Genomic DNA, 144,179 nt, shown 5'->3' with positions numbered 1-144,179 from the left:
TGGACTGATCATGTCAACATCATACTTTCAAAATCTTAGCTAGCAAGCTAGACAAGCAGTCATCATCATTAATCATGTTGACAATCCACTGGCAAATACTTTTCAGTCCTTGTCATATGAAGAGAAATAATGAAGAAAAATTATAGATGAAACGTATCGGTGCTCATCGGACATTGGACATAAACATTACACAACAAGTTGGAAATTGCAAATTCAGTGGTTTGGAAGGAATCAGTGTCTAACTGCAAGCATTGCAAAGCAATCAATATTTTGCTTCCCCTGCCTGCTATTCGGTGGAGAGGGTGTGTGCTTGCAAGGGTCCCTTTTCCAAGCCTTAAACAATAAACATTCACACGCAGCATCATGGACCAGAAAAGGTTGAATACATTGGCCGTGCTGTCAATCCAGCATGACTTTTGCCATGTTCAAAACAACTGGAACTCGGTACTGGGAAATCTCAGAGTTCAGTGAATTCAAAACAACTGCGAACTTGGAAAATAAATGTTTTCATCGTCATCCAACTCGGAATTCCAAGTCGGGAACTCAAGCCTCTTTCTAGAGCTCCAACCTGAAGATCACTAACGCCATGATTCAACCTTGTTTTTTGCAGAGTTCCCAGTTGTCTTGAAAGCACCACAAATCCAGAGAATGCTCGACTTTGATGACAAAGTTTGATGACAAAGTTTGCCCACAAGAAGGTCCGCCGCTCCATCTTCCTTTTCAAGTGAGCACAGCACAACGGTAAGTCCTAAAATGTCTTGTATGCTGCTGCATAAATTATGTTGTATGCCAGCGAGGTATGTAAACTGTAGCAAAAGAAAGTAATACAAAGTGTATGTTGTGTAGTAAGCTGTTAGTAGCCCATGTGCCTCACCCTAATAATTTGGTGCCTTTTCCCCCCTCATAATTTAGCCTACTGTTCTTACTTGGTGGTGCACATGTATCCTATGGACTGTTTTAGAGAAACCTCATTATCAAATATTGTAAGAGCTTTCATTATCTGCTCATATAGCCCCTTTATTTATCCTACGGTTCTGACTTGGTTTACAGGGAGAATACTGTAAGAACGGCCCATGTTCTGAATTCTTACGCTGTACATTTAGAAATTGCTGAACAAATAGTTATATTGACTACGTCCGTCTTAGCGCGCTCATTAATGTCTTAATTAAAATTACGGATTGCCTCTTATCCGCTTGTCGTCCCCTTATGCCATAGTTTGTTCATCTCAATTGTCAGTAGAAATCACATTTGTTTAAGAAAGTCAACCATATCAGCTATGTTTTTTTAAGGCTGAATGAACTGTTTTGCTGCCAGACAAGGCTCCGCTGATAGCCAGGTGTAGCATTGGTAAGGATTCACTCCATGGTGCTGAAAAGAAAGCTCTGCTGTTGGGACAGCTTTATGTAGGCCCTAACAGTTTGGAGGCACAGTTTGTCACCGTTATAGTGCAATTCATGTATTATTTAGTGTTGTGTTGTGTAGTGGCTTTGCTGGAATGCATAAAAAAAAAATTGGGGGAGATTGCCCCACCAAGATTTACATGCTAAAATCACCACTGTATGTAATATTAGATTGTTCCAGTAGTTTGAATGAGAAAGTGACTTTTAAACACTCAGTCAGGCCAGTGTCTCCTCATTGTGGTTCTTCGGCCATGTCTACTGTTTTACTCCCCTGCCCATGTATGATATTGGCAGAGAAAATGAAAGAGGAATAGAACCTGATGTGCAATTTGACATCTGCATAATCATGTTTGCTTCAACAAGGGCTAAATTGAAAAGATGAAAAATAAACACACAATTGTACTGAGTCATTACACTTGACTGCAGATGGAAATTAAACACCAGACTGATTGCATTATACTGACCGTGGACCGTCCTTAGTCTCACATTCATGCTCTTATTTACAACTCAAAGGACTCTGCCGTATTTCTATTTTAAGATGTCTGAAGAGCAGTATCTGTGCTTTTGCCTTTACGATAGACTGTCCCAAACTACATACAACCTCATGTGTTAGAGTAATACATGTTTTTATATTGTGACCCAGTCTTATTTCCAGAGGAAATAAAAAAAACTCCCAGTACAGAATCCTCACTCTCTGGCCTGGTTTCCTTGTTGATCCATTTGCTCTGCACATTTCAACACACACAGAGACACAGACACACACTCTGGTGAAGAGCTCAGATATATTTGTGTGACTAATACATACTGTATATCATATCAAGATAGCTAGAAGGGTACTACAAATGATATTACTCTCCACACATTTAGATATTTCCAAGAATGCAAAGAAGGATTCTCAGTAATGGAGGACAAGGCATTATTATTCTTTAATTATTTTATAATCAATTAGAGTTATCATTGTTGTGTTGTGTTCACCTGTGGCAACTGGCTACCATCCGGACAGATATTGGTTGAGTCAACATGCCTTGTTTTTTTTCAATTGACTTTGTCAAAGTAATTCCATTGCTTCACAATTGCTAGTAGGTTTGGTGTATTTCAATTTGAATTTCACTTTGGTTGACAACCCAAATGTTCACCAAAACTGGATGTTGCCCTCACTACTTGGCCCAGTGGGTGGACTATTGGACCCACATCTCCCACTGAGAGATGGAGAAAGTGCACTCAGTAATGATATTAATCTTGTGTACCTGAAAGGGCAATCTCTTACTAACTTGTCAAAGAGAATATCCTTCATGTCTACTGTGATCATGTGCTTTAAACACATTCACAACTCACAAACCTTGCTGTCGTCGCTTTGCATGTCCCCATCATGGCTGGTTCAGCTCACTGGCAACATGACCTTATCAACCTAGCAGATGACATAGAGAAGAGTAGAATGAGAATACGAATACTGTTAAAGAGGGAATTAGGTATTGTTTCATTATTTAAGCCCAACTTCAGAGTCGTTTTATGCTAATACATACTAAGCTACAAACTCCACGGCACTAGTAAGCTGATGTTTATTTCCTCTTTAGTCACCTTTAGTCACCTAAAATTTAAAAGCTTACTTTCCAATTATCAACCCATTGTCTAGATATTATACAACGTTTTATTTTTTATTTCAAGCATAATCTTAAATGTACCAATGCCAAATTAGCTGTATTCATCATCAGATAGAGTTAACAATTCCTAACTAATGTTAAGATTCATCTGCTATTTTAAAGAGACACTTTAAAGTTCATTATTTTCCAAGTTATTTTATAGATGATATGCTATTACTGGACTGTCTTCTCCATTCTCAAGAGGTAAACACTTTTCAAACACTGCTCAAAGTTTCTCTGTTTAAGGTGGCTGTGAATAATGAATAATGGGAATTCTACACTGTGCGAGTGCAGACACTGTTCAGCAGAAAGAGACAAATCAGAGAGGTACTTTTTATACGTAGACCTTTGAATCAGAACCTGACCCACCTCTAATAAGTGACATCCCAGACTGGCTATGTAATTTATGAGCTGCCTCAACAAATTGCTTCACAAGGGACCAGAGGAGCACCTCGCAGGCAGATGAAACCCATGGAGACTGAGCCTCACACACAGGGACACAATGCTCTGCCTCGCTTTCACACAGAGCTGCCCTATCTCTGCCACTACCTCATGCCAATTTGACAAACTGTGTAATGAGATAATCATATTTATACCCAATCCCTAAACAGCTATGGTAACCTCAAAAGCTGCTTAACGAGGTCTAATTATTCGTATTCATATGGATTTGCTTCAGTTTCTCTTCTTGTAATGGCTGTTGTTGATTTCACATGATTGAGAAAGAAAGCCTGTAAATGTGGTTTGCTAGGGCTTCTATTGTTGCCTGAAGCCATAGTGGTGTGTTATTACGTTTCTGAAACGTTATTTGCTCTCGGAAACTACTCTCATTTTTCCATCTAATTGTCTCTTTAGGGAGCGGAGCATCATCCGAGAGGTATTAAAGTCTGGTCCTTGACCCAGTTTTCCTCCTGACCTCAAGACCTTCTGACCTAGCATCACCCTTTCAGCCAGACTAGCCAGCTCTGGCATCATTTACCCACAAATAAAAACCATTGGGTTGAAGATGACAAATGGGTTGTTTTTGTTTGTCGGAAAACTGGCGTCTTAAAACAAAATAGGTCTATAGTTCATGTTGCTATGATTTTTCTATTTGGTTCTCTCTGCATGATGTCCCAGTTAAAGGATGGCATGTCAATAGGAAAAGGTGTCTGTTCATTACATTACACTCAAATCCAAATGAAAAAGCATTTTGGAACTCCAGCACCAAGACCTCATTTCCAAACACTCAGTGCACCTGGAATAATGGGGTGTAACCATGACTCAGAGCTCTCTAAATATATGGCAATGAAATTACTAAAAGTATTTCAGAATTCAAAGAGCAACTGTTTCCCAAGCACATAGTTGGGAAGATGAATTGCTGTTTATACCCTGAGAAGTGCATCCAAGCTGTTGCTCTCAAAGAACATATCTCTGAGGCTTACTTAGCCACAGCTTCTCATCAACACAATGAGAAACTGGAGAATAACAGTGAGAAACTCATGCCTCTGCTGCGTACATGCTGGAAACTATTCATGCTGAAAACCAAAAGGCCAAATGCAATCAAACCTGCCTTAACAATTATTATGTAGTATATTTCTTCACACAGCTATGTCGGAAATTGTTAGCAATGATGGATTAACTGCATTGTGAATTTATGAAATTGTGCTTCATGTGTCTAATTGAAGTCCTTTCAGAATGACAATAACAAATCAACAGTGATGTAGGTCATTCTCAACTAAATCATAACCAAGTTATCTCTAAAGAGTTGTTTCGTTTTTTATATGAAATGTTTTACATATATGGCTTTAAATGAACATGCCTATTTCAGCATCATTCTGAAGACTGAGCTGAGCGAGCCAATGTCAACAGGAACACAATCTCAGGTCCTCACCTTTCTGAGAATGTGCAGCGTGTGCTCTAGTTTTAAAAGTGGTGAATGATGCATAATTTGTCATGAAACGCTATCCTTGTAAGAGTGTCTAGTGTTGTGCTTTCGGCACCCCCTGAGTCTCCAGGAGGCGTCGGTCCCTGGCCAAAGACAGATCACTGGAGTAGGTTGATTTCCTCAGAGTTTGCTTCCTGCCTGCCTCCACTCTATTTTAGGGAGCCACTTGAAGGTTGCACTGAGAAGATAACAAAGTCCACTTTGAGCTCCATTAAAGTGTTCATTCCCGTGCTGGTAATGATGGTTGGATAACAGGTTCTGGCTGTAAGTAATTAATGGTGGTAGTTTCCTTCAAAGTGAGTTGTTAGTGGATAAAAGCAGTTTTGGTTTGACCATAGTGGTACAGTACATTGAGTGTTTCGTGTGTAGTAGGAATATAGACAGTCATCCTCTTAGACATAGAAAACAACAACACAAATGAACACATTCAAACAGAAACATGTATCGTAACTGTAACATAGTCAACCTACTATCCCACTGGGTTCCTTCAAAATGCTGATGAGTTGTACTGCAATGTTGATTGGATCAAGTAGCGAGTAGCTACCAGCATTTGCATAAGAATTACTCATGTTGGGTGTTGATTTAACATGGTTTCTGCTCTACACATAAAATGGTCCATAGTTCCTTATTTTAATTTGAAAACAGGCTGTAATAAACTACTTGCTTTAAATTAACCGTAATCTTTCCCCATGTTGCTTAACACTTTGCTGGAGGCACAATTGGGTTACCGTGTCAACAGTTCTGTGGCATGCCTTTGAGAGGCCGAGGCTGCTCGCTTCAGGGGGAGGCTAGCTTCCCACTTCCCTTGTCTGATCCTGTGATGAAACGTGGGTGAATAAAGAGAAGCGAGGTAGACACACAACCAGAAATCCCAGCATGACAGAAGGGGAAGACCGAAGCTCATTAATAGCTGCAGCCTGGAATGATCCCACACTGAGTCAAGGGAATAAGGGATGGCAGTTAGCCTAGTGGTTAGAGTGTTGGACTATTAACCGAAAGGTTGCAAGATCAAATCCCTGAGCCGACAAGGTAAAAATCTGTTGTTCTGAACATGGTAGTTAACCCACTGTTCCTAGGCCGTCGTTGTAAATATGAATTTGTTCTTAACTGACTTGCCTAGTAAAACAATAGCCAACTTGCTCCATTACTGAATAGAGGCAGACTTCAAAAGGGCATGAACATCTGGAATGATCCCTAGTTTGAGTGCCTGAGAAGAACTTTCAGTTTTACTAGTGCATGCTCATGTAGCACATCTGGTTTGGCCGATGTTCGATATCTGATTGATCACATTGGTGCCATGACCTGGATCACACAGTTCATGTTTATCAGTTACTGGGGTTGTAGCAGAGAGAAGGTCAAAGTGGGGTCAAGTGTGGTTTGGCGAGCTACACACGCACAAAGAGTTGCCTTGCCAGAAGATTCTTCCAGAGCTAATCAATAGAGTAACCATAGTCTTGAGGCGGGGAACGACCCAGGTTCGATACCAAGTTGGTCACATTGGTGCCGTGACCTAGATCACAAAGAAGTATCACCGCTCACTGAACATAACTAAATAATACATTTTTAGAAAAATGTACTTTCTGTTGGTAAAACATTTTATTTTTGTGTAGTAAAAGTGCATAACATCATTACCAAGGCACACAATTATTGATCCCTAATCAGAAGCATGCATGTGTCACTGTGCAGTAAGTTAGAGAAGACTATAAAGTGTTGGTCTAATGGTACAGTTTCCAGGAACCCTCAGGTGAAAGATATGGAGAAAGCTAGGTGAGAACTCTGATGGTCAAGGAGATTTGTATCCAGTCTTGAGATGACATTTGTTCCCCAAGGACAAATGGCTTCATATGAAAAATTGATACGGAGCAAAAAATAGACTTCCAGTCAGATATAGAGGGAGTCTGACTGAGAGACCAGCAGGATTCCAAGTTACAGCGGCCCAATTTACCTGAATCAATTATTCACTGGGCAGCAGCCTGATATCAGCACCTAAAAGCACAACTACAAAGACCAGAGGTTGTTTAAGGATATAGCCAGAAGAATAATGAAGAGTGACATATTGATTGATGGCAGCATCTTAAAACCATTTGTTTGCCTTCCGGAGGGCTCCACATTGGCTGGACTACTACTTTCCTTTGGCAAAAGAGTGGGTATCTTGTTGTAGCCTGCATCCTACCTTTTAAGCCCGTCACTAGCACGTCATATAAAAAAAATGGAGATAGCCTCTTTAGATGTGCTAAAATTATTTGTATTCAGCAGGGCTGTCAGAGTAAATCAGTTAACTCGAGTTCACACATTTTTATTATTGTGTTCAATGGTGTTCAAAATACAATGAAAATGTCCAAAATAGCAATTACTGCGCTTAACTTGATTAACTTGATTTTTCAATAATTTGACAGCCCTAGTTTTCAGACAATACTTCATAAGTAGTAGCTAGGTTTCCATTGGCGATAGATTTTCATGCGAGTATTTTAAAATCTGCATAAAGAAAATATGCGCATTTTCCCACCAGTGGTGTGTTTCCACCAAATGGACTTGTTGTGGTGAAATATCAGTGTGTGATGATGCACTGTAGTGCACACAAAAGTACTTTATCGCTTATCGCTTTCATGTACGGAATAAAAATCTAAAGTTCAATGTGTTTCCATCACATTTTCAACTCTACCGATAGTTTTGACTCAAAAACTGTTGCGTTAAATAGCAAACATGCCTACTCTGGTCTTGGCATGTGCACTCTAGCCAACAACAGCTCACAGATATAGTGCAGGTAGGCTGTATGGGTAGAATAGTCTACATGATGAGATTAAAATGGATAAGAGCGAGAAATTTTTTATTTGTCAAACAGCAGTCAAGCATCGCTCATCATGTCACCAGAGTAAGACTCTTGATATTTATTGGAAAGGAGCATCAAGCTCATGACCGTGCACTTTCACCACCCTGTGAAGATCATCATAACTTATTTCATCTGACTGTTGCCTAATAAACTCCACGGTTTCCCGAGTCATAGCGGGTGGACCACACACCATATCATCATGTGACTCCAAGTTTACTTCGATATGATGGCTATTATATCAATATTTGTGCATAAAGGCATTTCCACCGCCATTTCTCGCATGATACATTTTACCAACACAAAAACATCCCACCATTATCTGTAGGCATTTATAAAATTATACCGAAACTTACTGTTTCCATTACAGCTGTTGTGATTTTTTATTATACAGTATGACCACAGATGAGCCAAATACGGTATTTCACTGGATGTATAAACGTGAAGTATCCGGTTGGCGTTTCCACTCACTACCAAATATGGTGATGAGAGGAAGCCCGGTGGCCGGCAGTGGGGGACAATGGAGTGAGATGGATTTTGGTCGACATTCTGCTTATTTTCTTATAGATTATATTTTTGATCTCCAAACAGTTTTCTGCTTCCCAAACTAGAATCTGTAACAAATAGAGTGGACTGCATTTTGTAGACTTTACCCTTTGCCAAAGTTTTAAAAAATGGCATTGTTTATGAGCGCAAGAATGAACTTCAGAGTAGGCATTCCCTAACAGAAATATGCGAGTAAATGCTAAAACGGGCCAATAGGATCTCACTAGCTCGTGCTTGGCTCTGCCCACCTCCTTGATTGTTCTGCCCACAATGATTAATTTACTCCAATTGGAAACGACAGACTCTGGTCTATCTTAGGTTAGTTATAAAACTCTTTGATATGACTTTACTCACATAAAAAACTGTGGATGGAAACGTGGTTAGTGAACCTTACATATAGCCTTTTCTTTGCAGTGGTAGCTACGTGTATGGATCCCTACAAGAAACAGTCACTGCTAATGATAAATAATCCATGGTGTAAGTCCATCTTGTGTGACATTTGCAGAGAGAAAGACAGCCAGAACAAAGCCCATTTTCTCCTGAGACATCTACCAGACAGTGCTGCCTAGATGGAATCAATTCTAGAGTCAGACAAATAATCACTGCATCAAAATTACATAATATTTTGTGTGTACTTTATCCTGCACATAATAATAATCGTGTTCCCTGACTCTAGGGAACTGGACTAAATGTTTCATAAGTGACAGTCAATTTAATAAGTCAGCCACCAGATTGCAGATAATAGTGATCTAGGCTCAAGGCAACTAGGCCTACATCACAGGAGGTTGGTGGCATCTTAATTAGGGAGGACAGGATCGTGGTAATGGCTAGAGCGGAATGAGTGGAATGGTATCAATACATGCAGTGGCGACCCGCCATTCAGGGCAGAGCCTCACCTGTTTTGAGCCCCACGTTTTCAGCAACAACAAAAAAATATATGTAAATATATATTTTTGGGGGCTTGCCTGTTTTGGATGTTATTTTGGTGTTAATAGGTGTTGAATATCAGTTTGCAAACAATGAGTTAATAAAGCCGGATACAGCTGCATGCAAACATGTCCTCTTTTTTTTTTTTTTTTGAGTAAGGCAGCTCCAAAATGCAGGTGTTTCAGCCTAGCTCAGTGCTTTCTGTGGTGGTGGGGTAAGCCAGCAGAAAATATGGAGCTTTGCGCCGTGGTTGGCTCAGTGTTCTGTCACTCATGGGGTCACTACATCACCGCCAAGTCTAAGGGTAGACCCCGAAAATTCAAGCTCCTTGGGTGTTGCCATAGAGTTACATTAGAAGTGCCCATCCAAGAAGGCTCAAGGTCATTGGCCACAGATAAAATTAGGTCAAATCACGTTATATCTACAGTAGGTTTGATTGAACTGTCAAGATCATACTTTCAAAATCTTAGCTAGCAATCATCATCATGAATGAAGTCGACAATCTACTGGCAAATCCTTTTTAATCCTTGTCATATGAAGAGAAATAATTAAGAGAAATTATAGATAAAACGTATCAGTGCTCATCGGCCATTGGACATAAACATTAAACAACAAAGTTGGAAATCGCAAATTCAACAATGAGTGGTTTGGAAGGAATCAGTGGCTAACTTCAAGCAATGCAAAGTAATCATTAGCATGCTATTCAGTGGAGTGGCTGTGTGGTCCCAAGTCTAAGATTAAGGGTCTCTTTTCCTAGTTTAAAATTATAAACATTCAACATTGGCCATGCTGTCAATGAATCATGATTTGTGCTGCACCCAAAACAACTGTTAACTCGGAACTGCAAAATATGACTTTATTGAGTTCAAGACAGCTGGGAACTCGGGAACAACGAGCTATGACTGGGAAAATACGTTTTGAACTTTCATCTAACTCGGAATTGTAAATTGGGAACTCGGGCCTCTTTCTAGAGCTACGACCTGAAGATTACTGAGTGTAATACTAAGTCCATGTTGTGTAGTAAGATGTTAGTAGCCCATGTGCCTCAGCCTAATAATTTGGTCTGTTTTCACCTTTTAATTTTGTCTACTGTTCTTACTTGGTGGTGCACATGTAGCCTATAGCCTGTTTTTGAGAAATGTAATCATTGAATATTGTAAGAGCTTTCATTGTCTGCTTATATGCCCCCTTTATTTATCCTATGGTTCTGACTTGGTGTACAGGGAGAACACTGTAAGAACTGCCTATATTCTGAATTGTTGCTGTGCATTTCATAAGTGCTGAACAAATAGTTATATTGACTACGCCCGTCTTAGCTCGCTCATTAATGTCTTAATCAAAATGACGGATTGCCTCTTATCCGCTTGTCGTCCCCTTATGCCATAGTTTGTACATCTCAATTGCCAGTAGAAATCACATTTGTTTAAGCAAGACAGCCATATCAGCTATTTTTTTTTAAAGGCAGTAAATGAGGCTGAATTAACTGTTTCGCTGCCAGACAAGGCTCCACTGATAGCCAGGTGTTGCAGTGTTGGGACAGCTTTATGTAGGCCCTAACAGTTTGTGGGCATCGTTTGTCACCATTATAGTGCAATTAATGTATTGTTTAGTGTTGTGTTGTGTAGTGGCTTTGCTGGCATGCATCCCACTTTATTTATATTTTGCCCCACCAAGATTTGCATTCTAAAATCGCCACTGGTTTGACACCATTCCATTTTCCTCTGTTCCAGCCCTCAGCAGCCTCCTGTGGCCTACATACTGTAGATAATCAAAGCATGACAGCAGATTTTACATTTTAAATAACCCACAGTGCATTACCAGCAGTTATTTACAGTGTAAGCACTGTTCACTAATTTTTTAATAAGCCCTAAGGTCCCGGTCACAGACAAAGCTGACAAGCAAAGCAGGAGAATGCAGTTCTTGTTTTACCCTTCACAATATAAAACATAGTAATGGCTCTGAGTATTGGTAAAGTAGGACACCTAGCAAAGTGGGATACTTAAGCATTGCAATGGATTTTTAAAAATGTGTACAATAACATAACCACCAATCGATGCCTGTGTGTTAGGAAGTATGTGATGATAAACAATGGCTTCAGTTAGTATGATGTCATCATTGTGGGCGTGACACATGTAATGACACACGACGCCAGAGGTATAATGGTAAGTAAAATGTAAAATGTATGGAATATTGGCCATATACCACACCCCCTCGGGCCTTATTGCTTAAATATGTAGGCCTACATCTGGCCACCTCTGTATTTCTTAATTGCTATCAAATTACTCACTCATCTTACTTAAATGATAGTACATGAGTTTAATATCTCAGATTTTGCAATTACAATGTACTGTCGAAATACATTTTGAAACAATGTCACCAAAATAAATAAAAAAAGCCAACATTTTATGACTTATGAAATTAACAAAAATATAGTTCATTTTTGGCCATTTAATTCCTGAAGTAAGATTGATTGCCACCCATTCCTAGACTTTCCTTGTGCTTCCCATGACAAGCCCGTGGAGATATTAAAACAGCTGCGACAAATGTCGTTCCCTGCCACAAACATGATGCGTCAGGGAGCACCACAGACCTGAGCACCACAAATGAGATCACACACCTGCCATGTCTCCACCATCCACGCTGGCACTGTATTGAGTGTTAGCTGAGGCACACAGGTGTGTCTCTGCTCTCCGCAGTGGAGGTGGGGCTGTGACAGCATGTACCTGGTGGTCTTCCTTTCTGGCTCCTCTGCTACAGCTTTGTAATCTCATTACCGATGCATGTCTCATTAATTTCCGTCATGGCCGAATGGCCCACCATTCTTCCTGTCACTGCCTGGGACCAGTCTCCTGCCACACTGCTAGGAATCCAAGGACCTGGATCCAAAGCAGATGAAGGGGAAAACGATGGCCTGTTAAAATGATCATCTATGCTGAATCATCAATGATGATCTGTCCAAGTGGAATTTTAAATGTTAGCAAGGGTTCATGAGGATGACAAATCCAGCTGCCAAATTTGTCAAAAACATTTTTGCTTGGGGGTAACTTTTGAGAGACAAAGTACAATTTCTATGATTTAAACAAACAACCAAGTCAAGGGAGAGAGGCAGCGCAGTAGGAATACATTAATTTGGCAGATGGATGTTGCATTGATGCTGTGCAATTCATATTTGTTCTGTAAAAATAAATACATAGATAATAATACAAAATAAAATATGTGAAAGACACGTTCAACTGATTTCATGCAGCACTTCATAGCAAATGTGCTGTATGTACATGACTATGTACTATATGTACATTCTCATCGACGGGGCTGTAGTGTAGCAGGTTAAGAGCTTCAAGTTCTTTGGCGTCTACATCACCAACAAACTAACATGGTACAAGCACACCAAGACAGTTGTGAAGAGGGCACAACAAAACCTATTCCCCCTCAGATATGGCATGGGTCCTCAGATCCTCAAAATGTTCTACAGCTGCACCATCGAAAGCATCCTGACAGGTTGCATCACTGCCTGGTATGGCAACTGATCGGCCTCCGACCGCAAGGCACTGCAGAGGGTAATGCGTACAGCCCAGTACATCACTGGGGCCAAGCTTCCTGCCATCCAGGACCTCTATACCAGGCAGTGTCAGAGGCCCTAAAAAGGCCCTAAAAATTGTCAAAGACTCCAGCCACCCTGGTTATAGACTGTTCTGTCTGCTACCGCACAGTAAGCAGAACCAGAATGCCAAGTCTAGGTCCAAGAGGCTTCTAAACAGCTTCTACTCCCAAGCCATAAGACTCCTGATCATCTAATCAAATGGCTACCCAGACTATTTGCATTGCCCCCCTCCCCTTTTACGCTGCTGCTACTCTCTATTATACCTACATGTACATACAGTATTACCTCAATTATCTCGACTAACTGGCGCCCCCGCACATTGACTCTGTACCTGTACCTCCTGTATATAGCTTCGCTATTGTTATTTTACTGCTGCTCTTTAATTATTTGTTACTTTTACTTATTTTTTTGGCGGGCATTTTTCTTTATACTGCATTGTTGGTTAAGGGCTTGTAAGTAAGCATTTCACTGTAAGGTCTATAACTGTTGTATTTGGCGTATCTGACAAAAAAAACATTTGATTTGATTTGATTTGATGTAAAGCTGATGTGGGCATAAAAAAAGTTTTCCATTGTAAAACCCAAGGGGCTATGGCTTGCAATATTTTGATGTAAGTTTTGTAGGCCCACAATAATGAGGATGCTAATGATGCTTTAAATGTGTTTGTTGAGATTTTAACTGCTTTGTGTTTCTGTTCAGTTGTTTTCTTGCATGGAATGAATGATGACCGAATCCAATATCACTTTAAGTGGTCATATTTGTTATCCTGCTGGTCATAGGAATCAATTATGAGGCTGTGTTTGTGAGGTAAAGTACATTTGTTCTGTATACAAGGGAGGCTTTATTTCAATCTAAACATACTGTTTCTCAGAAAACTTGCAGAGTGGTAATTTAATTTGAATGTTCAGTGATAACTACAAAAAAAAAGAATGTGAATCCCACACACAATTCAACCATTCTAGCATATTTAATTGTTAACTTCAATACCAAGTATAAATGTTAATCCTGGTAGAAAAGTCTATTAATGTAAAAGTGGCTATTTGGTCATACTTTTTTGTTGTTGAGCAGATTGTAAACACAATCTGGCCTCCCTTATTGTACTCCACTGTTCTGTTATAAGACAAGTTCCTGATGCTTGCACAAGGTTGTCATTAAATGAAACATGCACAGATTGTCCTTGCCTGAGGTCTTTTCACATTATTTGAAATGCAATGTTCAAATTCCCCTTTGTCAGTTGGAGGTCTTGTTTGTTCTTCAAAAGGTTGTTGTTTGATGTTTTCCCTATGCCACTTGCTCATTTATTGTCCGAATTGCAAAGATTGCTTAAATTCTCAAAATCGCAAACATTGACGTGCTTTTAGGCATGCTAGCAAGTGCTTAGGGTTTGGGTAAGTGTTTGGGAAAGGTTAAAACCTCTTAAAACCTGTTGCGGCTGGGGGTTCCGCTAGCGGAACGTTTCGACAACATCCGGTGAAATCGCAGAGCGCGAAATTCAAAAATAATTATTAGAAATATTTCACTTTCATACAATCACACATGCAATACACCAAATTAAAGCTTAACTTCTTGTTAATCCAGCCACCGTGTCAGATTTCAAAAAGGCTTTACGGCAAAAGCAAACCATGCGATTATCTGAGGACAGCACCCCATCAAACAAACACATGACAATCATATTTCAACCCACCAGGCGCGACAAAAAACTCGTAATAACGATATAATTCATGCCTTACCTTTGAAGAGCTTCTTCTGTTGGCACTCCAATATGTCCCATAAACATCACAAATGGTCCTTTTGTTCAATTAATTCCGTCGGTATATCTCCAAAATGTCCATTTATTTGGTGCGTTTGATTCAGAAAAACACCGGTTCCAACTTGCCCAACATGACTACAAAATATCTAATAAGTTACCTGTAAACTTTGTCCAAACATTTCAAACAACTTTCCTAATCCAACTTCAGGTATTTTAAAACATAAATAATCAAAGGAAAAACATCAACCAATTTCTAAAGACTGTTGACATCTAGTAGAAGCCATATGAACTGCAACCAGATGCCTCAGAAATCTAGATTCACATAGAAAACCAATTGAAAACACAGTCACCTCAACAACAAAAAAATTCCTGGATGGTTTGTCCTCTGGGTTTCACCTACCAAATAAGTTCTGTTATACTCACAGACATAATTTCAATAGTTTTAGAAACTTTAGAGTGTTTTCTATCCTAGCTTCTGGGCCTGAGTAGCCGGTCAGTTTACTTTGGGCACCCTTTTTATCCATACGTGAAAATACCGCCCCCTAGCCCGAAGAGGTTTTAAGGATCGGACCCTTTTTTCAATTTTCACCTAAAATGACATACCCAAATCTAACTGCTTGTAGCTCAGGACATGAAGCAAGGATATGCATATTCTTGATTACCATTTGAAAGGAAACACTTTGAAGTTTGTGGAAATGTGAAATTAATTAGATCTGGTAAAAGAAAAAACATGCTTTTTTTGTACCATCATCTTTGAAATGCAAGAGACAGGCCATAGTGTGTTATTCTAGGCCAGGCAGAATTTAGATTTTGTCCACTAAATGGCAGCAGTGTATGTGCAAAGTTTTACACTGATCCAATGAACCATTGCATATATGTTCAAAATGTTGTATCAAGACTGCCCAAATGTGTCTAATTGGTTTATTAATACATTTTCAAGTTCATAATTGTGGACTCTCCTCAAACAACAGCATGGTATTATTTCACTGTAATAGCTACTGTAAATTGGACAGTGCAGTTAGATTAACAAGAATTTCAGCTTTCTGCCCATATCAGATATATCTGTGTCCTGGGATTTTTTTTATTACTTACAACCTCATGCTAATCACATTAGCCTACGTTAGCTCAACTGTTCCTCGGGTGGGACACCGATCCCGTAGAGGTGATGCTCCAGAGCTTTTGGATAATTTCAGACAGTAGTTTTGAAAGTAGTGCTCACAAGCAAAAATGGGCCTCCAAAAATTGTGCACAAATGTGTGCTATGTAAGGTTCCTCAGTCGAGCAGTAAATCTCAAACACAGATTCAACCACAAATACCAGGGAGGTTGTCCAATGCCTTGTAAAGAAGGGCACCTATTGGTAGATCGGTAAAAATAAAAATAAAGCCGACATTGAATACCCATTTGAGCATGATGAAGTTATTAATTACACTTTGGATGCTGTATTTTATCAATACACCCAGTCACTACAATGATACAGGCGTCCTTCCTAACTCAATTGCCGGAGAGGAAGGAAACCATTCAGGGATCTCACCATGAGAACAATGGTGACTTTAAAACATGTACAGGCTGTGATAGGAGAACACTGTGGATGTATCAACAACATTGTAGTTACTCCACAATACTAACCTAATTGACAGAGTGAAAAGAAGGAAACCTGTACCAAATACAAAAATTCCAAAACATGCATCCTGTTTGCAACAAGCCACTAAAGTAATACTGAAAAATAATTGGCAAAGAAATTACATTTTTGTCCAGAATGCAAAGTGTTATGTTTGGGACAAATCCAATACAACATATTACATAGTACCACTCTCCATATTTTCAAGCATAGTGGTGGCTGCATCACGTTATGGGGTATGCTTGTAATCATTAAGGACTGTGGAGTTTTTCAGGATAAAAAATAGAGCAAAGCAGAGGCAAAATCCTAGAGGAAAACCTGCTTCAGTCTGTATTCCACCAGACACTGGGAGATGAATTCATTTTTTTGCAGTACAGTCGTGGGCAAAAGTTTTGAGAATGACAAATATTACATTTCACAAAGTATGCTGCCTCAGTTTGTATGATGGCAATTTGCATATACTCCAGAATGTTATGAAGAGTGATCAGATGAATTGCAATTAATTGCAAAGTTCCTCTCTGCCATGCAAATGAACTGAATCCCCCAAAACATTTCCACTGCATTTCAGCCCTGCCACAAAAGGACCAGCTGACATCATGTCAGTGATTCTCTTGTTAACACAGGTGTGAGTGTTGATGAGGACAAGGCTGGAGATCACTCTGTCATGCTGATTGAGTTTGAATAACAGACTGGAAGCTTCAAAAGGAGGGTGGTGCTTGGAATCATTGTTCTTCCTCTGTCAACCATGGTTACCTGCAAGGAAACACGTGCCGTCATCATTGCTTGGCACAAAAAGGGCTTCACGGGCAAGGATATTGCTGCCAGTAAGATTGCACCTAAATCAACCATTTATCAGATCATCAAGAACTTCAAGGAGAGCGGTTCAATTGTTGGGAAGAAGGCTTCAGGACGCCCAAGAAAGTCCAGCAAGCGCCAGGACCATCTCCTAAAGTTGATTCAGCTAGGACACCAGTACAGAGCTTGCTCAGGAATAGCAGCAGGCAGGTGCGAGTGCATCTGTGTGGCGAAGACTTTTGGAGGATGGCCTGGTGTCAATAAGGGCAGCAAATGCCAACATTAAAGCATCCTGAGACCATTCATGTGTGCGGTTGCTTCTCAGCCAAGGGAGTGGGCTCACTCACAATTTTGCCTAAGAACACAGCCATGAATAAAGAATGGTACCAACACATCCTCCGAGAGCAACTTCTCCCAACCATCCAGGAACAGTTTGGTGACGAACAATGCCTTTTCCAGCATGATGGAGCACCTTGCCATAAGGCAAAAGTGATAACTAAGTGGCTCGGGGAACAAAACATTGATATTTTGGGTCCATGGCCAGGAAACTCCCCAGACCTTAATCCCATTGAGAACTTGTGGTCAATCCTTAAGAGGTGGGGGGACAAACAAAACCCCACAAATTCTGACAAACTCCAAACATTGATTATGCAAGAATGGGCTGCCATCAGTCGGGATGTGGCCCAGAAGTTAATTGACAGCATGCCAGGGTGGATTGCAGAGGTCTTGAAAAAGAAGGGTCAACACTGCAAATATTGACTCTTTGCCTCAACTTCATGTAATTGTCAATAAAAGGCTTTGACACTTTTGAAATGCTTGTAATTATACTTCAGTATTCCATAGCAACATCTGACAAAAATATCTAAAGACACTGAAGCAGCAAACTTTGTGAAAATTTATATTTGTGTCATTCTCAAAACTTTTGGGCACGACTGTACAATAACCTAAAACACAAGACCAAATATACACTGGAGTTGCTTACCAAGAAGAAAATGTATGTTCCTGAGTGGCAGAATTACAGTTTTGACTTAAATGTACTGAACAATCTATGGCAAGACCTGAAAATGGTTATCTAGCAGTGATCAACACCCTATTTGACAGAGCTTGAAGAATTTTGAAAAGAATAATGTAGGAATATCGTACAATCCAGGTGTGCGAAGCTCTTAGAGACTTACCCAGAAAGACTCACAGCTGTAAGTCTCTAGCACTTTTATTTTCATTGAAATGCATTTGAAACTCATTTAAATATTGTTTTAGAACAAAAAGTATAAAATCGTTCAAAAATATTTTCTCAAGCAATCTACTTTGGGCCAGTCTGAACATTTGAAAGTTGGTTTTGTTTTAATACCTTAAATTGTTTAAGCTCTAGAGCTGGCTAAATAAAACAAGTAATAATAATATGAGTATGCAAGAAATCTAGAGTTGTGCTTTGCCTTCAATAATTTGGGTACCCAGTGTTTGATTTGTTACGAATTCCAATTCGTACAATATGTTACAAATTTGTAACTGCATAAGTTGTAGCTGCTTTCCTGCAGTCAAATGACCTAGTTTCCTCATGGGTAGAATGTTCTTAATATCTTTCATAAATTTCATAAAGCATAAACATATATTTTTTTTAAATGCTGAAAATCTGGTGTTTCTATGTCAGTATATAAAGTGTAATATTGAGATGCAAACTCAAAATGTGATACATTTCAACTCTATATCTGACATGGTACAGGTGTATTATTTTTTTAAGACTACCAAGAATCACTCTTTGTGACCCTGATTTAGCCCACTGCAGTAAAAGGTTATTAAGATTAGGCATGCTAGCTTAAGTTTAGACCAGGGAAAGGGTTAGGGTACATTTTGAAAACAAAAATGGCCTGGATTCAAACCTCTGCCACTTTTGGTGTCCTTCACTTTACACTCAGAATTCAGAATTGTGTTACAACTTGGTGACTGACAGTGGTCAAAACATTACTCTCTGTAAATTGAAAAATAATGTTGTTAATGCACATCATCTTACAAATCAAATGATGCATTGCATTGTCGAGGTTGTTCTTGAAACAGTCAAATCAAAACCTGTCACATGCAGATAAAGTGCATCGCTGTGGGAAATCATTACCTGTCACGGAGTTCCTTACTTCCCACCTCTGGAACAAAAAATACCCATATTCACCCATTAGCCTTCACATTTACGAAAGTCTCGGCTAAGAAGTTCTCAAAACTCAAATACATTTCAAGATAATGTAGTAAGCTGGATATAGTATATGCCTAGGCCTAGCAGTAGACCCTTTACTAGTAGTTCAATAGATAGCTAAGAGCGAAGCTGTTGTTGCTACTCTTTGACTAGCAGGTGAGTAAAATTACACAACTCTATTCCTCACTGCTCCTGGGGTCACATTGTACCAAAAATCGAACAGAATGACAAAAGCTTTGTGCCACCTCGTGTAAGTACATTTTCCTGACAGAAACCAGCCCTTCAGAGAGGGACATTTTAAAGAGCCTCAGAACAGCTTGAGGCTTTAAAGATCACACTTTTTTTAATGGGGGGGGGGGGAGTTCTTTGTTGTTGATGTTAGTTCATGATAAAAAAAAACATTAGGCTATTTTTCACTTTGCTAATGACAATAACAGTGCTCCAAGCCATGACATGCACTTAATGTGAAATTGCACTAAATGTGCATCTTATGAAAGCTGAGGGAATCGGGAGCGGGGCAACATTTATGTGATTGTTAGCACATGAAGATAACTGCATAGATATGAGTTTCCTTTCTCTCCTTTTTAAGTTGCATGAAAGCATCAACTAACACAGCCTTGTTCTTCCCTTTTCTTCGTAACCCCCCCCATCCAAAGGTCCCCAGAGAGATTCAATTTTCAGACGACTTTGGTAAAGCAATTCTTGTGCACCACAAAGAACTGACACCTACTATTGAAAGAGAGTTGCATTTATATCCATAGAGATGTTGGGGGGAAACTGCTATAGCTCATCTAAAGTGAAACCTTACAATAGAAAGCATTTTAAATTAGAGGATAGCCTCAGACACAACTTGAAGTTGTGGTTACTGGATTGTTCAATAAGCAAGGACTTCACCTCAGGAGACTGAGTGAATCCCAAATCCATCCTTGAGAGCGGTGCTGTTCTCCAGTGAGCGTCTTCAAAGTGCATAGATATGAAAAATGAAACATGCCACCTTTGAAAACATGGACACTATTTTGAAAATTAAGCACTGTGGTTTTTCAAGGCATTGTTTGTTTAGTTTTCTTTTCATGGGACTTCATTCAATAGTTGTGTCAGTAATGGTAATGACGCTATCGTTGAACATTGTGCAATTGATTCAAGTCTCTTTTTTAAACTCTCACTGTAAACTGCCAATTAAGTTCATTGTAAAGAATCCGTTAGTCTGTAATCATGACTAAACTAAGTGAGAAATAATGAGCTCTTCATACAGTAATAGCTCCTTGGTAAACATGAAATTGCACAAACAAAACTTTAAAACAATTACGTTATTATAGTATAATATTTTCTGTAATTTGCCCACTCCATATTGATAAGCATACACTGAAGAGCCAGACATTTTTTTTGTGTTGTACTGTATATCAAACAGCATACTTGTTGAGAGGTTTCTTATTTAAATAATATCTTGTGACTGAGACTGCTCAGACTACTCACATGTATGTTGTTTTTGTCATGAATCTAGTTCTGAAGGCAGCTCTGCAGATTGGTCCCTAGCTGGTACAGCCACAAAGTCATAAAATCATTAACCCTAACCTTAACCACACTGCTAACCCTAATGCCTAACCCTAACCGTATATTAAGACACAAAAGCACATTTTTGTTTTCATAATTTTTACAATATAGCCAATTTATTTGTTACAATGTCGCCGGAGGAGACGGCTGCCGTTTTACGGGCTCCTAACCAATTGTGCTATTGTGTGTGTTTTTTCGCCTTATTTGTAACTTATTTTGTACATACTGTTTTGGCCACCGTCTCTTATGACCGAAAAGAGCTTCTGCTTATCTGAACAGCGATTACTCACCTCGTACTGGACAAAGATTTGTTTCTTTAACGAGTCTGAGTTGTTCTTTAACGAGTAGACACCAGATAAGGCCCAAATCCCCGTGATTCGCATGAAGAAGAGACAGAGATATAGAGGTCCTAAGTCTTGGTACCTTGTAAGAATCCGACGGCGAGTGGGTAACCCTCCTCTATCATCAGTCCTATTGGCCAACGTGCAATCATTGGATAAAAACTGGATGACCTCCGATCAAGACTATCCTACCAACGGGACATTGAAAACTGTAATATCTTATGTTTCACTGATTTGTGGATTTACGATGACTTGGATAACATACAGCTGGTAAGACAAGGGGTGGCAGTCTGTGTCTATTTGTCAATAACAGCTGGTGCATGAAATCTAATATTAATAAAATCTCAAGGTTTTGCTCACCTTAGGTAGTGTATCTCATGATAAGCTGAATACCACACTATTTATCAAGAGAGTTTTCATATATATTTTTCGTAGTTGTCTATTTACCACCACAAACCAATGCTGGCACTAAGAACGCACTCAACAAGCTGTATAAGGCCATAAGCAAACAAGAAAATGCTCATCCAGAGGCGGCGCTCCTAGTGCCCGGGACTTTAATGCAGGGAACCTTAAATCCGTTTTACCTCATTTCTAGAATTAAGAAAATATAAATATATGGATGAGCAATGTCAGTGTGGCATAGACTAAGATACAGTAGAATACAGTATATACAGTGCCTTGCAAAAGTATTCATCCCCCTTGGCATTTTTCATATTTTGTTGCATTACAACCTGTAATTTAAATTGATTTTTATTTGGATTTCATGTAATGGACATACACAAAATAGTCCAAATTGGTGAAGTGAAATGAAAAAACGAACTTGTTTAAAAAAACTCCAAAAAATTAAAACCGGAAAAGTGTTGCGTGTATATGTATTCACCCCCTTTGCTATGAAGCTGAATCTGGTGCAACCAATTACCTTCAGAATTCACATAATTACTTAAATAAAGTCCATCTGTGTGCAATCTAAGTGTCCCATGATCTGTCACATGATCTCAGTATATATACACCTGTTCTGAAAGGCCCCAGAATCTGCAACACCACTAAGCAAGGGGCACCACTAATCAAGCGGCACCATGAAGACCAAAGAGTTCTCCAAACAGGTCAGGGACAAAGTTGTGGAGAAGTACAGATCAGGGTTTGGTTATTAAAAAATATCAGAAACCTTAACATCCCACAGAGAACCATTAAATACATTATAAAAAAATGGAAAGAATATGGCACCACAGCAAACCTGCCAAGAGAGGGCCACCCACCAAAATTCACAGACCAGGCAAGGAGGGCATTAATCAGCGAGGCAACAAAGAGACCAAAGATAACCCTGAAGGAGCTGCAAAGCTCTATAGCGGAGATTGGAGTATCTGTCCATAGGACCACTTTAAGCCGTAAACTCCACAGAGCTGGGCTTTATGGAAGAGTGGCAAGAAAAAATCCATCGCTTCAAGAAAAAAATAAGCAAACACATTTGGTGTTCACCAAAAGGCATGTTGAAGATTCCCCAAACATATGGAAGAAGGTATTCTGGTCAGATGAGACTAAAATTGAGCTTTTTGGCCGTCAAGGAAAACGCTATGTTTGGCGCAAACCCAACACCTCTCATCACCCCGAGAATCTATCCCCACAGTGAAGCATGGTGGTCGCAGCATCATGCTGTGGGGATTTTTTTCCTCGGCAGGGACTGGGAAACTGGTCAGAATTGAAGGAATGATGGATGGCACTAAATACAGGGAAATTCTTGAGGGAAACCTGTTTCAGTCTTCCAGAGATTTGAGACTGGGACGGAGGTTCACCTTCCAGCAGGACAATGACCCTAAGCATACTGCTAAAGCAGCACTCAAGTGGTTTAAGGGAAAACATTTCAATGTCTTGTAATGGCCTAGTCAAAGCCCAGACCTCAATCCAATTGAGAATCTGTGCTATGACTTAAAGATTGCTGCACACCAGCGGAACCCATCCAACTTAAAAGAACTTGAGCAGTTTTGCCTTGAAGAATGGGCAAAAATCCCAGTGGCTAGATGTGCCAAGCTTATAGAGACGTACCCCAAAAGCTGCAGCTGTAATTGCTGCAAAAGGTGGCTCAACAAAGTATTGACTTTGGGGGATCAATAGTTGTGCATGCTCACGTATTCAGTTTTCCTGTCTTATTTGTTTGTTTCACAAAAAAAATATTTTGCATCTTCAAGTGGTAGACATGTTGTGTAAATGAAATGATACAAACCCCCCCAAAAAATCTATTTTAATTCCAGTTTGTAAGGCAACAAAATAGGAAAAATGCCAAGGGGGTGAATACTTTCGCAAGCCACTGTACATATGAGACGAGTAATGCAAGTATGTAAACATTATTAAAGTTACATTATTAAAGTGGACAATGATTTCAAGTCTAAGCCATATATCAATGACTATTTTGGCCTATATCCCAGATCACTATATATTTTTTGTAAAATTATTTTGTGTAAATTTTGTTTTTAAAGCAATTTTGAGATTGTACTTGTAATGAAAGTTCTATATAAAATGCATCTATTATTATTATTATATTGCATTTGCAAAGTCATCAACAGCTATTGTTTAAATTCAATCCAGGGTTCAAATAAAAATGAACAATATATATAGGCCTAGGCTTTCAAGCTTTGGTTGATTTCCAATGTAATCTTCAAACCCCTACAACTCATCCAGAACGCCGCAGCCCGTCTGGTGTTCAACCTTCCCAAGTTCTCTCACGTCACCCCGCTCCTCCGCTCTCTCCACTGGCTTCCAGTTGAAGCTCGCATCCGCTACAAGACCATGGTGCTTGCCTACGGAGCTGTGAGGGGAACGGCACCTCCATACCTTCAGGCTCTGATCAGGCCCTACACCCAAACAAGGGCACTGCGTTCATCCACCTCTGGCCTGCTCGCCTCCCTACCTCTGAGGAAGCACAGTTCCCGCTCAGCCCAGTCAAAACTGTTCGCTGCTCTGGCACCCCAATGGTGGAACAAGCTCCCTCACGATGCCAGGACAGCGGAGTCAATCACCACCTTCCGGAGACACCTGAAACCCCACCTCTTTAAGGAATACCTGGGATAGGATAAAGTAATCCTTCTAACCCCCCCCCTTTAAAAGATTTAGATGCACTATTGTAAAGTGGTTGTTCTACTGGATATTATAGGTGAATGCACCAATTTGTAAGTCGCTCTGGATAAGAGCGTCTGCTAAATGACTTAAATGTAAATGTAAATGTAAGTTAATAATTAATATGTAGGATTCACGTCTCCATCTGAACAAAAAATGTAAGTGAAAGAATAGGACCAAATTGTCGTGGGTGTAGGTGGCAGGGAAGTCAGGCGCAGGAGAAACCAACTTGATGTATTTGGAGTAGTTTAATAAGATAAAAACAAACTCCAAAAACCAACGTACATAAAAATAACATGGGGAACATAACCCGTCGCACACCTATACAAAATACACGAAACACAATAACACCAAACAATCTCCGACAAGAACATGAGGGGAAACAGAGGGTTAAATACACAGCATGTAATGAAAGGGATTGGAAACAGGCGTGTTGGAAGACCAGACAAAACCAATGGAAAATAAAAAATAGATCAATGATGGCTAGAAGACCGGTGACGTCGACCGTCGAGCACCACCCGAACAAGGAGGGGCATCGACTTCGGCAGAAGTCGTGACATGGAGACCTAAATCCAACATATAAATTATTCAAGTAACTGTCCAGTGCAAATCTAAAGTTAATATTCTGTTAACTCACATCAAAATAATGTTGTTGACTCGTCCTATACTTGTATTTGTGGCCAAAGCATAATTTGGAAGAAAAAAAAACACTTCAAAAACCCCAATTCAAAATTGCATCTCAAACAGACCATTTAAAAATGTCATGCCCTGATCTGTTTCACCTGTCCTTGTGATTGTCTCCACCCCCTCCAGGTGTTGCTTATTTTCCCCAGTGTATTTATCCCTGTGTTTCCTGTCTCTCTGTGCCAGTGGGAATGAAATGAAAAACGCCAAGGGGTCTGGCTTGTGCCCTCATAGAAAATGCTTGCTATTTCATCATAGAACATAATGTCATGTTGGCAGCAGTCTACAACATTCTACTGGCATTAATATTTTTAATGACCGGTATATATGCCAATGCCATTCTGTTGTTGCGGTATGACCACACCACTCCAAAACAGAAAAGCATTTTTTTTACATACTTTATTACAACTTTTGGGGGAAGGAAAGCTATTTCACTCATATAATTAATTATGGGTAGTATTTCATATACATCTGGAAACACTGGACAGTTACTTTCATTTGTAGACAAACTGGAATTAAGGCCAGAATAATTCAGACAAATTAAAGCCAGGCTAGTCATCTCCTTTAAATGTTGATATTTGATTGGATTGTAAACCAAACCAAACACAATTCAATATTATTTTTATAATACAATAAATAGCATAACGTTAAGGATATCTTACAAACTAATATAACAGTATTTATTCAACCTTAAAATGGCTACATTTGGAGGTTCCAGTATCTATAAATGTATTATGTAATCACAGAAAGCATGCATGTTCAAGATAGCGTGCAAAGGTCACAGGTTTGAAGATCTTCACAAATGCTGTAATAATCTGATACAAATCTCGAACAGCATTGATTACGTGTACTATGCACTTTTAATGTAATCTCAACTGCAATCCAGGTTATTTGGTTGTGCTATTAGATGGAGCACAGCAATAACACATTATGTTGTTGTATAAATACAAAATATATAGCATTGTATTCCCATTTGAACTCTGTTGTGCTTTTGAATGGTTGAAAGCACAGTGATAGCACATTTAGACTAAAAATCAGACTTTGTTTTTCCATTGACATTTGGTTGCGCTTCTAGATGGTTGAAAGCATAACAATAACACATTGGGATTTCCAAAAACTTCTGGCTGTCTTTTTGAGTGGGTGAATAACGGTTGAAATCAGGTGCTAACGGATTGTTTTTGGTGCAAATTCTAAGTATTTTTTGTTGTTGTCAGAATTACCTGCCTATTTTTTCCCATTCCTTAAGAATCAACACAGATGCTATCGATTTATGAAATGACACTCCCACGTTATGAAAATGTTGGACAAAGATTGTTTGAAGGACAATTGACCATGAAAGTTAACATGTGAACCAAACCTAGGTCACCTTTTACCAAATATTGTTTATACAACTGTTACAAGAAAAAGTCTGGAAATGTGTGCTAGCAGTGATCTTTTTGTATGGAGTATAACACATGGATATGTTCTTTCCATTGCAGATGTAGTTTATCATTATATTTCAGTCTAAAGTAGGATTCTAATTAACCTCATTGCACACAACCTGCAGGCAATGATTATCTTGTGAAAACACTCTTCGTTAACATGGCTTTATAAAAACAATGTTTTGTTTTAGTCCTTATCTTGAGGCAATGATGCAATTATCTTCACAATTACGCGTTCTCCTTAGTGATAGTTTGTCTATTATTGTAGTTTGGCTCATTATTGTATTCAGTGTGCGTGAACACTCCACATAGCCTCCTTTGCTATAGCTCACCCCATCCAGGATGATAATTTCTGCTACACTATGGATAATTATACTAAACTATAATTTAAAGTTCATTAAGTATTATATTGTCCTTGCTTGGCATTGTGTTGCAGTGGTTGCAATGTCAGACTGGTGCAGACTGAATACTTAAAAAAAATATATATTGTTCTCTTTGTGACACATGAGGACCAAGCAGGCTGCAATGAGCTCCAGTAGGCCTACCTAACAGTACACCACCATGTCTTCCTTGCTGTATCCTTCTGACAGTTTCATCAGCTCATGAATAAGATGAATGATGTGGAAGTGAGTAGTACGTACATAGGAAGCCTTTCTGTTTGAGGCAGTGGCAGGCAGCGCGGGCGCTGTTGACTGTGATTTGCAAGCACTAGGCCCATAGCCATTTGTCACCGTTTCGATGCACCAACATCTACAAGCCAACCTGTCCTCTCATTCATCAAACCTAAAGCCGCTAACTTACTTTTTGCTAAAATTAGAAGAGAACAAGAATAGACATGTTGAGATGTCCCAATAACATAAATAGTGTTTCTTTGTCATTAAAATCCTACATTAACAATGACCCACATTCCCACCATCTCTCCAAAGACAAAATGCATAATTTGCTTTCAGATGTATCGTTTATTAATATTGCCTCACTCAGCCTCAATTCTCAAATTTACCAAGCATATATTTGCAAAATCCCAAACAATTATACAAAAGAAATGCATGACACCAGTGATGACACATATTTTCTGTCTGATTGGTGTGAGCTTCTGAACAATCAGCACAGCAATAGAGTATTCAATTGGCAGGTTGGAATAAGATGCCTGGCCTTGTTTGTAATTTGAGTAAATGTGACTGAATTCAGGAAGGTGAGCTTATGTACAATTTTCAAGATTGCCTTTTTTTTCAGACTCAGAGCTTGGTATATGGCATATCATACATTGCAGTTGTTCAATGTGAAAGGGATGCTTCTTTGAAATTTGATAAACTTGTTATCGCACGTTGGAGACAAGTATGAGCAAAATGCACTTGAAAGATTTTCACACTTTCTAGACTAGAAAGTTCTTCTTTGTTTATGGCCATTCAGCATCGTTCACACCCTCTGAAGCCTTAGCCCCACCCATCGCTTTAAGAACTGACATGTAAAGGCATGAGTCAACATGGCATTGTTCTCCAGAAAGTAGTCTCTACCTTCCAACTCCTCCATTAAATCAAATCAAATTTTATTGGTCACATACACATGGTTAGCAGATGTTAATGAAAGTGTAGTGATCATGAATCCTGCCGTGTTTCTGCCTTGTTTCTCCTTGGCTAAACTAGGCTCATAATTTAAATGTTTTATTCATATTTACGGATCCTATACAAGTTTGTAATTAAGGCATATGAAAGTTCACATGTTCCACAATACATTTCTGCACAAAATAGAAATAGAAAACTGCCATACTATGAATTACAAATTAGCGTTAAACAGTCATGATCCTGAATCGTTTCACAAATGCTGATAGTGTTGTGTTCCTGTCTCTTATTATGCAATGGGGTTCTTTGCAATCTGGCATCTTACATGAATGATTACTAATAGTGGGGCACTTTTTAAAGAGAAGCTTTCCATAAGTAAACACTTGAAGCCAATAAAAATAAATCGAGACAGGGCAGACAAAGGAGCAAATCCTACGATTGGTTGCCAGGTCAACATGATATCAGATATATTTTGTTGATGAAATAATGACCAGAAAGACCTATTGTGTAAACCCTGTTTTATTGTTGTTTTTGGTTTCCATCCATGCAGTAAAAAGCAGGTATGTGGGGTGTCTGGCTCCTAAAACCATACTCAGCAACGCCAGACATGACTCAAAGCAAAAGCAACCCACCACACCTATGGATTGTATCACTTTCTGTGGGCAGCAGAGACATTCACAATCATCACATAATCTGAAAATAATTGTGCCAATCATCAACTAATTAATTAACTAATGCAAGTAATTTCATCATTCAAATTGTAATTTCTCACACCTGTAACTATCTTACAGAAAGTAAGAAGGCAGGAACCACCTGGAATGTGGTCAAGAAAACCACCCAGAACAGAGTTCGCTGTAGATGCACAGCTGAGGCCCTTTCCTCCACTAGGAGCTGAAAGGTATAAGTCAAGAAGACAGTCAAGTAGACCTAACTGTTTTAGGTAGAAAGTACTGTCTTAATCGTATTGAGCTTTATCAACTTAAGGGATGTTTTTAGGATGCCAAAAACACCCAATGCCTAAATATCCGTTTTATGTTTTGCATTTTTTGCCAGGGTAGATACCTGTCACTTCTGTTTAAACTTCACACTAATCACAGATTCAGGAAGTTAAAAACAGCACTAATCCAACATTAATCAATCACAACTCAACAAACCATCAAAATGAAAACAAATATGCTGTCTTACATTAACCATTATCCTCATAAGTAGCTGCAGCAAATTGTTTCAATTTGTCATCCTCTAATAAAATGAGATTATATTTTTTCCATGATGATCTGTGCCTTCAGAAGGTATTCACACTCTTTGATCTTTCCCACATTTTATTGTGTTACAGCCTTGTTTGTAGATTTTTTTTGTCACTGGCATACACACAATACCGCACCATGTCAAAGTGTATGTTTTATTATAATATATCTATTTTTAACTAATTAATAAAACATAAAAAGCTGAAATGTCTTGAGTCAATAAGTATTCAACCCCTTTGTTATGGAAAACCTAAATAAGTTCAGGAGTAAAAATGTGCTTAACAACTCACATAATAACTTACATGGACTCACTCTGTGTGCAACAATAGTGATTAACATGATTTTTGAATGACTACCTCCTCTCTGTACCCCAAACATACATTTACAGTGGCGTGCGAAAGTATTCACACCCCTAGCCAACTTCTACCGACTAGCAGCACTGTAGAAACTATTACTTTACAACGGAACGACTTGATTAGTGTAGTGTTAGCTAGCTACATAGTTGTCTTTGCTGTCTTTGTATCTAAGATCATTTTGTAGTTTAGAGTAATTATCGAGGTTAGCTAGCCAGCCGCGACGCGACGCCGTTGTCCAGACTCCAGACTTAGTCAACACACCTAGTCATCATCAAACCCACTGCTAGCTAGCCAACCGTTACCGACTAGCAGCGCTGTAGAAACTAATACATTACAACGGAACGATTTGACTAGTGCAGTGTTAGCTAGCTACATAGTTGGCTTTGTCATAGCTTGATAATTGTGTAGTTTAGAGTTATTATCGAGGTTAGCTAGCCAGCTATTTTCATCCCCCGCGACGCCATTTTTCCAAACCTAACCAACTATTACCGACGAGCAGCATTGTAGAAACGAAATACATTACAAAGGAACGTCTTGATTAGTGCTATGTTAGCTAGCTACATAGTTGCTTTTGTATCATGATAAGGTGTAGTACTGAAACTATCGAGGTTACCTAGCCAGCTACACGTTCAAACAAAGTCAACAACGCAGCCACTGCTAGCTAGCCTACTTCACCAGCCAGCAGTACTGTATCATTTTCGTCATTTTAGTCAATAAGATTTTTGCAACGTAAGCTTAACTTTCTGAACATTCGAGACGTGTAGTCCACTTGTCATTCCAATCTCCTTTGCATTAGCATAGCCTCTTCTGTAGCTTGTCAACTATGTGTCTGTCCATCCCTGTTCTGTCCCCTCTGCACAGGCCACACAAAGTTCATCTCAGCCTATGCTACCCTCCAGTCCCTCGACTTCCTGGCGCTGACGGAAACATGGATTACCACAGATAACACTGCTACTCCTACTGCTCTCTCCTCGTCTGCCCACGTGTTCTCGCATACCCCGAGAGCATCTGGCCAGCGGGGTGGTGGCACTGGAATCTTCATCTCTCCCAAGTGGACATTCTCTCTTTCTCCCCTGACCCATCTGTCTATCTCCTCATTTGAATTCCATGCTGTCACAGTTACCAACCCTTTCAAGCTTAACATCCTTATCATTTATCGCCCTCCAGGTTCCCTTGGAGAGTTCATCAATGAGCTTGACGCCTAGATAAGTTCCTTTCCTGAGGATGGCTCACCTCTCACAGTTCTGGGTGACTTTAACCTCCCCACGTCTACCTTTGACTCATTCCTCTCTGCCTCCTTCTTTCCACTCCTCTCCTCTTTTGACTTCACCCTCTCACCTTCCCCCCTACTCACAAGGCAGGCAATACGCTTGACCTCATCTTTACTAGATGCTGTTCTTCCACTAATCTCATTGCAACTCCCCTCCAAGTCTCCGACCACTACCTTGTATCCTTTTCCCTCTCGCTCTCATCCAACACTTCTCACTCTGCCCCTACTCGGATGGTATTGCGCCGTCCCAACCTTCGCTCTCTCTCTCCCGCTACTCTCTCCTCTTCCATCCTATCATCTCTTCCCTCTGCTCAAACCTTCTCCAACCTATCTCCTGATTCTGCCTCCTCAACCCTCTTCTCCTCCCTTTCTGCATCCTTTGATTTTCTCTGTCCCCTATCCTCCAGGCCGGCTCGGTCCTCCCCTCCTGCTCCGTGGCTCGACGACTCACTGCGAGCTCACAGAACAGGGCTCCGGGCAGCCGAGCGGAAATGGAGGAAAACTCGCCTCCCTGCGGACCTGGCATCCTTTCACTCCCTCCTCTCTACATTTTCCTCTTCTGTCTCTGCTGCTAAAGCCACTTTCTACCACTCTAAATTCCAAGCATCTGCCTCCAACCCTAGGAAGCTCTTTGCCACCTTCTCCTCCCTCCTGAATCCTCCTCCCCTCCCCCCCCTCCTCCCTCTCTGCGGATGACTTCGTCAACCATTTTGAAAAGAAGGTTGACGACATCCGATCCTCGTTTGCTAAGTCAAACGACACCGCTGGTCCTGCTCACACTGCCCTACCCTGTGCTTTGACCTCTTTCTCCCCTCTCTCTCCAGATGAAATCTTGCGTCTTGTGACGGCCGGCCGCCCAACAACCTGCCCGCTTGACCCTATCCCCTCCTCTCTTCTCCAGACCATTTCTGGAGACCTTCTCCCTTACCTCGCTCATCAACTCATCCTTGACCGCTGGCTACGTCCCTTCCGTCTTCAAGAGAGCGAGAGTTGCACCCCTTCTGAAAAAACCTACACTCGATCCCTCCGATGTCAACAACTACAGACCAGTATCCCTTCTTTCTTTTCTCTCCAAAACTCTTGAACGTGCCGTCCTTGGCCAGCTCTCCTGCTATCTCTCTCAGAATGACCTTCTTGATCCAAATCAGTCAGGTTTCAAGACTGGTCATTCAACTGAGATTGCTCTTCTCTGTGTCACGGAGGCTCTCCGCACTGCTAAAGCTAACTCTCTCTCCTCTGCTCTCATCCTTCTAGACCTATCTGCTGCCTTTGATACTGTGAACCATCAGATCCTCCTCTCCACCCTCTCCGAGTTGGGCATCTCCGGCGCGGCCCACGCTTGGATTGCGTCCTACCTGACAGGTCGCTCCTACCAGGTGGCGTGGCAAGAATCTGTCTCCGCACCACGTGCTCTCACCACTGGTGTCCCCCAGGGCTCTGTTCTAGGCCCTCTCCTATTCTCGCTATACACCAAGTCACTTGGCTCTGTCATATCCTCACATGGTCTCTCCTATCATTGCTATGCAGACGACACACAATTAATCTTCTCCTTTCCCCCTTCTGATAACCAGGTGGCGAATCGCATCTCTGCATGTCTGGCAGACATATCAGTGTGGATGACGGATCACCACCTCAAGCTGAACCTCGGCAAGACGGAGCTGCTCTTCCTCCCGGGGAAGGACTGCCCGTTCCATGATCTCGCCATCACGGTTGACAACTCCATTGTGTCCTCCTCCCAGAGTGCTAAGAACCTTGGCGTGACCATGGACAACACCCTGTCGTTCTCCACTAACATCAAGGCGGTGACCCGATCCTGTAGGTTCATGCTCTACAACATTCGCAGAGTACGACCCTGCCTCACACAGGAAGCGGCGCAGGTCCTAATCCAGGCACTTGTCATCTCCCGTCTGGATTACTGCAACTCGCTGTTTGCTGGGCTCCCTGCCTGTGCCATTATACCCCTACAACTCATCCAGAACGCCGCAGCCCGTCTGGTGTTCAACCTTCCCAAGTTCTCTCACGTCACCCCGCTCCTCCGCTCTCTCCACTGGCTTCCAGTTGAAGCTCGCATCCGCTACAAGTCCATGGTGCTTGCCTACGGAGCTGTGAGGGGAACGGCACCGCCGTACCTTCAGGCTCTGATCAGGCCCTACACCCAAACAAGGGCACTGCGTTCATCCACCTCTGGCCTGCTCGCCTCCCTACCTCTGAGGAAGCACAGTTCCCGCTCAGCCCAGTCAAAACTGTTCGCTGCTCTGGCACCCCAATGGTGGAACAAGCTCCCTCACGACGCCAGGACAGCGGAGTCAATCACCACCTTCCGGAGACACCTGAAACCCCACCTCTTTAAGGAATACCTGGGATAGGATAAAGTAATCCTTCTAACCCCCCCCTTAAAAGATTTAGATGCACTATTGTAAAGTGGTTGTTCCACTGGATATCATAAGGTGAATGCACCAATTTGTAAGTCGCTCTGGATAAGAGCGTCTGCTAAATGACTTAAATGTAATGTAAATGTAATGTAAATGTATGTCTCTATAAGCTTGGCACATCTAGCCACTGGGATTTTTGCCCATTCTTTAAGGAAAAACTGCTCCAGCTCCTTCAAGTTGGATGGGTTCCGCTTGTGTGCAGCAATCTTTAAGTCATAGCACAGATTCTCAATTGGATTGAGGTCTGGGCTTTGACTAGGCCGTTACAAGACATTTAAATGGTTCCCCTTAAACCACTCAAGTGTTGCTTTAGCAGTATGCTTAGGGGCATTGTCCTACTGGAAGGTGAACTTCCGTCCCAGTCTCAAATCTCTGGAAGACTGAAACAGGTTTCCCTCAAGAATTTCCCGGTATTTAGCGCCATCCATCATTCCTTCAATTCTGACCAGTTTCCCAGTCCCTGCCGAGGAAAAACATCCCCACAGCATGATGCTGCCACCACCATGCTTCACTCTGGGGATGGTATTCTCGGGGTGATGAGAGGTGTTAGGTTTGCACCAGACATAGTGTTTTCCTTGATGGCCAAAAAGCTAAATTTTAGTCTCATTTGACCAGAATACCTTCTTCCATATGTGTGAGGAGTCTCCCACATGCCTTTTGGCGAACACCAAATGTGTTCACTTATTTTTTCTGGCCACTCTCCCGTAAAGCCCAGCTCTGTGGAGTATATGGCTTAAAGTGGTTAATGCCTTCCTTGCCTGGTCCGTGAGTTTTGGTGGGTGGCCCTCTCTTCACATGTTTGTTGTGGTGCCATAATCTTTCAATTTTTTAATAATGGATTTAATGGTGCATGGTGGGATATTCAATGTTTTGCATATTTTTTATAACCCAAACCCTGATCTGTACTTCTCCACAACTTTGTCCCTGACCTGTTTGGAGAACTCCTTGGTCTTCATGGTGCCGCTTGCTTGATTGGTGGTGCCCCTTGCTTAGTGGTGTTGCAGATTCTGGGGCCTTTCAGAACAGGTGTATATATACTGAGATCATGTGACAGATCATGTGACACTTAGATTGCACAGAGATGGACTTTATTTAGGTAATTATGTAACTTCTGAAGGTAATTGGTTGCACCAGATCTTATTTAGGGGCTTCATAGCAAAGGGGGTGAATACATATGCACGCAACTCTTTTCCCATTTGAATTTTTTTACATTTTTTGAAATAAGTAATTTATTTCATTTTACTTCACCGTTTTGGACTATTTTGTGTATGTCCATTACATGATGTCCAAATAAAAATCTATTTATATTACAGGTTGAAATGCAACGAAATATGAAAAACGCCAAGGGGGATGAATACTTTTGGAAGGCACTGTAATTATCTGTAAATTTGCCGGAGAGGAAAGATTCCGCTCAGGGATTTCACTATGAGACTTTAAAACAGTTACAGAGTTTAATGGCTGTGATAGGAGAACACTGAGGATGGCTCAATAACATTGTACTTTAGTTACTCCACAATACTAACCTAAATGACAGAGTGAAAAGAAGGAAGCTTGTACAGAATAAAAATATTCCAAAACATGCATCCTGTTTGCAACAAGGCACTAAAGTAATACGGCAAAACAATTGGCAAAGAAATTCCCTCTTTGTAATGAATACAAAGTGTTGTGTTTGGGGAAAATCCAATACAACACATTACTGAGTACCACTCTCCATACCACTTTCCATAGTCAAATCAAATCAAATTCTATTCGTCACATGTGCCGAATACAACAGTGAAATGCTTACTTACAAGCCCTTAACCAACAATACAGTTTTAAGAAAAATAAGTGTTAAAGTATTTACTGAATTAAACTGAAGTAAAAAATAAATAAAAAAGTTCAAATAAAAAAGTAGAAAATGCAAATAGTCATTTGATTAGCTGTTCAGAAGTCTTATGGCTTGGGGGTAGAAGTTGTTAAGAAACCTTATGGACCTAGACTTGGCGCTCCGTTACCACTTACCGTGCGGTAGCAGAGAGAACATTCTATGACTAGGGTGGCTGGAGTTGGTCATAGTGGTGGCTGCATCATGTTATGGGGTATGCTTGTAATCATTAAGGACTGGAAATGGAATGGACCCAAGCAGAGGCAAAATCCTACAGGAAAGCCTGGTTCAGTTTGCATTCCACCGGACACTGGGAAATTAATTCACCTTTCAGCAGGACAATAACCTAAAACACAAGGCCAAATCTACACTGGAGTTGCTTACCAAGAAGACAGTGAATGTTCCTGAGTGACGAGTTACAGTTTTGACTTAAATCGGCTTAAAAATCTATGGCAAGACTTTAAAATGGTTGTCTTGCAATGATCAACAACCAATTTGACAGAGCTTGAAGAATTTTGAAAAGAATAATGGAGGAATATTGTACATTCCAGGTGTGCGAAGCTTACCCAGAAACTCACAGCTGTAATTGCAGTCCAAGGTTTTTCTACAAAGAATTGACTCAGGATGGATACTTATGTAAATGAGATATTTTTGTATTTAATTTTCAATAAATTTACAAACATTTCTAAAAACATGTTTTCACTTTGTCATTATGGGGTATTGTGTGTAGGTGGTGGAGAAAAAAATCTATTTAATCCAGCTCTGTAAAGCCGTGGCGATCGGTGCCATTTAAGATGAGGGAGGATCATCATTTTTTTTTCATGAGCATGGCTTTATTTCTATTACTGAATTTTGGATGTCATTAGATGTCATTCATATTCCATTCACCCAGTTCAATGTAACATTGATAGGTTTAGGCTACTACGTGATACTCAAATATTCCCTATACCCATTATGAGGTTGCTACAACCTAGCCTATGAATGAAAGTTTACAACGTAGGTGCACACAGGTCGAGGAAAAAATTTGAGTTGACAGACAGTGACACATGGACAGACAGTGACACATTCAGTATTGCCTTGCACACGCTTGCCTGCATCTAGCTGATCTAGGGTGTGCTCATTAGTTCAACGGTTGCAAACGAGAGCTTCTATTTGACAAATTCTGATATTTTTATACCTGTTTCATTCCATTTGCTTCCGTTTAAGAAATGTTTTTCAACAGTTATTGGTGCAATGAATACACCCCTGATCACAGGTAAAAACAGTTCACTTTCATAGCAGCCACGTTATATTCCTTCTCGCATCTACATGCTCTCCTCCTCTCACCTTTTCCCTTGGCTTTTGGACTTCAATGCACAGCACATCAGCTGTATGTGACCAGGTGAAAAAAACTTTATAAGCCAAACCACATCATAACCTCTACACACAGCCTACATCGTTGTCACCATATTAGCTAAAGTAACGTCATAGTCAACATGGCTAATAGAACCAACATGTTAGTAAACCCGCTACAATCACGCAGTACAGTCAGTAAGCAGTTTAGCAGTTAAACCGGCGGGCACCGGTGGCAAGAAATTAGTCAAACCAAAAGCTTACCTAGACTTGGAAAAGTTCCAGTGTTGTGTTGGATAGTCATAGCCAGCTAGCTAACATAGCATCCCTCTCTTTGAGCTTGGTGTTCGAATAGGCTAAACTAGCTAGCTGTATTTACCAGCTAAGTAAAGGGAAGTGAAAGTGAAAAAAAATGATGAAATATTTTTTGCTTGTACTTAATTATTTTATAAATTAATTTGTTCAAAACTGTTCACCTATTGTCTTTCTCTCTTTGAGTCAGCCACTCACCACACGTTATGCACTGCAGTGCTAGCTAGCTGTAGCTTACGCTTTCAGTATTAGATTCATTCTCTGATTTTTTTGGGTGGACAACATGTCAGTTCATGCTGCAAGAGCTCTGATAGGTTGGAGGACGTCCTCCGGAAGTTGTAATAATTACTGTGGAAGTCTGTGGAAGGGGGTGAGAACCATGAGCTTCCTAGGTTTTGTATTGAAGGTAATGTACACAGAGGAAGCTAGCTGTCCCCTGGCTACACCATGGTGCTACCCTACAGAGTGCTGTTGAGGCTACTGTAGACCATCATTGCAAAATTGTGTGTTTTAATAAATTATTTGGTGACGTGAATATCTTTTGTATAGTTTTATCTAAAAAGGAAGACATTTTAAATGTTTCACTATTTTTATGAAATTCACTGAGGAGAATGGTTCCTCCCTTCCTCTTCTGAGGAGCCACCACTGCCTCCATTGCTGTAAATTCACCATTTAGTCATAATGATTATTCAACTTGCCTATTATATGAATTACCTGCTAAAACAAAAAAACATCTGTGAGAAGGATCAAAGATGTGAAGTTGGAGCTACTGTAAAATATGAGAAGACAGAGAATCTCAAGAGAAAAGGATAATATTTGTTGGGGAAAGCAAATTGTCCAAAGGATATCAGTCAAAGAGATTGCCTCCAAGGTAACCAGACAGACATCAGGCCTCTCAGTCAGAAGAGCACTCTTCCATGGTCATGTGTCTGGCTATACCTTAAATACTCAGGCACAACACAACCTGTCCTTTTCTATCTAAGGAAGAGAAAGGGTCTGTTTTAAAAAGAAAGACATTTCAAAGAATTGTATGACGGTTTGAATGTAAGAATGTAACAGACAGGACTACTCCAAATAGGCCTTGAAGCTAGCTCTACAATCTCAATGACTCAAGGGGTGTTACAATCCCACTCACTTGCTGAAGGTCTTTTTATGGCACCAATAGAATATAATGCTCAGTAGCCTTGGTTTCAGGTCTCAAGCCTTCTGTCACAATATTGGAACTGAAGTCCTCCATCGTCCAAAATGGTTTGAAAACCTCTCCAGTCATCAAATGCCTTTTTGGTACTAGATGTTGAAGGATCTCAACCTCATTCTCTGGTGACTGACTTTACTGCTGACTTTCGTATTGTGTTTCAAGACTTGGTGAAGTTCTAGCTCATTTTTATATTAAAATCATATGGAACTAAACGTGTTGTCATAAACTAAGCAATTTCAAATCCATAAACATTTCAATCTCTTTTGCTTCAACACATTTATTGTCTAGCTAATTCTGTGTGAATTACTGGCTATTAGACATCAACTATAAAAAGGCAAAGGAACTTGGATTGGAGAAATGTTATATTAACTATTAATAATTTGTCTCAGATTTGTGACTTCTTAGTCACCTTTAACAAGAACGGCTGCAGTGAAGGAAGACAGAGAGAAACATCGTACGGTATGTTTAGAAGTGCGACATGTTTTTGATAACCACCTCGGAATTGTTTTCTCAATCTGCCTTATTGTCTGCACAAATACTACTCCTGTGCCTAATCTCCTGGAGCACTCAGTTGCTCAGTGGGTGTGAAGGGTGTGAGAATGGCAAGTTGCCACAACATGCTGCTTCTGGTTGTTTATAGACTTATTGGACCATTTCAGATGTTATAAGTCATGCAAATGTAAATGAATGTCAGGAAATTGTTGTGAGTTTCATTGCCGTTTTGAATCAAAAACATTTGTTAAAATAATACATGCCAAATATCATCAACAAAGAGAAATATACTGCAGTCTACACATGCAAGCAAAACGTATACATATGCTAAGCTATTCGCAAGCTGCCAATCAGTTTTCCTATTCTTGTCAATGTTTATATGTATGATTCATTGGAAACAATTACAATTTCAGAGTTATCATCTACAATCATCAAAATATGACTCAAATGAGCTGTGTAAAACAACAAAAAACCAATACATTTTCATCATGGACATCAGATGTTAGATGTTTGAGAGGCATCACAATGAATAACACATGAGATGGCTTCTCACCTGTAGGCTGGATATCTGTATTCAGAAGACTGAGAGGCCATCTTGGGATTGAGTTCATGAGTTCCTACTCCAGTTTATACAGTATATCCCTGATATTCCATGTTGGGCATGTAGCAAGCAAATCAAAACAGAGAAAGGAAGGCAATACTTTTCTGCTTACCATGGGCCAGGCTGGTCATTTAGTTTCAAGTTTCAAGTTTTATTGTCATGTGCACGAGTACAGTGAAATGCCTTTTTTGCAAGCTCATTTCCCTACTATGCAGTGAATATGAATATCAATATGCGTAACACTTCATTTTAAGCGGTCCTTATCACAATGTCATTACCAAGGTGTAAAAATGAAGGCTTGTTACTATGCTTGTGACAAATGGGCAGGTTTCTACTAAATGAACCAACTCACTGCTTCTCAGCTGCATACAGTAACAACGGTCACACGGGTTGGGATCCCTTGTGGATGCGCTGGGTGTCTGAGAAATTATAGCCTACAGTATGCTCAATAGGCTCTAATTACTTACCCTTGAACGTGCACTGTTCAAACTATATCTCCATTCAGTGTTGTTGATACAGTAGCACTTCCCCCCAAAATAAGTGTACAGATCAGTATGTCAACTTCACTGACTGGGATCTAATATGGGTGGCATCCCAGATGAGGAAAAATACACTATTTCAGTACATGCAATGTTTGCCTAATTACAATGTAGTTACTAGTTGTTACACAGGGTTTTGCTCATTAAAATGAAGTGTATGTTGAGGGGTACTTATACAGTACATTACCCATATTGACAACCTGGCTCTGATTTTACAAGAAGGTACAGAAATGAAGTGAAACTTCCAGAAGCTTTAAAATGAGGGTGAGGTTGTCAGGATGGGTAATGTACTCTATAAGTACACATTAATTACAAGTAAGTACCCCTCAAGACACATTTCACTTTAACTAGCTGAATCCTGTCTAACAGATAGTAATTACATTGTACTTATTCAGAAATTACGTGTACTCTGTAGTGTACTAGCGTGTATATCTTCCCACTTGGATCCCACTTCCAGCAGCTTTAAAATGAGGGCCAGGTTGTCAGGATGGGTAGTGTACTGTATAAGTACACATTAATTACAAGTAAGTACCCCTCAAAACACACATAATTTAAATCCTGTGTAACACCTAGCAATTACATTTTGCTTAGGCAAACATAACATGTACGATGCTTTGAAATAATGTTTTTCCTCAGCTGGGATGACCAAATTAACCCAGATGGTACACTTTATTGCTGGCAATAACGTTGAGTTATTTTCAACAGCGCATATTCGTGGGTAAGTAATTAGAGCCTATTGGTATAATCTCTCGGACACCCAGCACTTCCACGAGGGGTCACAACCTTTGTGACAGTTGTTACTCAATTGGATGCAGCTGAGAAGAAACAAAACACTAAGTTTGTGAATTTAGTGGAAACTTACCCATTTGTAACAAGCATGGTAACACGCATGGTAACACCGCAATGTTGCTATTACAGTGTAACTATTGGTTGTTACAGTTAACTACAATACTCGTTACAGTGTAATTGCACATGTAATTACACTGTAATAAGAACCCCTTAAAATGCAGTGTCACCCAATATACTGTATAGTAGAAAGAAATTCAGTAAAGCAGAACAAAAACGCATGAGAAATAGAAATAAGAATAACATGAGAAAGTAAGTAAGCGGTATAAAGTGTCAGTTCTCGGGTCAGTTCCAATACCATATTTACAATGTGCAGGGATACGGGAGTGATAAGGGTAGATATGTATAAGGGTAAGGTGACTATGCATCAGGAGTAGCAGCAGGTATTTGATGATGATTGTTGGTGAATGTGTGTACGTGTGTTTAGAGTCAGTATGAATGTATGTGCGTCTATGTGTGTGTGTGCAAATTAAGTGTGTGAGTGTGTGTTGGAGTGTCAGTATGAGTTTGTGTGAGTGAGTGTGTAGAGTCCTGTGAGTGTGCATAGAGTCCTGTGAGTGTGCATAGAGTCCTGTGAGTGTGCATAGAGTCCTGTGAGTGTGCATAGAGTCCTGTGAGTGTGCATAGAGTCCTGTGAGTGTGCATAGAGTCCTGTGAGTGTGCATAGAGTCCTGTGAGTGTGCATAGAGTCCTGTGAGTGTGCATAGAGTCCTGTGAGTGTGTAGAGTCCTGTGAGTGTGCATAGAGTCAGTGCAAAAAAAAATAAAAATCAAATAAAAGGGTCAATGCCTTATGACCGAGTAATGAAGAATTATGTTGTTGAGTATTGGCCAGACCAATAAAAAAGGGATTTTTGCTTTGAAAAATAGATTCAAATGGAGGACATTTGTACTGCAGGGTAGAAAAGCATTTCGCTATGGCAATCAAATGAGCCCTGCTGGCTCAGCAGACATGTGATGATAAAAAGATGCCTGATGCACATTTGATTGTGAAGTCCCGGCTATAAAGAGAGGATAAAGCGATTCTAAATCAACCATAAAATTGCAGATGGTGGTCCAGTATACGCCAGTAAATATGTTAAATGACTGTCATCATTACCTCCATTCCTTGCCTGACCTGTGGTATACATCATTACCTTATCAATGAGTTGTAACACCAACACTCTTGGATGAAAATATTTTATTTTCACAACAAAGGAGACCTTTAAAATCTTGTTTGATTTGCATTATTTTTCATTATGAACTATGGTTTAAGCACCAGATGGCTCTCTTTTCTTCACTAAGTTAAGCGATTTAGCGCACTTTGTTCAAGTGACCGCAGTGTGTGGAGAAAAAAACTACAATAACAAAACAAACAAATTCAGCTTTCATTTGATTTCTTTTTCGAAACACTGACTATCCTGAGTGGATCTGTTTTTACTATTATATTTCTATGTCTGTGTCATACTGTATGAGTCATGGGTGATTTAGGCTATTGAATAGTGGTACACAATTATGCATAATGGTCGTCTACTTAAATCAGTTTTCAATGCCGTGTCAGAGAACAGAGAATGTTACACTCTGCCCAACCAAGCAAAAGAGTAGTAACTGCACATTTGGTCAAAAATGGACAAATATCCTGCCTCCACTGTGTTGTGTTCTGGAGAAAATTGGGGGGGTTCATATTTGCAGTAACTGGAAATAGTTATGGTGAAAGCAAGGTAAAAAGCAGTAACTGCCATCATTCACGTCAGTTACTGACTTTTTCCTTGGTTTCACCAATCTTTGGGCTGCAGTGTCTACAGTTTACCTTAGCATTATTGATTGTTGCAGACTCGACAGCCTTGGTTTCTCAAATGATTGCCTCGCCTGGTTTACCAACTACTTCTCTGATAGAGTTCAGTGTGTCAAATCGGAGGGCCTGTTGTCCGGACCTCTGGCAGTCTCTATGGGTGTGCCACAGGGTTAAATTCTCGGGCCAACTCTCTTCTCTGTATACATCAATGATGTTGCTCTTGCTGCTGGTGAATCTCTGATCCACCTCTACACAGACAACACCATTCTGTATACTTCTGGCCCCTCTTTGGACACTGTGTTAACTAACCTCCAGACGAGCTTCAATCCCATACAACTCTCCTTCCGTGGCCTCCAACTGCTCTTAAACGCAGGTAAAACTAAATGCATGCTATTCAATCGATCACTGCCCGCACCTGCTCGCCCGTCCAGCATCACCACTCTGGACGGTTCTGACTTACGTGGACAACTACAAATACCTGGGTGTCTGGTTAGACTGTAAACTCTCCTTCCAGACTCACATTAAGCATCTCCGATCCAAAATTAAATCTAGAATCGGCTTCCTATATCGCAACAAAGCATCCTTCACTCATGCTGCCAAACACACCCTCGTAAAACTGACCATCCTACCGATCCTCGACTTCGGTGATGTCATCTATAAAAAAGCCTCCAACACTCTACTCAACAAACTGGATGCAGTCTATCACAGTGCCATCCGTTTTGTCACCAAAGCCCCATACACTACCCACCATTGCGACCTGTACGCTCTCGTTGGTTGGCCCTCGCTTCATACTCGTCGCCAAACCCACTGGCTACAGGTTATCTACAAGTCTCTGCTAGGTAAAGCCCCGCCTTATCTCAGCTCACTGGTCACCATAGCAGCACCCACTCATAGCACATGCTCCAGCAGGTATATCTCACTGGTCACCCCCCAAAGCCAATTCCTTCTTTGGTCGTCTTTCCTTCCAGTTCTCTGCTGCCAATGACTGGAATGAACTGCAAAAATCTCTGAAGCTGGAGACTCATATCTCCCTCAATGGCTTTAAGCACCAGCTGTCAGAGCAACTCACAGATCACTGCACCTGTACATAGCCCATCTGTAAACAGCCCATCTATCTACCTACCTCATCCCCATACTGTACTTATTTATTTATCTTGCTCCTTTGCACCCCAGTATCTCTACATGCACATTCATCTTCTGCACATCTACCATTGCAGTGTTTAATTGCTATATTGTAATTACTTCGCCACCATGGCCTATTTATTTCCTTAACTTACCTAATTTGCACCCACTGTATTTCGACTTTTTGTTTTATTTTGTTCTACTGTATTTTTGACTGTATGTTTTGTTTATTCCATGTGTATCTCTGTGTTGTTGTATGTGTCGATTGCTATGCTTTATCTTGGCCAGGTCGCAGTTGCAAATGAGAACTTGTTCTCAACTAGCCTACCTGGTTAAATAAAGGTGAAAAAAATGTCTTTGCTGATACAAGTATCAAGCTACAGTTGAAGTCGGAAGTTTACATACACTTAGCTTGGAGACATTAAAACTCATTTTTCAACCACTTGGCAAGTCGGTTTGGACATCTACTTTGTGCATGACACAAGTAATTTTTCCAATAATTGTTTACATTATTTCACTGTATCACAATTCCTTTTACCAAAGAGGGCTATATTCTGTATGCCACCCCTACCTTGTCACAACACAGCTGATTGACTCAAATGCATTAAGAAGGAAAGAAATTCCACAAAATATCTTTTAACAAGGCACACCTGTTAATTAAAATGCATTCCAGGTGACTACCTCATAAAGCTGGTTGAGAGAATGCCAAGAATGTGCAAAGCTGTCATCAAGGCAAAGGGTGGCTACTTTGAAGAATCTAAAATATATTTAGATTTGTTTAACACTTTTTTGGTTACTACATGATTCCATATGTGTTATTTCATAGTTTTGATGTTTTCACTATTATTCTACAATGTAGAAAATAGTATAAAGAAAAACCCTTGAATGAGTAGGTGTGTCCAAACTTTTGACTGGTAGTGTACATGACTAAATATCATGTGGACTATTCCAAAATGCCTGAAGTCACTCCATGTAGTTGTAGGTAGTGAAAAGTGTTCGTATAACTATAACTAATACCCCACAGTGCAAAGTGTTGGTATAACTAATACCCCACAGTGCAAAGTGTTGGTATAACTAATACCCCACAGTGCAAAGTGTTGGTATAACTAATACCCCACAGTGCAAAGTGTTGGTATAACTAATACCCCACAGTGCAAAGTGTTGGTATAACTAATAGCCCACAGTCTAAAGTGTTGGTATAACTAATAGCCCACAGTCTAAAGTGTTGGTATAACTAATACCCCACAGTGCAAAGTGTTGGTATAACTAATACCCCACAGTGCAAAGTGTTGGTATAACTAATACCCCACAGTGCAAAGTGTTGGTATAACTAATACCCCACAGTCTAAAGTGTTGGTCTAACTAATACCCCACAGTGCAAAATGTTGGTCTAACTAATACCCCACAGTGCAAAGTGTTGGTATAACTAATACCCCACAGTCTAAAGTGTTGGTATAACTAATACCCCACAGTCTAAAGTGTTGGTATAACTAATACCCCACAGTCTAAAGTGTTGGTATAACTAATACCCCGCAGTCTAAAGTGTTGGTATAACTAATACCCCACAGTCTAAAGTGTTGGTATAACTAATAGCCCACAGTCTAAAGTGTTGGTATAACTAATACCCCACAGTCTAAAGTGTTGGTATAACTAATACCCCACATTCTAAAGTGTTGGTATAACTAACAGCCCACAGTCTAAAGTGTTGGTATAACTAATACCCCACAGTCTAAAGTGTTGGTATAACTAACAGCCTACAGTCTAAAGTGTTGGTATAACTAATACCCCACAGTCTAAAGTGTTGGTATAACTAACAGCCTACAGTCTAAAGTGTTGGTATAACTAATAGCCCACAAGCCACTCAAAGTTATTCAAGTCTGACACACAAAAAAAAGCAGGGGCGGATGTCAAGCAGAAAGATCCAAGACTCCAAGTCTGGGGTAGAATAACATAAACAGTAGGATCCAGGTCAATTATACAGACAAAACAACTGATAATCTGCTCTTAAAATCAGATAAGCCTCAGCAGCCAGCTCCCATGAAGAGAAGATCAATGTCATTGAGGGGGTGATTGTGGTAAATAACTTTTAACCAGGTAGGTGTATTTCAGTCTGGTTCTTCTGGTAGTTGAATGTACCAGGCCAGTGCAGAGCTGATCCCTACATCATGCTATAAAATCATGTTATATAGGCCTATCCGTTTTTCAGAGATTTGTGAAAGAATGGATCTGCGATAATCTTCACAGAAAAGCTGGTAATTTAAATTATTTAACGATACATTGTGCTAGATTCATGAAATGTTCATTTAATTGTCATGCACATGACCATGGTTATTGTCATAATTGTAATGAATACAACACTGCTTTGTTGACAAAAACAAATGGTTTTGACCGTCTCAAAAACAAATGGTTTTGACCGTCTCAAAAACAAATGACTTTGACCGTCTCAAAAACAAATGGTTTTGACCGTCTCAAAAACAAATGGTTTTCACCATCTCAAAAACAAATGACTTTGACCATCTCAAAAACAAATGGTTTTGACCGTCTCAAAAACAAATGACTTTGACCGTCTCAAAAACAAATGGTTTTGACCGTCTCAAAAACAAATGACTTTGACCGTCTCAAAAACAAATGGTTTTGACTGTCTCAAAAACAAATGACTTTGACCGTTTCAAAAATAAGTGGCTTTGACCGTCTCAAAAACAAATGGTTTTGACCGTTTAGAACTTCAGGAAATGAATCTTTTCTTCTTGACTGTGCCATACTGCTCGTAAAATGATTGCTGCCCTTGTTGAGAAATTACAAACCATACCCTCTTCTTGTAAAAATGAAAAACTGCTATCGGGTAAACTATCTTTACTTGAAAATTACATTAAAATCCCCCCTCCACCCTAAAATGTACGTACATTATTATGATTATGATCATTCTTTTTAATTCACGGTTAATGTCCATAATTGTTGATTACGCAATAATATGATTACTGTGCCAGCCCTCATTTTCATAGCAATTTACAGACTTTTTTTTTTTTACCCCTGAAGGTCGAAGTGATTGAGCCGGAATGCCTTGATTGTAGTGCTCTGAAGCTGATCCTCTCTAGTGTGAGGGCTTTTTAAAGTAGCATAGTAGGACTTTGGCTCAGTTTATCATGGAGTAACTGGTATAAAAAAATGTGGTCAGAATGTGTAAGAGCCTCCAGCGTGGTTGACAACCCCTGGTGGGGAGCCCTGTGCAGGTGGCTGGCTGAACAGCCCAGCACACAGCAGATAATAGCCCCCTCACCTGATTGGATCACAGAGAACCACTCCTCTTGCGGTCTCCTCGCCAGCTGTGAGCCAGAAGCTAGAAGCCAGACGCTAGGACAAGCTGGAGGCGCTGTCCACTCAAGTCATTAAGTTGTTAGACATACTTTATATACTGTAGGTCTTCTGAAATGCCAGGGGCAGTGCTGCATCTCTCCTCACACAAGATATAGCAATACAAAACATCTTAGATTAGGCCCCTTCCAGAGAAAGAACTAGATAATACAATTGAGACATACAGTATATGACTTTTTCCACAAATCTAAAATTAGGTTATTTGTTTCTCAAGACATTATATTGGCAAGTGTTAACATCATTATACTTTGAAGTATTTGTACGACCAGTCAATGCTTTTCAATTAGATCAACATAATTTAAATCTCTTCAAAAAATCTCATAAGCATTTGGGGTATTTCCTTTTAGGGATATGTTGCACTTGGTGCTCTGAGAGCAGACCAAATTGATTTATTGCTCAATAAACCAGGGACCTGTTTTGCCCAATTACTGTAGCTCTATTTATCTGAATAATAGTATTTTCACTTTATTTGGCCAGCCCACTTTGTTGTATCTTGGAGCTGTACTACATGTTTCATTGAAGCTTGACTTCTTATTCCAATCCATTCCTGTTTTAAATCAAACAGATGAAAACAAATCCTGAACAACTGAATTATTAGACCATACATTATCACTATTACTTCTGACTGCAATGTAATGAAACAATTTTGGATTCATTTTTGATAACAAATTTGTCAAACACATTCATTGGTGCTGCATTACACTGTGCAGTTGAAATGCACTGGCACTACTCAGCACAGCAACCACTTAACATTGTTATTGCTCATAAAACTAGGTGGACATGATATACTTGAAAGTACAGAAAATATTTCTGCATTTAAAAAAGTTGTGGGAATTTCCCCATCTGTAAGGCACTCTGGCAAAATTAATAATCCTAATCCTGAAGACCAAGGGCAGGGATTTGCACAACACCATTAAGGCAATAACAAGAAGCTGTTTAATGCCCACAGCATATCAATAAATAATACATTGCATTTATTTTATTAGATTTAAGCTTTGGGCATTTCTTATATTACCCCGTTCCTGCATATCATTTCCACAAATAGTATGTTAATGTACAGGAGATGTATCTGTCATTCATCTTCCTGATTGGGTGTATATCTGAACTTTTGACTTCTGCAAATCCATCATTATTCCAGGTGATAGTCTATATAAGCCTTGCACAGAGACATAAAGGCAGGAGTGTAAATGGGTTTGGAAAAACGTTTTTGATTGCATTGCGTATTAATGACAAAGGGAGTAAAATATGCAAACACACTTCGAAGCATGCGTCCACTTGTGCATTTGTGATAAGGGCAGGTCTCTGTAGAATGGTAATGCTCCAGTTTATTTATTTATTCCACACTTTTTATCATTCATGAAACCCATGGATTATACAAGCTAGGCTAGGGGGACCTGTTCTCTAGTAGAGAAGGCCATACTGTAGCACTGCCTAGAGGACAGACACTGTGCTGCTCATGAGACCACACAGACAGATAGGCTGATCCACATACAGTGGAGGGTGATGTGTGGAGACTTGGCCGGAGATGAATGGAGATTCCAGGTCAAACAAGGAGTCTCCCCAGTCTGAACTGCAGGAACCTCTGCTACAGTATTGGGCCGTTTCCAGAGCAGGCCCAGAGCCATCTTAGTTGTGTGAAATACCCCCATCTGTCCACCTCACAAGGGGTCCTGTTTACCTTTGCCCTGCCATGTGTTCATCCATAGCCAACATTCCTAAGTAAGTGCTAGCAGAGTCACAGTACAGTCTGTCTGTGCCAGATATGTCAATCTGGGGTTGGTCATTTCATGGCTTCTCCAGAAATGCTGTGAAGATGTCCTAGTCCTATCATTCAAAGCTTTGGGGAAATACTCTAACGTTACAAATGCAAATAACTGTTTTACTGAAAAAACCACTCCGTTCTGCAAAAGTTTGGATTGTACACCATAGTCTCGTGTAGCTCAGTTGGTAGAGCATGGTGTTTGCAACACTAGGGTTGTAGGTTTGATTCCCATGGGGGACCAGTATGGAGAAAAAAATGTATGAAATGTATGCATTCACTACTGTAAGTCGCTCTGGATAAGAGTGTCTGCTAAATGACTGAAATCTAAAATGTAAAAAATATCAAGAGCCAGTACCAGACATTTGAGATGTCTCTGTAATCATCATTAACCTCAGAATTACTGTTAGACTGTAGGGCCACTAGAAAGTCAAGGCTGAAGCGTCATGCCAAGTCTGTAGGTGAGAGTGCATGCATCCAGTCTGTGGATAATTGGACAGAAATGCAGACACTTTGCTCCTCAGCGACCTGAGTCATTACATCACGTGTCAAACTCATTCCATGGAGGGCCGAGCGACTGCGGGATTTCGCTCCTCCCTTGTACTTGATTGATGAATTAAGTTCACTGATTAGTAAGGAACTCCCCACACCTAGTTGTCTAGGACTTAGTTGAAAGGCAAAACCAAAAACCAGCAAACACTAGGCCCTCCACGGAATGAGTTTGACATCCCATGAGTTACATAGATAGTTTATTTCTTCTCATAATAAAGATTAAATCCAGTCTTAGGCCAAAAAGGTTGATTCATGGTTTTGAGGTACATAAGTATGATTACAGCATAAATAAATAATTTAGCAGATGAGTTTATCCAAAGCCATTTATAGTAGTGTGTGTATACATTTTGGTATGGCTGGAATCAACCCCACAACCCTGACGTTGCAAGCACCACACTCTACCAATTGAGCCATGCAGGACCATATATAAGAATTATGCTTTATATATACCCTCAGAAGAGCAGAATAACAGAAATTACATTTCCAGAGGCCAGGCCAAATGCTTTTCAGATCATCTGGGACACTCAGCAAGCTCTAACTGCCTCCTGACCATCATTTATTATCCTGAAATGTCCAGTAGTGCTGGCAGCAGGATTTATGCAGATAAGTTTTGCTCTATTTTTCTCCCCCAAAAGTTGCTGCTCACATGGAAAAATGTGTTGATGAATGAAGGCCTCATACAACGTGAGTTGCTGACAGCTCCAAGAGTCCTGGGGATCAATTCATTTGCAGCATAAGTACGATGTGTTGAGATCAACCCCTTAGATGTCCCAGCTGCATCAGAGCTTTGAGAGAGTCACAGGCCTGCACAGGCATTACCATTTTTGCCACTCTCTAAATGAATCACCCTTCGCATAGAGTTCAGTTCACTTGTAATGCAGGACCTCCTTACTTTAATATGAATGTGGGCTGTAACTAACTCTTGCTAAGACAATAAGAAGGGCAGAAAGAGTTTATTTTCGTGCAAAAAAATGCAGAAAGTATCCAAGCAAGGGACAAATTGGAAACTTACTTTGGAAATCAACCTGTTAGGCAAAGATGTTTCGGTCTTTAATTAAAAACAACACGTTATATTTAAGTCAACAAAATATGTGTAATTTCATTTAACAATGGATTTATTTCCTTTCAAGTCCCAAAGACAAATTAAACCATGACTGTGCAAACTTGACGAAAAAGATTACACCTTCCCAGACATTGACAGTGTCTACTGTTCCAAATTGTTCCAGTGTGCTTGAAGAGATATAATTCAAATGAAACACAGTATGAAAAGTTACATCATGTTCTTGATTATTTCACTAATGCCAGTACATCAGCAAAAACATGAATCAGGTCCAACATTAAGGACACCCGCATACCGATACCACACACACACACACACACACACACACACACACACACACACACACACACACACACACACACACACACACACACACACACACACACACACACACACACACACACACATACATACACACACACACATTCTCACTCATCATATGCTGCTGATACTCTTTACTCTTATTATTATCTATCTTCATGCCTAATCACTTTGCCCTGCCTTTACGTACATATCTACTTCAAATATCTCATACCCTGCATATTGATCTGGTACTCCCTGTATATAGCTCCACATTGATCTGTTACTGGTACTCCCTGTATATAGCTCCACATTGATCTGCTACTGGTACTCCCTGTATATAACTCCACATTGATCTGCTACTGGTACTCCCTGTATATAGCTCCACATTGATCTGCTACTGGTACTCCCTGTATATAGCTCCACATTGATCTGTTACTGGTACTCCCTGTATATAGCTCCACATTGATCTGCTACTGGTACTCCCTGTATATAGCTCCACATTGATCTGGTACTGGTACTCCCTGTATATAGCTCCACATTGATCTGGTACTGGTACTCCCTGTATATAGCTCCATAGTGATCTGGTACTGGTACTCCATGTATATAGCTCCACATTGATCTGGTACTGGTACTCCCTGTATATAGCTCCACATTGATCTGCTACTGGTACTCCCTGTATATAGCTCCACATTGATCTGTTACTGGTACTCCCTGTATATAGCTCCACATTGATCTGCTACTGGTACTCCCTGTATATAGCTCCACATTGATCTGGTACTGGTACTCCCTGTATATAGCTCCACATTGATCTGGTACTGGTACTCCCTGTATATAGCTCCACATTGATCTGGTACTGGTACTCCCTGTATATAGCTCCACATTGATCTGCTACTGGTACTCCCTGTATATAACTCCACATTGATCTGGTGCTGGTACTCCCTGTATATAACTCCACATTGATCTGGTGCTGGTACTCCCTGTATATAGCTCCACATTGATCTGCTACTGGTACTCCATGTAAATAGCTCCACATTGATCTGGTACTGGTACTCCCTGTATATAGCTTCACATTGATCTGGTACTGGTACTCCCTGTATATAGCTCCATAGTGATCTGGTACTGGTACTCCATGTATATAGCTCCACATTGATCTGTTACTGGTACTCCCTGTACATAGCTCCACATTGATCTGGTACTGGTACTCCCTGTATATAGCTCCACATTGATCTGGTACTGGTACTCCATGTATATAGCTCCACATTGATCTGATATTTGTACTCCCTGTATATAGCTCCACATTGATCTGGTACTGGTACTCCCTGTATATAGCTCCACATTGATCTGGTACTGGTACTCCCTGTATATAGCTCCACATTGATCTGGTACTGGTACTCCCTGTATATAGCTCCACAGTGATCTGGTACTGGTACTCCCTGTATATAGCTCCACATTGATCTGGTACTGGTACTCCCTGTATATAGCTCCACATTGATCTGGTACTGGTACTCCCTATATATAGCTCCACATTGATCTTGTACTGGTACTCCCTGTATATAGCTCCACATTGATCTGGTACTGGTACTCCCTATATATAGCTCCACAATGATCTGGTACTGGTACTCCATGTATATAGCTCCTCATTGATCTGGTACTGGTACTCCCTGTATATAGCTCCACATTGATCTGGTACTGGTACTCCCTGTATATAGCTCCATAGTGATCTGGTACTGGTACTCCCTGTATATAGCTCCACATTGATCTGGTACTGGTACTCCCTGTATATAGCTCCACAATGATCTGGTACTGGTACTCCATGTATATAGCTCCTCATTGATCTGGTACTGGTACTCCCTGTATATAGCTCCACATTGATCTGCTACTGGTACTCCATGTATATAGCTCCACATTGATCTGGTACTGGTACTCCCTGTATATAGCTCCACATTGATCTGGTACTGGTACTCCCTGTATATAGCTCCACATTGATCTGGTACTGGTACTCCATGTATATAGCTCCTCATTGATCTGGTACTGGTACTCCATGTATATAGCTCCACAGTAATATGGTATTCGTACTCCCTGTATATAGCTTCATTCTTGTGCATTTTATTCTTCTTGTGTTACTATTTTTATTTTTTGTGTTATTATTTTTAACTCAGGAAGGGCTAATTAGTATGAAGTGTTTGGTATGGTTACATAAGACAGATGGATACTTAAGGCAAAAACGAAAGTAGGGAGGTTGGAGGGACGTATAATGCAAACATCCAGCAACCCAAAGGTTACAAGTTTAAATCTCATCACGGACAATTTAAGCTACTTAGCAACTTTTACAACTTTTTAGCTACTTTTCAACTACTTAGCATGTTAGCAAACCCTTCCCCTAACCCTAACCATTTTAGCTAACCATTCCCTTAACCTTAACCCTTTTAGCTAAGTCTAACCCTAACCTTAACCTTAACCACTAGCCTAGCTAACGTTAGCCAGCTAGCTAACATTAGCCACCTAGCTAGAATTCATAACATATCATACATTTTACAAATTCATAACTTATTGTACATTTGGCAAATGTGTAACATACAGTTGAAGTCGGAAGTTTACATACACTTAGGTTGGAGTCATTAAAACTCATTTTTCAACCACTCCATGCATTTATTGTTAACAAACAATAGTTTTGGCAAGTCGGTTAGGACATCTACTTTGTGCATGAGACAAGTCATTTTTCCAACAATTGTTTACAGACAGATTATTTCACTTATAATTCACAGTATCACAATTCCAGTGGGTCAGAAGTTTACATACACTAAGTTGGCTGTGCCTTTAAACAGCTTGGAAAATTCCAGAAAAATGTAATGGCTTTAGAAGCTTCTGACAGGCGAATTGACATAATTTGAGTCAATTGGAGGTGTATCTGTGGATGTATTTCAAGTCCTACCTTCAAACTCTGTGCCTCTTTGCTTGACATCATGGGAAAATCTAAATAAATCAGCCAAGATCTCAGAAAGAAAATTGTAGACCTCCACAAGTCTGGTTCATCGTTGGGAGCAATTTCCAAACACCTGAAGGTACCACGTTCATCTGTACAAACAATTGTATGCAAGTATAAACAGCATGGGAGCACGCAGCCGTCATACCGCTCAGGAAGGAGACACGTTCTGTCTCCTAGAGATGAACGTACTTTGGTGCGAAAAGTGCAAATCAATCCCAGAACAACAGCAAAGGACCTTGTGAAGATGCTGGAGGAAACCGGTAAAAAAAGTATCTATATCCACAGTAAAACGAGTCCTATATTGACATAACCTGAAAAGCCGCTCAGCAAGGAAGAAGCCACTGCTCCAAAACCGCCATAAAAAAGCCAGACTACGGTTTGCAACTGCACATGGGGACAAAGATCGTACTTTTTGGAGAAATGTCCTCAGGTCTGATGAAACAACAATAGAACTGTTTGGCCATAATGACCATTGTTTTGTTAGGAAGAAAAAGGGGGAGGCTTGCTAGCCGGAGAACACCATCCCAACCGTGAAGCACGGGGGTGGCAGCATCATGTTGTGGGGGTGCTTTACTGCAGGAGGGACTGGTGCACTTCACAAAATAGATGGCATCATGAGGTAGGAAAATTATGTGGACATATTGAAGCAACGTCTCAAGACATCAGTCAGATATTTAATGCTTGGTTGCAAATGGGTCTTCCAAATGGATAATAACCCCAAGCACACTTCCACAGTTGTGGCAAAATGGCTTAACAAAGTCAAGGTATTGGAGTGGCATCACAAAGCCCTGACCTCAATCCCATAGACATTTGTGGGCAGAACTGAAAAAGTGTGTGCGAGCATGGAGTCCTACAAACCTGACTCAATTACACCAGCTCTGTCAGGAGGAATGGGCCAAAATTCACCCAACTTATTGTGGGAACCTTGTGGAAGGCTACCCGAAACATTTGACCCAAGTTAAACAATTTAAAGGCAATGCTACCAAATACTAATTGAGTGTATGTAAACTTCTGACCCACTGGGAATGTGATGAAAGAAATGAAAGCTGAAATAAATAAATCTCTCTACTACTTTTCTAACATTTCAGATTCTTAAAATAAAGTGATGATCCTAACTGACCTAAGGCAGGGAATTTTTACTCGGATTAAATGTCAGGAATTGTGAATAACTGAGTTTAAATGTATTTGGCTAAGGTGTATGTAAACTTCCGACTTCAACTGTGTCATACAAATTTTAATTCGTAACATATCATCTGAAATGGGTGATGGATATCCACAAATGGATACATCCCATACAAAACATAACATATTATACTAAATGGAGTGTAATTGATTTACGTACAGGATAATACGAAATGCTCTGAGACCAGGTTGGATATTTGGCTCCTCCAGTGGCTGCGACCTGGATATCTGAAACAAACTAGAACTGGTGACACAGGAAATAATATATAGTGTGGGAGAGCCCATTTTTCCTCTACTTAATCCAGCCATTTGTTCCTGCTCTGGGCCATCTATGCAAATGCTGACGTTGACCCGAGTTGTACATTATTTATAACTTTCCTAGTGATTTAGATGAAACGCTGTGGAAGTGCTTTGTCTGAAAATTCTTTCTGGCGTCACTGGGGCTCTTATAGGTTCATATTCTGCTCTGAGTCATTGACCTCTCCTCTCCTGCATTCATTCCTCAGCAGCCTCAGTAACACGAGCACAGGGGCTCAGTCCTTGTCCCTACAGTCAATTACACTACACTAGAGGTAAGGGAGAACAATGTAGTGGGTTATTCACAGCTAAAAACATTTTAACGTACACAGAACATCCAAGCGGCCATATAATGGATCAATATAGCTGTTCCTCATGTAAAAACGTATTCTAAAATGGATAAAAATATTTTTTTCCTCATCAATCTACACATAATACACTATAATGACAAAGTGAAAAAGGTTTTTAGAATTTTTTGACCCAGCCAGAGCCCAAACTTGAACCCGACTGAACATCTCTAGAGAGACCTGAAAATAGCTGTGCAGCGACACTCCCTATTCAATCTGACAGAGCTTGAGAGGATCTGCAGAGAAGAATGGGAGAAACTCCCCAAATTCAGGTGTGCCAAGCTTGTAGCGTCATTTCCCGGAGGACTCGAGGCTGTAATCGCTGCCGAAGGTGCTGCAAACAAGTACTGAGTAAAGGGTCTGAAAACTTATGTAAATAATTTTTAATAAATGTGCAAAAATGTCTAAACCTGTTTTTGCTTTGTCATTATGGGGTACTGTGTGTAGATCGATGTGGGAAAAAAACAATTGAATCAATTTTTGAATAAGGCTGTAACCTTTCAAAATGTGGAAAAAGTCAAGGGGTCTGAATACTTTCCGAAGGCACTGTATATAGCAGTTTTCTTTAATATATTTATTTTGTCTGCTGAGTCCTAAAGAACAAATGTGGTCCCTCACACAGGAGGAAGTGTGCCTCGTAAAGTTCAGTCAAATGGAACAGGGTAACCCATCATGACCTGAGCAGTGTGATACTCTACTCTCTGCTATCTGCTTATCCATGTGATTATAGCCCTGCTCCTTTATCCACTGACTGAGCCCACCCCTTTGATTTCCCATGTTAGTCTCCCGAGGCACACATTGTTTTAAACAACCCATTAACAACCTTGGAGACAGGCCTGACATTGAAGTGATTTATTTTCAGATAAACGCCCCCCCCCCCCCCCCCCCCCCCCCACTGTTCTCAGACTTCTGATTTGAAGGCTGTTATGATTGGCGTGTGATCTGTTTCTGCATATGGTATTGCTTCTCGCTAATTAACACCTGATGAAGTCAATACATATTCGAAACTCAAAGCTGAAGAAACATATGCATTCTAGAATCTATGAATTAGAGAAGCTCCTAGACAATTTGGCAGTTTGAGGTAAACATGTAATTGAGTGATCACTGTAGATATGCAGTACATTTCAGTAACAGAACTAACCCCACACAAAGTATACACATTCATGTCCCAATAGTGTTATGCATTATTTACAACAGACAGAACACTTACCACAATTGTAACATAGTCATGTTCCGCATCCCAACCAGTAGATGTTATAATTGCAAAGCTTTCTGCAGAATGTTCAGTGTATCACAAACCCCAAAGCACAAATTGTTTATATTGAAGTGGAAGTATTCTTTATATGTACAGTTTAAAGACGGACAGTCAGTCCATGGCCAACGGTTATGAAAAGTGAAACAATTTAATAACATCAAAAACATCCACAAACGTTCTGAAACACATGCAATAGCTGTACATGTTATATTTTGTTGTACAAAGACGCAATAGAAGGCGATCGTCGTGTTAACGTTTAGGTTGACTTTAAAACAGGCCTACTACTGTGATTCGTTTTTTTTGGAGTTGAACGGCAGTGTCTAAAATGGCATGCAAGTTGAAATGAGCAAGGCTGTTCTAAGAACATTGGGACAACATTAAGCCATGCTTTAATTTGTATTTTGATGAACTGGAATAGATCAAGCGGTAACTCGGTTGATAATTGTCTGCATGTTGTAGCAAGCTGTCACATAAAACCACTGAATCACAGCCTCGCCGTGGAAACCGGATCAGAAACGTCTACAACAACAGTATAAGTGCTTTCCTGTTATCAAATGAGAGTTCTCAGAGCACCTGGGTCGTTCCATGAAATGAGTGCCTTTTGTGTCCCTTTGATATATTAAGTAGAAATTGTGCACAAATGTTGAATTGCCTGTTATAGTAAATGAAGTAGCCTTCAATATAGACCACATTGAAAATTCAATAAATCCGATTTTTTTATATGAATAGACATAAAATTCATGTCGCTCTGTGCATCCTCTGTGATTTTAATCCACTTAACCCCAACATTCTCCAAGTTTTCACCATCATTGTAAAGCCCTAGTTATTTTGATGCTTTGACACTCATTTCTGATGATGATGATTTATTTTATGTGATTAGTAATTCATTTTAAGCTTAACAAAAAAACTGTCCGTCATTTTAATGTCAACCCTGTTACGTGAACTGAACTCTTGTTTTAATATAGTGAAACTATTCATTTTCAAATATCTTTTTCAAAAGAAACATTGGACGTCTAATAGTTATAATTACAGTGTAAATGCCGGTGAGCTGTTTCTACTCTTTACGGACATTTTCGGGTCTTTTGTGGAGGAAAACTGAGCGAGTCGATCATAACACATTAACCCTGTAACCCATAGATCAACAGGCTAGACATTTTTTTAGAATGACATTTTCTTTGTGAAGCTTGCATTAAATTGCCCCTCCCTGTTGCACACAACAAGCTTATTTCCCCCCAGTCACAAGGGGATTCATGGCTGATTTAAGATGAAGTTTTAAGATGAACCCTGTTACGGTCAATCCTGTTACTTTATTTGCCACTTAATAGGCACTTACTATAGTTTTATTTAAAAAACATTGAGACGGGAAAAAGTGTTTTTTATTAAGTTGAACATTTGGTCTTTATGACAGAATATTAAAATGAGGTAAAAAATATATATAATGTTTACCAAATTACACTACTCAAAAGGCACCTAATCAGTGGAACGACCCACCTGCCTTAGGTCTTTTGTGTGTTTCATCATGTGAAATAACTAAGGCATCCATTTTGTATTATTTTGTCATGTATAAAACCAGGAAATAAGTTAATAAACAACTTTTGTACACATATTAAAATCATATTTAATGAATGCATTTCAAATATAAAATGTCAATAATATTTGCTTCAGCTGAACAAGACAAACATCATATGCTCACATACGCGTGTTGTTTGCTAAAAGACCTGGCAGTATAACACAAGGAGAAATGTGGACTGGAGTTTTCTTAATTTCTTCCTTTTATATTTCAGTGGATTACAAACAGTTGTTGCATTTGACCAAAAAAATGCAAAAGCCTCAAAGGTTTTCACTGATTTGCGGTAATATAAAACACTCCACACATACAATAATATATACATTTCGAAATGATGCATTCTGTTACAGTTTGATAAAAGGACAAGCTTTATAAAATGAAGATGGCAGTGCAGCTGACAATGACAAATTACATTTCACATGAGATTCTGCTTGGTATGGATGATGTCATGTACTTCCTTTATTAAGTCCCCCCCTCCACCAGTCTGATGAAAGTGTTGTCCTAAGGATGGATGATGGCCCCTTTTCCTTTCTCTTACGCTTTGCTCTGATTGGTGGTTCCTTTGACTTCCACGGACACCCTTTTTTCCTTGCGTCCAGCGTACTCGCCGATAAAGGAGCCATCCTCGTTGAACTGGGCGTCCTCATCCCCATAGTCCACCAGGCTGTCCCCACTGTCCTCTGCTTTGATCTGTCCGCTCAGAGAGTGCTGGCTGCCCTTCAGTGGCTTCTCATCGTTGTCACTGTGTCAGAACACGATGGCACAAAGACAGGGGATTTAAAATCCACCTAATTTCACTCATGGCTTAACTCAATAGGCTTTACTGGTGAGGACAGGGACACAGGCGGGTTTGAACCCATAAAGCTTCAATGAAGAGCTTCGGTGATTTGGCAGCGATGTTTACCTCTGACTGATGGACAGAGGAAAAATGATCAAATATGTCAAGTGTACTTAAACTCTACATGTACAGTATATCCATGTACTGAATGTGACAATGAATGGGATGATTTAAAGTAGACAGGGTATTGATGTGGATGTCGGGCTGTTGTAGTGTTCAATTATAGTGTGCTTCAGCGTTCTGAGCATTTTTAGATTTTGGAGCAAACATACAATAAATGTGCTTTCCTGTTGTCTGACGTTTTGACGCCATATATTTTAAGGACCACACACACCACTCTAGTTCTCAACTTTACTGTGACCATATGGCGAAAGATGTCTAGGCTACTTTTGCTTCAATTTAGGTTCTGAGTGTGAGACTCCACTGATTGGAGTGGTGTGCGGGTCTCTGAGTTGCATTCTTTGAGTGTGTTCTGAATCGGACCAGTGGAGGATTAATGAATTGAGCACAGATATTATTGCCCCCGGAGATGAGCTGCATTCAATTACACAGATTGGTTTTAGCCTCCTGCTAGGTTGTGTTGCGGCCAGGCAGCCATCCTTCATTGAGCTCCATTCAGAAACAATTAGTAACATCTGAACAATGAGGCTGTTACTGCTAATGAGCTGAGCTCTACCACCACACGTCTACCTAATCACAACGCACCGTATAGGGTGATACCACATCGACATCACGAATTCGTCAACAACAACAGGGGTGTTTGTTGCTGTTTACCACATACATGTTACGCCTACATGCTACTCAGCCCATCGCATGTCTCGAACAGGGATGTCTGTGAGGGTCCGTGTATAGCTCATGCATGTGGGGTTTTCTTTTAAATCAGGAGAAATGCACAGATAGAATTATATGATGTGATACAATTCAGAACATTGGGTACATTGAATTCTCGATGCAATGGTGGTTGGAGGTGTGATTTACCTGTATTCACAGAAGGTGTCATCATGCATACCCTGGGATTCAAGGTCTGGGTGGAGGTCCTCTTTCTCCTTTACTGCTCAGAGAGAAAGATAATTATTTAGGGGAACATGAGTACAGTATAACACTCCATACATTTTTTTTTACCTTCCCTTACAAAATAAACTGATGAAATGGCTGCTTTCACATGTTGAGCTTAAATTTCACAATATATTTTGTCTCAATTGCCTCAAGGCTTAAAAATCCTTCTTTAACCTGTCTCCTCCCCTTCATCTACAGTCATCTACAGTGACTGAGTGACATCAATAAGGAATCATAGCTTTCACCAGTCTATGCCATAGAAAAAAGCATGTTCATAATGTTTTGTACACAGGTTGGAATACTACTGTGAAATTGTGAAAATGGTGATGCCATTTTAGTGTAAGAGCTGTTTGAAAAGACAGTCTGAAATATCAGCCTGTTATGGTGGGATGCATTTTTTTGCCTGCCTGGTGACATCACCAGGTGGTAAATTAGTTATTAGACCAATGAGAAAGAGTTTTCCAAACCTCTCTGCCAATAACTGCTAGTTTCTAGTTTTCCCCTTTCCACTCAGACCACTTCCAGACAGTCCTAGAAAAATTCTTGCTTGAGAAATTGCTCTTTGCTAATGTTTCTTTTTGACTATTTGTATTGAAAACAATCACAGTAAAGTATTTAATTGTTAACCATAAATTATTGCTATTGAGATAAAAACGGCTGCATTGGACCTTTAACGTGTGAAATTCACATTTGTAGTTTTACATGTAAGAAAGCTCCATGTGTAAATATCACTTTCCCATGTGGAATTGCAAGTTCAAAAACAATCACATGTTAAAAACAATCACGTGAAAATCACATTTGCAATTTCACATATAAGAAAACTCCACATGTGAAAATCTTACTTAGCCTATCTGAGTATAATAATTCAAGTAAAAAACAATTATTTCTGTTTTCTGAGCCATCCACTCCATTATTAGTCCTCCATGGTGTTGCATTGATATACATGTATACTTAGCGCTACCACTAGGGAGAGGAATTCAGAGTGTTACTGCTGTAAGCGTGTTGTTCCGTGACCATTGGAAGAAGCCCAGTGAAAAGAACAGAAAAGATAGCTCTCTGTGTCTCATAATTAATTATCCTGGTTATATTTTTTTACCATTATTTAACTAGGCAAGTCAGTTAAGAACAAATTCTTATTTGCAATTACAGCCTAGGAACAGTGGGTTAACTGCCTTGTTCAGGGGCAGAAAGACATATTTTTACCTTGTCAGGTCAGGGATTCGATCTAGCAACCTTTCGGTTAATGCCCCAACGCTCTAACCACTAGGCTACCTGCCGCCCCACTTGTGTAGTTAGCATGTTATCAATGGATTCAAATTTCATAAAAAGTAACCTAAAATACAAATAATTTGCGTGATTAATATGGACACATGTAAATACACTCAATATGAGCACTTGTTTATAAATATAACAACAATATTCTCTGAAATGCCATGTTGTTCTCATTGACTTAGACACAAAAGTGGTTAAATAAACTGTGTTGATATTTTTGGTCCTTTTAATTGTTTTGACTGAGTGAAAAACTAGTAAGATTTTCCCATTCACATGAGTGTAGCCAAGCTAAATAACTAGCTAGCTAGTTCACTTTTGTGTGCAAGTCAACGAGAACAACATGGCATTTCAGAGGATATTGTTGTTATATTTATAAACAAGGGCTCATATTGAGTGTATTTACATGTCTACATCTTAATCACTTTAATGATTTGTATTTTAGAAGGTTTTATGAAATTTGTATCCAATGGTCGCATGCTAACTACTAACCGCTAGCTAGCTTAGTGATAGTGATAGCTAACCTTCAATGTTGTCCTATTTACCTATTTTTCGCTTCTGTTATTGTTAACTGTCCATTGGTTTGTTACATTTACTAAACAGGCCTAAAAGGGATTTTAATGTATTTGAAAATGTGTGAATTTGTTTGCTTTTGGAATTAATGTAAACAGATACTTTTCTATAAAGAGATGATTTAGAATTAGGGCTGTCAGAGTTAATCAGTTAACTCGAGTTAAACTCAAGTTAAAATCGTGATTAATCGCATTAATCAAAATACACTGAATCATCCAAAATACATAATCGTTACAGCTAAAAACAACAATGCGAAGTCAAAACAAGTTGAGATTGACGTTAAAGAAAGTGTGTTTTATCAATTTAGCTGATTTTGCTAACTGTTACTTTGGACAAATTCAAGACGTCAATGCTTTTTATAAAAACATCTTAAATTACAACTCAATTTTAGCAACTTGACAAAAATGTTAAATGTTTGACTGCCCTATTCTGAATTGAACAGTCAAAATTCAGAGATTGTGAGAAATGTATAATAAATATACATTGGATGAGAAAAAGTGTCGACCCGCTTGTTTTAATGGTCATGACGTTGGCTTCTCCCGTTGGAGACACGGTTCTAGTGAAACGTATAATATCATTTGGAAACGTGTCAAATGAGTCACATGAAAAATAAACGTGAAAAATGTACTTGTCAAAAATCCATGTAGTGTCCGAAAACCACCTGTCTGACTCATGTGGTAAAAAAAGCTGTAATTTGTTTTTTCTCACAAGTGTTTTTAATTTTTTTTTTTAATTGTAATGCTTGATGAAGACACAATAATGTTCTGTTAAAACGCCTTACAAGTTCTCTCACATTCTGAAGGAATAACATACCGTATATTCCGGACTATAAGCCGCAACTTTTTTCCCAGTTTTGAACCTCGCGGCTTAAACAATGACGCGGCTAATATATGGATTTTTCCCGCTTTCAATTTTTTTTATAAAAAAAAACACATTCTGTGACGTGCTCAGTTTTTTGGCGGCATGAAGCTTTCATTAGACCAATGAAATTGCCGAACGGGTTAAGGTCAAACAACTTTTTTGTTTACTGTTTAGATTAAATTGAGCGCTCTCAAACTTCCCATCATTCTGATTACGGTAGTCATTTTGTCACCCTCATCATGGCAAAGACACGGAGAAACGCATATGATGCAGCTTTCAAGTTGAAGGCGATTGAGCTGGCTGTTGGAAAAGGAAATAGAGCTGCTGCACGGGAGCTTGGTCTTAATGAGTCGATGATAAGACGTTGGAAACAGCAGCGTGAGGAATTGACTCTGTGCAAAAAGACAACTAAAGCTTACTGCAAATTTTTTATTTTTTGTTACAAGCCGTGTTTCGTTAAAGCCTATTTATTTTTGTTACAAGCCGTGTTTCGTTAAAGCCTATTTATTTTTGTTACAAGCCGTGCTTCGTTAATGTCACGTCCTGGCCAGTATAAGGTTAATTGTTTTGTAGTTTGGTCAGGGCGTGGCAGAGGGTATTTGTTTTATGTGGTTCAGGGTGGTGTGTTTGTTTAAAGGGTGTTTGATGTAGTATTTCCGGGGTTTTGGTTTATAGTCTATGTTTATGTATTTCTATGTGTAGTCTGGTGAGTGTGTTTCTATGTTGTGTTGATTGGGGTTGGGACTCTCAGTTGAAGGCAGGTGTTGTCTATCTGCCTTTGATTGAGAGTCCCATATATTGGGGTGTGTTTGTGATTCGTGGGTGATTGTTCTGTGTTGAGCCTATGCTTTGCAGACTGTCAGTTTATCGTTCGTTTTCTTATTTATTGTTTTTGTATTCGTGTTGATTTAATTAAATGTTCAAGATGGAATATATCGACTCTGCTGCGTATTGGTCATCCTTTTCCGACGATGATTTCGTTATATCGTCAGAAGACGAAGATACTTGTGACAGTTAAAGCCTGTGTAAAGTTCATTTGTTTCAATGTACCGGTAGGCACCTGCGGCTTATAGACATGTGCGGCTTATTTATGTTCAAAATAATCATTTTTTTTAAATTCAGTGGGTGCGGCTTATATTCAGGTGCGCTTAATAGTCCGGAAATTACGGTGCTCAGTGCTTGATGTCAGCAACATTTCCAATATGAGTAACAACTAAATCCTCATTTCAAAGTGGGAAGCTTACTATCAGTGAAAGTGCAGGACGTAGTGTTTAATGAAGGCAACACAGAACAAAGCCCTGTGATTTAGACTGTCTTTCTGACATGATAGGCGATTAGCTGAGCCCAATAAGTGTATAAAGATGAAAGGTACTGTAAAATACCCCCCATCCCCCACAGACAGGACTGGCATTAAGATACCCTGGATGGTCCTTATGGCATCACCCCACCACTGGCATGTGACCATAACATTTGCATATCTTCTGTGTATTTTGTGCATTGTATGCTTTGTTATTCAAATTCAGCATATCCCAAATATGATATGCTGTATTTAAATGTTATGAATACAAATGCATATGCTCCCATTAATTCAAGTTCCCATTATACTCTAAATATATCAGCGTTGACATTTTGAGCAGTGGTGTGATGTATATTTCTACAAATAATAACACATCAGCTTAAGTATATCTATAATGGTGTCCAGAGTGATGTATCATTTCTCTTTTGTAACGAGGACTCTAAATGGAAATATAATGATGCCTAGTGTAATGATTAGTTAACATTCATAAGGTGCAGTGTGTGTGTGTGTGTGTGAGCACCTACCAGCATATTTCCCTCCTTTATTTCTGTTGACAAAGCAGGCGATTAACACAATGAGTGTGAGGACAGCCACAGCACACATCAGCCCGATGAACCAGCCCTGGGTGGAGATTCCTCCATGGATGCTTGCCAGACCTGAGGAGAACAACAACACAACTCTTTGACATTGACTTGACCCTGCCTTTCACGAGGACACTTAATTGAATGTTTACATCGACAAAGTCTATCTGATGCAGAGGCAGAGAGGCAGCAGGTTACGCTGAAATGGAAATGTACCCGTATTAATATTAAACAGCTAATCCCCTTGTCTAATTAATCAACTGAGGAGGCTGTTCAAACAGAAATTCATTCACCAAGTCACACAGAATGTTTTTTTGGGGGGGGAATCCTATTGACACTGAGAAAACCATGCATGATACCTTGAGACAAGTTCAAGGAAATTGGTGCACCTGCATAGACCTAGTACTCAATAAGACATCAATTGGTTGTGGTGCTGATGTAGGTGGGGGGGTTGAATGAGGGGTGGGAGAGCGTTTGCTTCTTTTCCTGTGGCATCCCTGCTCACCTTTATCCCTGGTCCTGATTACATCTTCAAAAATACTAGAATTATCAACCCAGTTCTTAGTCATAAGGCGCACAGTGTACGCAGTTCCAGGCTCCAGCCCCTCAATGATGTGGAAAGTCTTAGAGGTGTTTACTGCCTCAGAGATCTTCCAGTTACCTTTACCTATAAGGTGCACAATCAGGGAGGGTTAGTACTCATGAGGGGTGAAGGTTCAAGGGTTAAAGGTTACTTACAGAGAGTTCGATAAAATAACACAGAACAACATTTCTAGCATGTAACGTTAACGGTAATACGGAATACAGATTTCTCAGATGTTACCAATACATTCAAAATCCCCTTAAACATGTATCACTATAAAATAGACTACAAATGGACAGAAAAGTAATATGCGCTTACGGTTGATCATATATGCAACATAAAACTCTGAATCGGTTTGTTCGCTTCCCGGAATCCAGCTGATATTTGCAAAGTTGTCACTAACTGAGGAACTAATGTTCAACAGGGCTGGGACTGACAGACAGATGAGGGGTGAAAAGGGGAGAAACGGCAGAACAGGGTTAGTAAAGGATAGTCACGAGAAGACAGATTACATCCACACAACAACAAAAAACATTGGATCGGAAGCTGGCCAGAGTTGTTGATTAAGTCAATCCATTTGCTTACGTGTTTCATTCCTAATATTACTGTAGGCCACAGAATGAAGGCTTATCAACAACTTTAACACATTTCATGAATCACTTGGAATGAAATTGCCAAAGGAAAACAACAATGATATGGAAATGTTTTGACAAGGAAAGTTCACAGAGCTGAATGGAAATCTATAGATAGCATGCATCCACTGAAACCTGCAGACGAAAGAACAAAGCAAAACCCTGCTTATTGACCCCAAAAATGTATTCATGTTCTTAAGCAATACCACTGACTGCTCTCCCTTTTCAAATCACATAGATTTACCCTGCTGCAATACATATGTACTGTACACTGAGTGTATTAAATATTAAGAACACCTGCTCCTTCCATGACATAGACTGACCAGGTGCATCCAGGTGAAAGATATGATCCCTTATTGATGTCACTTGTTAAATCCACTTCGATCTGTGTAGATGAAGGGGAGGAGACAGGTTAAAGAAGGATGTTTAAGCCTCGAGACAATTGAGACATGGATTGTGTGTGTGCCATTCAGAGCAATATAATGATTGAAGTGCCTTTGAACGGGTATGGTAGTAGGTTTGAGTGTGTCAAGAACTGCAATGCTGCTGGGTTTCCCGTGTGTGTCAAGAATGGTCCACCTCCCAAAGGACAAATTGAGGGTATTCTCAGGGCAGAAATACACAATATTATAATGTTTTGTACACTCAGTGTACAAACCCCTATGGAAAATATGCTTAAGATGTGGAGGGGTTCAAGTGGTTCATGTAGATGGGTCCAAGCACAAAATTGAGCTTTTCTTCTACAACAGTAAACACTTCAATGGGAATGTTAAATATCAGAGGTTAGTAAGTCCCTTTGCCTCACTACAGTTTAACTCAGGTGTGCTGAATACATTAGACAACAACAGACTAATAAAGACTCTGAAGACTCTGACACTCCAAGAATAAATCAAAGAACCACTGTACTAGGAGTGATGGTGAGAATCATGCATCACACCATATTGCTAAAGTTAGTAAAAGAAAGCTATGGTTTGACCCGGTCAACAGCAACCAATCCCCTTCATTTCCCTCGGGCATACATGCAAATCTGTGACTGCGTCTCCTGCTCAGGTGTCATTATTTTCTCAGGTGATAATTCAGTACACAAGGACACCTGTGTCTGTGCTGCCCATCCCTGTGAGCACAAATGACACACCGTGGGTAATGCTGATATATGACTTCGTAACTATGGTAATTCCCATCATTCGCTTAGTATGATGACTAAGTGACACGGGGCCTGACTAAAAATATCCCAGGGCTTGGCGTGTTTGTCACCGCGCTGCTCAGCCTGGTATTAAAGGCTGCAGAAAGCATCTGCTGTCACAGCAGGGAGCACAGCCCTGGCCCTGCCACAATGCCTGAAAGATGGCTCTTCAAAGTCAGGGAGTTCTATAAAAGGAGTGCCCCAGTACACAGAAATATTCTGATCTACAGCTTTCAACAGCTTTCAATTTGTCCACTTATCTCAGTCCCCTAAATATGACCGTCTCTTTAAGAGCTCGCACCTCCTCCTCACTCTGCCTGGCTAAACCGACATTCTCCTCAGCTCAAATGGTGCTACGGACATTTGCTTGCCCCACAGCACTATTGTTGTTTACCCAGTTGAAGGTTACATGGAAATGTTCAGGTGACTGTTTGGTCAATATTCTGCCGTGTAAAAGAGGACTGGGCCCCCCCCCCCCCCCCCCCAAAAAAAAATCAATCCTTGACAATTAGACATATTTGTCCTGTTTGAACTACAACACACTACACTCCCACCTTCGGGTATGGAATAGATTCAATAACGTGACTGTCTGTTGATGAGCTTGTTGAGCCGTTTGCTGGAACTTTAACTCAACATCGATGCTGAGGCTAGTTTTTCATTGATCGAAGTTAAGCTCAAAATAGAGGATTTGTGTCATAGCGATCACTAGAGTTGACAGTTTTTCCACCTATGACTATCATTACCATACTGAGCACAATTGGTGACATGAATACCTATGTTGGAACGGGTGGCATTGGACACGTGGGAGACTGCAGTGCTTGGAGGTGAGGGGGAGGCAGACTGGTCTGAAAAGAAAGACAGATCTTGAGATTATTGGCTATGTTTTGGAGTGAAGGAGGGGGAGCTACTGTCTACTGACTACTAGTAGAATAGTTAGTACACTACAACTATGGGTAAAGTGAACTGATGTTAGTTTCTAGTCTACAGATATGTCTACTATAATGACTAGTCAGGGTGGTTACTACTACAGAGCAATGCATACCATCAAAGAACTAGGAAACAAGGTGTAATTTCTGGTTAGATATGATCATTGGTAATAATTTGTACTACAGGAAGTGACCATTCCACTGTTCAGTTTGAGGCAAAGACGCCATCATTTGAACGCTGAATGACACTACAATAGAGATGCCTGTCCGATAGCCTTCCTGTACGTTGCACTTAAAGTTGAATTTGATCCCGTTGCTTTTGTAATACAGGTGGCATTGATCCTGCCGTTGTTAGAACACAAGTCAATATTCATTTAGGGATTCACTAATGAGATCGGATTCATATGAATTTATAATCAGGATCCTCATTACCATTTGCTATTGCAGAGAAAACCACAAACTTTGTCTGGAAACAGGGGAGTCTGTATTGGTCTGCTAACGAAAGGAGGCATCAGAGTGCTCAGCGCTGACGGCAAGGGCACGCAACAGACAAGGGCAATTATTCACAGATGAGAGGAGTATCTGCATCATTTTAGCTTCGTATTTGTGCGAAATATTAAAAAGGTCTTAATTGTTGCCGACATCAGATTCAGTAACTTTCGCTAAATGCCCGCTTGACCCATTCAACCATGGAGGCAGGCAGGGCCGAGGAGCTGGCTGGAGCTGTCACCTCCCACCCGTTTATCAGCCCTTTATGCATATTCATGCTCTCACAGCGAGTCTATGTTAAAGGAACTATAGCTGACAGAAATCACGCTAGCAGGTATATGAAAAGAATAGCATGAGTCTTTCTCAGGAATGGAATGAGAGAGAGCTACAGTTCTACTCAACTATCCACCAAGGATGTGATACAACTAATGAACTGCAGACTCATACAGTAATACATCGACATAGTTAATATACCCGAGGGCGTGACTTGCAACAGCGTTAGACAACAGTGGTTGTTTTTTACTGCACATAAACAGAAATCTACATACTGAAGTTGACAGTGGATACCGCTGTTGAAGCTGGTGAAGAGAAGGAAAAGAAAAAAGGAAAGCATTGCCAAGCAGGTACATGTATTGAAAGTTGTTGATAGGCATACATTATTTTCAATAGCATAAGTTAAAAGCCTTAAATATACTGAACAAAAACACAAACGTAACATGCAACAATTTCTAAGATTTTTCTGAGTAACAGTTCAAATAAAGAAATCAGTCAATTGAAATGAATTCATTAGGCCCTAATCTATGGATTTCACATAACTGGGAATACAGAAATGCATCTGTTGGTCACAGATGGAGTGTGGATTAGAAAACCAGTCAGTAGCTGGTGTGACTACCATTTGTCTCATGCAGCGCGACACATCTCCATCGCAGAGTTGATCAGGCTGTTGACTGTGGCCTGTGTAATGTTGTCCCACTCCTCTTCAATGGCTGTGCGAAGTTGCTGGATATTGGCGGGAAATGGAACACGCTGTCATACACATCGATCCAGAGCATCCCAAACTTGCTCAATGTTTGACATGTCTGGTGAGTATGCAGGCCATGGAAGAACTGGGACATTTTCATCTTTCAGGAATTGTGTACAGATACTTGCGACATAGGGCCGTGCTTATCATGCTGAAACATGAGGTGATGTCGGCGGATGAGTGGCACAACAATAGGCCTCAGGAGCTTGTCACGGTATCTCTGTGCATTCAAATTGCCATCGATAAAATGCATTTGTTTCCCTTTGTTCACAACGTTGACATCAGCAAACCGCTCGCCCACACGACGGCATACACTTGGTCTGCGGTTGTGAGGCCAGTTGAACGTGGAGTCTTATGATAGAGAAATTAACATTACATTCTCTGGCAACAGCTCTGGTGGACATTCCTGCAGTCAGCATGCCAATTGCACCCTCCCTCAAAACTTGAGACATCTGTGGCATTGTGTTTTGTGACAAAACTGCACATTTTAGAGTGGCCTTTTATTGTCCCCAGCAAAAGGTGCACCTGTGTAATGATCATGCTGTTTAATCAGCTTCTTGATATGCCACACCTGTCAGGTGGATGGATTATCTTGGCAAACGACAAATGCTCACTGACAGGGATGTAAATTTGTTCCGAAAATTTGAGAGAAATAAGCTTTTTGTGAGTATGGAACATTTTTGCAATCTTCAATTTCAGCTCATGAAACATGGGACCAACACTATGCGTTTACATTTTTGTTCAGTGTACATTAGCATAGCATAGCGAAAGCATATGCAGACACCAACCGCAACATAAGCATGAAAAAGATGCAAAATGTTACCCTACATAAATGTGTGTAAATGAAGTAGATTACAGCTATCTGAATAAACAGTCAAAAAAGGTGCTATGTAGAACCTAAAAGTTTTTTTTAGCTGTCCCCATAGTAGAAACCTTTGAAGAACCCTTATTGGTTCCAAGTAGAACCTTTTATATTCCAGGTAAAAACCCCTTTGAGTTCCATGTAGTACCCTTTCCACAGATGGTTCTACATGGAACCCAAAAGGGTTCTCTTATGGGGACAGACAAAGAGACATTTACAGGATATACATCCAAAGCAAAATATCATTACTCCCACACAAAAGCATGTTTCTTTTGTTTTCGCACTATAACAACGTTTTGTTAAGTTTTATTTGGGCTCCTGAGTGGCGCAGCGGTCTAAGGCACTGCATCTCAGTGCTAGAGGTGTCACTACAGACCCTGGTTTGATTTCAGGCTGTATCACAACTGGCCGTGAATGGGAGTCCCATAACCCTTTTGGGTTATGGGACTCCCGGGGTAGGCCGTCATCGTAAATAAGAATTTGTTCTTAACTGACTTGCCTAGTCAAATAAAGGTTAAATAAAAATGAAGTAAACAAATCTAAACATTCATTCTCGCAGCACACCAAATTTGATGTTTTTAAATTCAACCCAGAAGCCTGCTTACTGAGATTGAATAGGATGCTATGTTTTGTTATACTGTACATTTATATCAATGTGAAAGCCCTTACTTGCAGGTAGCCTATCAGTTATGAGCGTTGGGCCAGTAACGCAAAGGTCGCTGGTTTGCATCCCTGAGCGGACTTGGTGAACAATCTGTTGATGTGACCTTGAGAAAGGCACTTAACCCTAAATGCTCCTGTAAGTTGCCCTGGATAAGAGTGTCTGCTAAATTACTAAAATGTGCTATTAGAGAGGACCCAAATCAATTATTACAATTGTTGGACAGAGGCTGTGTGTGTTGTGGCACCTTAGAGTACAGTACAGACTCTCCATTACAAATTCAAGTGCACTTGCTTATTTTCATTAGATTCTAATTATATTTGACTGGTGCCACCCCCTTATCTACACTCCCACAGACTCAGAAGAGTACATACTACTTGTGTGAAGTAGAAATTACATATACTGTGTTTTATAAAATGAAAATGATGTATCATGTGCATGAACCAAACATACTGCAATGGCTGGCAATTGACTTACCTTACCAATTCCTATATAATAATACAATATGATATAGAAAATATACAGTTTCACTTGCCGAAGGCAGATCTCTTTTCCATCTGGTTGTTTCATAGCTTGCTTTCCCCTTTAAATCAATAAACACTTGCTATTTTATGACAATGATGAATGAAACCCCTGCTCACACCCTTATGATATTGTTTAACCACAAAAATTACTTAGATAGAGATATGAAAAGCCTGGCAGTTGGAGCCAATATCATATTCCCTGAGCTAATACATTACTGACATGGCTTGGTCATCTGCTAGAGTACCTCATCCCAAAGTCCGGCTCTCACATCTCGCTATTACCCCCAACCCTAAATCCATGCCCCCTTTCTGTCCCTATGGGACTTCCTCCAGCATCCCCCATCTGCCCTGCAACACCTTGGCCTGTGTGACTTACGCGCTACAGGTGTGGTGGTGCTCTCCTCGCTGACCCGGGGCCCACAGCCCACCCTGGTGCAGGAGCGCAGGTAGAACTTGTACCTGCTGACGGCCTCCAGGTTCCGCAGGACACACGAGGTGGTGTCCGGGCTGCTGATGTCCATCGACTGCAGGACACCCACCTCCTCTGTGTCGTTGACTAAACACACACATAGACTGGATTAAACGTGTGTTGCTACGTTAATGGACACAGAGGTGTCTCTATGAAACACCAAGGAGACAAGAAGCCTATGATAGATCATTTGAAAAGGACACAAGATATGTTGGGGGGTTTGATGAATACATGACCCCGCTATGTAAGAATGTACAACATGTGATCTGCATTGTGAGTTGCTTCAGCCCTCCCTAGCGGTGGAACTGGCCCTCAATGTAAGTGTAGGTCCTGTGAAACCTGTGAAAAATGTAGTTAGCAAGGCCTTCTAAGAAGCTGGGCTCAGCCCTGGAGCAGCTGTGCAGCAGCCTTTAAATTCCTCTGGTGCTTCCTCCCGGTACCATGCTGACAGCTGGGTGCATTATCCTCAACATTTCACACACGAGTTCCTTCAAGGGGACTTCAAAAACCCCTCACTTCAAAAGAGTCCATCAGCTTTATCACGCTTGCACAATGTAAACGTCCCTTCTTCTGAAATACAGCATGACACTTTTGGCCCTCTTGTGCTGCGGCAAAATCCAAAACCTTTAGTGAGAGTTGCTGTGCAATGCTGTCTTTAAAACGTTGTAATTAGCCTTCATCATCATTATTGTTTCAGGCCAGGGGTTGAAGAGTGGGACACACGCACACGCACGTCATGTCCAGTGACTGTTTCCTTTGGGATTAATCTGGGTCGTTGGTTGTGATGAAGGCCCCAGTGGACGGTATCGGGTCACTAACAAAGACCTTAAAAGGCTGTGACACGCTGGCCTTGGTCAGCGCTGCTGGGGCCGGATCATGTCACACCCCAACCCGACACTGACCCCTCTTTCCACCAAGGGGGTCAATCCCGGGTTATACTATCAATAAGTCCTACTGGATATCCACTTCCATGCTTTCTGATGCCATCCAATAAAAAAAACATTTAACATTTAGTTGTATTCAAGCCTCGTTACTTTAATCTGAGTTTCCCCACATTGGATCATATTCTCATGCAATCACTGTGAGACTTAAACCTGTGGATCACAGCTCTGCATGCATTTTCTCACATTTCTATAATAGGGCTAAAGTTGAACACCAGCTGTAGGAGCTAAACTCTAAACCCTCATTAACAACTCGTTCAACAATGTGCTGTAGCACCATTCACAAGCACAACATTATCTCCTAGTGGTAAGATCAAGGAATCGCTAGTCACTTTGAATGGAGGTAGGCTGGTGCATGTAAGAGACTGCACTTCAACGGGGATGAGGAAAGAGTTGTACACACTTAGCTGATACTCTAGCCGGTATCCTGTGACGACTCCATTGGCAACCAGAGGAGGTGCCCAGGTGAGAGCGACGGTGTGCTTCTGAACATCTGTGACCCTGAAAACGGGGTTTTCCTCTGGAACTGGGAAACAAAAGAATATACAGGTAGTAAGCAGTTTGATAGTGTAGCACAATAATCTCGTCTCTAGATAGTTATTTTCTTCTTCCATTGGACAGTACTGAATCACTATGTTCCATGGCACCGCAGACCTCTCCCCTCATGTCTTACCTCCCTCGGGAGTTTTGAAGTTGACGGCGTGGCTGCCTGGCCCGTTGCCTCGCCCGTTGAAGGTCATGACGATGAGGCTGTACTCAGAGAAGGGTGTGAGCCCTGGTACCATGGCATGGTTCCTGTCCCCCGGGAATGTCAGTGTGTGTTTGTTCCCGTGAGTCTTTTTTGAGTCCAGCAGACTACGCAGCCGCCACCAGTTTATCTGACACCGCCATGACAGAGGGGAGACAGTGTTATAGGTCTAACAGATCATAATTATGTGAGAAAGAGACAACAGCTCATAAATAGAAAAATGCCACGGTCTTGGTCATGGTATTTTTTTCGCTAGTGTAAGGGAACAGTGAGCTGCCAGCAGTAGGGAGACAGAGTTGTGTGAGGGGGCCAGAAGATCCAGCGAGGTCAGGGCCTCTCCTTTTAAACCGTGTCTTAAAACTACTGGGCTGTTTTGAGGAATTACCCTGTAGCCTCCCAGATGTCCGTGCAGCTTGTCCTTGTGAACACGTGTCCAGCTGACCTTGACCAGCGAGTTGTTCATCACCTCCACCTCTACATCATCAGGGGCTGCGGAGGGGACTGCAGGGCCAAACACACTCACGTCACAGTCCATTCAGCCCGTATGTCACACTGAGTACTGTAAAGATCAGCCCAACATGTGAAGGATGAGCTCAGCTTTACAGTGAATGATCCACCAGATCATATGTGTACTATTGCCAGGGTTGAGTATTTAGGTGCTTCAAAGCTTTACCTCTATCAAATAATAATCTATAGATCAGTGACTGCAATCTAAATAACGTGATATACCAAGGGTGGAACTAGTGTTAGGCTCACTGCTATTGCCTAAGCGATGATACCAGGCAGTATGACAACAAAGGAGTACAACGCTTCTAAAGGAGGACAACACATTGTTAACAAGGTTGAGATGGTACACGCGACCTGCGGTTACATCCTGAGGGCAAATCCAAAAGAACGCTAAAGACAAAGATAGAAATTAGTAAGTACATGGAATGAAATGGTTCTAAAAGAGAGTTTTCACTTTGGCATGAGTGAAAGTGTACATAGGCCCTATAAAGTGATGCTCAACCAAGCTACTAGCCTATATCACAAAGCAAACATTGGATTTCATCAACTACTCTGGCTGGTGGGTTAGGATTCTGCTCACAAATCTATAGCACTTGTAAAGAAGAAAGAGTCCAGCTTTTAAGGACTGGAGCCAACCACACACAAAGCTGAATGGTACGTACGGTACTGGCCTTATACATCTGAATGGTATTATTATTGTGTCATTCACATACATTCTTTGTATTTACAAGGCTGTGAGATTTTATTTAAAAAAAACAACAGTAGTCACTCACAGTCCTCTCCAGAGTAGCCAGTCATCACTTTGGGTTCAGGTCCCCATCCCTGGTAGTTCCTCGCCTGGATCCTGACCTCATATGGCACAAACGTGGGAGTGCCCTTCACCACAAACGAGTGTCTTTTCACCACATGCTCGTGCCAGTCCTCCTCCACATCCTGCCGTTTATAGCTCACCTTATATTCAAGGCCTGGCCCATTGTGTTCAATGGGGGACAATGGCTGCAAGGGCGAGGAATGTAAGAATAGCAGTAACACACAGATTATTACCATTTAATAGGAACTTGAACAATCAAGCAAGGAGCTCTTTATATTTCCTTCTACATCCCTGGCTATTTTGGGGTTATCATGTCAAGCCCATATACATGGATCCTAAAATTGGATCATATAAAATCAGTAAAACAATAAGACAATTGGCTGGGTGCTGGCTCCAGGGAGCTCTGAGGCACCCCTCTGATATAAGGAGCAGTCTAGGACTTCACAGACTGTAGAGATTATAGAGCGATCTAGTGCTTTCCTCACAATGGCCTGACCATGATGGGAAATAGAATAAGACACTATTATCCACAAAAGCAAATCATTAACAATGAGGGAGCTCATACATTCAGAACTTCAGGTTGCATTACTCTGCTAGGACAGGAAGATCATTTGTGGGGGTGAGATTAATCTTTTTACAATAAAGCAGAATTTATTACTGTATTACTGTACTCCTCTTTGCTCCATTCCTTTTCACGTTCTAATAAAAGGTTCACAAAGAACTGCTTTGATAGCTATCCCATTCACTATGACCCATCAAAAATAGGTTTTCTAAAGTTATACATTACAATACGACACATCAAAAGCAGGGATATTTGATTTATTTCTGAGGGATAACACTAAAGCTTATTTTCTCTATGAATAAAGACAGATTCTTTGATTTCCCCAAAATGTAACTGCTGTGAAATATTCAACACTCGGAGGGGTGCGTACGTACGCAGGGAAGGAATATTAAAGGAACCACATTCTGTTTCTTACCTCCCAGTTGATATCCATTTCATGTGCCAAATGACCTTCGATTTTTATATTTTCAGGGTTCTTATCAGGGGCTGGTGGCAGAGAAGAAATATGGATTTCGCCAGAATTGAAATTGTTAGTTAAATAAATCTCCTGTGAAATGTGCACGAGAGACCTAAGAGTGAAATCAATTATCTCAGATGTTTGAGTGTTTTAAAGTTCAACGAGCGGTGGAGGCAGGTCAGTGGGTAAAACATAACTGGCCTTCCTACCTGCAGGAGGGGTCTTGTATCTTTCTGTGGGCTCACTGGGACTCCCCCTACCCACCGCGTTGACTCCAAACACTCGGAAGCGATAGTCAACATGTCCATAAAGTTTGAGGACTGCCGAACCGTGATTTCCTGGAACTCTCTGAAGCTCGTTCCAGTTCCCTGGCTCCCACTGGCTCTCCTCATACTCAATAATGAAGTCTGTTCACAGGGTGAGACACACAGACCAGACCCCAATCTGCCCAAGCCCTTTGCCAAAGGGGCTGCTTATCTAACAGCCACCTGCGTAGCAAACTCTTCAGACCCTGCACTAAGCAGGAAACTTGCTCCCCCCCAAAAGATACGACACATTTATGTTGGAATGTTGACAGGAGACTTACACAATAATAAAGTACTAATTCCATTTTCTTAGTAAATATGTGCCATGTTATTATCATTGTATATACTACAGGCCTGGTGTTCCCTAAATCATGCAAAGCAGCTGAACTTTGTTTGTAGAGCCAGACTATTACCAGTGGTTGAGCTGTTGTGGTCATCCCCAGGGATCCATTTGAGCTTCACGCTTCTGCCCTTGTGTTCAGACAGCACCAAGTTCTCTGGTGCATCAGGGACATCTGGAAAACACCACCACCACAACAAGATTACTTTAATAACACACAAAGACATTGTATCCATCAGACTGTTAAACAGCCATCACTAGCACAGAGAGGCTGCTGCCTACATACAGACTTGAAATCATTGGACACTCTAACAAATGGATCACTAGTCACTTTAATAATGATGTTTACATATCTTGCATTACTCATCCCATGTGTACATACTGCTATACCACCTATTGCATCTTGCCTATGCAGCACGGTCATTGTTCATCCATATATTTATATGTACATATTCTTATTCCATCCCTTTACTTAGATTTGTGTGTATTAGGTAGTTGTTGGGGAATTGTTAGATTACTTGTTAGATATTGCTGCAGTGTCGGAAACAAGAAGCACAAGCATTTCGCTACACTCGTAATAACATCGGCTAACCATGTGTATGTGACCAATACAATTTGTTTTGATTTGATTTATCCTCTGGAAAAGCACCATGAAACAGTCAGAGACTGACCAATGGGAAAGAAAACAAAATGTAAAACTGCGATGCAAATAATGTAAAGGCATTGTTCTGTAAATGCAGAGCCGAAGTCTGAAGACACACAGGTTAATCATGTTCTGCTCTGTGTACCACACCATGGAATGCTTGGCTTCGGCATACGGATCCATATTGTGACATGCTATGCATTTCTGTTGTGCTGGGGGTCATAGACCCATTGGGGTCAGACCAGGTTTTGATGTACAGTATTTGACATATTTGCTCACCCAGCACTATGAGTAGTGCAGAGGCAGTGTCCTGGTCCACTGGAGTTCTGGCCACACACTTGTACATGCCCTGGTCTCTGTGGCTGACGTTGACGATCTGTAGTATGCCATCCTCTAACAAATATCTATTGGCAGAGAAAAAAGAGAGACAACCTATTGATCTGTGCAATCTAAAAAAAAAAACAAGTGAACTTTAGGCTTGGATCTGTGACACCATAAGAAAGGCGTCGTCTTACCCAGAATTCTCAGTGTGGTTTAGTGCTATCTCCATATCGTCTTTTTCCCACACGATCTCAAAGTCGCCACTGAAGGAGTTGTCGTACACCGCCAGGCAGGAGAGCTGGGCTGTGGTTCCTATTAGGACCTGCAAGTCCTCTGGGGCCTGGGATATCTTTGTGGGATCTTGGATAGATGAAACACACAACTGTAAAGTTACATGTAAAGGGTTGTGTTTAGGACCCCTCTTTTTTTCTAACCATGTGACTTTAGCAGGAAACACTACATGAGGCAGTAAGGCAATTGTTCCTCGTCAGGTCACATACTGTATTTAAAAAAACAAATGGCCCTAGTTGTGTGTTAAACACATGGCTCTAGCTGTGTGTTAAACACATGGCCCTAGCTGTGTGTTAAACACATGGCCCTAGCTGTGTGTTAAACACATGGCCCTAGCTGTGTGTTAAACACATGGCCCTAGCTGTGTGTTAAACACATGGCCCTAGTTGTGTGTTAAACACATGGCCCTAGTTGTGTGTTAAACACATGGCCCTAGTTGTGTGTTAAACACATGGCCCTAGCTGTGTGTTAAACACATGGCCCTAGCTGTGTGTTAAACACATGGCCCTAGCTGTGTGTTAAACACATGGCCCTAGCTGTGTGTTAAACACATGGCCCTAGTTGTGTGTTAAACACATGGCCCTAGCTGTGTGTTAAACACATGGCCCTAGCTGTGTGTTAAACACATGGCCCTAGCTGTGTGTTAAACACATGGCCCTAGCTGTGTGTTAAACACATGGCCCGAGTTGTGTGTTAAACACATGGCCCTAGTTGTGTGTTAAACACATGGCCCTAGCTGTGTGTTAAACACATGGCCCTAGCTGTGTGTTAAACACATGGTCCTAGCTGTGTGTTAAACACATGGCCCTAGCTGTGTGTTAAACACATGGCCCTAGTTGTGTGTTAAACACATGGCCCTAGCTGTGTGTTAAACACATGGCCCTAGCTATGGCCCTAGCTGTGTGTTAAACACATGGCCCTAGCTGTGTGTTAAACACATGGCCGTAGCTGTGTGTTAAACACATGGCCCTAGTTGTGTGTTAAACACATGGCCCTAGCTGTGTGTTAAACACATGGCCCTAGCTATGGCCCTAGCTGTGTGTTAAACACATGGCCCTAGCTGTGTGTTAAACACATGGCCCTAGTTGTGTGTTAAACACATGGCCCTAGCTGTGTGTTAAACACATCGCCCTAGCTGTGTTAAACACATGGCCCTAGTTGTATGTTAAACACATGGCCCTAGTTGTGTGTTAAACACATGGCCCTAGCTGTGTGTTAAACACATGGCCCTAGTTGTGTGTTAAACACATGGCCCTAGTTGTGTGTTAAACACATGGCCCTAGCTGTGTGTTAAACACATGGCCCTAGCTGTGTGTTAAACACATGGCCCTAGCTGTGTGTTAAACACATGGCCCTAGTTGTGTGTTAAACACATGGCCCTAGCTGTGTGTTAAACACATGGCCCTAGCTGTGTGTTAAACACATGGCCCTAGCTGTGTGTTAAACACATGGCCCGAGTTGTGTGTTAAACACATGGCCCTAGTTGTGTGTTAAACACATGGCCCTAGCTGTGTGTTAAACACATGGCCCTAGCTGTGTGTTAAACACATGGTCCTAGCTGTGTGTTAAACACATGGCCCTAGCTGTGTGTTAAACACATGGCCCTAGTTGTGTGTTAAACACATGGCCCTAGCTGTGTGTTAAACACATGGCCCTAGCTATGGCCCTAGCTGTGTGTTAAACACATGGCCCTAGCTGTGTGTTAAACACATGGCCCTAGCTGTGTGTTAAACACATGGCCGTAGCTGTGTGTTAAACACATGGCCCTAGTTGTGTGTTAAACACATGGCCCTAGCTGTGTGTTAAACACATGGCCCTAGCTATGGCCCTAGCTGTGTGTTAAACACATGGCCCTAGCTGTGTGTTAAACACATGGCCCTAGTTGTGTGTTAAACACATGGCCCTAGCTGTGTGTTAAACACATCGCCCTAGCTGTGTTAAACACATGGCCCTAGCTGTATGTTAAACACATGGCCCTAGCTGTGTGTTAAACACATGGCCCTAGCTGTGTGTTAAACACATGGCCCTAGCTGTGTGTTAAACACATGGCCCTAGCTGTGTGTTAAACACATGGCCCTAGCTGTGTGTTAAACACATGGCCCTAGCTATGGCCCTAGCTGTGTGTTAAACACATGGCCCTAGCTGTGTGTTAAACACATGGCCCTAGTTGTGTGTTAAACACATGGCCCTAGTTGTGTCTTAAACACATGGCCCTAGCTGTGATAAACACATGGCACTAGCTGTATGTTAAACACATGGCCCTAGCTGTGTGTTAAATACATGGCCCTAGCTGTGTGTTAAACACATGTCCCTAGCTGTGTGTTAAACACATGGCCCTAGTTGTGTGTTAAACACATGGCCCTAGCTATGGCCCTAGCTGTGTGTTAAACACATGGCCCTAGCTGTGTGTTAAACACATGGCCCTAGTTGTGTGTTAAACACATGGCCCTAGCTGTGTGTTAAACACATGGCCCTAGTTGTATGTTAAACACATGGCCCTAGTTGTGTGTTAAACACATGGCCCTAGCTGTGTGTTAAACACATGGCCCTAGCTGTATGTTAAACACATGGCCCTAGTTGTGTGTTAAACACATGGCCCTAGCTGTGGCCCTAGTTGTGTGTTAAACACATGGCCCTAGTTGTGTGTTAAATACATGGCCCTAGTTGTGTGTTAAACACATGGCCCTAGTTGTGTGTTAAACACATGGCCCTAGTTGTGTGTTAAACACATGGCCCTAGTTGTGTGTTAAACACATGGCCCTAGCTGTGTGTTAAACACATGGCCCTAGTTGTGGCCCTAGTTGTGTGTTAAACACATGGCCCTAGCTGTGTGTTAAACACATGGCCCTAGTTGTGGCCCTAGTTGTGTGTTAAACACATGGCCCTAGCTGTGTGTTAAACACATGGCCCTAGCTATGGCCCTAGCTGTGTGTTAAACACATGGCCCTAGCTGTGGCCCTAGTTGTGTGTTAAACACATGGCCCTAGCTGTGTGTTAAACACATGGCCCTAGCTGTGGCCCTAGTTGTGTGTTAAACACATGGTCCTAGCTGTGTGTTAAACACATGGCCCTAGCTGTGTGTTAAACACATGGCCCTAGCTGTGGCCCTAGTTGTGTGTTAAACACATGGCCCTAGCTGTGTGTTAAACACATGGCCCTAGCTGTGTGTTAAACACATGGCCCTAGCTATGGCCCTAGCTGTGTGTTAAACACATGGCCCTAGCTGTGGCCCTAGTTGTGTGTTAAACACATGGCCCTAGCTGTGTGTTAAACACATGGCCCTAGCTGTGGCCCTAGTTGTGTGTTAAACACATGGCCCTAGCTGTGTGTTAAACACATGTCCCTAGCTGTGTGTTAAACACATGGCCCTAGCTGTGTGTTAAACACATGGCCCTAGCTGTGGCCCTAGTTGTGTGTTAAACACATGGCCCTAGTTGTGTGTTAAACACATGCCGTCTTGTATTTAGTTTCATACCTTTAACATCCAGTAAGGCAGTTATAGCAGACTTCCCTTCAGTATTCTTGGTGTAACATGTGTACTGGCCCATATCCTCTTTCTCCACATTATGGATCTCCAATGATCCATTCTGGTGAACTGTAAACCTTGGTCCCTCCACAGACCCTGTTGAGTCATCCCTGTTCCTGTACAACATTTAAAGCAATCAATTAAAGTCTCCACTTGCGATTTCATTCAATTACAGAGGAACCTTGCTGAGCACTTAAGAAGATACTGCAATAACGGCCCTTAAAGTATTTGTGTAGGTATAAGATGTTTTTTCTTTCTGCACATTTCCACAGCAAACAGTGGTGCACCAACAGAGAAACGGATCCTGTACAGCTATTTTTATAACTACCTAATGACACTTTGACACATTGTTATCTACTAATGACACATTGATATCTACTGCTCTCTACTGGTCTCTGAGAGGACTGGTTGGAGCTGGAGAAGCCTAGTCCAGCATTTGTATGGGCTTGAGCCAATGATTGATGACATGACAAGAAGAGTAGGAGTTGGCTGAAGCACATTCTGGTCTGGGACCAGGCTATGGTTAGGGAGAGCCTACTCACCAGGTTACAATAGAGGGCGGAGAGCTGAACACCTTGCAGTGCATGACTACACTCTTTCCCTCCACAGCTGAATACTCCAGACCTTCCTCTGTCAGGATCATAGGAGGCAGATCTGTGGGGAGAGACATCCCAGTTAATGAATCGGGGTTTGGGACATGAACGAGAGAGAGAGAATTATTTTCTAACTTCCATACAGATATGGAGGGATTGAGGAATGGCCCTCCGACTGTACTGCAGTATTGGTTACAAAGATACACTGAGAAAGTCCCTTAAAATGTATAGCTAAGATTCAAACTAAGGAGACCAAGTGACGTGAAAATGTTATTGTCTTCCATTTTTTGTTAATTACCATTTCTTTTGAAAGAATGGCTGGACTGTCACGATGATTGTCATACAATTTGAAAATTAAAAAACAATGAATAAGAAATGAAATGTCTCATCATTTCTAACCAAAACATCCCGTCTGTCTCATTCCATTGTTAACCAAAATAAAAAGCTGTGACTTTGAATCCAGAAACAGTCCGCTTAATAACTTCCTAGTTTTGTCACCAGTGACAAACTCCAGACATTTCTGAGAAGCCAAAGAGAGCACTTTTTTTTGTTGATCTGCTCTTATAGAAGGAGCACATTTTAGTGTTGTGGCATTGCATTCTGAATGGAGTAGAGAAACGTGCTAGCATAGAAATAAATGCCTGGGAGCATGCGGGCTGATCAAGAGGGACATGGGACGTGGGCGGGTAGTCTGTATGGAGGACTGTGGCGCTCAGACAACCCTTCCTTCACCATGGCCCGAGGGGCTCTGGCGCCAGAGACGGCTTTCAAACCAGACACACCGCCACTCACAGACAGTCTTCCACTGCCTCATGACAATGTCAAGCAACTGGTTGGATTCTTTAGTGCACTTTCATCATCATACAATTCCATACTTAGTGGGTAACTAAACGGATGAGCACGACCGGTAAAACAATGATGAAGGCTGAGATGTAGGAACTATTTATTTGTGACCATTAAGACTTCAAGCCTCAGAGGAAAGTAGAGGCTATTTTCAGAGGTAGAGAGTAAAACCAACGAAGCCCCATAAACTTACTCATGATCATGATATTGGCATTGGCCAGTAGTGTTCCATGTTTGTTGGAGGCCTCACATTGATAGACGGCACTGTCAATCGATTTGGCGTTGTGCAAGATAATGGCGTCATCCGACACTTTTCTGTTAGGTGCTGGGATCTCTGCAATCAACAATGAAATCCATTAACTGTGCACCAATTTGCAGTACTAGAAATAGGACATTCATGTCTTGTTGAGGTAGACTGAGAACATACCCTTAAGAGGTTTTCCATTCACCCTCCATTGGATGGTGGGCTGAGGAGTGCCAGTGGCAGAGCACTTGATATGCACGTCTGAGCCAATCGTACTAAGCTGGCTCTCAGGCTCAGATACCCACTTAGGAGGCTCTGGAAAGCGCAAAACATCAAAGACAGACGTAACACCAGGAAGCAGTGAGCGAACCAGAGCACAGTTTACAACTCTCTCCGAGAATTTGCATTTAAAAAACATGGAAATCATGCAAGCGTTATGATGTTTGTGTTTTCTATCACCTGGAGCCAATTCTCAAATGGTGACTTTTTTGAATCCCTCTTGAACAGCAGTTCACTCAATGTACAGTAGATGGCACACTTTCTCATGAAAATGTGTTACTATTATGAAGTACTTATCATATCAGACTTTATCGCGTTTTCCTACAGTAAAACCTATAAATGTAGTTTAAGCAAAACAGCTGTTTTTCAGATACACATAATCACACTAAGATCCTATTATTTCAACCTTTGTACATTTTCCCACTTACCTTCCACTGATACATCAAAGGAGTGGTTGGCCTCTCCGTGGATGTTCTTAGCCTTACACATGTATTTCCCACTGTCCTCCTCATTGACCCGGTCAATGCTCAGGAGTTTCCCATGGTTCTCTATCGTCGCTCTGTCGGGCAGCCTGTGGCCCATCCTTACCCATTCAATCTTGGGTGTTGGACTGAAAGGGGGAGTAAAATGATTGACGTTTTGATGTAGTTGCTTCGAATACAATGAAGTGTCTACAAGATATCATGCAGTCCTTTGTAAAAAAAGAAAAAAAGAAGAGAGGAAGGTTTACTTACAAGCCCTCTGCAATGCACTCCAGTAGTAGCTCATCACCTTTCACCAGCTGTGTCTCCGACTTGACACCAGAGGGCATCAGAAAACTTGGTTTTCTCTCCAGAATTGAATTGGCTTTTGAGAATGGAATAGAAACATTGTTTTTAAGCTTAGTTTTTCAAACAAGGCAATGCATGGGTCTAACTCTTGGACTGCTAACCTACAATGCAATGTTTGGAGCCACATGTCACACTCTGATATGAAAAAAAATCACACATGGAGTGTTCTAGACAATGATATGGTATGGCATGTAACTTACCACGACCAGGACTGCTACTTGAGTCACTGTTTGAATTTTCTGAAATTAAGGTGGGTAACATATGAAAATGTGCAAAGCATTCATAAAAAACAAAAACAATCATGACAGACAATGGGGGTGGTGTAGATTCATGAAAACATCAGTGCCGTCAAGAGCAGGGAAAATACAACTTTGGAGAGGCTGCTGGACATTGGGAATGTTCTTAATCATGTACACGATCATAGCGACGAATGCATTGGGTCAGAGGTTGAAGTCATTATGGTGATCAAAACAAAGCCATTTGGTCAAGCTCTATGCTGTAGCAGAGTTAATAAACACACCTAATCACAGACATGCCTTCTTAGATTGACACCTACTGCTCTTGACTACGACAGACATGGCATTCTTCTGTACGATGGTGCGTATCCTGGGGAAGGCAGCGAAGCAGCAGTAGTCTCTGCGGCTGTCCTTCTCCAGAGCGTTAGAGAAGAACAGGTCGCCGTTCAGACCCATGGACACCCTCTCATCCTGCTCTATGTGCTGAAGGTCTGAAGAGAGGAAAAGAGGTGGACATTCCATACACACGTTGGTCGCTTTCGTTTGATCATTCGTGCTTCAATAAAAACGGCAGGTGTCAACACAAAGCATGGGACATGACTCAGACACTGTGTTAGGTCTGGCAAGCCGTTAGTGACTCACCGATGGTCATCCAGTAGATCTGTAAAGGAGGGATTCCTTTAGGAGGGTTACACTCCAAAATGACAGACTGACCCTCTTCCACCTTGATGGGATCAATCTTCTCCTTGGGAAACTTAGGAACGTCTGATAAAAAAAAACATAATAGACACCGAGTGTACAAAACATTAGGAACACTTGCTCTTTCCATGACATAGACTGACCAGGTGAATCCAGGTGAAAGCTATGATCCCTTATTGATGTCACTTGTTGAATTCACTTCAATCAGTGTAGATGAAGGGGAGGAGACAGGTTAAAGAAGGATTTTGAAGCCTTGAGGCAACTGAGACATGGATTGTGTATGTGTAGGTGCCAGGTGCACAGGTTTGTGTCAAAAATGGCAACGCTTCTGTGTTTTCACACTCAACAATTTCCTGTGTGTATCAACAAGGGTCCAACACCCAAAAGACATGCAGCCAACTTGACACTCTGTGGGAAGCATTGGAGTCAACATGGGCCAGCATCCCTGTGGAACACTTTCGACACCTTGTCAAGTCTATGCCCCAACGCATCGAGACTGTTCTGAGGGCAAAAGGGGGGTGCAACTCAATATTAGGAAGGTGTTCTTAATGTTTTGTACACAGTTTATGTCAATGATTTGTCTGTCAATTGATGTAGTTGCCTTTCTCTCCAGCAGGTGGCAGTCCTACGATACTAGTGTTTTGTGCTGGTCGTGTATGGAGGTGTTTGTTCCAGTGAATTGGATTTTACAGCACATTCTTCAGATTTTGACTTGCGGGAAGAAATAAACGTCATTAGTACTGTTGTGCTGCGTGTCAGTCGCACTGAAAGGTTGAAGCACGGCCAAATTTTGTCATAGTTCCCCTCGGTCTGGATTTCTTAGAAGATTTATGTACTATGCTTTGGAACAAAATGAAAAATGTACCAAGGGAAATGATGGAGGATAGATCAGTCTCCCTTCTGCCACACAGTCTATATGGGTATAGATGAGAGGCAACTGGGGGTGGAATGCTCTGGAGCTTCAATGACTTTCTGCCATGGCCAATACAACGAACAGCTCACGATGGAGCGACACAGTCGTTGAATTGAATTCCAGGCCCTGAATCACTTTCAAAGAGCTGTAATGGAGCGCCACAGAGATCAGAGATGTATGGATGTACAGTATGCTACTCACGGGGCACAACAAACTCGATCTCCTCCGTTATGGCCGTCCCTAGTTCGTTGTCGGCGTAGCAGCGGTACGTTCCCTGGTACTCTGTGAGATTCCCAGTGTTGGGGATGACAAACGTCCCCGAGTTGTCCTCCTTGATCAGCCTGGGGTCCTGGTAAGGGTCAAACTCTTCCCCATTTTTTGTCCACCGGTATCTACAAAATCAACAGTTCAATCAGTCACTGATAAAATTCCACGTAAATCTTGAAAATGTCTCATGTGTTTCAGCCAAATGTACAGTGTGTTTAGTGTCCAAGGTTGGTCCTCACAGTCTGTCCAATACTTGAAAATCAAACCCTCAAACTCGCCAAATCGACTAGCCAAATGTGACACGCCAAATCGATGGCCGGTGATAGACTGTCTGTCGGGCTGCTAACGAGCTCTCCTGGGCTGTCCCTCTCCCATCTGCTGGGTACGGAATGGTAGAGTAGGACACTCAGAACTCACTCTGGCTTAGGGTTCCCTTTGGCTTCACACGTCATGGGGAAGCTCTCATCGAAGGGGAAGGCGATCAGAGAGCTGGGGGAGGCCTCTGTGATGGTGGGCAGCTGCTCAACTGGAAAACAGGCAACAAGGACAACACTTCATGAAAAGTCCCATAGACCCCCTGTAGGTTTCTGATAATATAATCTCTCACAATCTATAAGGTGTTATGGGATGGTTCATTTCGATTATGATGGTATTTCCCACTGGGCCATTTCAAATGACGTCTGTGCCCAGTGGGTTCCTTCTCTTACAGTTCTATTTCACAGTGACATACAGCACTGTTTGAACTTGCCCTGCTTTGTCAATGCGTTCTTGTTTAAGTGATATGATTTAGAAGTACACTACAAAACTACAGGGGTCAACAACAGTAAAACTAGTGGCACGAGGTCAGGCCAGTATGGCCAATGGTGCAGGTTAAAACTACATGCCACTAAATGGATGACAGTCGTCCAAGACAATACAATTTGAAGATGTTGATTTTGTAAATAAACGGAGGATGGCACATGAGATGCAGATCACACACAAGATGACCACATGGTACAGCTGCTGTGGTGCTGAACACTGAGCCAAGAGATTAAGTGAGGACAGACAGGCGGTCACTAATGCTGGATGGGACAGGTCACATCAGAGCAAACTTACTGTTTACATGACCTAAAACTAAAATATCCATGGCGGCAGGAAGACAACAAAAACACAGGCAGAAGTTTAAGCATAATACTGTTTTTTTGATTGGTTATAGGCCTTTATAAACATTAGTACCGTAGGTACAACAAAACAGAGGATTGTGAATTGCATTTAAGGAGATTGCGTGAAATGAATTACCCTGCATCAACAGCAAGTGTGCGTTGCATTTTCAAAACCTGTTTGAACTGCTCTTTGTAAGCGGGCCCTTAAGAGATGTTTCTGAATAATTTAGAAGAGAAAACTTGATACTTGTTTCCAAGGAAACTGTAAGATACACAGCCCCCAATACAAGGGAATGGAGAAACCTGATTTAAACAAGCTGAAACTAGAAACCAAATCCCAGTTAAGGATGTGTTTGACCCATGAATATAATTGAACTGATTTTGGCATGATATAGATTTACAGAATATGCTATATTTCAAAGAATACCTGTGGATTGTATTGACCATTACAGACATTGGAAAACAAAATCAATATACTGTACTTTACAAAGGTTTATGATATTCTGCACCAAGCACTTTATGGGAAGAGTGAGCACTTACCCTCCAGTGGGATGTCTATGGCAGTGGTGAGGTGAAAGGCACAGACACTGACGACCACGCCCATCAGGAGAGCCAATCCTGGGCTCCACATCGATGACCTCATCCTCATCGCTCCACAGCAGACAACAATCTCGGAGTTCATCATGGAGGAAGTGACACAAGATGCACTCTTCCCACTCTCAGTTCATAACTATATCCTGACGAAGACGAAGGACCTTCAAGAACAACACAGACAACAGAGAGAGAAAGAATAAGAGAGGCCTCCCACGAATCCAGATCCACCCACGCGTCAGGCACGGCAGACAGTCAGGCAATCCCACACAATGCAACACAACGTAGGGAGAGAACCCCCGGTGATTGAGAGAAATGCTTAGCCAGGCACAACACACGTTTCCGGCACAGCAGTCACTCGCATCAGCAGGGACCACATTCTGGGCTTAAACAAAAATCTACATATTAAAGCTCTATATCACCCTGTTCCCTTGAGACATAAATTGTTTTCTTGTTTATTGTCTGTTGGAGTGTGTTGGCTTGGCAGTACAACAGGCAGGACAATTTCATGCGCAGTAGAACAAGAGTTGAAATATATAAATATATGTGGCTGCCTGTGGTTATATTAATACACGGCAGATGTTTCCACATTTCAAAGTGAAAATTAGGAATTCATTCCACAATGGAGCGAAAGATTTCCATCATTAAGATTATAACCCTGCTGCAGCGTTCTGCTGTTGCTGTTCTGTGTCTCTGGGCTCCTCCCTGAATATTCAAAAAGATAGAACGACACAACCCTGTCGATCTAGGAACGCTGCACACATGGTCCTCAGACATAGCAATAGTCCTCTTCCAAAGAACGGCGCTAGTATTTTTCTACCCACATTTACCACTCTACACACTGCGTAACATGTTATCTGATAAGCAGTTGGTCACACGATCAGAGGGCACAGGTCATCCTCCACCTACAGTATGACTAGAGCAAAGGATTGTGGGGGAAGAGCTCTCTGCAGGAATGTCCACCTCGGCGGCATTGTTGCCCACCAGCCTCTGTTCTGTAGTAGAATCTCTGGGGTGTCCGTTCATTAGCCTCCCTCATGTTGGCAGTGACCCAGCTCATTGGGTCATTCTAGTCAGGACTCCAATTAGTTCAATGCAAGGTAGCATAGACCAGACCACATGGAAAAATAAGCAATAATATCCCACTATTACGAAAATTGCCAAACTATAATGCTCATGGGTCTTCGGGGAGTCCCCACAATGAAACTAGCTGAAGACTTCTCATCACAAGCATACAAATCCGGTAATTACAACTGGTTGGAACTGGTGTCTCTTCTCGTGTTGATGATGGAGCTTCCAGTTAACGCCAAAAAAAAGGGATTTGTATTGGGAGAGGAAATGTGTGTGTGTCAAGCTCTTTTCTTTGAGCAGGACGGAGAGAACCAGACCTAAGAGACAGCCACGCTCCAACAGGCCTGGCAGTTTTCACAAACAGCTGGCTTTTTACTGGTGTCTTTTCAATCATACTGACTGAAAAGACTGCTCTTCTTTTTTTCATCTTCTCCCTCAATTACCAAATTCAATTGGAAACACAGAGGTCAAATGGCAGTTCATGAGAAGAAATTGAATAATTGACCAAGGAGTGAAAGAGTCGATTTCATTAATTTCTTTGTGAGGCTCCTTTTTCAGATGGACACGAACCCTGACCTCTCTCCCCATGCCTCATGCTAATGGTATTAACTCTGTCTGGGGCCTCTGACTCCATCCTGGTTATTCTGACCCAGTGAAGTCACTGAAGTCACCGGCAGAGCCACAGACAACAGTGTTCAATACACCCACCCCTCTTAATCACAATACTAGGCCATTGACTTTTCCTCCAACCTCAGATTGACATGGCTTTGTTATGATCCATGAGTCGGGACTGGAAAAATGCCTCAGGCTTGATTCGTTGCTCTCATTTCACTCTTTTCCCACACACTGATTTATGCTGCAAATTACAGATTAGAATCAGAAAGTAGGATGCTGTGCTGTGCTAATTGGCCAGCGCTTTCTCCATAGGTTTGGTGAGTTTAAGGGGGAGCTTTTTACAATCCCTCCAAGACAATGTGTTCCTCTCAGGGCCTTTATCAACCTAACACAACTTAGATGGATTACGTTCCGTTCAAACTGTGCTTGATCACTTGCCATCTGATTTTGTTCTCCCCCCTCGTTGAGCATTTAGCCCGATCCAACTTGTCCATCTGGTTGAGGGAGGTCCATAAAACATACAGGCTAAACTGGTGGGAGACTGAGATGTCTTGCTCTAACCCAGTATACAGTATAAGCTACAGGCTAGATGAATCCGTTGAGTGGGCCCGAGGCGAGCCTGCTCTAAGACCGCCGGCTGTTCTTAATCCTCTCCTCCGGCAGAAATAGATAGGAGTCTGAGACTGACGAAGCTGGCGGGTGGTTAAAAGCTACTCACAGTGGGAAGACCAAAATGAACTCTGACCTCTCTTAACCGAGGCTCAGAGGAAACAGAAGCTGGTCTGGGGTGGAGGGAGTGGGACAGGGGACACGGGCCCTGTGCAATCTAGAGCCGTGGCTTAAACTCAACTCGGATTGACTGATACTGTAGAGTGCTGCTCTCACACCGCTCTCCATCATTTACAGTGGGCTACCTGCCAAGACGTGCAAAAACCATTTCTCATTCAAAACGAGCACCAGGCACAAGACTGATAACAGAGGAAATGTAAGAGGCAGGCAGAGAGGGATGTCGCGTCTGCTCCATGCTCGCTCTACCTGCTGGTTCATTTGATTGAGAAGCCCCATCCTTATAATTCAGGCTCCAGGCAGAACCAAAGACACCCATGTCTCTCTTCATAAGGAGATGTTACTGGCACAGTGTTCTGGTTGGCATGCTTTCTATCCCTTCAGTCTCCTAGTTCCTCCATCTGGGCTGGCATGGAATCCTAACCTTGACTTATACACCAAAGTCAAGGGTCTGTTGATATACTGTATAATTCACTACTTCCTCAGTGGCTTTATAACAATGCTTTTCTAGATGAGGCATTATCAAGATACATTATTATAGATATTATTATCAAGACATAGACAAAGCATTTTGGCTGAAGGGAAATGGTGAAGCTCTGTTGAAGGACTGTGAGGTGTCCTTAACTGCTGCCATTCGAATATGCTATGCTGTTTAACCTCTTGCCGTTCTGTTGTCTGCGGTCTGCCTCCTTCACATGCAAAACTCTGCTGTACGACAGACAGGAGAGTGTTTACAGGCTCTGCAATACGACAGGCAGACAGGCAGGAGAGTGTCTGTGTCTACAGGCCTACTGTAATTTGATGTGCTGCAAGCCTATAATGGGATTAAGCAGATCCTCGTCTTGTCAAACTGGATTAAAATATTCTCCTCACTAAAGAGCTTCAATGCAGGAAGACAGTACCACCACACTCCACACACACTCCTGGTAATGCCTCAGCACTGAATCCCAGTTAATCACCGAAGTACAATTACAACATTGGGAGAATTGATTAACATTAAACAGCAATTAGCCTGCATTTCTGTTGCCGGTAATTATTTATTTTTCATTTTCTTTCCTTTCTGTTTTCGCAAAGTCAATTTCTTATTTAGTTTACAAATGACTTGAGACTGGTTCTAGACAAAAAACATAAGGATACAGTTATTTACTGATGATCTAGGGGTACATTGAACAATTATGTTATGTGTGAAAAATTGCCCTAGACACACCCACATCTTGTTAAAACTCTACAAAAACATCATAATAATTAACTGCTACAGTGGAAGTAGACCCACTGGAATTTCGTAAAAAGCACTTTTATTTGGATGCATTAACTTACTTACTGTAATGTAATCATATTTCCTGTTCATTTGCAATGGGTTCCATTCTGACCTCTGGCGAACAGAGGCAGAGACAAGATTCAGATTCCTCTCCATGCTTGTGGGTCAGAGGAGTTAATTCATTAATAAAACTTCAGCAGCAGGAGGAAAACATAAACAAGGCCCTTAATGAGATTAGGAAGTCAGACCAATATTAAATAATAACCTTGCCTAATTGAGATTTGGCTCAATTTCACTCTGCTTTACCATGCATGCAAGAAAGTGAGCAGTTCAATTACCCCACCATTAATATTGCAGGAGTCTGTCCACTCATGAAGCATAGAGGGTGAGGGAACGAGGCTATAGGGCTTTCGACCAATGGAGTGGTTTCTGAGATGTACTGCAGGGTCGCTGACCTCTGTCCCAAGTGGAGAAATGACAAATGACCTTACTGACTTCATATAAACTGTCGTGACCAGGGACGGAGTGGGACACATCCCCGGGTGACACCATACGACCTATGACCTCCAGGGCACAGACATCGCTTTTTAACCAGCAATGAAAATCTTGGGAGTAAAATACTGGTGTACTGTACACGTTGTGTCTGTAGCATCTTCCATTGGCAGAATATCAGCTATTTGACCATACATATTAAGGAAAAGGATAGCCAAAACATCAGCTTTGTTTTATATCACTTCAAGGTTCCTTTTTTGTCTCTGCATTTCCTCACCTGTCTATTTAGTCTTTGCTGAGCGATTACAGTGTCTTTCATGAGTAAAAGAGAGGTGGAGGTTTTTCTCCTTCTCTAATGAGTTGTTCCATTGTGAAACTCCGCTCTGTTCGCTGCTGAAAGCTCTGTTTGCCTCAGTGAAATATGGAGGCCTGCTGAGCATATTAAGGCACAGCAGGGACAAAAACTGTTTCAGTGCAAATATTGCTGCAATCTCTCCCAATCATTTCACCATTATTCTTCATTTAAAGATATGGTGAGATTTTAACTACATATATGGGCTAGCCGCGTGTGTATAATTTCTTTGTTGAAAAACACATCACTGTAATTGGATGCAAATGTGACTGGGAAGTGAGCAACGGGCCGTGTCACACAATGGCTTACTATAACTGGTTTATAAATGAAGTGTAAATCTGAGAGTTCAAGGGTTGAGAGAAATCATGGTGAAGCTGTCACAGCGTTGAGGCAGCAGAGTAATGCCAGACAGAATATCTCAGTGTGTCACGTTTCAAGTACAAGTGACACAAAAGGTACTGTAAATTGCTCCTGTGTCTAACTGTCTGCAGAATGGGGAGAAGCCAAGCGCTTCAACTTTTTTCCTCTCAGCTCTAGTCTCTTTGAAGTCCCGAGTCACAGATGGGCGCCCCATGCTCAGGACGATCATCACATTAGTCTGTGATCCTCACGGAGTCGCCAGGAGAGGAGCGTTATGGATTCACAGCCTGGACTGCGGGGACAGGGACATTATTTTGTGTGAACTAACGCAGCGAGGTCCTCGTCCCGTTCATTCACTCCATCTGACTGATGATGGCTATTTCCCAGGATGAAACTGTGGATGAAACTGTGCCACAGCCGGACATGATGGATGGGACTTATATCCCAAATCCCCTCTTCCATCAAACCCCAAAGCAATTTACTTCCATCCAACACCAGGAAAGTCTGATTCCCCCAACACAGATACAGAATAGAATATTGAATTGCCACAGGCTGGTTGCTACCCTTTTTCCTATCCCCTAAGGTCCTTTTTCTACACATCGAAATTCCTGGCTCCAATCTGGGATTTACCAGTAAAATGCTGTATGCAATCTATTTTGTATTTCCTGCGCTCTACAGCAGGACATCTGGACTGGCGAACTGTTTGACACAGCAGTCGGAAATGAGTCATGAGCATCTCGATCAATTTGTGGTGGTATGGTGTGTGTGTGTGTGTGGTGTGTGTGGGTGTGTAGAGTGTGGGTGTGGGGGGGGTTCAGTGTCAGAGATGAAAGATTAAAAGACTTAAATAATGTTACGGATTCCCCCACTATATGGAGATATATTAAGGGCAGTATGATACTCCTGGCTAGACAAGTTCGTTCAAACTTGGTATAATGTTATCACCCAGCCTCATGTGCTGACGTGCACAGTTCACAATCCTATCAGGATGTCCTAAAATTGTATATATCCAGAGAATCAAAATTATGCCAAATGTAGATACTGTATTCTTTCGCCCAGACATTTCTCGTTTCTTTCAAAACAGAATAACCTCAATATTACCATGGTCATTGCATGACAACAAGAGATACCCACAAGAAACTATTGAGACAGCTCAGTTCAATACATTCAAGACATGAACATCGACAATGTTGAGCCTCTCCTCTCTTTGAGGGAGAGATCGTCCCAGTGCACCTCACCACACATGCAAAAACCAAAACATTTAACAGGCAGCTACAGAAACATCCCAAGACAACACATCACTTACAAGACTTAACTTCATTCTCTGCGCTGGTCACCCGCGAGATACATAAGAACAACCGTTCCCTCTACAGGCAATCCAATCCAAAGGGGAAAAACAGAGCACAGAACAGTAAATGATCTGTGAAAATCCCGGGGACTGCTCTAGAGGCGACCCACCCGCACCGGATCCTGTCACACAAGCTGGGGACGGAGTGAGAGAGGCGCTGTGGACGCATATGTTACCAAAGCCTCTAGCTTGGCAAAGAAGCTCATTAAGCCACTGACAATCATTCTCTAAAGGCCATTCACTGACTGTGTACAAAAGACGGAGGAGGAAAAGGGGAGGAAAGCATCTTCCATCTCCCCCCCCCCCCCAGTGGCCTGAACAGAAAAATATTTACTTCACCTGAAGCTTTGGTTAAAGTGTTGTTTTAAAAAGAGTTAAGCACACATGTTTTACAGAATGCATGCAAGAGCACAGGTGGGAGCAGCAGGGTAGAGATCAGCCTTTGAGTGTTACAGATCTCAGGGACCAATCCTCTTTGTAGGCAGGGACAATCTCCTTATTTCTTATAATGCTGGTGGCGATTGTCTCTCAGCATTACAGAAGACAGTATCTCTACAGTACATCTGTGCCCAGGTCTGCTCTTAACTTTACCCACCCGGTCAAAGGAAGCATAATAAATAATCTGTTTGAAGATTATGTTTTGTTTGTTTGACCAGAAGAACCAATGAACCTGTGGAATGAAAACTGGGATTTTTTTTGAGCAACTGGTTTAGAGACCTTGATTGACAGATTGGTGAGCACAGACATCATTCCAAGACTCCACAGATGGGGGCCTGTGTGACCAATGGGGAAGAAGCAGAGAGCAGAGCAGAGAGAGAGTGCTGAGACTGCCGATAAGAGCCCTCCATAGCCCAACAACAGCACAGCCTGTCTCCCATGACACGGGGGGAAGGGAGCGGCACAGTCTGGATGATGTATGGTGTGGACCCAGGTCTGAGACTTGGGCTTTAACAAGGAGAAAGGGAGAATATTAAAAGGGGGAGGGGCAGAGGGTCATGCTTGAATTTGCTGAAAACTGCAAAAAAACGTGCCTTTTTAAGCGCTATTTGTGCAGGCCCATGCAAGGTTATTATCACTCGTGCTTCATATGTGCTGACAGTTGGGAAATGGTGGAAATTAGATTGTATATCTTCTTTGAATGGAGACATTAGATAAATGTACGCTTTGATATGGGATCAATGCACTATCAATACATTAAGCGATCAAATACAGTGCATTCGGAAATTATTCAGACCCGTTTACTTTTTCCGCATTTTGTTATGTTACAGCCTTATTCTAAAATAGATTTTTTTTTTTTAAATGTCCTCATCAATCTACACACAATACCCCCATAACAACAAAGAAAAAACAGGTTTTAAGAAATGTTTGCTAATTTATAAAATAAAAAAGTTCAATATTACAAGTATTCAGACCCTTTCACTCAGTACTTTGTTGAAGAACCTTTGGCAGCAATTACAGCCTCGAGTCTTCTTGGGTATGAAACTCTGTCAGGTAGGATGTTAGATTGGGTTCAAGTCCGGGCTCTGGCTGGGCCACTCAAGGACATTCAGAGATTTGTCCTGAAGCCACTCCTGCATTGTCTTGGCTGCGTGCTTAGGGTCGTTGTCCTGTTGGAAGGTGACCCTTCGCCCCAGTCTGAGGTCCTGAGTGCTCTGGAGCAGGTTTTCATCAAGGATCTCTCTGTACTTTGCTCAGTTCATCTTTCCCTTGATTCTGACTAGTCTCTGAGTCCCTGCCACTGGAAAACATTCCCACAGTATGCTGCCACCACCATGCTTCACCGTAGGGATGATGCCAGGTTTCCTCCAGATGTGACGCTTGGTATTCAGGCCAGAGAGTTCCATCTTGTTTTCATCAGACCAGAGAGTCTTGTTTCTCATGGTCTGAGAGTCCTTTAGGTACCTTCTAGAAAACTCCAAGCGGGCTGTCATGTGCCTTTTACAGAGGAGTGTCTTCCGTCGGGTCACTCTACCATAAAGGCCTGATTGGTGGAGTGCTGCAGAGATGGTTGTCCTTCTGGAAGGTTCTCCCATCTCCACAGAGGAACTCTGGAGCTCTGTCAGAGGGACCATCAGGTTCTTGGTCACCTCACTGATCAAGGCCCTTCTCCCCCGATTGCTCAGTTTGACCAGCTCTAGGAAGAGTCTTGGTGGTTCCAAACTTCTTCCATTTAAGAATGATGGAGGCCACTGTGTTCTTGGAGACCTTCAGTGCTGTAGAAATTGTTTGGTACCCATCCCCAGATCTGTTCCTTGACACAATCCTGTCTCGGAGCTCTACGGACAATTCCTTCAACCTCATGGCTTGGTTTTTGCTCTGACAAGCACTGTCAACTGTGGAACCTTATATGGACAGGTGTGTGCCTTTCCAAATCATGTCCAATCAATTGAATTTACCACAGGTGGACTCCAATCAAGTTGTAGAAACATCTCAAGGATGATCAATGGAAACAGGATGCACCTGAGCTCAATTTCGAGTCTCATAGCGAAGTGTCTGAATACTTACGTAAATGTAATATTTCAGTTCTTGTTTTTTCATTTGTAAAAAAATTCTAAAAACCTGTTTTCACTTTGTCATTATGGGGTATTGTGTGTAGATTAATGAGAAAAAATTGTTTTATTCAATTTTAGAATATGTCTGTAACCTAACAAAATGTGGAAAAAGCCAAGGGTCTGAATACTTTCTGAAGGTACTGTATATGGAAACGATATTATTTTCACTAGAAATTCAATTATGATTCATTCATATAAGTGCATTCCATTCTGAGGTAATATTCATTTCAACCTTTGTGATTTTAACTAATTACATTAACACTGTAATATGAAATGTTTTATGGAAATGTCATTTTTTTCACTTTGCATTACAATTTAAAAAAAATCTAATCACTTGAAGGTTGTTTTAATCAGTTTTGAAAAAATACCCAATTTTCATACTTGAGTAAAAGTAAAGATACCTTAATAGAAATTGACTCAAGTAAAAGTGAGACACCCAGTAAAATACTACTTGAGTAAAAGTCTAAAAGTATTTGGTTTTAAATATACTTCAGTATCAAAAGTAAATGTAATTGCAAATATGTACTTAAGTATTAAAAGTACGAATAATTTCAAATTGCTTATATTAAGCAAACAAGATGGCACTATTTAAAAAATATATATACACTGCTCAAAAAAATAAAGGGAACACTTAAACAACACAATGTAACTCCAAGTCAATCACACTTCTGTGAAATCAAACTGTCCACTTAGGAAGCAACACTGATTGACAATAAATTTCACATGCTGTTGTGCAAATGGAATAGACAACAGGTGGAAATTATAGGCAATTAGCAAGACACCCCCAATAGAGGAGTGGTTCTGCAGGTGGGGACCACAGACCACTTCTCAGTTCCTATGCTTCCTGGCTGATGTTTTGGTCACTTTTGAATGCTGGCGGTGCTTTCAGTCTAGTGGTAGCATGAGACGGAGTCTACAACCCACACAAGTGGCTCAGGTAGTGCAGCTCATCCAGGATGGCACATCAATGCGAGCTGTGGCAAGAAGGTTTGCTGTGTCTGTCAGCTTAGTGTCCAGAGCATGGAGGCGCTACCAGGAGACAGGCCAGTACATCAGGAGACGTGGAGGAGGCCGTAGGAGGGCCACAACCCAGCAGCAGGACTGCTACCTCCGCCTTTGTGCAAGGAGCAGCAGGAGGAGCACTGCCAGAGCCCTGCAAAATTACCTCCAGCAGGCCACAAATGTGCATGTGTCTGCTCAAACGGTCAGAAACAGACTCCGTGAGGGTGGTATGAGGGCCCGACGTCCACAGGTGGGGGTTGTGCTTACAGCCCAACACCGTGCAGGACGTTTGGCATTTGCCAGAGAACACCAAGATTGTCAAATTCGCCACTGGCGCCCTGTGCTCTTCACAGATGAAGCAGGTTCACACTGAGCACATATGACAGACGTGACAGAGTCTGGAGACGCCGTGGAGAATGTTCTGCTGCCTTCAACATCCTCCAGCATGACCGGTTTGGCGGTGGGTCAGTCATGGTGTGGGGTGGCATTTCTTTGGGGGGCCGCACAGCCCTCCATGTGCTCGCCAGAGATAGCCTGACTGCCATTAGGTACCGAGATGAGATCCTCAGACCCCTTGTGAGACCATATGCTGGTGCGGTTGGCCCTGGGTTCCTCCTAATGCAAGACAATGCTAGACCTCATGTGGCTGGAGTGTGTCAGCAGTTCCTGCAAGAGGAAGGCATTGATGCTATGGACTGGCCCGCCCGTTCCCCAGACCTGAATCCAATTGAGCACATCTGGGACATCATGTCTCGCTCCATCCACCAACGCCACATTGCACCACAGACTGTCCAGGAGTTGGCGGATGCTTTAGTCCAGGTCTGGGAGGAGATCCCTCAGGAGACCATCCGCCACCTCATCAGGAGCATGCCCAGGCATTGTAGGGAGGTCATACAGGCACGTGGAGGCCACACACACTACTGAGCCTCATTTTGACTTGTTTTGAGGACATTACATCAAAGTTGGATCAGCCTGTAGTGTGGTTTTCCACTTTAATTTTGAGTGTGACTCCAAATCCAGACCTCCATGGGTTGATAAATTGGATTTCCATTGATTATTTTTGTGTGATTTTGTTGTCAGCACATTCAACTATGTAAAGAAAAAAGTATTTAATAAGATTATTTCATTCATTCAGATCTAGGATGTGTTATTTTAGTGTTCCCTTTATTTTTTTGAGCAGTATATATATATATATATATATATATATATATATATATATTCACTGATAGCCAGGGGCACACCACAACACGCAGATATAATTTACAAACAAAGAATTTGTGTTTAGTGAGTCCACCAGATCAGAGGCAGTAGAGATGAGCAGATGTTTTCTTGAAAAGTGTGTGAACTGGACCATTTTCCTGTCCTGCTAAGCATAAAAAATGTAACAAGTTATTTTGGGAGTCAGGGAAAATGTATGGAGTAAAGAGTACATTATTTTCTTTAAGAATGTAGTGAAGAAAAAGTAAATGTTGTCAAAAATATACATTTTCTGAACAAAAATGCACTGTTGGTCCCATGTTTCATGAGCTGAAACATAAGATACCCAAAACGTTCCTTTCCCACAAAAAACATATTTCTCTAAAATGTTTTGCACAAATTTGTTTACAATCATGTTATTGAACATTTCTCCTTTGCCAAGACAATCCTTCCACCTGACAGGTGTGGCATATCAAGAAGCCGATTAAAAGCATGATCATTACACAGGTGCACCTTGTGCTGGGGACAATAAAAGGCCACTCTAAAATGTGCAGTTTTGTCATACAACACAATGCCACAGATGTCTCAGGTTTTGAGGGAGTGTGCAATTGGAATGCTGACTGCAGGAATGTCCACCAGAGTTGTTGCCAGATAATTGAATGTTAATTTCTCTACCATAAGCCACCTCCAACGTAGTTTTAGAGAATTTGGCAGTACGTCGAACCGGCCACCCGGTTGTGCAACCGGCCTCCACATGCGGCTGAGACCAGCCAGCTGGACAGCTGATGAAACTGTGGGTTTGCACAACCAAAGAATTTCTGTACAAACTGTCAGAAACCATCTCAGGGAAGCTCATCTGCGTGCTCGTCGTCCTCACCAGGGTCTTGACATGACTGCAGTTTGGCGTCGTGACCGACTTCAGTAGGAAAATACTCACCTTCAGTGGCCACTGGCACGCTGGAGAAGTGTGCTCTTCACAGATGAATCTCGGTTTTAACTGTACTGGGCAGATGGCAGACAGCATGTAGATTGCAGACAGCATGTATGGCGTCGTGTGGGCGAGCGGTTTGCTGATGTCAACGTTGTGAACAGAGTGCCCCATGGTGGCGGTGGGGTTATGGTATGGGCAGGCATATGCTACGGACAATGAACACAACTGCATTTTATCAATGGCAATTTGAATGCACAGAGATACCGTGACGAGATCCTGAGACCCATTGTCGTGCCATTCATCCGCCGCCGTCACCTCATGTTTCAGCATGATAATGCACTGCCCCATGTTGCAAGGATCTATACACAATTCCTTGAATTGGGACATTTTCCCAGTTCTTCCATGGCCTGCATACTCACCAGACATGGGACCCATTGAGCATATTTGAGATGCTCTGGATCGATGTGTATGACAGCGTGATCCAATATCCAGCAACTTCGCACGGGCCAAGAGGAGTGGGACAACATTCCACAGGCCACAATCAACAGCCTGGTCAACTCAATGCGAAAGAGATGTGTCGTGCTGCATGAGGCAAATGGTGGCCACACCAGATACTGACTGGTTTTCTGATCCACACCCCTACCTTTTTTTAAGGTATCTGTGGCCAACAGATGCATATCTGTATTCCCAGTCATTTGCAATCCATACATTAGGGCATAATGAATTTATTTTAATTTTAAATGAACTGTAACTCAGTAAAATCTTTTAAATTGTTGCACGTTGCATTTACATTTTTGTTCAGTGTAGTAAAGTAAAGTACAGATACCCCCAAAAAATACTTAAGTAGTACTTTAAGGTATTTTACTTAAGTACTTTATACTACTGGTTTTAATGTGCACTTGTAACTTTATTCTCTAACAACATTGTTGAAATCAATAAATCTGTCGTACTGCCCCTGAACAAGGCAGTTAACCCACTGTTCCTAGACCGTTAATGAAAATAAGAATTTGTTCTTAACCGACTTGCCTAGTTAAATAAAATGAATGATTTTTATGATTTCCAGAAGAAACAAAGATGATGGATGCGACCTTAAAAAGTCACCATTTAAGCCTTGTTTATACTTGGCTCTAACATGCGACCTTTGTCCTGATCTTGTCCACATTATGATTGTGCTCACATTTTCAGAAATATGTCTACACAGTGTATTAAAATGTGTGTCTTATCCGTCTACTGTGCCTGCATCGTGGCCACATTTCCTGGTCCCTCCCTGTATGCAAATGTTTGACAGCTATTATTTCTAAATAATATTTACATATTGATTCCATAAATCAATGGTGCCACTTGTCAATGATTTTAGAAGGCAGCATAATGATGGTTTCACTGTCCAGATCCATCTACACACGTAAGATATCCAGACGCAATGCTTGCTTGACCACCTTCGAAGGTGGTCAGCAAGATCTGATCACAATAAGAGCACAATGTGTCTTTTAATCCTCTACACCTGTCTAAAAATGTGGGCACAATCAGAATGTGGACATGATCAGGACAAAGGATGCATGTTAGCACCAGATATAAACAGGGATTTAGAGCTGAAGTACTGGACAGTCGGAGGACATTGGCCTCTTGATAATGTGAGCAGCAGATTGCCAGCTCCAGACACTGAGAACACTGACACGCCTCTCCTCTGCAGAGCCAGAGAGACTCAGTGCCAGCCAGGCCCTCCAAGGCACTCAGCCCTCTCTTTGAGCAGCAGCAGGATGAAGCCGCCATTATGGCCACACAAACAGAGGGAAGCCTTATGAACTTTGCACAAACGCTTACTGCTTGGAGCTAGACAGCTCTGGAAGCGAGGACGATGGGAGGGAAGGTCCCGGGGCAAGCTGCCAGTTCCGAAAAGCTTAGTGTTCACTCACTCAGGCCAGACAAACCTGACATTGTCCTGGGGACTGCCCCGGGGACTGCCTATTCCCCTCTTCTTCCTCTGCTCTCGTCTGCTCCAACCCATTCACACCTCTGTCCCCACAGATTACATGAATGGGACATGACTTGTAGGGGCGCAAAACCAAACATTTATTCACACTTAACGCCATTTGTTAAAATGCCATGGAGCAGGCTGTGGGAGACTCTCAGAGTACATGAAGATCGACTAAAGCTGGAGCTGGAGATACATAAAATGGAAGCTGTAATAAACTGAGATAGTGGCCGGTTCGTGTCATCCAACATATTTCATAATGTGACATTGTTGGGATATTTGCTTGAGGGTCTCTATGTGATACAGCTAATTCATAGTAGACACGCACACAACAAAGGGGACATCGGAAAATAAAATGGAGATATCCTCCAATGATCTTTCTGTGAGAGAAGATGTTCACAATTCCATTTTATTTACAACACATCTCTTATCTCCTTCAGGCAGCGATCAACAAATACTATCTATCTGGCCAGTGTGAGATAGAGGTCTATCTATCCTATCAAGTCATTGTAATGGAATTAGAAACTCGGTCCAGACCAGAGTTCCCTCAGGCGACTTGGAATGAAGCAAGAGAGGAGGACACAGGGAGGAGCACAGCCTGCATCGACAACATCAGCCGCACACATCACAGTGTCCATGTTGTTCTCACTCTGCCTTGAGAGCAGAGAAAAGACCAAGCGAGAGGAGAGCAGTCTGGTGTGTTCACCAGCTGTGTCTAGCCCTTGTTTAACCCCTATACTCCTAGACATTAGACAGTCGGCTCTTTATGCTCAGGTGGGTCTTGAGTAGCGCCGTCTGTCCCGTCAAGGAGATCTATGCTCAGGCATTAAGCATCGCTTCAAAGCCTTAGATTAAAAGTCAAGTACGCTGGGGTCAATGAAGGGCATCCCAACTGGGACAAGAGGGATCACTGATGAGGCGGCACAAAAGCTAATTTAGTTCAGAGGCTTGGCAGATATGCAGACTGTACACAGTATGAGGTTGTTTAATTGAACTATGGGCAGATAGCCTGATTTTATTGTTTTCACCCTCAAACTCGTCTTCTAGTCAATGTGTCAGAAAACCTGATGTTAATACTAGAAGCTGACATCTGCAGAGCCGTGGCATATTTTTCATTACCGGTATGCTTGCTTCTGAAAGTGGCTAACAACAAAAAAAACGGAACTGGGTATTTTTTCCGGTGTATTTTGTTACAGTGACATTACTACAGTTTACCATGCAGATGGCTTTGATAAATGCTCTCCACAGCTGATGCGTATGGAAAACTAGCTGTAGTACACATCTTGAATCCTGTTGTTTTGAGGATGTTTGTGTTCATGGTTTGAGTATCCCATCACAAACAACACCCACCTCTGTTAGAACCTAGAGAAATCCCTTAATTGCCGGATATCTGATGGGTACTGTACGTGACCTCCAACTGCTAATGAAAACCAGATGACATTCCACCTATTTAATTGCCCATGTTTATATGCAATTCACCATTATCCCTGACACTTTAATGGCCTCTACAATTGTTTCCAGGTCCAGGTTTATAGGTGATTTATCCAGCGCAACACTCCAAAGAGAGCGTCCGATCAGACCGCTAAGCTAACACCAGATAAATCAGGGAGCAACCAAGGAAGGATACCTTTTCAAAATGGTCCAGATTGTATAACACATGTGCCTATTATAAATCCCACATCTTTCTGAAATTTCCGTACACTTAAAATATATTGTCACAGCTTAAGCTGCTCTGAACATGTTAAGTGGTTCCAGCAGGTTGTAAGGTATACTCTACTGTGTGTGACTGTGAGTTCAGCAGTAGGTGAGTCTCTACAGTCATACGGCAGGGATGAGCCTTGACTGACTGACTGCAGTCTTGGAAAGACAGACAGGAGGACAGGAGGGAGTGGGCCAGGTGGGCCCGAGATGCATCCAGCTCTCTCAGTGAGACACCAGGCCGGTGGAGAGCCCGGCGGAGCCGCACAGATGGTGCGCTCAGTGATCATGGCAGTCATCATGGGATAACTCCTCGTGATTAGCACACCTACTAAAAGCTGTGTGCATGCTAGCGTCTGGTGCACATTCATCACTGGTTGAGAGACAGCAATGGGGTAACTGGAAATTGTTTGTGAGCGTGTGCTTGGTATTTCTATTTCAACCTCATGTTTCTGGCTGTGGATTACTTCTACAGTCCTTTTCAAAATAGAAAACCATGAAAAACCAGTGAAGGAAAGTAAAAATGAAATAGTGGACCACCAGGACGGAAAGAGAGAACGGCTCCCGCATTCCACATCTTATCTACACTCGCAGTAGTCTTGTGGACAAGTTCAGATGAAGTGTCCACTTAGAACCCATTTTAATCATGTTACCCCAGGAATCAATAAGCTATTTCCCCAAAGGTCACTGTTAACAAACGAAAGGGTCCCCAGCGCTGAGATATTTTAAGTGTGTACACAGCAGATTGAGAATACGGTGCAAAGAGAAGTCTGAAAAGACAAATTCATTAAAATAACCGCGCTGTCTTCAGTCAAATGTGTAGGCATGGCAACCGTGCATCCGAGCTTCCCTCAACCTGGAGAGAGAACACACACAGCCCCCAGAACACACAGCATTCAGCATTCCAAATGGTTGGAGGGCTCGGCAATACACTCAATCACACACTGCAGACTGCATAGAATCAGCCCTCCTACATTGACTCAGCCCTCCTCCAAATGGAGCAGTTCAATTGTAATTGAATGGTTAGATCCTGCAGGCAGGGAGCTGTGCAGATCAGATCCTCATCACTATCTACAGAGCAGCAGCAGCAGCAGCATCATCAGCAGCCCACCTGTTGTCTGTAAGATAGACACATTTTCTCATAAACCACTCCAAGCAGAACCCTCCACTATGGTTCTCTTCTATCTGATCAAAATAAAATAAAATCACACATTATTGGTCACCGATTTGCAGATGTTATCGCAGGTGCAGTAAAATGCTTATGTTCATAGCTTCAACAGCGCAGTAATAGCTAGCAATACAATAACAATGCACACAAACCAAAAAGAAACAAAATATCAGAACGAACAATGTCAGAGTCCGGAATACAGATCAAAATATATGTATATATACAGTACCAGTCAAAAGTTTGGACACACCTACTCATTTCAGGGTTTTTCTTTATTTTTACTATTTTCTACATAGTAGAAAAATAGTGGAGACATCAAAACTATGAAATAACACACGTGGAATCATGTAGTAACCAAGAAAGTGTTAAACAAATCAAAATATGTTATATTTGAGATTCTTCAAAGTAGCCACCCTTTACACACTCTCGACATTCTCTCAACCAGCATCACCTGGAACGAATTTCAATTAACAGCTGTGCCTTGTTAAAAGTTAATTTGTAGAATTTCTTTCCTTAAGACATGAAGGTCAGTCAATGTGGGAAATTTCAAGAACTTTGAAAGTTTCTTCAAGTGCAGTCCCAAAAATTATCAAGCACTATGATGAAACTGGCTCTCATGAGGTCCGCCACAGGAAAGGAAGACCCAGAGTTTTCTCTGCTACAGAGGATATGTTCATTAGAGTTACCAGCCTCAGAAATCAGCAATTAACTGCACCTCAGATTGCAGCCAAAATAAATGCTTCACAGAGTTCAAGTAACAGACACATCTCAACATTAACTGTTTAGAGGAGACTGCATGAATCAGGCCGTCATTGTTGAATTTCTACAAAGAAAAGAAACCACTACTAAAGGACACCAATAATAAGAAGAGACTTGCTTGGGCAAAGAAACACGAGCAATGGACATTTGTCCTTTGGTCTGATGAGTCCAAATTTGAGATGTTTGGTTTCAACAGCGGTGTCTTTGTGAGACACAGTGTACTGTAGGTGGGCGGATGATCTCCACATGTGTGGTTCCCACCATGAAGCATGAAGGAGGTGTGAGGGTGTGGGGGTGCTTTGCTGGTGACACTGTCAAATTCAAGGCACACTTAACCAGCATGGTTACCACAGCATTCTGCAGCGATACGCTGGTTTGCGCTTACTGGGACTATCATTTGTTTTTTTCAACAGGACAGTGACCCAACACACCTCCAGGCTGTTTAAGGGCTTTTTGACCAAGAAGGAGAGTGATGGAGTGCTGCATCAGATGACCTGGCCTACACAATCATTCGACCTCAACCCAATTGAGATGGTTTGGGATGAGTTGGACCGCAGAGTAAAGGAAAAGCAGCCCACAAGTGCTCAGCATATGTGGAAACTCCTTCAAGACTGTTGGAAAAGCATTCCTCATGAAGCTGGTTGAGAGAATGCCAAGAGTGTGCAAAGCTGTCATCAAGGCAAAGGGTGGCTACTTTTATGAATCTAAAATCTAAAATATATTTTGATTTGTTTAAGACTTTTTTGGATACTACATAATTCCATATGTGTTATTTCATAGTTTTGATGTATTCACTATTATCCTATGATGTAGAAAATAGCAAAACAAATAAATAAAGAAAAACCCTTGAATGAGTAGGTGTGGCCAAACGTTTGACTGGTACTGTATATATACTGTACATTGAGAGACACATTCCTGAAGATATCAAAGAATGACGGATGCTTCCTTCATGATTTCCTGTTTAAAGCAATTATTGTTCCACCTCATTTAAATACAAAACTCTACATTTCTGAGGGACCTCAAAATATCACCAAGGGAAACTAACTGACGGTTGAAAGAAGAAGAGTGCATAACTCTCAAAGGAAAACGTACTTTTACTGTCAAACTTTCTCCCCTTGCAATCCCAACTTTAATATGAGCAAAGCAAAGCGATCTCTAAACCTCCCTTTAATAGAGTCTTTCTGGGAGGCGCAGGAAGAGGAACAAACGCACCCATTCAGCTGCTTCCAAAATGCTAATGCCTCTGGCTCTTAACACTTTTTATTGGTGTTCCCATGTCACGACATGGCACAGTTTGCCCTAATAGTGGTTACTGGTGGGGTCTCTGCTTCATGGAAAACATAGACATACTTTCAACAGAAGTGTTTGACAACAACAAAACTGGTTTCCTGTGGAATTGCGGGGGCCTTATTATCTCTATCGCTATTATCAAGCGTACGTAGTCACACAAGCTCACAAAGTGAGCCTCTATAGTGATTTTCTGAACCTTTATGGTATGTGGAAGAACATAAAGATTGCATTGGTCCTCGACATTTCAAATCTCTTGTAGAAGTTAATAGCATTGTGGGCGACTTGTCGCTATAACAACGTCCACATATGTCCTGGTGCTGTGGGACCTTGTGTGCTGGTTAGAGGGATAACAAAGGCGTATCAGGGCCAACGGAACAGGTGCTGTTGTAGAGGATGAAATATAATTCCAGCAATTCTGTGTTCTCTTTGTCTTTAATGATTGCAGTAGCAGTTCTGACTTGAGGAGGAACACTGAGGAAGTTAATGAGTGAAGGAGATGCAGGGGACAGTCATTGCAGGGGAAGAAGGGAAAGTAATTATTTCCTTATCAATATGGGTGACGCAAGGCAGCAAGATTGGGCTGCTGTGCTTTGTTAGGCAGAAGCCAGCAGAGAGACACTCAACCTGTGTTCAAGATGTCCTTCACAACATTGCCTTCACACAGCTGCATGATCTGTCATCTTTCCTCTCTCTGAAGCTACACTCTTAGAAAAAAAGGTGCTATATGGAACCAAAAAGGGTTCTTTGGCTGACTCCATAGGATATTCCCTTTGAAGAACCCTTTTCGGTTCCAGGTAGAACCCTGTCCCCAGAGGGTTCTACCTGGAACCCAAAATTGTTCAGCCTGGAACCAAAAAGGGTTATTCAAAGGGTTATCCTAAGGAAGGCAGCCGAAGAACCCTTTTAGGTTCCATATAGCACCTTTTATTCTAAGAGTTTTTTGTTGTTGTGCAAAGACATATCATCACTTTTACCCTGTATTTTGATATACTTGCATGGCAGTCCTTATTCGTATATTCGGTGCTGAACTGGCAGTTGATTGAGCTGATGGTGGAGTCAGAATATTGAAGAAGCCTACAGTTCCAGGGGGATCAAGCCCTGACAACAGTACTGACCCCCGGATTGATCCTCTGTATGCACACTCGACATGTGTGTACATGGAATGTTTTCTCTACAGCAACAGAGTGAAAACCTGACATCAATGCCAGCTGAGAGGGAGAGGATTTCCCCTCATTTTCCCTGATCTCCCGACAAATTCCCCCAAATCCTGATCCTCAGCGATATTATGTTTTCATCTTAAGAAACAGATGGTTCAATTACATTGTCAATCCACCAGTGCTTTTATATAATAAAGTATATTATATAAAGCGTTCTCTATTATATAAAGCGTTCTCAGATTGTATCTGGAATTTTGTCATTCAATGAATAGAAAGCGTTCAAAGCCCTCACTATTAGCATATATGAATTTTTATGAATAGTGTCAGGGGACCTAACCTATTTTATTTTTTTTGCCTTAATATATATTTTACCAAGCAAGTTTCAAAAGCTCAACTGTGAGTAAAACTATTTTCAGTTCCCTGAATGATATTTAATATGTGATTCTGGGTTTCACTCAAAACCTGTGTTATTGGGAGTGTGTGCGCAATGCATTCATTCCCTCACACTGTCTAAAGGCTGCTGTTAAGATGCGTCAGTAATCTCTAAAGGAGTGGCCCAGGCAAATATTTGATGGTGCCATTATGATCAAACACTCTGTGGATCACAGCAATGATTGTGGCTTCTGCCCAGACTCTATCTATTGTAGAGAAAACCTTCCTTTACATTTAACCTTCATTACCCTTTTTGCCATTATTGTTGCTGAATTCTGTTATTTCACTCCCTTACAACATACAATACATCATCTACCTTATTTGATTTAGACTTTAGGTACGATACACTCTTAGAAAAAAGGCTTCCAAACGGGTTCTTCAGCTGTCCCCATGTGAGAACCCTTTTTGGTTCTAGGTAGAATCCTTTTGAGTTCCATGTAGAACCCTTTTTTGGTTCGAGGTAGAACCCTTATGGTTCCAGGTATAATCCTTCTGGGTTCCATGTAGAACCCTCTGTGGAAAGGGTTCTACATGGAACCCAAAAGGGTTCTCCTATGGGGACAGGCGAAGAACCCTTTTAGTTTCTATATAGCACCTTTTTTTCTAAGAGTGTACAGGCTTTGAAGTGCCCTGTCTGAAACCCGTTCTAAATCACTGTTTTTTTTGTTTGTTTTTTTGCTTTTAGATGACGTATTTTGGAGTTCACAATGCTTTCGGTTCAATAACTAGCTAACATGATTACCCAGCTGCTCCCAGGAAATACATTATTGCTACAGAGAGGTAACTGGATAGGCTGGCTTCAACTCTGGCCAACCTCAACTCTAGCCCACCCTCTCCTCCGCTCTGTAGTATTTGACCTCAGGCAGTTACGATGCTGAATGCTGTATTTCACAACAAATCTTTCTTACTGCATTAACAATGTCTGTGTATCCTGCAACAACTATGACATTCCACTATCCACTTTTTTCATGGCAAAACTATCTCTACAGGTGGCATATGATGACATCCACACCCACCCCTGGCCCACCATAACCTGTTCTGGTTTAGATTTTAGGATTAAGCAAATGTTTCCAAAACAAGATTATATTCCACTAAACAGGTAAATGCTTTTGCACTGTCTGTCACGGTAACATTTACACTGAGACCAAGGACATCAGTGTCCTTTTGCCCAACAACTCCAAACCTCTATAGACCTCAATTACCTCTCTCTTTGCTCATATAAACGGCAGACCCTTAACATTCCACTTAACTCTCTGTGTCCCCCTTAACCCTGGAAAGAGTAGCACATTCAACACAACCTGTATCATACACCGCTTTTATGGAAATGAATATATTCAACATATCACTTGAATCCTGAAATTCTTTGTATGAATATTGAATGGACATCTGGAACATAATACCCTGTGTTCTGGCCCAAAATGTTTAACCCAACCACAGCCATGATTGCTGGGGCAAGGATACCACTAGAAGGTTCCAAAAGTGGATATCATTATACAATTGTCCATGGGCAGCACTAATAAATGATGTCCTTTCCACTTTGTCTGCACAGCACCTGGCAAAAACAGATAGATCAGAATATATTATTTTGTGTTAGGAATCACTTTCTAAATGGCTAGTGCACTGGAACAAATGAAGTAATCACACTATCTGTTCTTCACGTACTCTTCGGTACTATTTCGTATGACCGAGTTATAGACTCAAACTATTTTTTTTGTTAACATCTGAAATACTGTACATGAGGAGTAAATATTCGTACAAATTGTCGACATATCAACAATACACCACCGTGGGGGTAGTACTTCATTTTGCTCTGTGTGACTTTTACTGTAGCAAACAACAAACGTTCACTAACACGCGGACAGACAACACAGAGCAATTCTATTCTTCTTTCCAGGCGGGGCTTTTGATGTGAGCTTGACAAAGGCAGCACTCTAAAGGATCCCTTTTGACTCGATTCCTAAATGCTCCATCTGTCCTTTCAAGTTTCAGAAAGATAACTTTCCGGGTGTACGTAGAGTTTCAATGAAGCAGGTGTTTCATTTCATCTATGCGAGAAGGCTTTGAAGTGGCACAGGCTGTCAGAGACTTACGACACTGAAAGGTTTTTCAATCACTTGATATTCAGAGATACCCCACATGTTATACAGCCGGTAGAAATCATATGTATGGGTTACAGATATTATGAATAAAAATGTTAATAGTTTGAAAAGAGAATTGGAACTTCTGTTTACTTAGCCCATAAAGCCCACAGACTAAGATGTGGATCTTCTAGTCAAACAGGATAATACGTGTAGTTCCATGTTCTTTGCTTCTCCTTACTACTATCCATTTGTGAGGTAAAACAGTACGGGAAAAGTAGGCCTTAAAAGTAATTTTCAGGAAATGTACACTACTATACCGTTCCACAGGGTTCAGAAACACCAGATGTGGCCTGCAGGTGTGGGTTTATACACCCCAATCAATTGCTACGGTGGTCTTTTGGTTTTTACTATTCGACATTGCGACAGCTTGGGACTATAAGGTTCTATCTGCATTTTGACGTAGCCTTGTTTTGTTCAAGTAACCCAATTCATGTTGTTAACCAACGAGGGTTCGGAGCTTTTTAAAGCCAGTTATCTTAGAATCATCTTGTTGCGGGTAGAACCTTATCACCCCAAGCCCTCGATTTGTAGAGAAATGTCAAACCTGTGAATTCACAGCACTGTCAGCCTGTTTTCTCGACAAAACCCTTTAGAACACAAATATCAAAAGCCTTATTGTTGTTGGTTTAAAGTTGATAAAGAATAAGGCTCTACTTTGAGAGTCTAAGTTAGCCATTATCGACATAATTTCCTCAAGAACGAGCTTGGATTGAAGAATAATAACAACGAGCCCTCTTACCCAAACAAGTAATTGATTAGTGCAGTCCATCAGGTAAACACGGAGCCAGAAGGGACGTTGTTTGCATGGTAATACAGTTTCCTGGTAAACTTTTATAGAATTGTGCCTGTGGGCTCTACCTGACAGCAGCTAATTGGCTATGGGAAAGGTAGAATGGCCTAAAACTGAGAACAATAAAGCCATGTCTTTCCCACCACTGTGGGGTTCCCACAGACTGACAGTTTCACGGTATGTTCTAAACAATGTACGCTACCCAATGAATTAGAAATGGCCTCCATTAATGTGTCCATACATTAATATAATATGTAGTTCTACAGATTTATGCAGGCAAAGACGAAAAACATCCAGAATTACAAAGCATGTTTTTGCCAGTATACAATAAAACACGTGAAGGCTTTATAGATTATTTTTGCTCATCAAATTACAATAATGGTACAGCTTGAAGGGTTATAGAAGAGCGCAGCTTTTAGTGACTTGAATGTCAATGTACGGTAGATACAGACACACGCCTACTCTCTCTCTCACACACACACACACACACACCCTTAATTCCCCCCCCCCAAATATTGGACTGCCTCATCTCGAGCTGCTCGTTCATGTGAGACGGATCCCTGAGACATTTTCCACAGGAGGATTAGCAGTGTTCCACGACAGACAGGCTCGTCTGTCTCCGTGCTCTGGCCCTCCATACTGTCTGTCTGTGTGGACAGACGGCAGGCAGGCAGGCCACTCCTTAAAAGGCCTGAGATGCTCAATATGCTTATCATTAGGGCTTTCGCTTTACTGAATTACCCACCATGCTTTCCCATAATAGGACTGGGGGGGAAAAAAGAGTATGTTTTCTGGAAATAATTCATCCAGCTTGTTGGCTAAATCCTGCTGCTCCATGTACCGTAGATAGAGACATTGAACATTGGTCACTTTAATGTTTGCATACTGTTTTACCCACTTCATATGTATATACTGTATTCTACTGAAGGCTCATCCTATAAAACTACTGCATTACATACATATTGCATGAATATACAGTCCATACTGTCTATTTACACCATATATGCAATACCAGTCAAAAGTTTGGACACACCTACTCAGGGTTTTTCTTAATTTTTACTATTTTCTACATTGTAGAATAATAGTGAAGACAACAAAACTATGAAATAACACACGTAGTGACCAAAATCACGTAGTGACCAAAAAAGTGTTAAACAAATCAAAATATATTTTACATTTTAGATTCTTCAAAGTAGCCACCCTTTGCCTTGATGACAGCTTTGTACAGTCTTGGCATTCTGTCAACCAGCTTCATGAGGAATGCTTTTCCAGTAGTCTTGAAGGAGTTCCCACATACGCTGAGCACTTGTTGGCTGCTTTTCCTTCACTCTGCAGTCCAACGCATTCCAAGCACTCCATCACTCTCCTTCGTGACTTTCTCCACATTTTGTTACGTTACAGCCTTATTAAAAATTTTATTAAATAATAAAAAATCCTCAGCAATCTACACATAATACCCCATAATAACAAAGCAAAAACAGGTTTTTAGACATTTTTGCAAATGTATAAAATAAAAAAACTGAAATACCTTATTTACATAAGCATTCAGACCATTTGCTATGAGACTCAAAATTGAGCTCAGGTGCATCCTTTTTCCATTTATCATCCTTAAGATGTTTCTTCAACTTGATTGGTGTCCACCTGTGGTAAATTCAATTGATTGGACACGATTTGGAAAGGCACACACCTGTCTATATAAGGTCCCACAGTTGACAGTCCTTGTCAGAGCAAAAACCAAGCCATGAGGTCCAAGGATTTGTCCGTAAAGCTCAGAGACAGGATTGGATCGAGGCAAAGATCTGGGGAACGGTACCAAAAAATGTCTGCAGCGTTGAGGATCCCCAAGAACACAGTGGCCTCCATCATTCTTAAATGGAAGAAGTTTGGAACCACCAAAATTCTGCCTAGAGCTGGCCATGATTTTTTAGGAGAGAAGGGCCTTGTTCAGGGAGGTGACCAATCACCCGATGGTCACTCTGACAGAGCTCTAAAGTTCCTTTGTGGAGTTGGGAGAACCTTCTTGAAGGACAACCATCACTGTAGCATGCCACCAATCAGGCCATTATGGTAGAGTGACCAAATGGAAGCCACTCCTCAGTAAAAGGCACATGACAGCCCGCTTGGAGTTTGCCAAAGGCACCTAAAGACTCTCAGACCATGAGAAATTAGATTCTCTTGTCTGATGAAACCAAGATTGAATTCTTTGTCCTGAATGCCAAGTGTCACGTCTGGAGGAAACCTGGCACCATCCCTACGGTGAAGCATGGTGGTGGCAGAATCATGCGGTGGGGATGTTTTTCAGCGCCAGGGATGGGGAGATGAGTCAGCATTGAGGCAAAGATGACCGGAGCAGAGAAATCCTTGATGAAAACCTGCTCCAGAGCACTCAGGACCTCAGACCGGGATGAAGGTTCATTTTCCAACAGTACAACAACCTGATCTAACAGCTCTAGAGAGACCTGAAAAAAACTGTGCAGCGAAGCTCCATATCTTACCTGACAGAGCTTGAGAGGATCTGCAGAGAAGAATGGGAGAAACTCCCCAAATACAGGTTTGCCAATCTATACCCAAGAAGACTCGAGGCTGTAATCGCTGCCAAAAGTGCTTCAACAAAGTACTACTGAGTAAAGGGTCTGAATACTTATGGAAATGTGATATTTCAGTTATTATCATTTTTTTTAACTAGCAACAATTTCTAAAAACCTGTTTTGGTTTTGTCATTATGGGTTATTGTGGGTAGATTGATGAGTAAAATATTTTTTTTAATCAATTTTTGAATAAGGCTGTCACAAAATGTGGAAAAGGTCAAGGGGTCTGAATACTTTCTGAAGGCACTGCGTATATATATATATATATATATAAAAAAAATATATATAAACGCAACATGTAAAGTGTTTTCCCCATGTTTCATGAGCTGAAATTAAAAATCCCAGAAAATTTCCAAATGCACAAAAAGCTTATTTCTCTCCAATGTTGTGCACACATTTGTTTACATCCCTGTTAGTGAGCAGTTCATCTTTGCCAAGATAATCCATCCACCTGACATATGTGGTGTATCAAGAAGCTAATTAAACAGCATGATAATTACACAGGTGCACCTTGTGCTGGCAACAATAAAAGGCCACTTTAAAATGTGTGTGTGTGTGTGTGTCTGTAATAAAGCCATTTTGTGGGGAAAAACGAATTCTGACTGCACCCCTGCCCAGTCTTGTGAAATCCATAGATCAGGGCCAAATTTATTTATTTCAATTGACTGATTTCCTTATATGAACTGTAACTTAGGAAAATCTTAGAAATTGTTGCAAGTTGTTTTTATATTTTTGTTCAGTATACTGTATGTGCAATATAACTTTTTTAGATTCAAACAATGCATTTTCTAATATTGTCAAATACGTTACCGTTAATAGTCCATTGATCTTCAACAGACATAAGGTTATGTGGGGACCGAGAGGTCAAATAAATCAATAGAAAAAGTGGAGTAAGCTTCAAATGTGACCTTTTCTGGTGTGCCACAGAGAACAAAATAGACTATCTGCAAAGACATGCCAGACAGTAACTACATTTGCCTTCATGACATATATTTACTAATCTCGCTTTCACACACACCAAAGGATGTGAAATGTCACACAGCTGTATTTAATTGATATAATTCTTAATGCTTTTAAAGAGGTTGGTAATAGATGGAGCAGAATTCCACTCTGCTGCTTTCTGCACTAATGAAAGCTCCATTGATCTCTTGTTTGGGCTCGCGCTGTGGACCCAGCGGGACATCTGGTCAGTCCAGGGCCGTACCTTAGCTGGTTATCCTGCACTCTTTCATCCTGGTAACGCTGAAAGCGTCAACGGTGGAAAACTATGATTTGGTATCATCATGCATAATGCATCCTTTAGATACTGTGTGTCTGGTTGTTAATAATGGCAGACACGGTGTGCCATAGCACTGTGCATATATGTCCAACTCACAGTGGGTGGGTTTCAGCCAGTATCAGCTCTAATGCCCTACAGTATGCAGACCAATCCATCCAGAAGGTAGGTTATTGAAAAACAGAAATGATCAAAACAGAAAGGAAACTATATTTCTTTCATGTGAGAGCCTGTACAAGCGGTTTGATCCATTTCGTTTTGGACGTGTTCCATTTTTGATGTTGGCAGGGGTTTCGCTGGCATGGTTATCTCCAGCTTTAAGCAGATTCAACTACGATAGAGGGGAGGACCCCAATCAGTGGATTGCAGAAATTATGGGGAAAGCATCCCCATAACAATGTGCTATCCATTGACACAGTGCGGATTACAATAGCATCCCACTGGTCCTTTAATCCATTCTCATTAATAACTTCAAACCTCTTGGTGAATGTGTAATTGAATTACTGATGCACACCCACACAAAGATATTGAAATGAGTCCTTCATCTATACCTGAGGAGCTGCACTGTGCCTGATGTTCTGAATAATCAGAGTAAACAGAAGCAGAGAAAGCAGAGGTAGGGGATCCATCATTGGCAATGAGTAGAGGAGGTTGAGAGAGGCGGGGAGCTACAGTTGGACAGACAGACAAATGAAGGTTGCCTCCTGTCAGCACACACAAGGGTTTTACCACAGAGGACAGACCAAACCCTTTTAATAAGATTAGGAATGAAATTAAAAACAAATACGCCAACGAGAGCCAGAGATCAGAACCCCTGTTCTGCATGACACTGGACATTGATCTGATGGAATATAAGTATTGATCAGCATCAGGTATGCCACAGTACAGCCACAGGCTAATCATTATTAATGATGCCCCATGTGACAGGTATGAATCACATCAAGACACATCCAGCGATGATTCATACACTGTCAGAGGGGAGTCACAAGTTGATTGAGAGCCAAATCAGGAAGAAGAACACCCCCATGTGTTTCTCTCATGGCTGCCTCCAAATGAAATTAATACGATATTCAAAATACATGAGAAAAACATGGCGCCGATTGAAAATGTGTTGCTTTCTGCGACTATGTCAAACAAGCCTGTTCAGTAGCAACAACAGCAGGCTGGACGACATTAAACCAAATTGACTCAACGAGTACCTCGGAGACGTTGGAGTGAATTAACCTCAACCTCTCTGGGGTTATTGATTTGCAAAGTGTACATTTGGAGAAGGGGATGACTGCAGGCTCTTAGCAAACAGTTCATTTGGCCGGCAAAAAAATCTATACCTACTCCACAAAGATGACAAAGGGGGGAGCATGTAATTGGAAAAAGACTACAAGCATTTAAAGCCTTTTAATATGATTAACAGTAAACACAGTTGATTAATGTGTCTTGTCATGGCGTTGTATTGATTTTAAAATATGGCACTTCACAGAACCATGATTAATGAAGACGATTCTATGGAAATATGGAAGTCGTTTAATAATCATCCTCTTAAAAAGTGAAATGCTTTCCGTGTTTTAAGATGTACGTCGTACGGGTATCTGAAATCTCTTCGATGTAATTAGGAGTCTAGGGATAGCACTTCCATTAGCTCACCAGCACCAACCAGCTCCCCTTCCCCCAAGCCAAACACTGCCTCCACTGTCTTCCCCTCCTCCTTCCCAGCCCGCTGCCTCACTCAATACTGAAACCAGTAAACAACGCCATCTTCTTTTCAGCCTTTATATGAAGATAAACGAGGACTTAAAGCCCAAATTAGCCGCCTTTGAGGATGTGGCCTCGGTGGAGAGAGGACGTTACCTCTGATGGACTCACCGTGGTTGATTCCTCAAAGAGCTGCTCAATGCATCCTCTAAAAGGGTTGACAGCACGTAGGATTCATCCCACCACCATTAATTCATGGCTTCACACCGGCCGGTCTCCAATGAGCACTCAGAAAATGCCTAGGTGGCAGAACACAACAGAGCAGGGATGGCCATTACGTTCTGGAGAAGTAGAGCTCTAACTATGATGGCTGGTGGAGTTCTCGAATGCTGTGCTCTGCATTCTAGACATGCTGAGCCCAGAGCCCTCAGGCTCTGTCCTGACAGTGGGATCTCCTGTGGTGGGTCTGTATCTCCTCATTCACCGGCCCAATAGGCAGGAACCGGACGGGCAACAATATTATCGCTCTGGTGAATAAAAGCGCTGGAGCTTAGTTGACAGTTATGACCAACAATTTTTTTGTCTGATCCAACCCATTTGATAGAGTGGATTTCTGCTATCGTAATATCCCACTGGGTGTAACAGTTTTGCTTACGTCCCTCTCCTCGCCCGTACCTGGGCTCGAACTAGGGACCCTCTGCACACATCAACAACTGACGCCCTCAAAGCATTGTTACCTATCGCTCCGCAAAAGCCGTGGCTTTTGCAGAGCAAGGGAAACAACTACTTCAAGGCCTCAGAGTGAGTGACGTCACCGATTGAAACGCTATTAGCGCGCACCCAGCTAACTAGCTAGCCTTTTCACACAGGTTACATGGGCACAGACGTCAATTCAATGTAATTTCATTAAAATGACATGGAAACCACGTTGATTCAACTAGTGTGTGACCAGTGGGACGCAACATCGCAAAACACTGTTAACATGTAGGTTGAGGAAAGCCTTTTAAGGGAAGGAAATTGACCACACCAATACATTTGCACTCATTCATGAAAATCTCAAACCAAGGTGAAATATGAAGGGGGGAAATGCAGTCATGTGTCATTCGTAATCTCTAGCATAAGGATTCCACAAATAGAACAAATCAAAGCATCAAACTGAAGTTGCCAACCTCTCTCATCACCAAATCTACCGTGCATTGATAGAGAGAGAAGCACGGCTCCTTAAATCAGTCATTTTCTCTCTTTGCAGCAGCAGCAGGAAGCTGGAGAAACACAGGCCCATGTATCAGTAAGTGTGGGGGGGGACCATTTGATATTATTTGCAGCTCTTGTTGAGGAAAACAAATCCCCCTTGGTTCCTGTCTGAGCTGAACGCAGAGGTAGTGGAATTCCCCCTTAGCATGCAGTGCTAGTACTAGCACTCGCTGTGTTGGCTCGCACTGTCCCAGCCCCACTTCACAGCCTCATAGCTCACAGACAGGTAGACGTGACTTCACTTACAACGCTGAGACAGTCACAGAACCGTCTCGGAACACTGTTTTGGCTCATCCTCTAGTATGCATACGTAGGCACACAGAGGTCAAATGTGACGACAGAGAGACTCTGTTTGTTGACGTTCTTGTTCACTGAGTTCATAGGGTGTTAACTGAATGAAAATCTGCCATAACTCATTTGACCCACTGAGTGCCTTGACTTTGATGCTCACTTGCCTGAATATGTAACGCAATATGTTAAGCAGGCACTCAAATGCCGGAAATGAGGTAAGGGTCTGTCTGAACAAACTCTGATGAAGGGGACATTTCCTTAAGTTGTTTCCTGAGGGTTATGTACAGTGCCTTCAGAAAGTATTCACACCCGTTGACTTTCAAAATTGGTTACATTTAGATTTTGTGTCATAATGTCAAAGTGGAATAACGTTTTTATTAATTAAAAAGTATTCAACCCCTTTGTTTTGGCAAGCCTAAATACTTCAGGAGTAAAAATGTGCTTAACAAGTCAGATAATAAGTTGCATGGACTCACTCTGTGTGCAATAATGGTGTTTAACATGATTTTTGAGTAACTACCCCGTCTCTCTACCCCATAAATACAATTATCTGTAAGGTCCCTCAGTCGAGCAGTGAATGTCAAACACAGATTTAACGACAAATACCTTCCAGAGGAAGGAAACCGCTCAGGGATTGCACCATGAGGCTAATGGTTATTTTAAACCAGTTACAGCATTAAATGGCTGTGATAGGAGAAAACTGAGGATGGATCAACAACATTTCAGTACTCCACAATACTAACGTAAATGATGGAGTAAAAAAAAAAAGAAAATGTATGAAATGTATGCATTCACTACTGTAAGTCGCTCTGGATAAGAGCGTCTGCTAAATGACTAAAATGTAAATGTAAAATGTAAGAAGGAAGTACAGAATAAAAATATTCCAAAACATGAATCCCATTTGCAATAAGGAACTAAAGTAATACTGAAAATAAATGTGGCAAAGAAATTCACTTTCTGTCCAGAATACAAAGCATTATGTTTGGGGCAAATCCAACTCAACACATCACTAAATACCACTCTACATATTTTCAAGCATGATGGTGGCTGCCTCATGTTGTGGGTATGCTTGTCATCGGCAAGGACTAGAGACTTTTTTAGGATAAAAATAAACGGAATATAGCTAGGCACAGGCAAAATCCTACAGGAAAACTGGGTTCAGTCTGCTTTCCAACAGACACTGGGAGACAAATCCACCGTTCAGCAGGACAATAACCTGAAACACAAGGCCAAATATACACCGGAGTTGCTTACCAAGACAACATTGAATGTTCATGAGTGGGCTAGTTAAATTTTTGACTGAAATCGTCATGAAAATAGATGGCAAGACTTGAAATTGGCTGTCTTGTAATGATCAACAACCAACTTGACAGAGCTTGAAGAATAATACAAAATTATAATGGGCAAATATTGTACAATCGAGGTTTGAAAAGCTCTTAGAGACTTACCCAGAAATACTCACAGCTGTAATCGCTGCCAAAGTTGATTCTAACATGTATTCTAACATGTATTAACTCCGGGGGATGAATACTTATCTAACCAATTTTCCATTCATTAGTATTTATTTAAATAAAATTCCCCTCCACTTTGACATTAGAGTATTTTGTGAAGATTGTTGACAAAAATGAAAATGAAATCCATTTTAATCCAATTTTGTAACACAACAAAATGTGGAGAAAGTCAAGGGGTGTGAATACTTTCTGAAAGCACTGTATATGGGGGAACAGTGGTGCTACTGTTCAGAAGCACAATCGGAATGAAAGCTTTTCAAGGGCCAGCACACCATGTCCATGTTCACTGGAAGGAATGCAGTCTATTCTCTAATGAATGGAGAAGAGCTTGCCTGAGTGCCCTTCATACACTGGCATAAAGAGATAGGATAATGCATGGGGTTAATGGGTGTGCTGGCACACTTAGAATCGGAAGACCTAGCTCTACTCACTCCACGGGTGGTAGGGGTGAGCAGGGTGGAGTGAGCAAGGATTGTTGTTTTACTCAAACAGAGGGAGGGTGCTGAGGGAGCCTCCGTGTCAGTAATGACATTAGATACGGACTAGCGGGGGGGGGGGGGTCTATCTGTCCCCCAAACTCTCTCTGCCTCTACCACTGCTGGTGGTGACCCCAACAGTAAACAGGGGCATCCTGAACACAGGTCCCCTGCTGCTACAAGGGGACAACATGGAGTATTTAGACATGCTCCTAACATCTCAACTGCAGGTGAGTTAACCCAGGGGTGGTGACATGGGGGCCATAAAAGTGTGTGTTCAGCAAGAAGACTCAGGCCCCCTAGGGGCAAACACAGAAAAAACACTTGTGGACAGGTTTGTTGTGTGAGAACATATTGCTGTGTGAGAACATGTGGGCCAGAGCCACAGGCGCCTCACACTCGATAGTTTCATCACGTGTCCCTAATGGCACAGGTTGCCAATGGAAACTGTCTCAGCTGCAGCCAATAGCAGTTAGAAGGAATTACTGAGGTGTAAAATACTTTAAAAACAGGAAGCCTGGAAGATTTATTTAGGCTATAGCAGAGAAGAGACTAGTGCCTGAGCGAATTGGTAAGTCCCCAAGGCTCAGGTTGTCAATCATTCCTGCTTTTTGGTGATAAACCAGGGATCATCCTCTATAGACTCTGTCATCTTATTGTAAGAGCAACATGGTCTCCCAATTATCATGACCCCCAGTCTGGGATCTTTAACCCCTGCATTGTTTACTACGTTGAGGAGATTCTGGAACAGAGGAAATAATTGTGAACTGGTAACGAGAGCTGCAGGCAGATCCCTATAACACCTCTTGTCTCAGACATATTCTGTTCCTTCACACAAAAGCTTGTGTTCAATTCATTCATGAGAAAAGCCATTGTGCGTGACGCTGAATAGATATAAAGCTCCGTATTCAGACAATAATTGGGGAGACAGTATGATTGCCTGTGCCTGTAGAACAGAGTTTGATCTGAAAACAATAGACATCTGAAGATGACAGCATTGGATACAATGATAGCTCAATCCTAATCCTTTTGTTGATGACAATTACACATGTAGACGTACTTGCACGGCAGTCCCACTCTTTCTCTCTCTCTCTCTGCCCATCTCTCTGCCTCTCTCTAGTTTCAAATAGTGTGCTTTCAACACATCTGAATAACATTAACGAATCTGAGCAGTGAAAAATCTCTTCCATGGAGTGTTGTCATTTGCGAGGAGACAACAAATGCCTACAAAACTGCGGCCGCATCCCAATTAGCTGTAGTCTTTGAGGTGAGTCATGCAACACAAGGCCTCCCTGCCGCTCACACCGGAAAAATGACGCACAGTCCCACTCTGAGAGACGCCACAGGAAACTGGCAGGGTCAATAGAACGACATAGAGCGCAGGCTGTCCATCCAATCAGGAGAGAGTCTCTGTCACCAAAGATTGATGGGAACATTTCCTGGCCTGTAGCCCCAGATATCAAAGCGGGATTTTTCTTAGATCACCTCTATTGATCTGTTTTTGTTTCAAAGCCATCGCCTGGAGCCTCACAGCCATTTCAAATCCTCTATGCACTGAGATTACACCAGCTTGTGGGAGGTCTATATATGTGCTGACTATTGAAAAATGTAAGTAAAGTCTGTTATTTTAATGAATTTGGAATTCAATTGGTTCTCTCAAGTCCCTATAGAGTAAACGAAAGCAAGCACATATTTTCCATCTTTATATCTCTACTGATTCATCTATTTGAATGTGTTTCCATGGCATTACTATTCTATTGTTCTATTTTGTACCCCTCCCCTTCAGGAGATTTACTTCTTAGGTTTTGCATGCTGTTGGATCACTCCTCAAAACGACTAAAGCCTTAATCTTTTGAGCTTTTGCAAGCTGTCTTTAAGAAACTTTGTATGAAAAATATGTGCAACAACTCACTGGTATCTCTGAGGGAGATTGAAAGAGCCCCCACGCTCAATCACTCCCACATGAAGAAATACTATCGTAGAAATACTATGGTATAAAAATTACGGTATAAATACTATGATATTCACTGTTTTTGCAGACTTAAATTGTATTTATTTATTATTTTACCCCAATTTTGTGGTATCCAATTGGTAGTAGTTACAGTCTTGTCTCATCGCTGCAACTCCCGTACGGACTCAGGAGAGTCTGTACGGGACCCAACCAAGCCACACTGCACATCCAACCCAGAAGCCAGCCACACCAATGTGTCAGAGGAAACACCGTACACCTGGTCAGCGTGCACTGCACCCAGCCCACCACACGATGAGACAAGGATATCCCTGCCGGCCAAACCCTCCCTAACCCAGACGACGCTGGGCCAATTGTGCACCGCCCAATGGTCCGCCCGGTCGCGGCCAGCTGCAACAGAGCCTGGACTCGAACCCAGAATCTCTGGTGGCAAAACTAGCACTGTGATGCAGTGCCTTAGACCACTGCGCCACCCGGGAGGCCCCAGACTTTGGTTTTTACAATAGTTAAAAATGTGTAGTGTTTTTGTGGACTGTAGTGTTTTTGCAAACATTACTGTAGTATTTACTACACATTTCTTTTGTATTCTACAGTATACTACAACATTATATAGTAAGTACCAGAGGTGTGGACTCGAGTCACATAACTTGGACTCGAATCAGACTCAAGTCACAAATATGATGACTTGGACTCGACTTTGACTTTAACACCAATGACTCGTGACTTGACTTGGACTTGAGCCTTATGACTCGACCTGACTTGATATTCTCCCCAAGCCCAAATATGCTATTAAAAAAAGTGTGCAGCGCATCAACTCTTAATTTAACGGATTACAGTTTGAATCGGACAACAGCCAATAAAATTGTGCCAGCTGAGAAAAAGTTGTGCGTGGCAGTGCAGAGGAACGTCGGCGGGTAAATTCAGATGGAGCCCTTGGAAAGATGATACCCAGAATTATTATTTTCGGATATAAAGACAACGCTGTATCAACAAAAAACGGATTGCAACTTGCAAAACATGCGGGAAGAAAATTACAGACGGAGGTGCAACAATTTCCAACTTTGTTCGACATTTGAAGCTGCACAAAGAACGGTAAGTCATGGCTAATATAGCCGACAGCTATATATTTTATTACTTTACTAGTGTATCATGTAGGCTAGCGTAAAGTTAAATTAATGAGCCTCCGCACAGTCAGTCAGTGTGGGAATGTGATCATTGCACCAAAGATTGAGCTACAACTGGCTAGGCAGTTGGTAGCCTAAATCCTGCCTGACGTTGCTAAAACAAGATTAGGCGATTGTGTACAAGCCTACATTGCCCGATTGCGCCCCATAGCGATCCTCAATAGTCGATCACTATTGGGGGGGTGTGTCTTTCTCATGGCTACCCATGTATTTCCATGGAAATATAACGTTTATTTGGAAAGTAATAAATATATAGATATTTTTAAACGCATTCATGATTTGCGTAAATGTAATATACTAACTATTACTCTTGTTAAAAATCTGAAATGGTATTACATTTGGTGAAGAGCACGCGTAGCACATTCATCTCCTGCACATCTATCACTCCAGTGTTTTATTGGTATATTGTAATTACTTCACCACCATGGCCTATTTATTGCCTTACCTCCCTTATCTTACATCATTTGCACACACTGTATATAGACCTTTTCTACTGTATTATTGACTGTATGTTTGTTTATTCCATGTGTAACTCTGTGTTGTACATGTCGAACTGCTTTGCTTTATCTTGGCCAGGTCGCAGTTGTAAATGAGAACTTGTTCTCAACTAGTCTACCTGGTTAAATAAAGGTGAAAATGACTTGTTTAGGCCTCGAAACTCAAAGTTAAAGACTTGATACTTGACGGTCTTGACTTGAGACTTGACTCGGACTTGCCTGTCTTGACTTGGGACTTGAGTGCTAAGACTTGAGACTTACTTGTGACTGGTAAAACAAAGACTTGGTCCCACATCTGGTAAGTTTCTACACATGATCGCGGGATACTACAGTTTGAAGTATAGTATTCTACAGTATACTACAGTTTACAATAGAATTCTACAGTAAGTACTGTAGTATTATATAGTATTATATATAGTATTATTATATTTCTGAGAGAGAAATATAGCACAGATGCTATTTAGAGATGGTTTACTTTGAAAATAAGATAGGAAAGCCTAAGGGCACGTGTACGGGATTTCCTAAATATAATGGCAACAAACAACATAAATAAAATAATTAGGGTCTGTTTACTCTTTCATCCTCCATAAAAGGAATAATACAATTTGTTTTCAGAGTACATTTAAAGGCCCAATGCAGCTGTTTTTTTTTACATCAAATATTTTCTGGGTAACAATTAAATACCTTACTATAATAGATTCCCATTAAAATGGGCAAAGTAGCTTTTTAGCGAAAAACTATTTCTCAAGCAATAACTTAGCTAGGACTGTCTGGAGTGGTCTAATTGGGGAGGGGGAAACGGAATACTAGCTGTTATTGGAACACTTTTTGTTATTGGTCTAATAAGCAATTGACCGCATGTTGATGTCACCATGGAAAGCCAAAACATGCCCATGCAAACCTGCAACTATCAGAAGTAACACCAATCAAATTGTTTCACACTTTCACAGTGTTAGTTTCATCAGCAGTACAATATAATATAAAACACAGGAAAAAAATATGTTTCCCCATATACCCAAGCTCTTTCCTCAAATAACAAGCATGACTCCAGTAGAGCCAATCTGTTGCATTGCACTGATTAGCTAATGCAGTTAAACACTACTTACCACAGAGATTGCCCTCCGTTATGATCTATTCTTTACCAAAATGGCATATTAGAACAGCAAATGTAAATTTGGACTAAATCCTTTGTCTGTTTAAGTATGAATGAGATAAGTCCATTTAAACAATAGCAACAGGTGGCATTTACTGTTCATACTATCCCAAAGCCTTGTTAGGCAGGTTTCCATTGACCCAGGTTTATTCCACAAAAGTAATGTTGCAACAAAAATAATGTTTCTTTGCCGGACAAGGATTGTCCCGACTTTAATGAATGCCTGAATTGCTTTGTCTTGTTTTTCTGGTTGGCTGGATGCAAATTTCACGTCTTGTTTTTCCTGGTTGGCTGGATGCAAATTTCACGATCCAATTATTTCAGATCTACAGGAGTACAGGAGTGCACGTTTCTGTGCAAGACTGTGGCGATACGTTGGCACATGAGAATTATGCTTACTTGAGATATGAAACAGGCTGTTGCCAATTTATTAATACACCATTTATTGGGGGGGTGACGTCATTACGTCCAGCTATTTTTAACGTCACAAGACAGTTCAATGGAAATACACTGTAGCATGCAAAAAATAACTGGAGAAGTTAATGGAAACATAGTAAATGATGTGTGCAGAGAGAGGTTTCTACCTAAATTAGGGATATATGAGATACTGATTCGGAGGAAACACACCATGTGGTTTTATCAAGACTGGGCCCCCTAACCCACTGACAGAAATAAAAACTCAGCCTCACTCACTTACTTAGACACACCTGCAGTCAATTCACACAAAACCACTCCCCTGGCCCTAGCAAAACCGAGCAGTAAACACTGGAAAGTGATAGGTGGCAGGCTAACTTACAATCCAATCCAATGTAGCGCCATAAAAATGGCTCCAGCCAGGAGTTTTGGTATTTACTCCAAGAATCTGGAGTTGGAAAAATAATGAGGTCAAAGGGTCTCCACTGCTCTGCAGGTGGTCTCACGGTTAGATCAGTAGAAATGGGCAGAAGAGTTACCCGCAAGCTGACAAATGATGCTGGGTCTTGACCAGTTTGGCAAGGCTTTTACTCAACATTTTCCATGTCTGGGGGAGAGAACATTAAGAAATAGACTATTGCTGTGTTCTGGCTGTCCACCAGTATGCCAAGGACTGACACAAAGATGTTCAGAAACCCATTAAATATTCGGGCAAATCTCCAAAATGGAAGTTCATGGCCAAGCAGTCAAGTTTAATATTGTAGACATGTAAAATGTATTTTATCATTTAAAAAACTGCACCAAAACATTCAGCTGATTGCTGATGAATCTTAGGGTGTAATATAATTGTGAATTGAGCTGGGGAAATCAACTACAATTCTGCTATGATAAATGAGAATCCCTGAAAGCACACATTCAATTGAAATGATAAAGTCTTCTGTTTCCAGCTGCTGTGCTTCAGTAACATTAACCAACTCTAACCAACATAAATTAATACAGGGGAGAACGACTTCCCCCTCTCATTGAAGCCCCGAAGTTCAAGGCCGACGTGGTACTGCAGGCACAGTTTTCAGAAAACATGATCCCCCATTATAGTGAATGGGAAAATGACTATCTTCGTGGTCAATCTCTGAGTAAATAAAAAAACAATTTTGAAGACAGTCATGGCACCAATAATTGCATCTATTACACCAGATGTATGAACCGATTATTTTAAAAGCTCACACAGGAGTTATAAGGATCATTTAGTTGCTAATGGCAGCCTGCAGTACCTTGGTCAGCCTGCAAAGTTAATGTTAATTTTTGTATATTTTTTTTTTACCACCTTTTTCTCCACAATTTCATGATTCCAATTCCAATCCAATTATAATCTTGTCTCATCGCTGCAACTCCCCAACGGGCTCGGGAGAGGAAAAGGTCGAGTCATGTGCTCCCTGAAATATGACCCGCCAAGCCGCGCTGCTTTTTAACACCTGCCACTTAAACCGGAAGCCAGCTGCACCAACATGTCGGCGGAAACACCGATCAACTGACGACTGGCCAAACCCTCCCCTAACCCGGACGAAGCTGGGCCAATTGTGCGCCCCCCTATGGGACTCCCGATCATGGCCAGTTGTGACTAGAGGTCGACCGATTATGATTTTTCAACTCCGATGCCGATTATTGGGGGCCCAAAACAGCCGATACCGATTAATCGGACGATTTTTTTGCTTTTTTTTATCTGTAATAATGACAAATACAACAATACTGAATGAACACTTATTTTAACTTAATATAATACATCAATATAAAATCAATTTAGCCTCAAATAAATAATGAAACATGTTCAATTTGGTTTAAATAATGCAAAACCAGAGAAGAAAGAAGAAAGTAAAAGTGCAATATGTGCCATGTAAAAAAGCTAATGTTTAAGTTCCTTGCTCAAAACATGAGAACATATGAAAGCTGGTGGTTCCTTTTAACATGAGTCTTCAATATTCCCAGGTAAGAAGTTTTAGGTTGTAGTTATTATAGGAATTATAGGACTATTTCTCTCTATACTATTTGTATTTCATATACCATTGACTATTGAATGTTCTTATAGGCACTTTAGTATTGTCAGAGTAACAGCATAGCTTCCGGCCCTCTCCTCGCTCCTACCTGGGCTCGAACCAGGAACACATCGACAACAGCCACCCTCGAAGCAGCGTTACCCATGTAGAGCAAGGGGGAAAACTACTCCAAATCTCAGAGCGAGTGACGTTTGAAATGCTATTAGCGCGCACCCGGCTAACTAGCTAGCCATTTCACATCGGTTAAACCAGACTAATCTTGAGAGTTGACAGGCTTGAAGTCATAAACAGCGCAATGCATTGCGAATGGCTGCTGGCAAACACACGAAAGTGCTGTTTGAATGAACGCTTACGAGCCTGCTGCTGCCTAACATGGCTCAGTCAGACTTAATTATAACATAATAACACACAGAAATACGAGCCTTAGGTCATTAATATGGTCGAATCCGGAAACTATCATCTCGAAAACAAAACATTTTTCCTGTCAGTGAAATACGGAACCGTTCCGTATTTTATCTAATGGGTGGCATCCCTAAGTCTAAATATTCCTGTTACATTGCACAACCTTCAATGTTATGTCATAATTACGTAAAATTCTGGCAAATTTCCGATTGTTATGAAAACTTGAAATCGGCCCTAATTAATCGGCCATTCCATTCAGGCTGTAGTGACACGGCAAAACTGCGATGCAGTGCCTTAGACTGCTTCGCCACTCGGGAGGCCAGCCTTCCGATACACAATGAGTGGGGACAGCGCTGAGCTAGCCTGCAACGTCACTTCCTGGACTAGCTCAAACTGCGCATGTTATGTCTTCATGAGACGCCATCTTAGCAAGATAAAACCAACTTCCAATGCGCTATTGATTCTTCACCCTGGGAGGTTGGTGGCTCATGGTAATGGCTGGGGTGGAATGAGTGGAATGGTATCAAATACATCTAACACATGGTTACCATTCCATTTACTTCCTTCCAGATATTATTATGAGCTGCCCTCCCCTCAGCAGCCTCCACTGGTCTTCACATAGGAATGAATGTTTTCACGTAATCGATGGATTTGTACATTCATATACAGTCATTGGGACAATAGCACACAGCAATCACTGCACCTTCAAACTGAGAGAAGATGAAGATTTTACACATGGCAACCCATCCAACTATTAAGCATGCCCTCCTTGATTCATTATTCTAATTATGGTTGATACGTGCTCTGACTCTAGGCATGGCTGAGCCAGTAAACAGGCTCTTGCTATGCAGAGCAGTACACTTTCGGATGCTGGTGTATAGCTTATCACACCCAGTGATCCTACATCTAGCATGTATCTCCATCATAAGCTGAGAGTCCCAGGCAGCCAGGCGTCTGCTCTGCTTACAGCCCCCAGCAGAGCTCCACGCTGTGTAATGAGGTCCCAGAGGACCGCTGCCCTCACACCAGGCTCTGTCTTAGGGACAGACATTACAACGTTTCCCCCTACAGATGCCGGCTGGGGCTTTTATTAGGGACATATCTCATTTCAAACAAAACAGGAATTACATTTTAATATTATGGGAAGCTGCAAAATGGTGAGCACACGCGGATTAGGCAATTATGGTGGAGCACCTGGTGCTTGTGTTTGTGTACACTTGGATGTATGGGGTCACTGTGCATACAGTTGATGTTTGTTGGCGTCTGTCTACCCACCAGATTCATTCAACAACAACGCCATATGGTTGTGTGTACAACATGCACCTATTTTCATTGCCCATACAATACAGTTGGTACGAGGAAAGTTATACTCTATTACATAGCAACGCATGTAGTAGATGTTAAGCATGAGCCTCATGTATCCTTTGTGTAGTCAATATTCTCCTAAATTACACTCCCCATTATCCTTAGTGGTTTACATGACATTTACCCATCAACTGAGAGGGAAGGAAGGGGGAACTTTCTGCTACCTCATCGTATCATGCTACTTGAGACAATGGCTCTTTTCCTTGTCCAGATCTGCCTGTCCCCAAGCCTGTCTGTCACATCTGTCCTGTCCTCCTCCGTCCTGTCTGCTCTTCTACACCTCGTCCCTAGGGGTGCCTTGTAACCTTGCCCATGCAACCACCACAATACCCTCTGCGGGAATACAGCCGAGGAGACTGTGATCCCCCTCTATTCCATTCAGGACATTTGTCACGTTTATGTCTTTGCTCTTTGTTCAGTATTTTTCAATACTCACGAGTTATCTGGAATGAGACTACAATTAAACTGGGAATAATGGTGATATTCTGCTGGCTTTCATTCGGGTTCATACAGATGTAGGATCATAATTTGAGCCAGTTTGCTACAGCAGGAAAATAATCCTGCAGCAACAGGAAATGTGAATTATTATGTGGATTATAATTCATGGAGATTTCTTGTAGTTCATGCAAACCAAGTCTGACATTTTAAAGTGGAAATTACACACTTTAAAAGCCGTTTGAAACCTTGAATACACTACAAGTTTGCATTTCTCAGCAACAAAAGAGTGATCAAATGAAGATCCTACCTCTGTAACTACTTACTCTTTATGCTAAGGCTGTCGGGTTTTGCTGTACCTTTGCGGACCTTATGGGTACTCTGGCCTTTTCATTGTGTGTTTTTTAACATATACTGTATTAGATTCACTTGTGAAAATTCAGACGACCACAAAACAAAAAGCACTATAAATCTGAATGATAATAGGCGTGCAGGGCTAGAGTGGCTCAGGGCTAGATTGTAAACCCTGCTCTTTCAGAAAGGCAATGCACAGTTGGCTCAAACGGCATCCAATAAAACCTAATCCTATTGGTTGTGGTTCTCATTCCTATGAAAACATTGCAGGATGAAAAATGCAAACATGATTTTGTGGATTTGTTTTTCATAAAACTGTACAAAATTGTATTTGAAGCTGCCATTTTCACCATGTATTGAGGCAGAACAAGTAAGATGCTGCCTGTTTCATTGAGAAAAGGGGAAAGACGATTTATTTCTCATGGAAAAGCCTTTCACAAATAGCCTAAGGCACCATAAAGGGGAGACATGTCTAATATGGAGCTGTGAATGCCTCTGCCAGGACATAACAATAACCACAAACTGCCTCTCTCTGAAAGAACACATGACAACATCTGAGATATGACAAGCTTGTAAGCCTATAGCCACGAGCAAAAGATAATCCGGACTGCAATAAACCAAGTGCACTGAATGGGACAGGGCTTCACTCTCTGCAATGGCATATCCTTTAGTCATGTCACATGGAGAATGATAGCCCCAGCCAATGCCTTAAGCATGGAAGTGTACAGGGGACCTTGCCAGTGAGAGAGACCAGCCTCCTATCTCCCTCTCACTGGGTTGTTCCGGGAAAGGAACCCCTGAACATGTGCGATAACATTGACCTCATTGCAGGTTTGTCCTTCAGTGTTAGGTTTGAAGATGAATTGTCCGTGCAGAGCAGACTGCCATTGATCATGTTCACCCAGTGTCCCCAACAATACAGCAGCCTGTTAAAGGTGATCGCCAACTCTTATCATTGCATCTTCATCATCCCCCACCTGTCACGGGTGTCGTAGGGATTGGACCAAAACACAGCGGGAACTTGTAAACTCATCTTGTTATTTTATTAAAGAAGGAAAACAAAAGAAACACGCAACGAGGAGCAGCTGCTTCCAATTGAAGGTCCACCCAATAAACACCACATAGAAATAGACATACTAGAACTAACATAGAAATAGACTAACATAGAACATAGCCCAACAAACCCCGAAACACTCTAAACAAACACCCCCTGCCACGCCCTGACCAAACTACAATAACAAACAACCTCTTTTACTGGTCAGGACGTGACAGTACCCCCCCCCCCCAAAGGTGCAGACCCCGGAAGCTCCTCACACAAAAATTAAACACAAAAAATAAACCCCAAAACAAAAATAATCCTAACTAAAGGGAGGGAAGGGAGGGTGGCCACCATCACCGACGGTTCTTGTGCTACACCCTCCCCCCCTCCCCAACCTCCTACTACGGAGGTGGCTCAGGCTCTGGCCTTACTCCCCAACCTAACCTGTCCACCCCCGCTAAATGCTTATTATATTTTACCCCTCCCGAAGTCTCTGTGCTATGGCGCATCGCTGAAGACCTCGGGCTGATGCGCGTCGCTGGAGACCTCGGGCTGATGCGCGTTGCTGGAGACCTCGGGCTGATGCGCGTCGCTGGAGACCTCGGACTGAAGGGCGACTGTGGGAGCTCCGGACGCGAGGGCGACTCTGGGAGCTCCGGACTGGAGGGCGACTCTGGGAGCTCCGGACTGGAGGGCGACTCTGGGAGCTCCGGACTGGAGGGCGACTCTGGGAGCTCCGGACTGGAGGGCGACTCTGGGAGCTCCGGTTCCGGACTGTAGGGCGACTCTGGGAGCTCCGGTTCCGGACTGTAGGGCGACTCTGGGAGCTCCGGTTCCGGACTGTAGGGCGACTCTGGGAGCTCCGGTTCCGGACTGTAGAGCGACTCTGGGAGCTCCGGTTAAAGACTGTAGGGCGACTCTGGGAGCTCCGGTTAAAGACTGTAGGGCGACTCTGGCTGCGCCGGTTCCGGACTTTGGGCCGTCTCTGCTGGCTCCGGACTGTGGGCCGTCTCTGGACTGTGGGCCGTCGCTGTCGGCTCCGGACTGTGGGCCGTCTCTGCTGGCTCCGGACTGTGGGCCGTCTCTGCTGGCTCCGGACTGTGGGCCGTCTCTGCTGGCTCCGGACTGTGGGCCGTCTCTGCAGGCTCCGAACTGTGGGCCATCTCCAAATGGGGTACTGTCGCCGGAAGCTCTGGACGGGGCACTGTTGCCGGACACTCTGGATGGGGCAGTGTTGCCGGAAACTCTGGACGGGGCACTGTTGCCGGACACTCTGGACGGGGCACTGTTGCCGGACACTCTGGACGGGGCACTGTTGCCGGACACTCTGGACGGGGCACTGTTGCCGGACACTCTGGACGGGGCACTCTTGCCGGACACTCTGGACGGGGCACTGTTGCCAGACACTCTGAACGGGGCACTGTTGCCAGAAGCTCTGAACGGGGACTGCGCACTGAAGGCCTGATGCCTGGGGCTGGCTTAGGAGGCGCCAGACTAGGGACACGCACCACAGGGCTAGTGCGAGGAGCAGGAGCAGGACGAGCTGGACTGGGCTGACGCACTGGAGGCCTGTTGCGTGCGGCTGGTACTGGAGGTACCAGACTGGAGACACGCACCCCAAGGCTAGTGCGAGGAGCGGGAACAGGACGTACTGGACTGGGCTGACGCACTGGAGGCCTGGTGCGTGGTGCTGGCTTTGGAGGCGCCAGCCTAGAGACACGCACCTCAGGGCTAGTGCGAGGAGCAGGAACTGGATACACCGGGCCATGAGTAGGCACTGGAGGTCTGGAGCGCACCTCCTGCACAACCCGTCCTGGCTGGATGGCAATAGTAGCCCTGCACGAGCGGAGTGCTGGCACAGAGCGAACTGAGCTGTGCAGAGGCCTGATGGCTGCCGTGCGTAAAGCAGACGTAGGGTAGCCTGGACCTAGGAGGCGCACTGGTGGCCAGATGTACTGCGCAGGCATCCTCCTTCCAGGCTGGATGCCCACTCTAGCACGGAACTTGCGAGGGGCTGGGATCGCTCGCACCGGACTGTGCGTGCGCATGGGCGAGATCGTGCGCACTTCCGCATACACCGGCGCTCTCCACTCCACACGCTCCCCATAATAAGCACGGGGAGTTGGCTTAGGGCTCACCCTTGGCCCAGCCAAACTACCCGTGTGCCCCCCCCAAAATAAATTATTGGGGGTGCCTCTCAGGCTTCCTTGCTAGCCGTGTCCCAGCATAGCGTTCTCTGTCCTCTCCAGCCTTCCTCCATGGTCCTTCTCCCGCTAGTATCTGCTCCCATGTCCATGATTCCTTATAGCTCTGCTGCTGCTCCTTCCTCCGCTGCTTGGTCCGTTGGTGGTGGGTAGTTCTGTCACGGGTGTCGTAGGGATTGGACCAAGACGCAGCGGGAACGTGTAAAGTCATCTTCTTATTTTATTAAAGAAGGAAAACAAAAGAAACACGTATACAAAAACAACAAACGACACTAAACAGTTCTGTCAGGTGCACGAACACAAAACAGGAAATAACTACCCACAAATCCCATAGAAAAAACACCCCTCTTAAATAGGACCTTCAATTAGAAGCAACAAGGAGCAGCTGCTTCCAACTGAAGGTCCACCCAATAAACACCACATAGAAATATACATACTAGAACTAACATAGAAATAGACTAACATAGAACATAGCCCAACAAACTCTGAAACACTCTAAACAAACACCCCCTGCCACGCCCTGACCAAACTACAATAACAAACAACCTCTTTTACTGGTCAGGACGTGACACCACCCAACCCCTCCAAGGCTGAATGGACAGAATCATTCCTTTGCCGCCATCTCTACCCGAGTCTATTTTAAAAGTATCATAACAAGAACGGATACTGTATCCACATTTCCAGAAAAGCAGGCAGGGATTATGGAGAACGATAAATGAATATTTCATGTAACCAAACATATTTCCAGAACATACAGGGCAGAATGCTTCTTCCTCCTGTCACCAGCAGTAAACATGAAAGAGGAGGGCTCAGGCAGAGCTGCAGCACTGGGAACACTGCCTGCACTAAAGGGAGCAGGAGTTGTCACTGTAATAGCTTGTACTGACGGAAGTTCAATTAAGCCTGGGTACTTGCTAGGCTCCACCACACCTTCCACTGTCGATACGATACAGAGTCTGCTGTCTGGAGTACAGCTAGGCGTGTCACAATGTTTCATATAATCAGTGTTTATGATATCGATATCTGTTCCTGGGTCAGTATAATTGCTCTCTCTGTCACAGTCCAGGGAGGGTCAAGAAAGGCTAATCTGTGTTATCTATCGCCAGTGTTTTAGAGATGAAGGGATAAAGGGGCATCATCAATGGGCAATTACATCTGTACAGCAATTCATCTCTGCTTCCTGTTGTCAAGCTCATCTCTAATCTCTAATAGTAGCCTGTGTGTGTAATACGGATTCCATCAGTCAGGAGGGTACCGGTAGAATAATGGAGTGTCTCTCTATCGCTCTCTCTCTCCCTCTTCCTCCCCTCCCTCTCTCTCCCTCCCTCTTCTTCCATCTCCCTGTCTCTCCCTGTCTCTCTCTCTTTCTCATTCTCTCTCACACACACACACACACACACACACACACGCACACGCACACGCACACGCACACACACACACACAGTGTGTCTCTCACAGCTTCAAAAGTCATGCTGTCTCAGGAGGCATTGCTTATGTGTATTAGGGATTGCATGTAAATGAAAAGGCAATGCAGCAAATGTAGTTACAGGCACAGGTGTGTGTTTGTATGACTGACTGTATTCTGGTCTGTGTATGGCAGAGAGAGTAAGGGAATGAAATGGATGTTGTCTGAGTTTTTTAGAGTGTACTGTTCAGTCTTCAAACTACGTTGAATGTCCATGCTAGTAGCTTTACTACCCCGACACAATCTGGTATTTTTCATGCACTTTCTTTACCTAAAAACAAAATAGGCATGAAATCTGTTCCGCTTGAAGTGGAGTTAAGTGGTGAGAGATGTTGCCATGGCTGACCTGGACCTGAAGGGAGTTGGTGGTGGAGCCCTTCCTTGTCCAATTACACTGGACTTCATTCAAGTTGTTCGGTGAGAAGTATTCGACCTACATTTAGGCACAAAGCACAAGTGGCCTGAATACTGAGAGGCTTGGGACGACGCGCGATCCCCGATGCCATGAGAGGCTCCATCTTTAGCGTGGAATAATAACGAGCTACCTGGTTCAGCACGACATCCCTACAGGATATCACACTTCAGGTGGTATAAACTCTTTGTACATACATACTGCAGGATCTAGGTATAGGCCCATCAATCCACATTGGATGTGCCTGGCTACCTTTACCTGAGAAAGGGGTAAAAATAACTTGCGATTTTTTTTCTTCTTCTTGGGGAATAGGCTGATTTGTCCAGAAATGGAAGTGTGACCTTCACAAGGTCCCTCTAATTGATGTGGCTTGGCAAGTGTTGCTGCACACAAGCACAAGATGAAGAAGAATGGAAGCATATCAAAACAGGTTTTCCTCTTAGGTTCTCCAAGCACGTAATCCCCAAGAGGCACTGTACTGTGTGTTGGGAAACAACCGACCAAAATGTTTACTACTTAGTTGTTTTAATGACTAAAAGCACATTCTGAGAGGAACCACTGAGGCAAAACAATGCGTGCTTCATTATGCTGTACATACTGGTATCTTTAGACTCGCACAAAAACGAATCATAACCACCGGGTTCAATCTTGCTCAAAATCAATTATGAAATGTAGAGGCTCCAATAAAAGCAATCTGCTGCTTCAAATGTGACCTACATTGGACTCGTTAAAGGCAAATCGCTCATCATATTGTGAGGCCATGTGCTCTCCACAAACAACACTTGCCTCATAATCCATAGCAATGCATATGACGGAGATGAATTTCCTTGATGGAGAAAAGTAGCTCACAGTGGCAGATGACATTAGGGGCAGCGGTCAGTTTCTCCCCATGCCCCCAATAACAAATGAGGTATAAGGTGTCCATTGGGTTTCCCGAAATTGTCTGGGCTACCATTCCAAGATGTGAAAAAAAAAACTGGAAATTCTGCACTATTGACTCAGCATCCCTGCCAACAATAGTATTGTTATGCAACATAAAACACTATGCATGCTGTGTGATCAATGGATATTGTTTTAAGAAAGCCATGTAGATGTAAGTGAAACCAACATTGTTTATAATGGCATTACAATGGCAATAGAGACATCCATTCTAGGCTACAGCTAGTGGTATTAGCATATGAGTGATTTTTATATTCACTCTGACATGGTCTATTTTATTCTACAAGTCATTCTTCTATGATAGCCTATAGCGAATTGCCTATCTTAGTAGCCTACTTGATACACCGGCTATGATTATTTATGCTTGCCAACTTTGGAGCAAAGTATCACAAAATGACGAACTAATGAACAAGAACAGATTAGGGAGAAAAACATTTATGCATTTACCGTAAATATATACAAAGATAGATTTGCGAAAGTAAATACACTTACTTTTTTTAAGAGCAGTTCCTATAGTTCAAGCAGTTTGCAGAGGTTGAATTTCGTTCACAGCCGCCTGAGATACTTATCGCTACTGAATCTCAAAACGTGCGCAATTGGTCAGACGGAACTAGAATGACACGAGAACGCTTCCCTCACCGTAGATGCTATCGCTCCCCCTGAAAAAAAGAAAAAACGACAAGTAATAGGTTTTCTTTTACAAAGACATTCAGAGAAAGGGACCCTATCGCTGTCAATAGCTTTTAGAAATCCATGGCAACCGAGAAAACCCTCCACAACTTCTCAACGGTGTGACCGGGTTAAAACGACCTCAATGACAGCAACGTTATTGCGCGAGCAAAATGGGCAGGCAGGTTTCGGGGGGGGGGACGACGACAGCCACCTCGAATGAAGACATACAGTATATTGAATGGGAGGAAAATTGAATTGAAATTGTGAGTGCAAATCTGAGGAAAGGGGAATTAGAATTGTGAATGTAATCAAACAACTTCACAGAATATGGCAGATAGATTATCCAAGGGCATGGGTGGTATAGGTTTGTATAGGAACCACATAATGCAGGTAGGCTATTAATGAGCCACACAATACAAATAATAAAAAAAAAAAATACATTCACATAATTTGTGTCGATATGTCAACAGCTAATTCCCAATGTATGAGAACCTAACGGTCATATTAGGGAGGGAGACGCCATACTACTCCCTGTGGGGAGGGATTGTTTCACAACCTCAGACAGCAGCAGCAACATCATTAAAGCACTTGCTCAATCTCTGTGCCACTGATCAGCTGTGTGGGGTGGGGGAGGTCAGGTAGCGATCAAATTAGCTTTTCAACCTCCGCCATATTACTGGGTGCTAATTTGGATTTTCAGGAGACACCTGCCATCTAAGCTCTGCTCAGTGATGAGTAACATGCTGTAACAAATGAGAAATGCATGCTGTCAACTAGGTTATAAGGGCAATAGTTGGATACAGTTATTCTGGGTAGCTGTTGTGGTCTGGACAGGGTCAATTATTGCAGGAAAAACTATGTTTATGGCTGAGAGTGATGTAATTGGATGACAACCCTGCCCCATGACCTAGGAACTGGGGTTTCTTGTAAAATGTAACAGGCTACTTCCAAAACAATTCTATACATCCCTTTCCACATTTAATAGATTTCACCATGTTCTCTCAAGTGCTTAACCTGATACGTCTGAGAGAGGGAATGAACAGACTGAATAGAATCCAACCTAATCTAATTCAGGCCATTTTAATCACATTGACTGGATTACACGATGAATTCAAGGAGCACTGTGTGTAATAGGATCTTTATATGAGGCACACTCCACATTACAAAGAGCGCTCCATCAAATACTGTACAATTTGATTTGTTGTCAGACTGAGAACACCTGTTTCAGTATTTGATGAGCAGAGAGTACTCGACAATGTCATGGGGCAGAGTATCTCTAACCACTGCAGTACAATTACTGTACCATCCCACCTAAGCATACAGAGTGTTATCAACTTTGCCCACTTTGAGGATAACACAGTGCCACCAACGCAGCCCGTTAGCATGGAGTGTGGGCTCTCCTTCTTCGTGACCGACGTGAGTAAGACATTTAATGTGTTAACCCTCGCAAGGCTGCCGGCCCCTGACGGCAACCCTAGCCGCGTCCTCAGAGCATGCACAGACCAGCTGGCTGGTGTGTTTACGGACATATTCAATCAATCCCTATCCCAGTCTGCTGTCCCCACATGCTTCAAGATGGCCACCATTGTTCCTGTACCCAAGAAGGCAAAGGTAACTGAACTGAATGACTATCGCCACGTAGCACTCACTTCTGTCATCATGAAGTGCTTTGAGAGACTAGTCAACGATCATATCACCTCCACCTTACCTGTCACCCTAGACCCACTGCAATATGCATACCGCCCCAATAGGTCCAAGGACGATGCAATCGCCATCACACTGAACACTGCCCTATCCCATCTGGACAATATGTAAGAATGCTGTTCATTGACTACAGCTCAGCATTCAACACCATAGTACCCTCCAAGCTCATCATTAAGCTCGAGGCCCTGGGTCTGAACCCCGCCCTGTGCGATTGGGTCCTGGACTTCCTGACGGGCCGCCCCCAGATGGTGAAGGTAGGAAACAACATCTCCACTTCACTGATCCCCACAAGGGTGCATGCTCAGACCCTCTTGTACTCCCTGTTCACCCATGACTGTGTGATAATGCACGCCTCCAACTCGATCATCAAATTTGCAGACGAGACGACAGTAGTTGGCTTGATCACCAACAACGACGAGACAGCCTATAGGGAGGAGGTGAGGGCACTCGGAGTATGGTGTCAAGAAAACAACCTCTCACTCAACGTCAACAAAACAAAGGAGATGATCGTAGACTTCAGGAAAGAGCAGAGGGAGCACCCCCCCCCCCCATACACATCGACGGGACAGCAGCGGAGAAGGTGGAAAGTTATAAGTTCCTTGGTGTACACATCACGAACAAACTGAAATGGTCCACCACACAGACACTGTGGTGAAGAATGCATAACAGCACCTCTTCAATCTCAGGAGGCTGAAGATATTTGGCTTGTCATTTGAAACCCTCACAAACCTTTACAGATGCACAATTGAGAGCATCCTGTCGGGCTGCATCACCGCCTGGTACGGCAACTGCACCACGCACAACCACGGGGCTCTCCAAAGGATGGTGCGGTCTGCACAACGGTTCACCGGGGGCAAATTACCTGCCCTCCAGGACACCTACAGCACCCGATGTCACAGGAAGGCCAAAAAGATCATCAAGGACAACAACCGCCCGAGCCACTGCCTGTTCACCCCGCTACCATCCAAAAGGAGAGGTCAGTACAGGTGCATCAAAGCTGGGACCGAGAGACTGAAAAATAGCTTCTATCTCAAGGCCATCAGACTGTAAAACAGCCATCACTAACACAGAGAGGCTGCTGCCTACATACAGACTTGAAATCATTGGCCACTCTAACAAATGGATCCCTAGTCACTTTAATAATGATGTTTACATATCTTGCATTACTCATCCAATATGTACAGTTGAAGTCGGAAGTTTACGTACACCTTAACCAAGTTTTTCACAATTTCTGAATTTAATCCCAGTAAAAATTCCCTGTTTTAGGTCAGTTAGGATCACCACTTTATTTTAAGAATGTGAAATGTCAGAATAAAAGTAGAGAGAAGGATTTATTTCAGCTTTTATTTCTTTCATCACATTCCCAGTGGGTCAGAAGTTTACATACACTCAATTAGTATTTGGTAGAATTTCTTTGAAATTGTTTAACTTGGGTGAAACGTTTCGGGTAGCCTTCCACAAGCTTCCCACAATAAGTCGGGTGAATTTTGGCCCATTCCTCCTGACAGAGCTGGTGCAACTGAGTCAGATTTGTAGGCCTCCTTGCTCGTACATGCTTTTTCAGTTCTGCCCACAATTTTTTTTATGGCGGTTTAGGAGCAGTGGCTTCTTCCTTGCTGAGCGGCCTTTCAGGTTATGTCGATATAGGACTTGTTTTACTGTGGATATAGATACTTTTGTAACTGTTTCCTCCAGAATCTTCACAAGGTCCTTTGTTGTTGTTCTGGGATTGATTTGCCCTTTTCGCACCAAAGTACGTTCATCTCTCGGTGACAGAACACGTCTCCTTCCTGAGCGGTATGACGGCTGCGTGGTCCCATGGTGTTTATACTTGTGTACTATTGTTTCTACAGATGAATGTGGTACCTTCAGGCGTTTGGAAATTGGATGAACCAGCCTTGTGGAGGTCTACATTTTTTTTCTAACATCTTGGCTGATTTATTTTGATTTCCCCATGATGTCAAGCAAAGAGGCACTGCGTTTGAAGGTAGGCCTTGAAATACATCCACAGGTACACCTCCAATTGACTCAAATGTTGTCAATTAGCCTATCAGAAGCTTCTAAAACCATGACATAATTTTCTGGAATTATCCAAACTGTTTAAAGGCACAGTCAACTTAGTGTATGTAAACTTCTGACCCACTGGAATTGTGATACATTGAACTATAGGTGAAATAATCTGTCTGTAAACAATTGTTGGAATAATGACTTGTGTCATGCATAAAGTAGACGTCCTAACCGACTTGCCAAAACTATAGTTTGTTAATAAGAAATTTGTGGAGGGGTTGAAAAACGATTTTTAATGACTCCAACCTAAGTGCATGTAAACTTCTGACTTCAACTGTATTTTATACCATCTATTGCATCTTGCCTATGCCGGTCGGTCATTGTTCATCCATATATTTATATGTACATATTCTTATTCCATCCCTTTACTTAGATTTGTGTTTTAGGTAGTTGTTATGGAATTGATAGATTACTTGTTAGATATTGCTGCACTGACAGACCTAGAAGCACAAGCATTTTGCTACACTCTCAATAACATCTGCTAACTATGTGTATATGACCAATACAATTTGACTTGATTTGAATATGCGCAACTGGGCGCGAGGTCCGTACAGGGCAGACCAACAGGCGCAACCAACCAACAGACGGGGTTGGGCGGCGGCTGGCTAACTTGATGACGTCTCAACGACTTGCGGGGCAGTGGGTTCGGAAACAACAACGACAAAAACTGGCGAGTGGGGGGGCAAAGGGGCAGGTGCTCGAGCACAGGTAGACAGGCATGTGCCTGTCTGTGAAGATTTACTGAAAATGTGGATTATGTCCTCAACTCATTCAATATTTCAGGATAGTTATTCCAGCATCACATCCGCCACCACCAGACACAGCATATAGCCTTGTTATGAGTCAGAATGATAAACGTTCCATGGATACTGGCAGAGAGGAAATGAATGAGCTCATGTCATCAGAGTTGGGTTTTGCTAACAAAGGGCACCTCTGTCAGAGGTGTCAAAGTTCACGGGCCTAGCATGAATGAATGAATGTGCCCTCCACCCCCACCCCCCCACCCCCCCATTCCCCCCTTTTCCTCTCTGTGTCCCTGTGTCACTCTGACCCCTCGTTCTTTAGATACATCTATACACACCATCTCTCACACTCTCTGTCACTCACTCTCTCTCTCTCCTCCCCTTTCTGTTTTTTTCTACCATGGGTATCTCTGTGGGGCAGAAATCCCCTCATTGACTTCTGGAGGGCTACATAATGAGAATAAATGAGCTGGAAGTAAATATGCAGCCTGTTTTCTGCCTGCTGCTCCTTTACCAGTCAGCCCATAGGCTTTCGTAAAAAAATGAAGACAGAGTGTGTTGCCAAAAGGCGAGCACAATGTTGCATGGTGTATTATTTACCCGGAACTGAAGTGTCCTTTTTGAGGGATACAGTACATTCGATATGTTTTGAAGTACCCGTAGATCTTTTGTTGTAGTTGAACAGGAATTGTACTCGTTTTGCAGTATAATCTACTCATTTACGTATTCTCAATACACATGAAATACAGTCATTTAATTGGATTTAATGGTGCAAAAGAAGCATATTAATCTGATTATTGGCATATACCTTTTAATTCAATAGGAATTATATTACCATCTGTCATTTGCCATTGACCAACTTTGATGGAAAGGGAAGGCAGTCTTGTGGAACAGTTGGCTACCGGTCTGGAAGACTAGCCCTTCTCAGGAGGCCCTAGTAATCTCTCACTTAGCAGACCACTCATCAGGCTAAGAACATATTCCCCCGGGGAGCACAAGCAAAAAACCCTGATAGGAAAGAAATACCAGAAAAACATGTTAATTCAACGTATTGTCTAGTAATACATGCATTACTGTTGTGACATTTAGAAGGCAAGATCAAAGGTAAGCTGAGTGCTTATTCATTTCACTTGAAGATGAAACCATTCAGAGCTAATAGTAAACATAAACAGGGAGACTAAAAACTCATGAATGACAGATTTCTGCGAACAATTGTTTTCTTCTTTTAACAAATAGCCAGTATGGATTAGGTCCCCGTCTGTCAGATTGAATCCTCTGGAGAAAGCATACATATCTTTTTAAATGAGAACGTTATGATACGTGTATGCCCCAAAAAATCAGAATTGGTTCCTCAAGGGTATTTACAAACCACAAAATAACAGCATAATATGACATTTGATTGTTGAATACAATGTGTAGGATTGCTATCTCCTAAAGGTAGCCCTACAATTTAAGCTTTGTAAAAAAAAAAAGATTTCTAAACATGTAATCTTGTAATGATTTGACGAACACTACTTCTTTGTGCCAAACACACCTTGGAGTACAGTACATATATTTGCCACCATCTTGCATCAGAATGTTCCTAAGCCATCTGTAGCTTCACTGTGTTCTAATGAACACCCCCACATCCCCAGCCCCAGAGACGGGGATGTGCTGCCTTGAGGCACTGCCATACCTTGTCCTGAGTTTGTATTAATATTAGCAGCAGGTAGGGAGAGGCAGAGAGAGGCATGCATCTTCCTGAAGCAGATTACAGCAGGCGTAGGCGAGGTCCCAGGGGAACAACCCAGTGCTGGCGTGGAGCTCCATCATACCGCCTTCATGGAATCATTTACTCTTAATGAGGGAACTAAGGAGCATTCTCTCACAAAATAAAAGCTGGGAGATACTGGCAACGGTTAGATGGGGGGCAGGATGGGGGCAGGAAATGTGGGAGCTAATACTTGTTTCCATACTGTAGCAATTGAAATGTTAAGGAAATGACATTTGAGGTGAGATAGCAAACAGATGGCAACAGACTGTCACCTACTCAACAATAAGCGCAATATGATATTTCCCTTTCATATTTGTAATATTACTTCTGCATTAGCATCGAACTGCCCCCGCGATATGCAACTTTTCAGGGAAGTTAGAAACCAATACACACAGGCAGTTAGAAACGCCAAGGCTAGCTTTTTCAAACAGAAATTTGCTTCCTGCAACTCAAACTCTAAAAAGTTCTGGGACATTGTAAAGTCCATGGAGAATAAGAACACCTCCTCCCAACTGCCCACTGCACTGAGGATAGGAAACTCTTTCACCACCGATAAGCCCACTATAATTGAGAATTTCAATAAGCATTTTTCTATGGCTGGCCATGCTTTCCACCTAACTACCCCTACTGCATTCAACAGCACTGCACCCCCCACAGCTACTCGCCCAAGCCTCCCCCATTTCTCCTTCTCCCAAATCCATTCAGCTGATGGTCTGAAAGAGCTGCAAAATCTGGACCCCTACAAATCAGCTGGGCTTGACAATCTGGACCCTTTCTTTCTAAAATTATCTGCCGAAATTATTGCAACCCCTATTACTAGCCTGTTCAATCTCTCTTTCGTGTCGTCTGAGATTCCCATAGATTGGAAAGCGGCTGCTGTCATCCCCCTCTTCAAAGGAGGTGACACTCTTGACCCAAATTGCTACAGACCTATATCCATCCTACGCTGCCTTTCCAAGGTCTTCGAAAGCCAAGTCAACAAACAGATTACCGACCATTTCGAATCCCACCGTACCCTCTCCGCTATGCAATCTGGTTTCAGAGCTGGTC

General features: G+C 41.9%; 1 protein-coding gene across 8 annotated transcripts; it reads right to left on the bottom strand.

Annotated features, from left to right (window-relative positions):
• Positions 1-57,963: 57,963 nt before the first annotated feature.
• Positions 57,964-136,997, bottom strand: chl1b (cell adhesion molecule L1-like b). Of its 8 annotated transcripts, none has more exons than XM_029694662.1 (31): positions 136,683-136,997; positions 87,801-88,015; positions 87,214-87,231; positions 86,536-86,644; positions 86,053-86,243; positions 84,882-85,004; positions 84,560-84,730; positions 84,204-84,242; positions 83,908-84,019; positions 83,602-83,783; positions 83,078-83,209; positions 82,844-82,984; positions 81,757-81,868; positions 81,164-81,330; positions 77,592-77,757; positions 77,356-77,480; positions 76,507-76,608; positions 75,998-76,195; positions 75,747-75,817; positions 74,732-74,954; positions 73,837-73,952; positions 73,377-73,581; positions 73,107-73,229; positions 71,670-71,849; positions 68,774-68,803; positions 67,584-67,655; positions 65,314-65,427; positions 64,918-65,079; positions 64,356-64,487; positions 59,754-59,826; positions 57,964-58,679 (listed from the first exon to the last, which is right to left on the bottom strand). In XM_029694662.1, the coding sequence occupies exons 2-31, from the start codon at positions 87,943-87,945 to the stop codon at positions 58,472-58,474; spliced, it is 3,942 nt and encodes a 1,313-aa protein (XP_029550522.1). In that variant the 5' UTR covers positions 87,946-88,015; positions 136,683-136,997; the 3' UTR covers positions 57,964-58,471. The 8 variants fall into 8 exon arrangements, with proteins under 8 accessions (XP_029550522.1, XP_029550520.1, XP_029550524.1 ...); XM_029694660.1 differs by lacking the exon at positions 136,683-136,997 and adding an exon at positions 94,092-94,285; XM_029694664.1 differs by lacking the exons at positions 84,204-84,242; positions 136,683-136,997 and adding an exon at positions 94,092-94,285.
• Between the last annotated feature and the right edge of the window lie 7,182 nt (positions 136,998-144,179).

The sequence above is a fragment of the Salmo trutta genome, chromosome 16, assembly GCF_901001165.1.
Source record: "Salmo trutta chromosome 16, fSalTru1.1, whole genome shotgun sequence".
Taxonomy (NCBI): Eukaryota; Metazoa; Chordata; class Actinopteri; order Salmoniformes; family Salmonidae; genus Salmo; species Salmo trutta.
The sequence above is the reverse complement of the archived record's forward strand: the minus strand, read 5'-3'. Positions and strand labels throughout refer to the sequence as shown.

Excerpts from the sequence above, each read along its gene's own strand:
- chl1b (XM_029694662.1), bottom strand. The coding sequence starts at position 87,945 with ATGATGAACTCCGAGATTGTTGTCTGCTGTGGAGCGATGAGGATGAGG. Across the intron at positions 84,243-84,559 it reads GTCTGTCGTAGTCAAGAGCA|AAAATTCAAACAGTGACTCA; the intron begins GTAGGTGTCAAT and ends CCTTAATTTCAG. Across the intron at positions 59,827-64,355 it reads TAAAGGAGGGAAATATGCTG|TAAAGGAGAAAGAGGACCTC; the intron begins GTAGGTGCTCAC and ends CTCTCTGAGCAG.